Below are 111866 nucleotides of genomic sequence, written 5' to 3'. Positions count from 1 at the left end.
GGGCCAGGGAATGAGGGAAGAAAGTATGTGTCACTGGAAAATGGGGCTTGCGTCCCCAGTTGGGGTTCCTAAAGACCTAGATGTAGGAGCTGTAGGGCCATGGGTGATGGAATGAAAAACCCTAGGGCTTCCTAATTCCAAGATGAGTTTGAGCTCCTGGAACTGAGGTCACAGCTCCCTTTTCCTGGTTTCGCTCCACATTCCATAACCTCTTCCCCCTTGAAACTGGTGCCTTCTTCCTAGTTGTGTTCAAACAGCTTCACAGATGTCCATGGGCTAGACCAAGTAACTTCCAGAAGGTGCACCAGAGCACGTTATAGTGGGAATTACTTGAGCCTGTGTGTAGAGGATGTTTACCTTGCATTAAGGAAAAAAAAAAAAAAAAAAGTACAATAATAACTGCATCTTGCATAGCAGTTTAAAAGCTGCCATGTAGTATAAGGCCTTCAATGTTGCTTATAAACAAGGGCACTATCAAAAGTTCAGAAATTTTCTTCCTGTTGTTTTACAGCATACAAAGTTCTAATTAGCTTCTGTATGGCTTTAGCACACCCAAATCAAACCTGTAGGTGAGAAAGAATCTAAGAGTCAGAACCTAATAATTATGTTAACAGTGGTTGCATGACATTGAAAAAGTACTAGCATACCTAACTGTAGGATATAATTGCTATTGTAATAATAATATCAAATATTTGGTGTTTGTATGATTAAATTTTTTTTTTATTAATGAGAAAGATAGGAGAGAGAAAGAACCAGACATCACTCTGGCACATGTGCTGCCAGGGATTGAACTCATACTTGAGAGTCCAAAGCTTTATCACTGCGCCACCTCCCGGATCACTTGTATGATTTTTAAAATAACTAAGTACATTGAAAATAAGGTAAAAACATACAAATAATCTTGATAGTTCAAAAAACAGAGCTTAAGAGTTTCTTTGGACATACACATTAATGCTTTTCTTACATAAGAAAAATTTGTTTCAGGGAGTCGGGCGGTAGCGCACATGGCACAAAGCACAAGGACTGGCTTAAGGATCCCGGTTTGAGACCCCCGCTCCCCACTTGCAGGGGAGTCTCTTCACAAGCGGTGAAGCAGGTCTGCAGGTCTTTCTCTCCCCCTCTTTGTCTTCCCCTCCTCTCTCCATTTCTCTCTATCCTGTCCAACAACAACGACATCAATAACAACAATAATAACTATAACAATAAAACAACAAGGGCAACAAAAGGGAATACATATTTTTTAAAAAAAGAAATTTGTTTCAAAGTATTATCTATATCTAAGCCAAGTCCATTTTTCACCTTGACCTTATTGAATGTAATTTTCAGTTACATAACTAAGAATCATCAATGATTCTGAAGGACTATTTGCATGACTTGCAAAGCCTCTGACTTCCACCCCCTTTTCTGACTTTTTTCAGGATGAATGACTAGGGGTTCATGCCTCTGGCAGCCAGTTCTGGGGAAGACTAAGTTTTCCTTACAGATATATATACCCATTGTACTGGAGCCTGCGGCTACACCGTGTACCTCCTTTAGGAAGACCACTGACTACAGAGCCTTTTAGGGTGCTGGTACAGGCAATAAGCACATAGTGCTGCTTCTCCAAGATCTTCTGCATATTTGAGTGAAGGAGACAGGGAAGAGAAAGGTTCATGCTGAAGAGAAAGGTTCATGCTGCATGCCCAGCAGTGTATTGGGTAAAACTGGTTCAGGCTTGCTTTGTCTTTTTTTTTTTTTTTTGCCTCCAGGGTTATTGCTGGGGCTCAGTGCCTGCACAATGAATCCACTGCTCCTGGATGCCTTTTTCCCCCCCTTTTGTTGCTCTTGTTGTAGCCTTGTTGTGGTTATTGTTGTTGTTAATGTCGTTCGTTGTTGGATAGGACAGAGAAAAGTCGAGAGAGGAGGGGAAGACAGAGGAGGAGGGAAAGACAGACACCTGCAGACTTGCTTCACCACCTGTGAAGCGACTTCCCTGTAGGTGGAGAGCGGAACCAGGATCCTTAAGCCGGTCCTTGAGCTTTGCGCCACGTTAACCAGCTCTGCTACCGCCCGATCCACCCCCCCTTTTTTAAAAAGAATTTATTTATTTATTCATGAGAACGATAGGAGAGAGAAGAACCAAGCATCACTCTGGTACATGTGCTGCCAGGGATTGAACTCAGGACCTCATGCCTGAGAGTCCAATGATTTATCCACTGTACTACCTCCTAGACCACTTGCTTTGCCTTTTTAGAAGCTTTCAGAAATGAATGGTAGTGATACTAGACAATGGTTATATCTTGACAACTCCTGTATTTCCTGAAGAAATTGCTCTATTGCTTTGCTAAGTGTTTATAATGTTTCAGGTTTTCATTGGCTTTCTTTTTTTTTCTAAAATGTATATATTTTACTTAATTTATTTTAATGAGAGAGATACAAAGATATGATAAACAGGTCAACAGTCAGACAGACCACAGCAACTACTCAGCTTTGGGTTATGGTGATGCTGGAGACAGAACCTGGGACTTTGGAGCTTCAGAAATAAAAGTCGTTTTGCATAACCACCATGCTCTCCTCCTCCCTTTTTCCTCTCTCTCTCTCTCTCTCTCTAATTACTTTATTGGGGAATTAATGTTTTACATTCGACAGTAAATACAATAGTTTGTACATGCATAACATTTCCCAGTTTTCCCTAAGTGTACTTTTTAAAAATAAAAGCTGTAGGGTGCTGAACAGTTAATACATCTCTAATAATGGCTTGTTCTTTGAAATATTAAATCACCTATAAGCTTAGACCACAGAGATCAGAAGCAACTGGTGGCCTCACTATATAAGATATAGCTATGTGTAAATAACATTCTAGGACATAAATTATGGTGAGTTTTTGTAAGATACAACAAATACTAATAGTGAATTTTCAGAGTTAACCCAATTGTCAAATAAATTGGTTTTAGCAATAACTATCTATTGCCTTCTTAAACCCTAAGACAGCAGGAACCTTCCCCATCCTCCCAATCTTGGAACCTTTGGGGTGGGGCTCACTTTCCTGCATACTTCTCTCAGTTCATACCAATTGATACTCCATTTGCTGATCCCAACCTATTCAATGCAATGAGTACCACCTAGGCATGCTTCACTTCAGAATGTGTCCAGAGAATGGAAATATGTCAGGCACAGAAAGTCAGTCCTCTAGCTTCGTTACTCTGGTGAGACCTTTCCTAGCTCATAAGACTCCTTAATTCCATTTTGGGTGGTGCACTTCTGAACAAAGCCTCAAAGCCTAGATATAGACTGGGGCCCAGAGATAGGGTTTATGTGCACATGTATCTATAAATTGGGGGGAAATATATATACCTTAAAGCAATAGTGCATAATTTTCTGCAGTGAGTTAATAAATGCAGCAAATAAGTAGAAAGACCTAAAAAAGACAACATAAAGTACTTAATCTTAGACCTAGACACCTTCCTCACCTAATTCCTGTTTCACTTCCCTCATTCACGCCAAAGCTAACCTTTTCAGACAAAGTAAGGATTAAAAAAGCTGGATAAGGGTAAGAGACTGGCATACTTTAATGATGACTCTTTGGTCACTTCCAGGCCACCCCATCACCTGGGGCCCTAGTCAGGGAGTCCTGGGGTTCTCACACAGACATGATGGACCTAGACTTCTAACAGATCCCTCTCTCCACTGCCACTGGTCATCTCCATCAGGAACAATGTAATGGACCCCTTTATGGGCCCCTACAGGACCTTGCCCTCAATGTGGGTCAACAATAGTAGGGACTGTTCCATTCTTTCAAGGGAGGTTGGACAACATAATCTTGAGGAAGATGGGTGCTGAAATTAGTGCAGCCTGGGATGTTCCTACCCGTGACCACAAAAAGCAAGTTAAAAAAAAAAAATTACAACAAGGGCAACAAAAGGGAATAAATATTTTTTAAAAAGCAAGCTCAGACCTACATGGATGCATAGTCTCCTGTGTTGAATATGGGCCCCAAATCAAACTAATAGGGTTTACAATTAACATTATTTATATACTTTTCCCCATATTTGGGAGTTATTCTCTTCCCTGATCCACCTTTCAAGTCCTTTTTCTTTTTTTTCTTCTTGGGGCCAGGAGACTTTTTCTCAAGGGGCCCCAAGTCCGTGAAGGGTAGGCAGGGTGGGCCATTAGGAACCTGCTCAGTGTGCCTGCCTCTGGCTCCTGCTCACTCTGGCATACCGTGGTACAGGGGATTAAACCTGGGATTTTGGAGCCTCAGGCATAAATCTATATGTATAACCATTATGCTACCTCCCCCGCCCTCTAGTCCTTTTTATAACTATGACACCATCTCCACAGACAACACCTTGGGTCTACCTGCATGTTAGCTGTTAGACGCAGACAGAAACTAATAAAGTGGGTGGGGTAGATAGCATAATGATTATGCAAAGAGACTCTCATGCCTGAGGCTCTAAAGTCCCAGGTTCAATTCCCCACACCACCACCATAAACCAGAGCTGAGCAGTGCTCTGGTAAAAACAACAAAAACAACAACAAAATAATAAAGTCATGGGCCCTTTGGAATAGACCTATTAGCTTTTTCGAAAATGGAGATCCCTCCCCCCCCCAAGTCTTCATCTGCAATATTCTTGCCTTTAATTTCATAATTGGTCAACAATTTGTTTTGCTTTATATCTTAACTCTTTTTCAGCCACCAGGTTCAAGATGCTACCATGATGCTAGCCTGACTTCCCTGGGCAGAGGACCCCACCAGTGTGTCCTAGAGCCCCACCTTTCTAGAGCCCTACCCCACTAAGTAAAGAGAGAGACAGGCTGGGAGTATGGATCGACGTGTCAACGCCCATATTCAGCAGGGAAGAAATTACAGAAGCCAGACCTTCCACCTTCTGCATCCCATAATGATCCTGGCCCCATATTTCCAGAGGGATAAAGAATAGGAGAGCTTTCAAAGGAGGAGATGGGATAGGGAGTTCTGGTGGTAGGAAATGTGTGGAATTATACCCCTCTTATTTTATGGTCTTGTCAACATTTCCATTTTATCAAAAAAATTTTTAAACAAAAATAAAAATAGAAGATGTAGGGGGCTGGGTGGTGGAGCAGCAGGTTGACTGCACATGTTACAATGTACAAGGGTCTGGGTTCAAATCCTTGGTCCCCACCTGCAGGGCTGAAGCTTCACAAGTGGTGAAGCAGTGCTGCAAGTGTCCCTCCATTTCTCTCCCTCTCAATTTCTGTCTCCATCTAATAAATAATAAATAAACTTAAAAAATAAAAGCTGAGGTGGGAGAGACAGCATAATGGTTATGCAAAAACTCTCTCATGCCTGAGGCTCCTAAATCCCAGGTTCCATTCCCCGCACCACCATAAACCAGAGCTAAGCAGTGCTCTGATATTTCTCTGTCTCTCTCCCTCTCTGCATCTCTCTCAAAATAAATAAATAAATAAATGAATAATGTATATTTAAAAAAAAAAGCTGGTGGTCCAGGAGGTGGTGCAGTGGATAAGGCACTGGACTCTCAAGCATGATGCTTTTTGCTCCACAATTAATTTTGCAGATGGAAAAAGGTATGCATCACAGTCCAGAAGGAGTCCAACGTACACAACATTTTGGTGAAAAACTATTCAAATTTTTACCTATTTAAATTGACTTACTTATTGACTTTCAAGAATTCTTTATATTTCACAAATATATATGTGCTTTATCAGATATGTGATATGTAATGCATTCTACTAGTTCCAAGGTTGTCTTCTGAGTCTTATCTTTTTAAAAATTATTTTATTATCTTTATTGGGTAGAGACAGCTAGAAATTGAGAGGTGAGGAGACAGGCAGAGAGACAGAGACAGACATGCCTGCAGCACTGCTTCACTTTGCAAAGGTTTTCTCCCTGCAGTTGGAGATCAGGGACTTGAACCCTGATCCTTGTACATTGTTTGTTAACAGAGCACTGCTCAGTTCTGGTTTATGGTGGTGCTGGGGATTGAAACTGAAACTCTGGAGCCTCTGGCATGAGTCTTTTTGCATAAACATTATGCTGTCTACCCCCAACCAGTCTTTGCAAATTGTTTCATATGAGTTCAACCAGATATACTACCACCCAGATCTCCTCTTCTGATTCTTTTAACAGTGTTTATTAAAGGCTAATTCAAGTCTAGTGTGCCAGTTTTTTATACTTTTCTGGCAAAGATCAAACCAAGGACATAATACATTCTCAATTATCTATTTATATATATTTTTTATTTATTCCCTTTTGTTCCCCTTATTCATTGTTGTTGTTATTGATGTCCTTGTTATTGGATAGGACAGAGAGAAATGGAGAGGGGAGGGGAAGACAGGGGAGAGAACGACAGCCACCTGTGAAGCGACGCCCCTGCAGGTGGGGAGCCGGGGCTCGAACCAGAATCCTTACGCCAGTCCTTGCGCTTTGTGCCACATGCGCTTAACCCGCTGCACTACCGCGATTGTGCTTATGATGTCCTATCTAAGAAATATTTGACTAATGTAGACCACACTGATTTTATTGTTTCTAGGTCACTGCCCTTGGACCTATAGTGCCTCAGGCATGAGAGGCTTTTTTTTTTTTGCATAACCATTATGCTATCTGTCCAGCCATAGAAGCTTCTTTTTATTTAGATCCATGACACATTTCAGTGAAGCTATTTTATTACTATCATTATTAATTTTATTTTTTTATTTTATTTATAAAAAAGAAACACTGACAAAAACCATAGGATAAGAGGTATACAACTCCACACAATTCCCACCACCAGAACTCCATATGCCTGCCTCTCTCTTTCCCTAGTGGTTCTGGGGGAATCGGAGCTCCAGGACACATTGGTGGGGTTGTCTGTTCAGGAAAACCTGTTTGGCATCATGCTAGCATCTGGAACCTGGTGGCTGAAAAGAGTTAACATATAAAGCCAAAAAAAGTATTAACTAATCATGAAACTAAAGGCTGGAATAGTGCAGATGAAGAGTTGGGGGGGTCTCCCTTTTGTAGCTAGCTAGTAGGCATAGTTTAGTTATATTCCAAAGGGCCTGTGGCTATACTAGTTTTTTTTTTTCCCCCTGAGCTTGAAATCTGATATGCAGGTGGACCCAAGTTACTGTCTGGGTAGATGATGTCATGACTGGAAAAAGGGCTTCTTCCGTAGCCAGTCAACAGCGTCAGGTTGAGCCTGATGTAAGGTTTCGAGACCTCCTTTGAATCTGGAGAGGTGGCAGTCATTGACTATGTGGGTCATAGTCTGTCTGTAGCCGCAGGGGCAGTTCAGGTAGTCTCTTGCTCCCCAGCGGTGGAACATAGCGGCGCACCGGCCATGGCCTGTTCGATAGCGATTGAGGAGGGCCCAATCATAACGTGCTAGGTCAAAGCCGGGTTGATGCTTGCAGGGGTCTGTGATGAGGTGTTTGTTCTTTACCTCAGCTGACTGCCAACTCTGTTTCCAAGAGTCTGGAACAGAGAAGTTCAGTGTAGGCGTAGGAGACCAGATTGGATGACGAGACGTCAAGCGTTGGACAGGGTGGGCGAAGATATCCGCGTATATTGGCAGGTCCGGTCGAGTGTAGACGTGGGAAATGAACTTAGATGATGCCGCATCCCGACGAATATTTGGTGGGGCGATGCTGCTAAGAACTGGCAGCCATGGAACCGGGGTGGAATGGATGGTTCCAGAAATTATCCTCATGGAGGAATATAATTTGGAATCGACCAAGTGGACATGGGGGCTATGGAACCATACTGGGGTATAGTATTCTGCAGTGGAATAACAGTGGAAAAAGGGCTAGAAAGCTGGATCAGGGAAGAGAGTAACTCCTAAATATGGGAAAGGTATATAAACCCCATCAATTTGATGTGATCGGGGGCCCAGCTTAGGAGCCAATGTGACCTCTGCATCTCTGTAGATCTGACCTCACATTCTGTGGTCATGAGTAGGAATGTTCCAAGCTGCCCCAATATCAGGACCCATCTTCCTCAGGTGGAGTATAGAGTATGTTGTCTATCCTCCCTTCAGAGTATGGAACATTCTATTCTCTACTGTTGTTGATTCAAGTTGAGGGCAAGGTACTATGGAGGCTCACAAAGGGGTCTAATTTGTTGTTCCTGATAGAGATGACCAGTAACAATGGAGAGTGGGATTTATTCGAGGTCTAGGCCCATCATGTCTGTTTGGGAATCTCAGGATTCCCCGAATAGGGCCCCAGCTGATGGGGTGGCCTGATAGTGACTAAATTGTCATTGTTAAACTATGCCAGTCTCTTGCCCTTATTCAGCTTTTGTAGTCCTTGCTTTGATAAGGTTAGCTTTGGAGTGAGTGAGGGATGTGTAATAGGAAGTAGGTTAGGGGGGTATCTAAGTATAAAGATAAAAAACTTTTTAAAGGGGGGGAAGGTAATTCAGAAATAGTAGGTGTGACTTAGAAAGGAAGGTAGGACCATAGGAAAAATGGACAAATATATGTATATATAGATAGCTATAGAAATAATAGCCAATCCATATCTGTGATCTTGGGAGAGAACCAATGCAGTTTCCTATGGAAGGGGGATACAGAATTCTGGTGGTGGGAAAGGTGTGGAATTATATCCATTAAAATTTTATAAATCAAGAGTTGATTAGGATAAAAATGGGAGGGGGGAGACAAATTAGATGAGGGCTGGAAAAACTGTTAGATCAGTTACTGAGAATATAAATCCAAATTTTGTGTATTGGGTATGTGTGGGGGTAAAATTGGGATGAAACTCAGCTATATGGCAAATTAGTTTCAGAAAATCAGTGATACCTAGTTAAATTTAAAACTCAAAAAAACTCTTTATTAGGATCATCTTCCCAAATGTTAGATTTAAGCTTCCATCACAAATTAATATAAAACAGGCTACTTAAGGCTTGACACTCTTTAATTTGAAGCTTTTTATTTGCCAAAGTTTGCTAAACTCTGGTGGCACTGGGAGTTAAACCTGGAACCTTTGGTGCGCCTCTAGTATGAAGGTCTTTCTGCACAACCCTTATGAAATCTCCTCAGTCCTGAAGCTTAGTTTTAAGCATCTTGATTTAATCTTCCCTTTCCCATTTAGCTGCTACTTGAGCTTGGCTTTAGTATAAGGTTACAAGAAGTTCCTGGGAAAATAAGTCCAATTCAGGATCCTCTGTCATGATCTATTCCTTGAAAAGTTTGTTAAAGATTTAATGATCAGAAACAGAGGAGAGCGAGCCAGACATCATCCTTGTACATGTACTGTTGGGGATCAAACTCAGGACCTCATGCTTTGGAATCTAATTAATACTTTATCCCCTGCACCACCTCCCTGACCACAAAAGTCTTATTATTTTTTCACCAGAGCACTGCTTAGCTCTGGCCTATGGTGGTGCTGGAGATTTAACCTGGATGCCTCAGGCATTGACGTTTTATAATCTCCCCAGTTGTCCTTGAAAAAATTTCTTATATACTCATCATTCCTACTCACAATCTCCAACTTCTCAAGAATGCTCAAATCACCCAAATGTGTGAATAAATATCAGATCTATATATTCTAACTACAAGAGCAAAACTGTTGAGTGAGTGCTACAATGCACAAGGACCTGGGTTCAAGTCCCAGGCTACCCAACTACAGGAAAGCTTGAGTCCTGAAGCAGTACTGCATCTCTCTCTCTCTCCCCTCAAGTTTTCTGTCGTACCAAGTAAAAAGGGAGAAAAAGAAAAAAAATGGCAACAGGGAATGATTGATTCTAAGTGCAGACACAAGCCACAGCCATAACCCAGGTGTCAATGAAAAAAATGAGCTGTTGGGAGTCCGGTGATAGCACAGCGGTTAAGCACAGGTGGCCCGAACGAAGCACAAGGACCAGCGCATGGATCCCGGTTTGAGTCCCCGGCTCCCCACCTGCAGGGAAGTCACATCACAGGCGGTTTAGCAGGTCTGCAAGTGTCTTTCTCTGCCCCATCTATCTCCATTTCTCTGTCCTATCCAACAACGACATCATCAACAACAATAATAACCACAATAAAACAAGGGTAACAAAAGGGAATAAATATTTTAAAAAATGAGCTCTTAAAGAAAAAAAATCTTTCCAACTCTGTTTCATTTGTAAACAGAAATCTAACATTTCCCCCAGGTACTTGGTAATGTTTTCTAGAGGGAAGGCTCACAGACTCCATGTATTCCTCACATAGTTGATTTCCTTAAACACTGTAGCTGACTAGTATTAATGGGTGGACTTTGTGACCAACAAGCAGAAGCAACCATAGTGTAATTTTTGATGCTAAATCATAAAAGTGACCCATTAATTCTCCTGGGTCACTTGTTCTGGGAGAAGCTAGTTGCCACTTGTCAGCTCTATACACTCACAAAGTAAGCAAGTTCCTGTAGGTCCATCTTAGAAACAACTTTTCTGGGAGTTGGGTTGCAGCACAGCATGTTAAGCGCAGGTGGAGCAAAGCGCAAGGATCCCGGTTCGAGCCCCAGGCTCCTCACCTGCAGGGGAGTTGCTTTACAAGTGGTGAAGCAGATCTGCAGGTGTCTTTCTCTCCCCGTCTTCCCCCACTCTCTCCATTTCTCTCTGTCCTATCCAACAACATCAATAATGACTACAACAATAAAACAACAAGGGCAACAAAAAGGAATATTTTTTTAAAAAATGACTTTTCTGGCCCAGGTGCTGAGCAATGCACAAGGACCCAGGTTCAATCCCGTGGTCCCCACTTGTATGGGGGAAAGCTTTGCAAGTGGTGAAGCAGTGCTGCCAATTGTCTATCTTTCCCTGCCCTCTTGATTTTTGACTGTGTCTATCCACTAAGTAAATAAAGAAAAAAACTTTTCCAATCACGGTCAATTAAGTTTCACTGTAATTCACTGAGCTCCCCCTAACCAGCTCTTTTTTTATAGTTATCTTTTTATATTTATTTATTTTCCCTTTTGTTTCCCTTGTTTTGTTTGTTGTAGTCATTATTGTTGTAGTTATTGATATAGTTGTTGTTGGATAGGACAGAGAGAAATCAAGAGAGGAGGGGAAGACAGAGAGGGGGAGAGAAAGACAGGCACCTGCAGACCTGCTTTACCGCCTGTGAAGCGACTCCCCTGCAGGTGGGGAGCCGGGGGCTCAAACCAGGATCCTTACGCCGGTCCTTGAGCTTTGTGCCACGTGCGCTTAACCCACTGTGCTACCGCCTGACTCCCTAACCAGCTCTTAACTTGGGATTCTTAGGATTCCTGGGGGCAGGGTGGTAAGGAGTAGTTTGTGGGTTAAGCGCACATGGCACAGAGTGCAAGGACTGGCTCAAGGATTCCTAAATCAGAACTTGTAAGAACCAAACATATTACTTTAACTGCTAATTTTGGGGATACTATGCTACCATAACTATGATAAATTAAACAAAGATCACTACTGTTGTGTGTCTGTGTGTTACTGGGCCCCACACAAGTAAAACATCACTCCCAGGTTCTCTTTCTCTTTGAAAGACACCACAGCACTTACCCTGGAGCTTATCCTGGTCCCAGAGCTTGAACCCAGGGCCTTATAACAGTAAGGCAAGCACTCTATATGTCTCATTCCCTAAGGACAAAACTTTTAAAATTTCTGTATGCTTTATAAAAAAACGTATGTTCATAACAAACTGAGAAATTTCAAGCTCAACTACTAACCTCCTTCCTTACTACTGTGGACACAGCTCTGCAGGTGTCTTTCCCTCTCCATCCCCCATCCTCTTTGTCCTGTGAGATTAAAAAAAGGGAGATATATATATATATATGATACCAGCATTGTAACAGTTGAACTACTTTTTTCTTTCATTAGAGCTGGACTGCAATATACTCAGCAGTATTTCTAGCAAGTTTCAATTTGGGGTCTGAATTAGGAAGTTAAATATTTTAACTGATTAAATATTTTGCCTACTTTTAAAAATTTTTTTTGCAACAATTAAAAAAAATTTTTTTAAAACATTTTATTTTTTTTCCCTTTTGTTGCCCTTGTTTAACATTGTTGTGGTTATTGATGTCATTGTTGTTGGATAGGACAGAGAGAAATGGCGAGAGAAGGGAAAGACAGCGAAGGGGAGAGAAAGACAGACACCTGCAGACTTGCTTCACTACCTGTGAAGCGACTCCCCTGCAGGTGGGGAGCCAGGGCTGGAACCTGGATCCTTAAGCGGGTTCTTGGGCTTTGCGCCACGTGCGCTTAACCCATCGCACCACCGCCGAACTCCCTTGCCTACGTTTTTCTGGCCTCCAGGTTACTGCTGGGGCTCGGCTCAGTGCCAGCAGCCTGAATCCACTGCTCCTGGAGGCCATTTTCCCCATTTTGTTGCCCTTGTAGTTATTGTTGGATAGGACAGAGAGAAATGGGGTGAGATGGGGAATACAGAGAGGAGAGAAAGATAGACACCTGCAGAACTGCTTCACCACTTGTGAAGTGTGAAGCGATCCCCTACAAGTGGGGAACTGGGGGCTCAAACAGGGATCCTCAGCCTGGCTCTTGTGCTTAACCTGCTGCGTTACCATCCAGCTCCCCACCTACTTTGTTTTTTTAAAATTACATCTTAAAAGTGAAAGTAGATAAAACAGTATATGTAAGAGCAAACAAGCACAGGGGTAACGTGGGGGGAGGGGGAGGGGAGTGGCTCTCAGTGGGCACTTGGGACCCAAAGGTGTTTACGAACCATCATGGAAGGATGAGAGACTATACCATATGACAACTGTCCTATAAATCATTCTTTCCCCAATAAAACAAAAACAAACAAGAAAAAAGACAGGTGATCTCAGAACTCCACATAACGCAGTGTTTTGAATTTGACATTTATCAGACATTACAGATTACTACCAGAACATCACATAGTTTATTTCAGATGTAACAGCAATGTTAATTAAAATCAAAAAGTTTAATTCTTAACTGCACCAAGTAAACATAGCCATTTAAGTATTTTTAAAGTTATTCCCTCCAAAAAACTGAGGGAGCTTTTCCTTTCCACCCTATACACCATGGTTTCCCAATAGTTCTGTTTTTGGAGGACTTTCAATTGGTGAGTAAACTGCTTGGAAATATTTCAGGACTTCTTTCTCCAAATGAAAACTAGTCTAAACAAATTTTATATTGCATAGATTTCTCTGCAGTCTTTTCTTTAGAGGCTAAATACAATTACCATACTGTATAATTTTTACCTATTCATCCCACAGTAAAAACTATCCCGAAAACTGATGGATATCCTTTGATCTTTCAGCTAATTAAATTGTTTGACCTCAATGATAATTTTTATCACATGTCCAATTCAACATGAGACAAATTTGTTTTTTACTGACATAAAGGCATATGAATTACTATCCAACTTCTACTTCTTCTATATCCTCCTCTTCCATAATTGGATGGAATTATTTTAATACAAGGTTGATGTAGGATTAACCATTTACAAACATTTACAGTTTAGTTTAAATCACTGACGTGTGGAAAAAGAAACTATGACAGAGAGCCTACACACTCAATTCAAACTTTAATTATTTTTCCCTCCGTATATAACATGTACTCAATTATCATGAGGCAGCTAATTCGGTTTTTAATAACCACATGTAGGGATACATTCATAGGACTGATTAGATAGTCCAGGAGAAATGGTTATAGAAATAGAGGCAGTGTCTTATCAGAAAACTCATTTATATATCAAAATCTATTTTGATATTTGGAAGTTTACAAAAAGGCAGAACTTCTCAAACTAATTATGCCCTCTGTAACCCATGCACTCTTCTCTTGGCAAGAGCAAGCTGAAACTTATCTGTATAGGTAAAGGTGCTTAATGCTAAACTTTTCTTCTAAGCTTAGATTTGGATTACTTAAGGTACTGATATTCAAGAAACCTGTATGCTCTATGTTTCTATTTTAAGATTAGAGCCCTATGAACCCATTCTTTAATTATCTTCCTTTTCTGTATTATTCTTGGCACTCAACTAAGACTGTTGAAGTCTACTGTACTTTGTAGTTTCACATTCTCAAATAAGAGCTTCTAAGATGTGCATAAACACTGTATAAACTAAATTTTGTCATTTAACACACTTGTTGAAGTTTTTAAACTAGAATTTCACTTGAGAGCAATGTTATGAATAAACTTTTTTCTTAAAGTCAAATGACAGAAAAACCAATCTCTGTGCAATGTTTTAATGTCTAATGAGAATATTTCTAGAGCCACCAGTATTGGAAATCTAAAAATTAAGTATTGGAGATGGACTATGGAGGAAAACAAGAAAATCTTAGATGTCTCCTATCTTACAAAAAGTTAACAACCCATCAAAGCCACTCTATATATCAGAAAATGATCTGGCATAAACTAGTCCTATCAGCAGAGGAGGTCACAGTGACATATATGCTAGTAACACTTCTAGACTTCTATTTTCTAAGAATAGAAGCAATATGTTCAACAATTTCCCCTTCCCCAAATCCATAAACACAACATCATAGGCACAAAATGTAAGCAAACCTGGGATGTTCTCCAACAGATAAGCAATAGCACAGCTATATTATTCTCAAAAATACTGTCTAGATATTCTCTCCTATATAATCAAATACTCAGTGGCTACATTTTTAGCAGCCTACGTTAGCTGACATCAAATGCATTTATTATGCCACAAGTCCACCTAAGTCTCCTTTTCTCCTTTTAGGTATTTTTAATATGTCCAAAAGACAACACCTGCTCCAGGTTTATTTAGGGTATTGACCTATAAGGACATCGAATCTATTTTAAAAGTTAAACTATGGTGGTTTTACAGAATAAAACGGAAAAAAGAAATCACAACAGACCTCTTGAAAGTCAGTTAAAGGCCATTATTTCTAGCTGGGATATTAACATAAATCAATCTCACCAGTTCACACTCTAAAAGCTGATGTCACTAATAATCAACAGCAGGAAAAATAAACCTGCTAAGAACCAGCCCACTCACTAGCAAAAAGGAGTTTAACTCAAATACCAAGATCAAAGTATAACACTGCCTATCCAAACAGTTCCACTCATCAACCACTGTGAGACAAAGAAATAAATGCTTGTAAAACCAAAAACACTTAGTACTTGCTACAAAGATAACAACAGTCCAATTCCTGAGACAGGAAGGACAAAAGGTGGAGTAAAGGCAATGTCTAGGGATTAGTATCCCGGTCTTTAGAAACCCAAAGTACCACAAATACTAAACTTGTCAATGACTTACAAGATATTGCTGCTGCTGCTTTTTGTCCTTTGAAATATACAATATTTTGTAGGCTCTGCCCTTCAGTGTGAAAGGAAATGAAAGAAAAAGCAAAAAATATGAAAAATGATACCCAAACTTATGGGGCACACATCTTAAATGTGAAATTTAACAGATTTATACCTTCTTCCTATACTCTAACCCACTTCACACACTAAAAAAAAAAAGAGAGAGAGAACTAAAACAATGCAAACATGATTAATTTTAAAAGTCCTTGAAAGTAATTTTTTTAAAGGAAAGAAAACAGGAATAACAAGAGTTTAAAAAGAAAGGGGAAGGGGAAATCAATGGGCCTCTCTTTTATTTGGCGACAAGCAAGTGCAAGAAAGTTCATTTGTAATTTGTTCAGTTGTCTGTCTTTTGCACATCTGCATTCTGGCCAGAAGGGACTTTGAGGTTTTTCTGCAGCACATGAGCATCTGCAGGCTCTATCCTCTTATAGTAGTTCTTCTTTGTCTCAATTATCTCAAAGCCAAACTTCCTGTAGAAGTCAATTGCTGACTCATTGCTGATCTGGACATGCCTGAGATATGAGAAGGGGGGGGGGGGGGAGAGAAGAGATTCATGAGTCTTTCCTTATTCTCAAAATATTGATCAGAACTGCAAAAATCTGTTAGATTTTCTTCATAGTTAACTTACAAAGATTGGTTACAAAATATCAACTGATATTAGATATTCACTTAAGAAAAACCATTTCCTGAAAAACCTACCATTTTTAAACCTAATTGTTACATTTGCAAGGCAACTGGGTAAGATTAGGGGACTCAGGAATAGTGTAGTAGTTATTATCCTAGCATTCATTTTTAATTGCAAAGAGAAGATTCTTTTAATTAAAAAGGAGGGATGATTCAAAGATCATATTAATGCATGAAAAAAGTAGTAAAAATTAAAAAGTGGGTCTCAAATGTCTAAACATATCATCCTGTTGTCATACCACATTTTGAATATAAACAAGGGTGTTTATGCAAAATAGCATTATGTAATTTAACCTTTCACTGTTAAGCTGAAAATGAGAATCTATTTTAAATAAAATAATCAATATATATATCTTAATATATACTATAAAACAACTTATAGCTGTGATGTTAACCTTGGCTCAATCTAAGGGCTCTTAAGATCCAAGTATATACCAACAGCTATATATAATTTCAGTGAGTAAACTCTATTACAAATGAAGGTATCATTCAAGGTTCTGAACAAAACACACCACAAGTTGTTGGGCATGTGAAAAGTATCAGTTCTTTAAGCCCAATGGCTGAAATATTTTTAATGTAAATTTTATTATCTTTATTATTAGAGGCAGCCAGAAATCAAGGAGAGGGGGCAACAGGGAGGGAGAGGGAGAGAGGGAAACACATACACCAACCTGCCTGGGGGCTCGATCTGGATTCTTGAGCATTTTAACATGTGTGCTCACCAGGTGTGCTACCACCTGGCCCCCAAAGACTAGTTTTAATCTTGGCTTTTTTTCTTTTAATATTTATTTATTCCCTTTTGCTGCCCTTGGTGTTTTACTGTTGTAGTTATTATTGTTGTTGTTATTGATGTCCTCGTTGTTGAACAGGACAGAGAAATGGAGAGAGGAGGGGAAGACAGAGAGGGGGAGAGAAAGAGAGACACCTGCAGACCTGTTTCACCTTTTGTGTAGCGATTCCCCTGCAGGTAGGGAGTCAGGGGCTCGAACTGGGATCCTTATACCAGTCCTTGCGCTTTACGCCACGTGTGCTTAACCCGTTGCACTACTGCCAGACTCCCTTAATCTTGGCTTTATCACTGTTACTTTGCAACTTGTATTCCAAGGTGAAAGAGCAAACTTGCTTGAGGCCGAGCTTTGTCTACTGCATCAAATATGCCAGTGGTAGTGGCTTGCTCTCCTCCTCAGCATTATAATAAATTTTTAATTCCTTGGTATGTCCGAAGAAACAATAAAATAAGCGACCAAGTTTTAAAAGTTTCCAGTACAGATTTCTATAGTCATTAAGCTGTCTAGATAACATAAGGAGGCTAGCAGGCATTGTCGCACCTAGTACAAAGTGCAAGGATCCTGGTTGGAGCTTCTGGCTCCCCGTGTGTGTGTGTGTGTGTGTGTGTGTGTGTGTGTGTGTGTGTGTGTGTGTGTGTGTGTGTGTGTGTGTGTGTGTGTGTGTGTGTGTGTGTCTTCACAAGCTGTCAAGCAGGTCTGCAGGTGTCTTTCTCCCTATTTTCCCCTCCTCTCTCAATTTCTCTCTGTCCTACTGGGGGTAAAATGGCCACAGGAGTAGTGGATTCATAGTGCAGGCCCCTAATCACTAATATAACTCTGGAGATAAAAAAAAAAAAAAAAGGTAAGAACATAATAATACTTTACTTACAGATAAATGTTGTCAAAAGTGCCGTCTTTTTCACAGATGTTTAAGACATGATTTAGCATTTTAGTTCCTACCAACAAGACAAAAAGTAATGTCAGAAAAAGCCTTTAAATTATGCATCAAATTGTATCTTAAACTTATTGAGTCCCGTGGTCCGGGAGATGATGGTGCAGTGATAAAGCTTTGGACTCTCAAGCACGAGGTCCTGAGCTTGATCCCTGGCAGCACATGTACCAGAGCGATGTCTGGTTCTTTCTCTCTCCTCCTATTTTTCTCATTAATAAATAAAATCTTAAAAAAAAAAAAATTGAGTCCCTTAATAGTGAACTTAAAATCTTGTTTCATGGGCTAGGGAGGAAGCATGATGGTTATGTAAAAGATTTTCATGCCTGAGGCTATAAGGTCTCAGGTTCAATCCCTAGTACTTGTCAGAACTAAAGCAGAATTGAGTGTCTAATCCTTCTTATTCAAATATAAGTAAAATCTTTTAAAAAATAAACAGAATTTATGTTCTTTCTGCACTACCTACATTGTTTAAAACTGCTAACAGAGGGACTAGGGAAATAGCTTAAGCCTATTAAGGGCACCAAGTTATATGTCTAAATCCCCAGGTTTCATAATTTAACAAAATTATCTTCGTTTTGCTTTTAACAGAAATGTCAACAAGCTCATTATTATTTTTTTAACCTTATATATTCAGTAACCCTTCCACAGTATTCCTAGTAGAAATGGTTTGGTTTAGATACAGTAAAACAAAACAAAAAATACTTTACCTATCCCTAGTCTCCGGTATGGCGCCAAACATCCTAAAGTCATGATGTAAAGTCTCTTTTGATTCTGTGAATGATCCACCCTACAGCATACCGCACCTACTGCAATATCATTGAAATAGGCTGCCATGGAAAAATAAAGATGAAAAGTTTAACAGACAAAATATACTACTGAATATATGCATTTCTTCAAGAGCTAAATGATTGGTATCATCGTTTCTGAGTATTAATAGGCTTGTGCCCCATATACTATTGTATGAAATTACAATCTCCAGGTCAGGCCATAATACAGCAGGTTAACTGCACATGTCGTAAAGTGCCAAGGACCAGTGTAAGGATCACAGTTCAAGCCCCCGGGGCTCCCCACCTGCAGAGGAGTTGCTTCAAGTGGTAATGCAGGTCTGCAGGTGTCTATCTTTCTCTCCACCTCTCTCCATTTCTCTATGTCCCAGCCAACAACGATGACATCAATAACAACAATAAAACAAGGACAACAAAAGGGGGGGGGCAAAATAAAAAATTTTAAAAAATGTAATCAGTCTCCTTGAAAGTTCTATAAAAGCACAGGCACATACTAAAGATATTTGTTAGCATTTCCTTTTATTTATTTTCCCTTCTTTAATTTGATGGAGAGAAACTGAGAAGGGGAAGATAAAGATACCTGCAACACTTCTTCAGTACTCGTGAAATGTTGTTCCTCCAAGTGGGAGCTAGGGACTTAAACCCAGATTCTTGTGCATGGTAATGTGCACAAATTAGTGAGACATTTCTCAGCCCGAGCATTTCCTTTAAAATTTAAATATTTTATTTTCATTCAATGAGTTTTTTTTTTTTTCAGAGCCTAGATCTCCTCATCATCCCATGCCCATCATTTGTAAAGTAAGATTACATTATAAAGTAGGGGTCGAGAATATGAATTAATGAGTGAAAGGAAGTGAGTTTGGTCCCCACTGCACTGAAGGAACTTTCAGTGCTATGATGGGTATCTTTCCCTTTCTCCCTGTCTCTATCTGGGGGAAAAAAAAATAGTAGTAGGCCCAGAGCAGGGAAGCCCTGGCATAGACAAAATAAATAGAGGAACAGAGCCATACCAAGTTTTGCTAGTTCGCCAACCTCCAGCACATCCTTGTAGAACTTGTCATTGTAGCTGACTGGAAAGATGACCTGGTTTAATCTCTTTAACTGTTTAATATTGTGTGGTGTCACATCTCCCAGCTCGATCCGGCTACTGGAACAAACCAAAATGTACTCAATAAAATATAATTAGCTTAAATACACACACACACACACACACACACACACACACACACACACACACACACACACATATTTAGTTTCATTTGTTAAGATGAATATATTAAAAGGGTACCAAGTCTACCAATGTTTGATAAATCAACCCTTTCAAAATGATTTTATTCCTATGAAGATTATTATTTATAAGCATCTTTTGCTAGTTATTTGATTCAAATTCAACCTACAGATTTTATGCAATTTTTTATATATATATATATATATATATATATTACAGGACAAATAAAGTAAACAACAATTATTAAGACATAATATTCTATATGAGTGTCCAAAGATGCTCTATAGTTTAAAGTTTAAAAAAATTGGGCAGTAGCATAGTGGGTTAAGCACACGTGGTGCAAAGCACAAGGACCAGCATAAGGATCATGGTTCGAGTCCCTGGCTCCCCACCTGCAGGGGAGTCGCTTCACAGGCGGTGAAGCAGGTCTGCAGGTGTCTATCTTTCTCTCCCCTCTCTCCATTTCTCTTTCCTATCCAATGACTGCAATAATAAAACAACAAAGGCAACAAAAAGGAATAAATAAATATTTAAAAAAAAGTTAAAAAAATATTTTCTTAACCGGAACACTGCATAGCTCTGGTTTATGGTGGTGCAGGGATTGAACCTAGGATCTTGGAGCCTCAGGCACGAGAGTCTGTTTGCATAACCATTATGCTATCTACCCCTAACCCAAGTTTTGAAAAATTTAAAGACATTACTAATTAAAAAGACTGATGATACCTAGTGTTGGTAAAAAAAAAAAAAAAAAAGATGATACCAGCACCACCATAGGATAATTAGCCACTAGATTTAGGGTTACCATACCAGCACCACCATAGGATAATTAGCCACTAGATTTAGGGTTACCAGTGGTAGAATCTGACTTCATCTTAATTATATCTGAAAAGACCCTATTCTAAAATAAGGTAAGAATTTTGTGAATGATAGTATTTAAAACCACACCTACCAAGAACCTTGATTTTAACCCACTGAAACCCATTTTGGACTTTTGATCTCAAAAACCAAGGAAAGAACAGAATTGTGCTGTTTTAAACCATTTTTGTAATAACTTTCTATAGCAGTGGTAGGAAACTAATGGCTGTTTTCCAAAGTGGCTGCACTATGTATATTTCCATCAGCGATGTGCAAAGGTTCCAGTTTCTCCACAGCCCCAACACTTTTTTTCCTGTTGCTACCAGAAGGCCTCAGCTATGCAAATCCTACGACTACTCCCTGCCAACTCTTATTCTTTTATTTTCTTTCCAAATAGGGTGAGAGAGCCACAGAAAGAAAAGAAAGCCACACCACCACTTCTGAAGCTCTACTTCTGCATGGTGCACTCAAGACGTGGTGACTAGGGATACCAATGCAACTCCACACATAGTAAAGTGTAAGCTCTACCATGTGAGTTACCTCTCAACCTTGAACATTTTTTTAAACCAGACCAATGCTCAGCCCTGGACTATGGTAATAGCATGGACTTAACCTAGGATAGAACCTGTGGTCTCCAAGTCATGGATGGGCATAAAAGTTACCTGGGAATAAGTCTAGAAGTTTTAGATGAATTAGAATTCTCTTTAATATGGATCGTTAAATTTTAATAACAGTTAATTATTCCAGATATATTTCTTTATCCAATATGTAACTTGAAACTGTTTTCTCCCAACCCGTGATGCATCTTTCAATTTTTTAGTTATTATTTTTTTTGTCCTTACCAGTCTGGACTGATTTTTTAAAAAAATTTATTATATTTATTCCCTTTTGTTGCCCTTATTGTCTTATTGTTGTAGTAATTATTATTGATGTCGTCCGTGTTGGATAAGACAGAGAAATGGAGAGAAGAGGGGAAGACAGAAAGGGGGAGAGAAAGAGAGACACCTGCAGACCTGCTTCACCGCCTGTGAAGCGACTCCCCTGCAGGTGGGGAGCCAGGGACTCAAACCGGGATTCTTACGCTGGTCCTTGAGCTTTGCGCCACGTGCGCTTAACCTGCTGCGCTACCGCCCAACTCTCCTGGGCTGATTTTTAAAGACAAAACAGAAAATATACTTCAGTATCAAAGCTTCCCCCAGTATGGTAGGGGCCAGCCTTGAATATGGGTTGCATATGTGGCAAAGCTACAGGTAGCTTTGAAGCAGTTATGTTGGTAGTCCTTTTTCATTTACAAAATAATAATAAAAACTCCAGACCACTCAGTTCTTCTCATTTTCTTTCTTTTTTATTTAGCCAAAGCACAGCTCAGCTCTAGTTTATGGTGGTATGCCAGGGGGACTGAGCCTGGGACATTGGAGCTTCAGGCATGAGTCTCTTTGCATAACCATTATGCTATCTACCTCTACCCCCTTCTCATTTTCTTACTAGCATACCACACTGGGGTCAGGCAGTGGTCCACTTGGTTAACTGCACACACTACAGCGCGCAAAGAGCTGGATTCAAGGCCCTGGTCCTGGTCCCCACCTGCAGGGGGAATGCTTCATGAGTGGTGAAGCAGGGCTGCAGGTGTCTTTCTGTCTCTCTGTATCTTCCCCTCCCCTCTCAATTTCTCTCTGTCTCTATCCAATAATAAATAAGTAAAATATATTTAAAAATTGCATACCACATTAAACACAAGTTATACTAATAAGGGAAACTGGGAACACTATACTCTTTTCATGACTGTTAATCTAAAAACTATATTCTGAAATGATTATTTAAAATTATTTTCCTTTTTGTTGCCCTTTTTATTGTTGTTGTAATTATTGTTTTTGTTGATGTTGTTCGTTGTTGGATAGGACAGAGAAATGGAGAGAGGAGGGGAAGATAGAGAGGGGGAGAGAAAGACATCTGCAGACCTATTTCACTGCCTGCGAAAACGACTCCCCTGCAGGTGAGGAGCTGGGGGCTTGAACCCGGTTCTTAGGCTGGTCCTTGCGCTTCATTACACGCATGTGCTCAACCTGCTGCGCTACCACCCGACTCCCGCAAGTTCTTTAATATAAGGCTTGACAGAACTAGTAAAGCAGTATATTTTAGAACTTTTGGTTTTGGGGACATTTTTAAATACTGTTTCTATTTTAATACTAAGCTTATCTGAAGCCACTGGCCTGGACACCATATAGCTTACCAATCTTTAGAGAAAAAAAATAAAGGTATAGTGTAAAGTGGCTTCAAACTTTATTACAAAGTATATAATATGATACAGATCAATGAAACAGAATTGAATGCCTAGAAATAAACCCACACACATACTGATTCTTAAATCTGAAAACAAATGAAGAAAGGAAAAATCTATCAACAAATAGTGTTGGGGAAACTGAACAGTCACATGAAAACAAACCAACCCCAGATCATTCTTTTAATTCCACACACAAAAATAAACTGAAAATGTATTACAGACAATATGAATTCAAGACCGTAAGTCAAATGGCACAGAAGAAAATAAAGGTGTTATATTCTACTAAATCACTATCGGGGGAATCAATTTCAATGAAAACAAAGGTAATGAAATGGGAAATGAAAACAAAGGTAAACAACAGGGATTATATTAGATAAAGAAATTTCTGCACAGCAAGAAAATATATCAGCAGTATGGAAAGCCAGAGAAAATAGTTGCCCAATAGGCACGATAAGGTGTAAGATATGCAATGTTCAAAAATAAAATAAAACAATCCTGGGGTAGGGGTGGGGAGGAAGGTGCAGGGACACAACTATGACTAGATAAAGATATACAGGTACATGAAAAAATACCACTATCATTTATTAGGGAAATGCAAATCAAAACTAGAAAGAGATTCTTACATCTCTTAGAGGATAGACAGTATCAAAGAGCCTAGCAGCAGGTGAGGGTGTAGAGGAAAAGGAATCCTCATGCACTGTTGGTGGGAAAGTATACTGGTGCAACTGTTTCGGGAAACAATACAGAGCTTCTTTGAAAAATTAAATCTGGAACTACCATATCACTAGCAACCCCAACTTGGGGCAAGTGGCTGAAGATTATGAATTCATTAGCTCAAATATGCATCACAATACTTATTGCAGCATTATTTACAATGCTAAGATATGCAGGTGTCTCTCTCTTTCCCTCTCTATCCCCCTTTTCTCTCTCAATTTCTGACTGTCCAGTAAATAAAGATAATACCAAAAAAAATTAAAAACAAAGAAAAATACTGAGGGTGTGTCTAGTGTATGGTGACAAACAGAAAAGTTATGTGTCCTTCAAAACTAATTCTCTGGTGTAATGCATCAGAACAAAGAACTTGGGAGGAGAGAGAAGGGTGAAAGAGAACAGTGTGGTCTTGATACATAATGAAATCGAATTTATGTATCAATAACTACACTGTAAAGCATTAACCCATTCAATAAAATAGTAATTCTCAGGAGGAGCTTTCTGGAAAGATGTTCATGTTACTGAAATACATCTTCTACAGAACACTGAAAAAATTGTTCGCTGCTTTGAGAATCATAGGCAACACTGTGGTATATAAAAATTCAGATTTAAACACTGATGTATATATATATATATGTGTGTGTGTGTGTGTGTGTATTGTAATAAAACACCTCATCTTTAATCTTCCCCCATAAAAATCATATATACCATTTATAAAAAATACATTTACTTATTTTTGGCTGGGGTTGAGCAATGACACACCTAGGTGAGCACACGTTACCACGCTCAAAGACCTAGGTTCAAGTCTCTGGTTCCCACATGCAGGGGAGAAGCTTCATGAGGTGTGAAACAATGCTACAGGTGTCTTTCTCCTTTTTCCCTCTCAATTTCTCTCTGTCCTATCATATAAGTAAGTGTAAATATATATACATTCCCAATATCCCACAATGGAATATACACTTTTGAAATTGTCATGTAAATTCTACAACATAAATTAATAAACATCCCACTGCATTAATATAAAAATTGTAAATCTGAGACTAGAGAAAGAAACAAAAGTCGACCTGAGGCCAGACCCCATAAACCTAATAACAATTTGGATAAAATAAATGACACTCATTGCTTTAACAACTGGAAGAAAGTCTAAACTTGTCAGATAAAAGTAATACAAAAGCTGGATAAAGGCAAAAGACTAACTCATTTAATGAAGGCATTTTTGGTCAATACTAAGCCACCCCATCATCTGGGGCTCTAGTCATGGAATCCTTAGATTCCCACAGATAATATGGTCCTAGAACCTCTAATTAATCTAACATCACTAGTCACTTCTATCAGGAATGTCATCATAAGCCCCCTTGTGGGCCTCTCCAGGACTGCCCCACTCTCCCCAGGAAGGCTTTAATTCTACTCTGCCAGTTGAAGTAGACTGGTCCTGAAATCAGTGCAGCCTAGAATGTTCCCAGCTTGACCATGAACTGCGAGCTCAGACTGACAAGGACTTGGAGATTGTACAGGTTCCTGTACTAAATACAAAATATATGGGCGCCCTGGGTCAGATCAGCGGGATAAACAGTTAATTGTATTTTTATATTTTCTTCAAGATTAGAAGCTATTCCCTTCCCTAATCCTGCTTTCTAGCCCTAATCTATCTCTCTCTCTCTCCTTTTTATTTATTTATTTTTGCCTCCAGGGTTACTGGTAGGGCTCAGTGCCTGCACTATGAATCCACTGCTCCTGCAGCCACTTTTTTTTTAAATAATTTTTTTTTAATTTCTCTCCTATTACTGAGAGAAATTGAGAGGGTAGGGGAAGATAGAGGGGAAGAAAAAGATAAACACCCACAGACCTGCTTCACCACTTGAAAAGCGACACCCCTGCAGATGGGGAGCTGGAGGCTCCAACCTGGATCTTTGCGTGGTCCTTGCACTTCTCACTATGTTCACATAACCCAGTGTGCAACTGCCCAAACCCCCTTTTCTGTTAGTGATTTAATAGTGATTAACAAGATTGTAAAATAATAGGGATAACAAATTCATACAGTTCCCACCATCAGTTTTATTTATTTTTATCACCTTTATTTATTGGATTGAGACAGCCAGAATTGAGAGGGAAGGGGATGGCAGAAAAGGAGAAAGACAGAGAAACCTGCACCATTTGCAAAGCTTTCTCCCTGCAGGTGGGGGCTGGGGGCTCGAATTTGGGTCCTTGAGCATTGTAACATGTGTGCTCAGCCAGGTGTGCCACCATCCAGACCCAACAGCGATAATTCTTTCACCAATTGTTTTACATATTTATTTACATTATCTGCTAGGTTTCAGGTTCGTATAGTGGCACTATAGTCTACTAATGAACATACTAGTTGTTAAAGAAACCAAGCTATTCTCTTTGTTCAAGTAAATTCATATGCCACGTTATTTGTTTTTCAAATCCATAATAAATTTCCCATAACATCTTAGATTAAAGATGTGACCAACTCATATGGAGAACTAATATTTAAGTATCACTTCCTGGAAGTATACAACTAGTACTGGAAAACACAACTACTTGCCTTTTTAAAAAATACAGTCCACTTGGGAGTCGGGCAGTAGCGGGGTTAAGCGCAGGTGGAGCAAAGTGCAAGGACCAGCGTTAAGAATCACAGTTCTAGCCCCTGGCTCCCCACCTGCAGGGGAGTCACTTCACAAGCAGTGAAGCAGATCTGCAGGTGTCTGTCTTTCTCTCCCCCTCTCTACCTTCCCCCTCTCTCTCCATTTCTGTCTTATCCAACAACAATTACATCAATAACAACAACAACTACAACAATAAAACAACAAGGGGAACAGAAGGGACTAAGTAAATAAATATAAAAATATTAAAAGACAAAATGAGATGCTAAGTATTGAGTGTAGCAATAGCAGGTAAGTACTAAGTGTTTTTAAGCTATTCAATGTAAGTATCAATCATGACCATAATTGTAAAAACAGGATTTAGTGGCAATATTTTTGAAGGCCACAAGATGGAGATGTGATTCCAGAAAAGGGACTTTTAAAGATTATATATACTAAGATGAAGAAACAAAAGCATAGAGAAGCTCAGCACTCCAAGGGACACACTTTAGATGGGAGTTAAGTATTTTCATTGTCGCACAAAATTTTAACTCCTTGCTCATGTCTTATGCAGTGATGGGGGGGGGAGAGACCCCCAGAAGCCATTAAGCCTATTCTCAGATACAGTGACACTGAAATCCAGACAAAAAAGTGTCTCCATTTATACAGTCAATTATCAACAAATCCAGAATTCGGTCTATGTCTACTAATACCATTTTCAGTGTAAGGTGGGCCATACCACGTTCTCTCAAAAGGAGCCATCTATACTCCTAATTAGCAAAGAGAAATAACCTAACTTGGAACCTAAAGCATCTCATTTGAGGAAACATTTGCCTAAAACTTAGAAATCAAGCAAGGATTGTGGTCCGGGAGGTGGCGCAGTGGTTAAGGCACTAGGCTCTCAAGCATGAGGTCCTGAGTTCAATCCCCAGCAGCACATGTACCAGAGTGATGGCTGGTTCTTTCTCTCCCTCCTATCTTTCTCATGAATAAATAAATTCTTAAAAAAAAAAAAAAGAAATCAAGCAAGGATCAAAGTATGCTCAAGGCCCTTTGATAAAAGCATTTAGAAGGTTAATATTTTTCTTTTTTATAGATTTAGGTTTGGCTATAGAAGCAAGGATAATGGCCAGCTCTCACATAAACTGGTGTCAGGGATCAAACTTGTGGCATGCAGGATCTGTGGTCCAACAGGATGAACTACTTCAGCTAGTAAATTTTCTTGTAACCACCAGTAAACTTATTCTAAACTCTGGCATTCAAACCAACTGCATAAAAAGGAGTGATCCCTCCAAAATATAAACTTCTTCAGCCTCGAAGTAAACTCACTCAGAATTTATGAAAGCACAGCTTAAACACTTGATTGTACATGAGGCTTTACTCAGTCTGCTGAAATTCCTTACTCATATTTATGACTTATTTGTCTTTTCCACAACATAGCAATTCTGCACTGTTATAAGCACTTCTCACAACTTTCTTTTCATTAAGCTACAGACTTTAAAAGCAGATCTTCAGGGGAGTAGCACAGCGGGTTAAGCACAGGTGGCGCAAAGCACAAGGACCGGCATAAGGATCCCGGTTCTAACCCCGGCTCCCCACCTGCAGGGGAGTTGCTTCACAGGTGGTGAAGCAGGTCTGCAGGTGTCTATCTTTCTCTTCTCCTCTCTGTCTTCCCCTCCTCTCTCCATTTCTCTCTGTCCTATCCAACAATGACAACAACAATAATAACTACAACAATAAAAAAACAAGGGCAACAAAAGGGAATAAATGAATAAAATAAATATTTAAAAAAAAAAGCAGATCTTCAAATATTTCAAGGAACTGCCAAATAACTGGGTTGGAAGTCATGATGTATTTTTTCTATGAAAAATGCATCACGGCTTCTTCGACAACCTAATACTTCTAGTACTTCCAAGTATCCACAGGCCATTAATATAATTGATGGTCTCTTATTTCATTTAGACTTGAGGGCTATTTCACTTTTCAATCTTGGCACTATTATATTTGGAGCTGAATAACTTTGCATAAGAGGTTTTTAGTGCATGGTAGTATGCTTAGCACCATCTTTAGCTCCTACCTTTTCCATTTCAATCCTATACAAGAAACCAACAATAAGGGGAAATGGGCAGTGGCACAGTGGGGTAAGCACACGTGGCATGAAGTGCAAGGACCAGTATGAGGATCCCGGTTCAAGTCCCCCCGCCCCGCTCCCCATCTGCAAGGGGTTTGCTTCACAGGCAGTGAAGCAGGTCAGCTTCTCTTTCTCTTTATCCTATCCAACAACAATGACAGCAGTAACAACAACAATGACAATAAACAACAAGGGCCACAAAAGGGGAAAAAAAAGAATACTCAGTTTGTTCAAAAATCAACAATGAAACATCTCTACCATCACTAGGTGGGGTGAGTGGCATGCTCCTGATTACTTGTTATTCTAACCTGAACTGGAGTTGGTGCACTACACCAAAGCAAAAGACTCTGGGGTGGGCGGAGGGGAGAATACAGGTCCAAAAAGGATGACAGAGGAACTAGTGGGGGTTGTATGGCTGTATGGAAAATTGGAAAATGTTATGCATGTACAAACTATTGTATTTACATTAATTCCTCAATAAAGAAAAAAAAAGTTGTTATTTTAGAGGGGATTAAAAAACTGGTGACAGGTGGAACCAGGTGGTGGCGTACCTGGTTGAGTGCACAGGTTACACTGTACAAGGACCCAGGTTCTAGTTCCTGGTCCCCAGCTGGAGGGGGAAAGCTTAAGGAGTGGTGGATGCAGTGCTGCAGGTGTGTGCCTCTCTCTCTCTTTCTCTCTCTCTGGGAAAAACAAACAAAAAACAAAACTAACAAAAAGCCCATGAAAATTGTTCTTTGAACAATTCTTCCCTCATCATTCATATGCACAATTAAGAATGTTCCTTTCCAGCTTGGCCTTTTCCCCCTTACTACCTACTTGAATTTTTTACTTCTAAAACTTTGAATGCAAGCAAATTCTTCCATCTACAGGTGATTTCTATAAGAATCTCACATTTTAGACATCAAAAACTAGCTGAATAATGCTTTGTAAGAAATTAGAATGTTGGGAGTCGGGCGGTAGTGCAGTGGGTTAAGCACATGTGGTGCAAAGTGTGCGAGGACATAAGGCTCCTGGTTCAAGCCCCCGGCTTCCCACCTGCAGGGGAGTCGCTTCAAGGGCAGTGAAGCAGGTCTGCAGGTGTCTATCTTTCTCTCCCCCTTTGTCTTCCCCTCCTCTCTCCATTTCTCTCTTCTATCTAACAACGACGACATCAGTGACAACAACACAATAACTACAACAATGTAACAAAAGGGAACAAATAATAAATAAATATTAAAAAAAGAAATTAGTATGTTTCACTCTATTCTCTATTTTTTTTTCTTTTTTTTTTCCTCCTCCAGGGTTATTGCTGGGCTCGGTGCCTGCACCATGAATCCACCGCTCCTGGAGGCCATTTTTTTCTCCCCCTTTTGTTGCCCTTGTTGTAGCTTCGTTGTGGTTATTATTATTGCCCTTGTTGACACAATTCGTTGTTGGATAGGACAGAGAGAAATGGAGAGAGGAGGGGAAGACAGAGAAGGGGAGAGAAAGATAGACACCTGCAGACCTGCTTCACCGCCTGTGAAGCGACTCCCCTGCAGGTGGGGAGCCGGGTGCTAGAACCGGGATCCTTATGCTGGTCCCTGTGCTTTGCGCCACATGCGCTTAACCCGCTGCGCCACCGCCCGACCCCTTCTATTCTCTATTTTTATGAATAGTTTTCTCCTTTGTCAAGTGTGTAGTTGGGGCTTTGTATACATGCAATTTCACTGCTCTGACTTTTCTCATTCATATGGAGAGCACACGTGTGTGTGGGGGGAGGCAACACAGCACTAAAAGAGCCTCCCAATAGGCCCTCACCACGGTACTCCCATCTAATAGCAGTACTTGAACCCAGGTTGAGAGCATGGCAAGGTACACTCCTTTACCAGTGAACTGTCAGTATCTCTCTTCCCCAACATTTAGTTTTAGATGTACTTTTCTGTACTATTTTATTTATTACTGTTTTTTAAGATAGAGCCAGAGAGGAAGAAAGAGAGAGCATGCCAAAGAGACTATACCAACCAAAGCTTCCTCCAATATGATGGTGGCCTGGGTCAAACCTTGGTGCACACAGCAAAGCAACGTGACTATGTGAGCTACTTTGCGGCACCTTTACCGTTTTAATTCCTGTTAATTTTGCTTCCCAAATACCTTTACAGCCAGCTTTTATACTTTTTCCTTAGCAACATGGATCAGGCTATCATTTCAAACCCAAATTCTAATAGCCTAGCGAAGGAAAATAAGGCCAGAGCCAAGAAGATAAATTCAGTACAACACAGTCATAATAATCTTCCTGGGAGTCGGGCAGTAGTGCTGCGGGTTAAGCGCACGTAGCGCAAAGTGCAAGGACTGACCTAAGGATCCCGGTTCAAGCCCCCAGCTCCCCACCTGCAGGGGATTTGCTTGACAAGCGGTGAAGCAGGTCTGCAGGTGTCTATCTCCCCTCCACCCCATCTTCCCCGTCTCTCTCCATTTCTCTCTGTCCCACCCAACGACGACATGAATAACTACAACAATAAAAAACAAGGGCAACAAAAGGGAATAAAAAAAAAAATACATTAAAAAACGATCTTCCTAAAGTTGATCACTTTATTTCTTTGCTTAAAATCTTATAATATGGGGAGGCCAGGTGGTAGAGCATAGGGTAGTGCACACAGTGTGAAGCCCAAGGGTTGGCTCGAAGATCTCTGGAGGGTTCAATCCTAGTAGGACCAAGGCCCTATGTAAGAGCTGACTGCTGTTCTGGTGTCCTTTTCTGTATTTCCCCCCCCTCCCATTTCCCTCATTAAAATAAATAAAATAGGGGCCGGGTGGTGGCGCCCCTGATTGAGTGTGCACATTAACTGTGCACAAAGACCCAGGTTTGAGCCCCAGGTCCCCACCTGCAGGGGAAAGCTTCATGAGCGATGAAGCAGGGTTGCAGGTATCTATCCCCCCTGTCTATCACCCCCTTCCCTCTCAATTTCTGGCTGTCTCTATCCAATATATAAATAAAGATAATAAAATAAATAAAACATTTAAAAAAGAGCTGACAGGCCAGGAATTTCAAATAGGATATACACATACCACAACTTACGATAGCAATATTAAATTAATGCTGATAAACTAGTGTCAATGAATTACAGAATTACAGCTTGAACAGGAATAACCAATAATTCTGTAATTCACTTGTCAAGATTCTCACGAGTAAGGCTCCAATGTTCCAGGTTCAATCCCACACACAAGCCAGAACTGAGCACTGCTCTGATTTAAAAAAAAAAAAAAAAAACATAAATGATGCTACAAATAATATACTACACAATTAGATGAGAGGAACTGAAACACACAAACTAGAGAAGAGAGGAACCGAAATATTACCTGTTTTCTAGAAAGATAAATAAGAAAAAAAAGGGCCAGTTCTTCTGACCCAAAAAATTCACCATCTAGGGAATAATTTAAAAGAAATAATTACAGATACACGTCAAGTAGTTATATGAACAAGAATTCACTACAGCACCATCAAGAGCTACGTGAAAAATAAAAAAAATGGGGGTCAGGCGGTAGCACAGCAGGTTAAGCGCATGTGGTGCAAAGCACAAGGACCGGCATAAAGATCCTGGTTTGAACCCCGGCTCCCCACCTGCAGGGGAGTCGCTTCACAAACGGTGAAGCAGGTCTGCAGGTGTCTATCTTTCTCTCCCCCTCTCTTTTGTCCAACAACATCAACTACAATAATAACTACAACAAAGCTACAACAACAAGGGCAACAAAAGGGGGGGGGGGGAATGGCCTCCAGGAGCAGTGGATTCATGGTGCAGGCACGGAACCCCAGCAATAACCCTGGAGGCAAAAAAGCAAAAAATAAAAAATAAAGAGCCAAGTGAAACCTCTGGAATTAGACAAGGATTTTCCTACAGAATGGTTTCAGTAGGAAAAATAAAATAGCTCAATTAGACAGTGTGCTGTTTTCTTTTGCCCTGTGTGTGATCCAAGTATGTGCCCTACGAGCCAGGTAGTGCTATGATGGCCTCTGTTTTTCAGTCTCTATAAAAATAAAAAACAAATAGAATATTAAAAGGCAGTTTCAGCAACAACAGAGGCACAATATAGGGTGCACTAACTCAAGTAAGGAAAATACTCTCAGGTATCCCTCCCATAACCATAGCTCACTCACACTGACTGAATCATTTATGTGCCTTTGTTTTAATTAGAGCACTGCTGAGTCAGCATGGTACCTCAGGATAGAACCCGGGACCTCGGTGCATGTATCAGGCATGAAAGTCTGTTATATAAACCACTATGCTATTTCCCCTCTAATACAAATATTTTGATCTGGAACCAGAAGTGATTTCAGAATCTTTTACTACAGATATATAAATATCAGCTGGCCCACAGTGGATACATTTAGAAGCATCAACAATCTGGGAACTAGATCTCAAAGAAACAGATCATGTTTCAGCCAGATTTGTATTTTTCAGGTATAGTGCAAGAGCACTGTCCAACTGATATATGTGGTGGTCTGGGAGATGGCACAGGGGATAAAGCACTGGATTCTCAAGCAGGAGGTCCTGAGTTCAATCCCTAGCAGCACATGTACCAAAATGATGTCTGGCTCTCTCTCCTTTCTCATTAATAAATAAATAAAACTTCAAAAACTATATGAGGCAATCATATGTGAAATTTTGAAATATTTCATTTATATTAACAAGGCCAGAAAACATAAGAAACAGGTGGAATCATTTTAACATGCAGTAGAATTATTATTTTTGTGGGACCAGGGTCTCATCCATGAATGATTTCACCTACCTAGGCTACTTTTTCATTTAGGGGAAGATAGGAAAAAGACCACAGCAGAGGGTGCCAGATCACCTTCCATTTAGCACTAGAGTGAGAACCTGAGTCAATGGCATGGCAAGGCATGTGTACCACCCAGTGAGCTCTCTTGTCCCTAAAAATTCTGTTTCTAAATCGTTTTTTCTTTAAAGTTCTGCACAAATTACACTTATAGTATCTCTCAATTCTGAGTCTAATTTCTCCTCAAAGTGTTTGCTCTGTGTTGGCTCCAACCAAGATCCTTAAGCCGGTCCTTGTACTTTGTGACACATGCGCTTAATCTGCTGTGCTACCTGTGCTACCGCCCAACTCCCTGTCCAACTCACTTTTAAGTATTATTCTTTAAGTTTGACAATGCATGAGTGTAAACAGGAAATAATTAAAGATAACAAGCCAAGAGAAATCTGTGGTCCATGACAGCATGATTATATAATGCTGCAGTTATTAAGCTACAGAAATGACAGAACTTATTTCCATGACCAGAAGCAAGTTATTACTGGTGACTACTGGTATTCTATCAGGTTCGGTGGGCTGTGCTTTAAAAAAAAAGGGGGGGGGAGTCAGGTGGTAGCACAGCGGGCTAAGTACAGGTGGCACAAAGCGCAAGGACTGGCTTAAGGATCCCGGTTTGAGCCCCGGGCTTCCCACTTGCAGGGGAGTCGCTTCACAAGCAGTGAAGCAGGTCTGCAGGTGTCTATCTTAGGTGTCTATCTCTCCCCGTCTTCCCCTCCTCTTTCCATTTCTCTCTGTCCTATCCAACAACGACATCAATAACAACAAAAATAATAACCTCAACAATAAATAAAACACGGCCAACAAAAAATATAAAATTAAAAAATAACTATTAAAAAATTAAAGTAGATTGTTTCAAACAGCATAAAGTTGGAAGCCACAGTTCATGCCTAGAATAGAAAATCAGGAATTGAAAGAACTTCCACTGGCCAAAATAGACCACGTAGCAAAGTGAAATGTAATACTGCCTGGCAAAAACAATGACTTTCAGATAATGCTTTATGTGAATAGCCTTTAAATCTCTTCTAACTCAGAAATTCCTCATTATTCTTTGCTTTGTTCAGAACGTTAATGATTGTACATAACTCTGGACAGAAATACCAACAGCAATGGCAACAAAGCATCAATAGCTAAATCAGTAGCAGACAAACTTTCTAAACATTACAATGATGTCACTTACAATTCACTTCAAACATCTGATTACATGATTTATGGTGTAGTTGTACCCAATCATCTAAATACTAAAACAAATACTATTTACTTCCCCTCTATTTTTCCTTTCTATTAGGACATTACACTTTTTTAAATTGGGATACAGGCAGGTTATTCTACTAGCTCATCTCAACACAACATGGAAAAAAGTACTAAGTATTTGTTAAAATCTACCATTTTAATAAAAATTCTACAAATTATTGTCTTTCTAGGTAAAAAATATGAATTCCAGACTAAACAAAAGTTATAATCTTATTCCAGCCTCATTGTCATTTCTGTTTTCTTTTCTTTTTCTGCATTTACTGTAGGCTGAGAAGTAAATGTTTTCTTTTTTTTAATTTTATTTATTTATTCCCTTTTGTTGCCCTTGTTGTTTTATTGTTGTAGTTATTATTGTTGTTGTCGTCATTCTTGGATAGGACAGAGAGAAATGGAGAGAGGAGGGGAAGACAGAGAGGAGGAGAGAAAGATAGACACCTGCAGACCTGCTTCACCGCCTGTGAAGCGACTCCCCTGCAGGTGGGGAGCCGGGGTTCGAACCGGGATCCTTATGCCGGTCCTTGTGCTTTGCGCCACCTGCGCTTAACCCGCTGCGCTACAGCCCGACTCCCAAATGAATGTTTTCTATCCAGTCATCCTCAGTAGCCTCTGTTTCAATGTCCCAAAGTTTAATTAACAAAACAGGGAAACTACCCTTAACTGTCATTTTTGTTTTCTAACAAGATCAGCAATCAACTCTACCACAACCCACCTGTTGAAAATTGAAAATCTAAGATAAATGGCAGGCATATAAATCTTGCTTATAGTTCAATCATTCTTATTTATGTATTCAACTAAGTAACACCAAGATATAGATACAGAATATATATAGTATATATTTCTTTTATTTTTTATATTTATTTTCTCTTTTGTTGCCCTTGTTAACATTGTGGTTACTGGATAGGACAGAGAGAAATGGAGAGAGGAGGGGAAGACAGAGAGGGAGAAAGACAGACAGCTGCAGACCTGCTTCACCGCTTGTGAAGCGACTCCCCTGCAGGTGGGGAGCTGGGAGCTCAAACCGGGATCCTTAAGCCAGTCCTTATGCCTTGCGCCATGTGCGCTTAGCCCGCTGCACCATGCTCGACTCTCCCTCCCCCCTTTTAAATTATTTTTTAAATTTTTGTCTGTATGATTATCGCTGGGGCTTGGTGCCAGCACTACAAATCCACTACTCCTGGCAGTCATTATTTTTTCCATTTTACTTTACAGGGTAGAAACTGAGAGAGGAGGGGAAGACAGACAGAAAGAAAGGTACCTGCAGACTTTCCCCCGTGTGAAGCGTCCTCCCTGCAGCTAGGGAGCAGGGGCTCGAACCTGGGTCCTTGTGTTTAACTGGTGCACAACCACCCAGCCTCCCAGAATATCTCTAGCAATTCAGAAAACCCAAGTTTATAAGTTGTTAAAGGCAACCATTATTTTATTCTAAATTTTTCTATATAGATTACCAACAGCAGAATCTTGTATTTAATATTTTAAACAGTAATTTCATATACTAAATTTATATTACTGTGTTTTTTACTTCCCTGTCTTTACTTGCTGATCACATCTTGCTAAAGACACTGCTTGAACTCTCAAAACAACTGAAGTCAAATGGACTTGGTTTTATATTCCATGGTATTAACAAAAACACTGGTGTCTCAATCATGGCATACCTATAGCATACCTTTTTTCTGCCTCCGGAGATACTGCTGGGGCTCAGTGCCTACACCAGGAATCCCCTGCTCCTGGAGGCTTTTTTCCCCTTTTACTTGTCCTTGTTGTTTTATCACTATTGTGGTTATTATTATTGATGTCATTGTTGTTGGATGAGACAGGCATAAATGGAGAGAGATGGGGAAGACAGAGAGGAGAGAAAGATAAGAACCTGCAGCTTGTGAAGTGACCCCCTGCAGGTGAGGAGCCAGAAGGTCCACCAGGGATCCTTAGAGGGTCTGAGCCATGTGCACTTAACCCACTGCACTATGGTCCACCCCCCTAGCATACCTTTCATTTGTCTCCAGGGATATCATACTGGAACTACAAATCCACTGCTGCTGGAGGCCCCCCTTTTTTATTGGATAGGATAGATAAGATAAAAATTGAGAGAGGAGGGGGAGATCAAGTGGGAGAGAAAGATAAACCCCTGCAGACCTGCTTCACCACTTGTGAAGCGACCCTCCTGCAGGAGGGTGGGAGCTGGGATCTTGAATCTGGATCCTAGAGTTTCACACTATGTGTGCTTAACCTGCTAAGCTACTGCACAGGCCCCCTATAGCGTACCTCCTTGTCTGAGTATCAACTTCCCTAGAGAGGAACAACAGATCAGCTCACCATCTACAGATCAAACGTACACTCACCCTGGTTTATAAAAACCAGCAAGCTCAGTTCAAAGGAAGTAAAAATTTACAATGTAGTCCAAATTTCTAGATAATGCCATTAACACTTGGGAATTTACAAGGTAAATATGTTAGTGCAACGCAATAGCAACTAAGAAAAACTAGATTAAAAGTATTGTACAAGTGGTCCGGGAGGTGGCGCAGTGGATAAAGCATTGTACTCAAGCATGAGGTCCTTAGTTCAGTCCCCAGCAGCACTTGTACCAGAATAGTGATGTCTGGTTCTTTCTCTCTCCTCCTATGTTTCTCAATAAATAAATAAATAACATTAAAAAAATATATATTGTACAAGTTTTAAGCAGTCTGAGGTGGCGCTGTGGTCAGTGTTGGACTTAAAAGCACAGGCGGTAGCACAGCAGGTTAAGCGCAGGTGGCGCAAAGCCCACGGACCAGCCTAAGGATCCTGGTTCGAGCCCCTGGCTCCCCACCTGTAGGGTAGTCGCTTCACAAGCGGTGAAGCAGGTCTGCAGGTGGCTACCTTTCTCTCCCCCCTCTGCATTTCTCTCTGTCCTAGCCAACAACATCAATAACTACAACAATAAAACAAGGGCAGCAAAAGGGAATAATATTAAAAAAAAAAAAAAACCAAGTCCTGAGTTCGATTCTCTTATCACATATGCCAGAGTGCTGCTGTTTCTCTCTACTTAATAAGCAAACAACACATTTTTGTGTTTTGTACTAACAGATAACAGAAAATATTTAAATAGATTTAGAGGTATTCAGCATTTTCTTCCAATTTCTACATATTCCTATTGCACTTACAGTTTTGTTAGTTCACTACATGAAACATAGTAAGAGTTCATACAATACTACAGCCAGGAAAACCATTTCATTTTCACAGACCATTAAAAGTCTAGAGCCAAAACTATAATACTGAACACACCCTGCACAGTGACGCAAGTCTTTCAACTCAACTATCTTTTACCTATCAATCAATCATCTCCAGGGTTATTGCTGGGGCTCAGTGCTGGCATTGAGTCCACGGCTCCTGACGGCCAATTTTTTCCTCCCATTTTATTGGGTAAGACAGAGAGGAGGGGGAGATAGAGAGGGAGAGAGAAAGATAGACCCCTGCAGAATTGCTTGTGAAACATCCCCCTGCAGGTGGGAAGTCAGGGGCAAGAACCTGGATCCTTGGGTTTAACTGGATGTGCCACCACCAGCCCACAACATTTCTTAAATATTGTCTTTCATTGTTCAAAGTTAGAAGCAAAAAAAAAAAAAAAAAAAAAAACCTACCTGGAAGTTAAGAGGCCTCTATGAAATCACCTTGAGTTTATAGATGAACCAGCAGAATAGCTAGCTCACTGCAGCTGAGGTTCATATCTGGACAATACAACATGGAAGGAAGCTTCTGTGTCTTTTTTTTAAAGGCACTTTGTAAAAAGTTGTGATTTAAGATTATAATGCTATAGGAGTTTCCTTATCTGTCTCTGAAAATCAACTGAAAACAGTGAGCCTTGGCAACAGCCTAGACTACATTTCAGGCTTAGCTGTAGGTATACAGTACATTACTGTTGGTTTGTTTGTGCTTTTTTTGTTAAATTTATCTGTACACTTAGGAGAGAGTTTCACTTAGAGAAGAAAAACGGAAACCAGAACACCATTCTGGTACATGCAATGCCAGGGATCAAACCAAAACCTCAGAAATGCAAGTCAATGAATGTTCTATCAGTTTAACTATCTCCCCCCCCCCCCCCCCGTTGCAAGATTGCATTCTTTTTTTTTTTTTTTTGCATTCTTAATAGTTATAAATTTTCTCTAAATTTGACCAGTTATTCATTGCTGGGGGCTTGCCTCCATCAAGTCCTCACACATAAACGACCATTTATATAATAAAAGAATAAATACCTCGTTAGTATGTTAACTGAAGGTAGAGCATGACTAACAGCACTATTTGACCCCATTTCTATTGCCAAGTTAGCTTACAAAGAGCATTAAACCCTAGCAAGACTGAGCAAGATCAAAGAATATTTTTTCAAAGAATTTTGTATATAAACCTTTCCACAATAATTTTGTGGAAATCCTATTTCATAAATCCATCCACTGTCTAAACAGTGGGAACACTTAAGCCCCGTTTTTACTTTTACAGAACAAAGCAAATGAGTACAATGAGAATGCAAACACAAGTAAGAGCATCCATATTCAAGGAGTGCAGTCTACTAGGGGAAAAAAAAAAAAAAAAAAAAAAAACCTCACCAAATTACATTCAATTATATATAAAATAACCGAACTTCCTAGTTCAGAATTGAAGCGCAGCAAACTCTTTCCACACTAAATTTGGATACTTATCTGAACCCTTTAGAATTTGATGTAAAGACATGTATTGTGAAAAACTCTTGATTTCTAAATTTTTAGCACAAGACATGATTTAACATTAGGATGTATTTCCAAAATTTAAAGCAAACTCATAAAATCATAATCGTAAGAGTACAAAATAGATGTTAAATGTAAAGGAAAACAATTTTTTTAGAACTAGGTGTAGGCACTAAGGCTAATCAAAGGACTTAAATTTTATTTTGTTTGGTCCTCAAAAGGGCTGATGGAGGCTCTGAACTCCAATTCCATCAGGACTCAAGAGTGAAGAGGATAACAGGAAGGACATTCAGAAGTAGTAACAGATGTAGATAGGACTTAGGAGGGAAGAAATGGGGAGTTGGGCTGTAGCGCAGTGGGTTAAGCGCAGGAGGTGCAAAGCACAAGGACCGACAGAAGGATACTGGTTCGAGCCCCTGGCTCCCCACTTGCAAGGGAGTTGCTTCACAGGTGGTGAAGCAGGTCTGCAGGTGTCTATCTTTCTCTCCTCCTCTCTCCATTTCTCTCTGTCCTATCTAATAACGACAACATCAATGACAACAACAATAAAACAACTAGGGCAACAAAAGGGAATAAATAAATATAAAAAAACCAAAAAAAGAAAGGAAGAGAAGATATGATCATAGGGAGGGAAATGGGCAAGTACATCAAAATAAATAGAGAACAGTCAACCCGTGTCTGTGTCCTTGGGAGAACACAACAGTTTCCAATAGAGGGAATGCAACACAGAGCTCTGGCTGGAGGTCAAACTGTGCGGAATTATACCCGGCATCTCGTAATCTTGTAAAACAATATTAAATCACTAACAAAAGTTAAAGTAAGTAAAAACGGGGGGAAATGGCTGCTGGATAATTTAAAAGACTTTAATACCTCAAAACAGTCACATACACACACACACACACACACACACACACACACACACACACACACACACATCCCGGAGGTCCATTCAGTTCTGGTGCTGGGGACTGAACCTGGGACCCCGAGCCTTAGGAATGAAAGTCGTTTGCATAAGCATCCAGCAGTCTCCCCAACTCCAGTCACATCTTTAAGTGACCTACTACAATAGAGAAACCGCAGAGTTTTTCAATCTTGATAAAGATCCCATTTCTTCCTTCAAGCAGACACCAAAACTTCTATCTAGTTCAGGCAATTTAAAAAAAAACAAAAAAAAAAAAAAACACACCAGGTTATGGAGTTAGTTCTTTAACAATATACACCGCTTAACTGGTGGCAACCTTATTCATGGGCAGGGAGTGGAACCCAAGTAATCCCCACTTTTACCCGAGAGGAAAAACTTGTATTCCAGTATTAATTGTGTTAAGCCACTTAGAAAAGTAAAGTTTCCTGTGAACCGAGGACACACACCTCCCGCCCCGCAGCGCGGAGGGGCGAGAACCACAGTCCCGCAGCAATAGCTCCACCTACTGATCGGCGATACTTCCTTAAACATTTGGCACCTAGGTCGGGAGCGCTGGCTCTCTCCCCCTCCTCCACTCGCTCTGACCCAACCCAAATCCAGTTGAGTCACTAGCTAGGAATACTCCTCGCCGTGCTCTTTATTCCAATTCCTTCTCTCCCCTCTCCACCCCCAGAAGGTGCCGCACCGCTTTCAAGTGTCAAGAAGAAAATAATAATAATAATAAGGGTGGTGGTGGTCCAAGACCGCCTCTTACAACTCCCGAGTCCGGACCTCAAGAAGAGGGGCCCAACACTTTGGAAGGGAGGGGCGGGGCGGGGGGTGGGGGCCGGCCCCGGGGAGAAGCGTTAAGGGCCTCCCCCCCCCCCGAGATTCCCCCGCCCCCATCGCCCTACTTCAGGGCTGGTTTCCCCTCAGCCCCACTCGCCCTCCAGGCCGAAATCCCGCTTCCCCGCGTCGCGCTGCTGTTGGCCGTTCAGCCCGCCAACAGCCCGAGCCGAGCCTCCGCCCCCCTCCGGGAGCAGAGGGGACGGAGGCACGGACGTTTCCCTCGGCCGGCTCGGCTCCCAGACGCTCCTTCCACCCGCCCGGCCGGCGCGGCTGCCCTTCCTCACCCTTTCATCTTCCCCGCCTGCTGAGGCCGTTGTTACCACTGCTATCAACGCCGTCGTAGTCGCCGCCCTGAGCACTCCGCGCCCTCAGCTCGGGCCGCTGAACCCCACACGCCGGCCTCCTCGCCTCGGACGGGAAGCTGAGCGGACGACCGGAGCCGCAAAGAACCGAGCGCGGCCCTGCGTCCTCCGAGGGGGCGCACGTATCTCCCGCCGCCGCGCTGGTGCCGTGGCTCCTCCACACGTGCACACGGGGCTCCCAGCTCCCGCCCGCAGCCGCCAGCCAGACCCGCCGCCGCGCTGCGACCTTTCACCCCGCCCCCCGAGTGCGCCGGCGCGTCGGCCGCCTCCCGCGCAGTCGCACTGACGGCCTCTGCGCACCCTTCCCCCGCCCCTCCGCTTCGGGCCCTCCATTTTTCTACTGGGCTGTAACCTCTGGCGTCATCTTCCTCCTCCTGTTCCTTACGAAACACTACTTGTGGGGCTTGTCCGGTTGGCCCTGGCGGAAAAAAAAAAATATATATATATATATGTATATATAATAATCCGGATTTTTCCGCCCTTCCCGTCACTCTCACTTCAACAAGCTCCGTTTTCCTTGAACCTGTTTTTCCCGCTTGATCGTTCTTCACAGTGACCTTCAACACGCCTGCCTCCTAATGTTTTTATATAAAAAGCTTACTCAATTTAAAGAAGTCCGTGAAAAACTCAAGGAAGATAGGTGCTTATAAGACAAATGATCGTAATTAACAATGGGCTGCCTAACTTGGCTTCTGTCCAACACGTCTCAAATTTTTCAGATCACGTGACTGCCCCAAACCTTTTAAACCTGAGATTTACCGGCGGGCCCCAGAGAGATAGAACTCCATCGCCACTTCCGGTCCCTAGATCATGGCGTGGACGTCACTTCCTTAGCGATGCCCTTTAACCTGGCCCACCTGCGTTTTCTACACTGCGCTTGACAACGTAGTCATTGTAAAGATACTGTGATTAAAATTTTTTTTATTACAAAAAAAGTAATATCCAAACGATTCACAAAAACATAGACCCCCCCGTGCAGCGCGCCTGATTGGGGGCGGCAGGGCGGAGCTGAGGTCACGTGACCGCGCTGGGCCCGCCCCCTCTGCAGCTAAAGACTTCCCCTCCCGCAGTGACAGAGCCTCTGGGTCGGTGATCGGTGCTGCTCTTCACCTCGCGCTTGGGCAGGTGAGTGCGACCGGTACCGGCCACTAGTGATGATAGAAGAAAGGGTGGGACGAGGAGGAGAGGGAGTGTGAATGGCAGCCTTTTAGCTCTCCGGGGCTTCCTCCTCAATGTCATCTTTCACTGGCTAGGAGCTTCATTTCTCCCATTCTCCTGACCCCTGCTTTCTCACTGTGTCTCCCACCCCCCCTTCCAAACCTGGGGCTTGTGATGTCCACCTTTCCTATGGTTAGGAGTCAATGAGATCCTTATATTAACCGAGCCGGAGCCTATGGGTCTTCTGGTAGTGGGATTGCTTCAGCCATTCCTCAGGGTCCGCAGTAACCTCTGGGTCCCGTTCCCCAAAGCTCAACCAGAGGCCCTGGGCTGGAGATTGGGGAGGTAGGAAAAACCCTGGAGGCAGAGGCGTCTCCTGTGAGACTGGCTTGGGAGGGAATGACACTGATGGGGCCCTCACTGCGGAGTCGCTGGGAAGCTTTCGTCTGAACGTGCTTTCTCAGGATTTCTGAAGGTTTTTCCCCCTCTGACATCCCTGCGGGAGGCCTTCTGTAGGTGTCCACAGGCTTTAAATGGAACTGGAAAGGCAAAAGGGGTCCTTTTCGTTTCTGTGCTCTGAGTTTTATGATGCAGGCAAGGACTGCTAATTGAATATATGCTAGCTTCAAAACAGGAGGTGCTGGAAATGCTACAGTCTCCATTGAATGGGAAAGCGTTGGAAGATGGTGTATCAGTGTTTTGATCTGTAGCAGGAGGAGAGTACTTACAGAAAAGTGGCCATATTTGCCTGAAAAGGAAGCTTTTTTTTTCTTTCTTCAGAAACTGGTCTGGAAATATAATTACAACAAATATATTTGACCATAAATTTAAGCGTAGTTAAGTAGATTTATTCAAGTTACTGCTGACATCATGTTTTCTCTCTGAGATCCTCTTTTCTTGACATGTCTCCCTGAAATCCTACTTAATTGCCACTTTCAATCAATTCTTGATCATTGGTAAATCTATACTAAGCTTCACTGTGTCCTTTGGTAGCTTTCTTCCCCCTTTCTAAAACTCCAGATGACCAGTTCAGATCTTAATCAATAATAGCTTAAAAACACAGGAATGATTTTGCTCAAAACTGCACCCCTCATTTTATATGTAATGCAGTAACCAATGTTTTCACCTGAAACAATTTGGTTTAGGGAGGAACTTTTATGTTTGGGGTTAAACTCTTTTATTTATAGTGCAAACTCACAGTCCACTGGCTTTTTTTGTTTTTGTTTTGTTTTTAAGGGTTTTTATGCTAAGATCAAAACTAGCCTATTGGTGCTCCTGACTATGAAAAATAACCTTAAGGATCTTCCCTGCTTTCCTTAAGTAATAAAGACCACCACTATTTTAGAGTCCTAATTTTTAGAAGGAAATTACTAATTTTTTTAAAGGCTTATTTTATTATTTCAGTTACATGAGAGAAAACAGAAGTGCTGCATTCTACTAACTGAGCTGTTTCCTGAACCATTGGCTTTACAATTAAAAAAAATTATTTAATTTTTTAAATGAGAAATACAGAGAAAAAGGCTAGAACACTGAGCAGCTCTTGTTTGTGGTGGTGTTGGGGATTGAACCTAGGACGCTGGAGTCTCAAGCATAAAAGTCTTTTGCATAACCATTTTGCTGTCTCTTCAGCCCTTTTCAATTTTTTTTTTATTGTTGTCACTGGGGGTTAATCACCTAGACTGACTTTTTCAGATAGGAAGAGACAAAAACACCAGAGCACTAAAGCTGCTTCCAGTGCTGTAGGGTCCAAGGATTTCAACCTGAGTCACATGAGTGTCAAAAGAGTTGCTTTCCTAAGTGATCTGGCTTGTTAACACAGTTTCTTCATTTTTTTTTTTACCCATGTAAGTATAGTTGCATTAATTTTTCCCAGAGTGAGGTTCCTTGACGTTTAGAAGAGAGAGAGAAAACAAAGCAAAACAAAACAAAACTGTAATTAGTGTTGCTACATTACCCAGGTGACATTCCACCAAATAATAAGGTGACATTCTTTAAGAACCTTGGAAGTTCAAACCAGTATTATCTGGGTGAGACCAAAACAGGAAAGGAAAAAACAGCTAAAAAGCATTAAGTATTGGAGGGGGAAATGCCAATATGAAAGAAGTTAAAAGAATCTGCATTTTCATTTCACAATTCTCCCAGTTTTAGGGAACTTATGAAAGCAGTAACTTAAAGTGCTGATGAAATCAGGAATTGGTTAACTAGACTGTTACAATGTTGAGTATGAAAAAATTATTAGAGAGAGAGAGAGAGAGAAAATCGGAGCACTGGCATAAGGTGGTACCAGTGGTTAAACCTTTGGCTTTCAAGACCTCTTGGGCCTCTGGAATATTATTCGATGCTCTAATAGGCTGATCTATTGCCCCAGTCTGAAAAAAAGAATTTTAACATCTCTCTCTCACACACACTTTTGATTTGAACTTGAAAGATAGCCATTTTTAAGACTATGGACTTATGTGTAAAAAAACTTGGCATTCAACAGAAGGGAATTGTGCTGTAGTAGGACATTAAGTGGCATGTAAACGTTTTTTATGTTGGCGCACCTGGCATCTCTTACATGTTTGCTCTGCCTGAGGTCTTTAACTTGAAATAGAGATTATCTACTCACCAAGAATACTTTTCCTTCCCTCAAGGCAAAGTTAGCCATTTATTCATAGATATCTACACAGTATTTTCAGTTCTTCTATTTTCACTTCAAGAAAATGGCTTTTCATTTTTCTTTACTGGGCGCTTCCTTAGTGAACCAAAAGCTACTAGGAATTCAGTGACACTGTGTCTCTTCTGTTGCTTACTGAATGGGTATTTGACAGTTACTAAATAGGAAGATTAAGCTACTTTTATTTTTGTTTTACTTATTTTATATGATAGAACAAAAAAGAGGGAAGGAGAGGTAGAGGGGGAAGAGACAGAGGACAAAGACATACAAGCACTGCTTTACCATTTCTCAAGCTTCCTCTTTTTTTTTTTTAAGTTTTTAAATATTTATTTATTCCCTTTTGTTGCCTTTGTTTTATTGTTGTAGTTATTATTGTCATTATTGGATAGGGCAGAGAAAATGGAGAGAGGAGGGGAAGACAGAGAGGGGGAGAGAAAGACACCTGCGGACCTGCTTCACCGCTTGTGAAGTGACTCCCCTGCAGGTGGGGAGCCAGGGGTTGGAACCATTCTTAGGCCGGTCCTTGTGCTTTGTGCCACCTGCACTTAACCCGCTGCTCTAAGGCTCCCTGAAGCTTCCTCTTTAAGGTGGGGGCTGGAGGGCATGAGCCTAGGCCTTTTTTTTTTTTCTTTTTGCCTCCAGGGGTATTGCTGGCCCAGAATCTACAGCCCCTGGAGGCTATTCCCTTTGTCCCCCTTGTTTTATCGTTGTTGTGGTTATTATTATTGTTATTGCTGTCATTGTTGTTAGGACAGAGAGAAATGAAGAGAGGAGGGGAAGACAGAAAAAGGGAGAGAAAGATAAGACACCTGCAGACCTGCTTCACCACTCGTGAAGCAAACCCCCGTGTAGTAGGTGGGGAGCTGGAGCTCCAACCGGGGATCCTTACACTGGTCTTTGTGCTTAGCGCCATGTGCACTTAACCCGCAGCGCTAAGCCTAGGCCCTTTCTAATGGCAACATGTGCATTCAGCCTGGTGTGAAGGAAATTTAAGTTATCTCATAAAGTTGAGTAGCAGGTTAGAGGTATGAAGAAAAAGGAGTAGAGTTTGAAATGAGGTTATTAAAAAAGAATAGAGGAGCAAAAAAAGTAAAGTCTTTCCAGCAAAGGATTCTTAACGCAAATTTGTTAATACTAGCTAAGAAATATCAACATGAGGTCCATTATTTTGGCAACTTCAGTGACTTAATGTTGCTACGTAAGGGTTTTCTGAAGTTTATAATTAATATGTGAGGTCACTTTAAAGAGATAGTCTTCTATTTCTAAATCTTTATTTTAGGGAGTTTGGAAATATATTAACATTGTATGGGACTATAGAGCAGAGACTTTTGAGTTTATGTTTTAAGATCTTGCTTCATATCTTTTTAATAGTGCCAGAAATAAAACCCAGGGTCTCATTTTATGCACATTTTATGTTTTACCTTAAATCTTCATATAAAGTAGACCTAAGAGTGTAGAGAGCATCACAGAGACATTAACTAATGTAAAAAAAATTCTCTTCATATATTGACTACTCACAGGGACTAGTCTTTTTGTATAGGGAAATATCAGTAAATTAAAGAATAATTGGCGTATAACTATCATGGGTTTATGCTTCATCTTGATCCTAAAAAAAAATATTTCTCATTTGTTCCAAAGGAAAATTTTATTAAATATTCTCTTTAATTTCATATTCTCTGACAAAAGTGAAATAAATTGTGATTGATAAGAACATTTTCTGTTTAATTTCAAGATTAGCAAAGACTTTAGTTTTAACCATTCTTAGGAATGGGGAATGTAGCAGAGAATGAACCTGGGACTTCGGAGCCTCAGGCATGAGAGTCTCTTTTTATAACCATTATGCTATCTACCCCCACCTTCACCAAAAATAGTTTTACTGTTATTTTTTTTTCTAGTGTGAAATGAAAAAGACTAGGTCATACAAGTAAATTCTTTTACAGGACTTTATTATTTTTATGAAAGAGAGAAACTAGAGCATTGCTTGGCTCTGGCATATGATGGTGCCTGTGATTGAACCTGGGATCTCATGGGTCTCTGACATGCAGACTTGGTGGGCTACCTCTATATTATATAAGCTTGCCAAATGTATTCTTATATGTACGTATATATGTATAGTCATATACATATATATCATCTGCACATACTCTATACCTGTCTGTGGGTAGCTGAAGTTAATGTGTATCTTTATTTTATTTTATTATTGGATAGAGACAGAGAGAAATTGAGAGGAGAGGGGGAGATAGAGAGGGAGAGAGACAGAGACACCTGCAACCTTGCTTCATCACTTGTGAAGCTTTCCCCCTGTAGGTGGGGAGCAGGGCCTTGAACCTGAGTCCTTTCACATTGTAATGTGAGCGCTTGACCAGGTGTACCACCACCTGGCCCTTTTATTTTTATTTTTTAATACTTATAAATCTTTTTTTAAAGATTTTTTAAATATTTATTTTATTTATTTATTCCCTTTGGTTGCCCTTGTTGTTTTATTGTTGTAGTTATTATTGTTGTTGTCATTGTTGGATAGGACAGAGAGAAATGGAGAGAGGAGGGGAAGACAGAGAGGAGGAGAGAAAGATAGACATCTGCAGACCTGCTTCACCACCTGTGAAGCGACTCCCCTGAAGGTGGGGAGCCGGGGTTCGAACCGGGATCCTTATGCCGGTCCTTGTGCTTTGCGCCACCTGCGCTTAACCCACTGCGCTACAGCCCGACTCCCAATACTTATAAATCTTAAAGCCAGCTTTAAAACTAGTCACTCTGGGAGTAAAACTATCTAATGTTTAAGTTTATTTGAAATTTCCATTTTTGTTTGTTCATAGTAGCTCTAAAGTGTTAAGGAGCTGGATGGTGGCTCACCTGGGTGAGAGTGCACATGGTACTCCGGGCAAGGGCCCAGGTTCAAGCCCCTGCTCCCCACCTGCTGGGGGAAAGCTTTGTTAGTGGTGAAGCAGGGCTTCAGATCTCTGTCTCTCTCCCTGCCTTTCAGTTTCTGGCTGTCTCTAATAAATAAATAAGTATAATGCATTTTTTAGGGTTTTTTTTAAGTTATTTATTTATTCATGAGAAATGATAGAGAAACAACCAGACATCACTCTGGCACATGTGCTGCTGGGGATGGAAGTCGGGATCTCATGCTTGAGAGTCCAAAGCCTTATCCACTGCGCCACCTCCCAGACCACGGATAATAATTTTTTTTTAATGTTTATAAAGTGATTAGTTAACTTCAAAAATTGATGTTATAGATGTTTTCAGATTTGCTTTTTCTGAGTATCAACATTATGACAGGATTACTGCAGTAGTTTTCAATTTTGAATCTTAATGTTCTCTGTAGAAGCTATTGTTCTTTTGGTGGTTAACCTTTTTAAAAAATATATCTACAACAAATCATGTTTTCTTTCTTTTCTAGAGAATAATTGTTTATTTCATTGAAAATAATAGGCAATGCAGAAGGTCTCCAACTGTACTTAGGCAATGAAAAACAGCTTGACTTTCTGTTTTATTTCAGTTATTACATTTTTTGTTGTTGTTGTAGATGGAGAAGTACTTGGGTAAACTAGCGTTTTCTACCCAGTCATCCTCCTTAGCCTGTATTTCAGTGTTCCAAAGCTTAATTAACGGAACAGGGAAGCTGCCCTGAACCTAACTCAACACTATGGGAATGTTTTAGTTATTTTTACTTTTAATATTTAACTACTTACTTAATAGCCCAGGAGATGGTGCCATGAGTAAAATTATTTGGACCCTCACCAAGAACCTTTTCTCCATCATTCTTCTTGATGGAGAGTGAGAAAACAGAGGGAGAGGGAGATATTTCGGAAGAGAGGGAGGAGGGTAGGGAGGAAAGGAAGGAGAAAGAGGGAGAAGAGCACTGCTCCACTGCTCATGAAGCTTCCTACCTATATTTGGGGACTGGGGACTTGAACCTGGGTCCTTTTGAATGACATTGTGTTCACTACCATGTGAGTCACTGATCAGGCCTACTGGTGCTGTAAGCACCAATTCCTCGCAATACCCGTAAAGCAAAGAAAGGCAGGTAGGCAGGCAGGCACACATGCATGCATGCATCAGTAAGCAAGCAAGAATTTACACAAATGTCAATTACTGTAAAAACTTTTGGGGGGTGGGGTGGGACAGGGAAAAGAACAGCCTATCAGTTAGGGCATATAAATTATAGCACAGACTTTTCATCATAGGTTTTAAGTGTGAAAGGCAGTGTTTTTAGAAATAAGATTCTATTTTTTTTTAAATATTTTTTCTACTTACTCCCTTTTGTTGCCCTTGTTTTATTGTTGTGATTATCATTGTTGTTGTTATTGATGTCATCATTGTTTTTGATAGGACAGAGAAATGGAGAGTGGAGGGGAAGACAGAGAGGGGGAGAGAAAGACACTTGCAGACCTACTTCACCGCTGTGAAGTGACTCCCCTGCAGGTGGGGAGGGAGCCTGGGGCTCGAACTGGGATCCTTATGCCGGTCCTTGCACTTTGCGTCACGTGCGCTTAACCCACTGCGCTACCGCCCGACTCCCTCCTTTTTTTTTTTTTTTCTTTTTACAAATCCTGAAAAACACTACCATAAGTTTCATGTATGTTTATATATTTGTCAACATTGGATGGAGGAAAGAAGTGAAATTAAAAAAGGATAAAAGGCAAGAAATTCATGGTAACATGCATGTAAAACTACATGTTTGTGTTTGTCTCTACAAGATGAATTATATAGGAAAGATAGTCATTATCTCACAGTATTGCAATAAACACTCCATGCAGTTTTCACCTTCTTTTACTTTTCTGTCTTATCTGTTTTATATTTACAATGTACATCTAGTGTTTTGTCATTAGAAAAAGCAAAATTGTACTGTAGTTTTAGAAAGAAATGTAACATATGATAGGACAAAGAATTAACTAAGGAGAAATACCAATTGAAATGTCCAGCAGTAATAAATATCTGAAATATCTTTTGTCATAACTGTTTCCTGAGAGCAAGATGTATAAATTATCCTCTGGGGACTCCATAAACTTGAATTAATTTTGATTTGTGATAACCCTTGGACACCCAATAAGAAATTAACACTAAAATATACAGGGTCCTCTCTGTCATAAATAAATCCTTTTAAAAAAATACATTAAAATATACAGGAAAATGATAGGTATTGGGAGATGGTGTTCCAAACAAACATTTTTGTTGTGGATGTTAATTCCAGCAATGATTTCTGCTGTAAAGAGGTACATTGAGCATATTTCACAAGCATGAATGGGGTCTTGTCACCTGACTTAATCATATGACTGACTCTGTATAAGGAAAAGCTCATGCTTAAGTTTTGTTGGGAAAAAAAGAACTCAGTACAAGATTAACTTTCCTTGAGCTTCAAGCAAGATTCTTGAAAGAAGCAAAATTTAAGGTATTTACAATTAATACTTGATTGCTATCTTTTTTTTGTCTTTTTATATATATACATTTATTCCCTTTTGTTGTCCTTGTTGTTTTATTGTAGTTATTATTCATGATGTTGCTGTTGGATAGGACAAAGAGAAATGGAGAGAGGAGGGGAAGACAGAGAGGGGGAGAGAAAGATAGACACCTGCAGACCTGCTTCACCGCCTATGAAGTGACCCCCTGCAGGTGGGGAGCCTGGGCTCCAACCGGGATCCCCACTCCGGTCCTTGTGCTTTGCGCCACGTGCACTTAACCCGCTGTGCTATCTCCCGACTCCCGATTGCTATCTTTTTATAAGAACCTGAAGTTAGTAAATCAGAGTTACAGTAGTAAAAGGCAAATGCTTTAGAGCTGGATTTGTTGTGTGTTTAAAGCACCCTGTATTTGTTTCTAGTGGGATTTCTGTTTATTTTCCCCTTTTTTATTACAAAGTTTGTTAGTTGTATGAATTCTTGAAAAGATTGAGATATATGTAAATGAAAATTAGTTTCAAAGTAGTAGTGAGAAGTAACATAGTAAAGAGGTTAAGGACATGACTACTGGAGCCAGACTGTCTGGATTAAGTCATAACCCTGCCACTCCTAACAGTGTGACTTTGGAGAAGCTGCTTTTGTCTCTTTGGAAGGCATTTTTCAAATCTTTAAAGTAAGCTTAAAGAAGTATTTACTTCATTAAGTGTAAGAATGAAATGAATAATTTAAGAAAAGTGGTTAGCATAAAAAATACATAAACAATTGTTTTTTTACTTGATTAATATACTTTCTGCTCAGCTAATTAGAGATAGCTTTACTACTGAGTTAATATATCATTTATAAAATTAGTCAACTATATATATATATTTAATATTTATTTATTCTCTTGTTGCCCTTGCTGTTATTGATGTTGTTGTTGTTAGATAGGACAGAGAGAAATGGAGAGAGGAGAAGAAGACAGAGAGGGGCGAGAGAAAGACACCTGCAGACCTGCTTCACTGCTTGTGGGGCCTCGAACCGGTATCCTTACTCCAGTCCTTGTGCTTTGGCCACATGCGCTTAACCCGCTGCGCTACCACCCCACTCCCAGTCAATTATATTTTAATATGATTATATAGATATTAAAATACAGTAGAGTTCAACATAAGTAAGTTTTCTGTCTCCATTCTTATTTCTTCCCACGTTTTCACAAAAGTAGCACCTCTCCATACTTCTTAGTATTTCATGTAACAATATTGTCTTGTAGACTATTGAAGATTGTTAAAAATGTGTGAAACATACCTCTGTTTTTAATCATCTAGTGTTCCAATATATTAATATATCATCATGCAAAATTAACTGAACTTTTTTTTTTTTGATCCTGGCACCTTCTTAATACTTGAGTTGCATTCACTGATGGAACCCACATAGCCTTGTGAGATAATTACTGTTTTTATTCCCATTTAACAGATGAGGTAAATTAAGGGTAAGGTGGGTATGTGTCCTACATTGTAGTTCCTAAGGAATAGCACTGGAGATTTATACCCTGGCAGTCTCTTCCCAGATGCTGTTTTATTAAATATTGTTTAATCAGAGAGGTACACAGAGAGAGACCGACAGACACCAACCAGAGCACTGCTTAGCTTTGGCTTATGGTGGTACTGTAGATTGAACCTGGGACCTCAGAGCCTCAGGTATGAAAGACTTTAGCTTAATCATTATGCTGTCTCCTGAGCCCTCCATTCTTTTTACTTCATATAGTAGGTTGTAGAGAGAGAAACAGAGACAACCAAGCACTGCGCCATCTGTGGACCCCAGCGTCATAGTACTCCTATCAGGTATCGGGGCTTGAATCTGGGGGTCTCACACATAACAAGGCACAGGCTATACTGTATCATCCCCAGGCTACTAGGTAGGTTATTATGCTATCATAATACAGCCTCTCATACCACCACACGTTATTTCACTAGTCTCCATACTAATAGGATTTCCAGCCTTTGCTGTAGGAAATAGTGCTGTAAATATTTTGTCCATAAAGCATTTTGTAAACATAAAGTTCCTTAAAATGAAAGGGTTCATCAATTTTGATGGGCATTAATGAGTTTCTCTCCAGTATGGTTACACTAAGCCCATACTTGTCCTCAGTATTTGACTGAAATCTGCCATTTAGTATTGTCTTTAGGAAACCAAATAGCTAAATGCTTTGAACATTTCTAACATTCCTGGATTTTTTTATTATCTACTATCAAGTTATATCTAATTAGTTTAACAATGTCAGTTCAAGAACAGGCATGACATTTGGACAAATTGTTACTTTTAAGTGATTTAAGTATTGCAGGTATGATTTTAAATATTCCATATGCAATTTTTACATTGAAATTCTATAAATTGATATTTTAGTACATGTTATTAAGCCTATTACTGGAAATAAAATGCTATGACTATTAATTTATATTTACTGATTTAATGTGCTAAAACAATTTTATGAGTTAAAACTGCTAAATAAGAAAATAGATTGTCAGTTAATGTGAACATGTAAAATATAATTACGAAGATGCAGGAATAGCTATATTTTATGTGAAAAATGAATTTTGCTACTCTTTACGCCTTAGTCTTAGGTAATGCCAAATTAGACAGTAAGGGACTTTATTTCAGTGAGTTACAAAGTTCTCCAGTTGTTCTGAATGCAACATCTTTTTATTTAGTGTCCATTATTTCGTTTGTCTCAGGAAAGGAAAACTTATTTTACAATTATCCAGAGACAATACAGAGTAACATTAGTCTTCAATGTGATTCAAGCAGACACTTAAACTGTGAGAAAAAAACATGGAAATCTGCTTAGGTCCCAGCTTAGTGAGCCTACAATGCTTGAATATAGGTTTACAGTGCCTGCTATTGTTTGGTTGGGTGTGTATATGTTGTTTTTAACATGATCTCATCCTCACCCAAGAAGATGTTGGTACGAGAATAAGGGAAGTACCTATAAATAGGCCGATGTAAACACAATATCCATTCATATATATATATGAATGGTTTTTATTTGTAAAAAGGAAACACTGGGGAGTTGGGAGGTAGTGCAGCGGGTTAAGTGCAGGTGGCACAAAGCACAGGACTGGTATAAGGATCCCGGTTTGCCCTGGCTCACCACCTGTAAGGGGGTTGCCTCATAAGTGGTGAAGCAGGTCTGCAGGTGTCTTATCTTTCTCTCCCCCTCTCTGTCTTCCCCTCCTCTCTTCATTTCTGTCTGTCCTATTCTACAACAACACAACTACAACAATAAAACAGCAAGGACAACAAAAGGGAATAAATAAATAAATATTAAAAAAAAAAAAAAAAGAGGAAACACTCACAAGAACCATAGGATAAGAGGGGTACAACTCCACACAATTCCCACCACCAGAACTCTGTATCCCATCCCGTCCCCTGATAGCTTTCCTATTCTTCCTCTGGGAGTATGGACCTAGGCCCATTATGGGGTGCAGAAGGTGGAAGGTCTGGCTTCTGTAATTGTTTCCCCACTGAACATGGGCGTTGACAGGCTCCCAGCCCATCTCTCATTCCCTAGTGGGGCAGGGCTCTGGGGAAGTGGGGCTCCAGGACACATTGGTGGAGTTGTCTGCCTAGGGAAGTCCCGTTAGCATCATGGTAGCATCTGGAACCTGGTGACTGAAAGAAGAGTTAATATATAATGTCAAACAAATTGTTGACTAATCATGAACCTAAAGGCTGGAATAGTGCAGATGAAGATTTGGGGATCTCCATTTTGTAGATCATTAGTAGAAATATTTTAGTTATATTCCAAAGGGCCCATGACTATACTAGTTTCCTTTTTTTCTGAGTCTGACATCTGATATGCAGGTGGACCCAAGTTAATGTCTGGAGAGATGATGTCATGGCTGGAAAAGGGCCAGAAAGCTGGATCAGGGAAGAGAGTAGCTCCCAAATATGGGAAAGATGTATAAATATTGTTGACTGTAAATCCCATCAATTTTACGTGATCTGGGGCCCATATTTAGCTTAGGAGCCTGTGTGACCTCTGCATCCCTGTAGATCTGAGCTCACATTCTGTGGTCATGAGTAGGAATGTGCTAAGCTGCCCCAATTTCAGAACCCATCTTCCTCAGGGGGAAGATAGAATATGTTGTTCAGCCTCCCTTCGGAGAATGGAACATTCTCTACCATGGTTGATCCATGTTGAGGGCAAGGTACTATGGGGGCCCACAGAGGGGTCTATTGTGTTGTTCCTGATAGAGATGACCAGTAACAATGTAGAGAAAGATTTATTCAAGGTCTAGGTCCATCTTGTCTGTTTGGGAATCTCAGGACTCCCCAACGAGGGCCTCAGCTGATGGGGTGGCCTAATAGTAACTAAAGAGTCATTGTTAAAGTATGCCAGTCTCTTGCCTTTAATTCAGCTTTTGCAGTCCTTACTTTGATAAAGCTAGCTTTGGAGTGACTGAGGGAAGTGTAATAGGAGGTAGGTGAGGAAGTTATCTACTTCTAATTGGGCACTATTTCATTAGGAACTTTATGGTGTCTTTTTAGGTCTTTCTACTTGCTGCATATACTGACTCACCGCAAACCGTTGTGCATTTTTGCTTTCAGGTATATATTTTGCCCTAAATTATGGATACATGTGAACATAAGCCCTATCTCATGGGACCTGGTCTATATCTAGGTTTTGGCATTTTGTTAGGAATTGAACTACCTGAAATGGAATTAGAGAATCCTATGAAAGAAAAGGTCTCACTTGAGTAATGAGGCTGAAGGGTTGTCATTCCATGCCTGACGTCTCTGGACACAGTCTGAAGTGTGGCTTGCTGAGGTGGAACTTGTTGCGTTGATTAGATTGACATCAGCAGATGCAATATCATTGGTATGAATTGAGAGAAGCATGCAGTGAGCCCCACCCTAGAGGTTTCAGGAATGGAGAATATATATGCTCTATAGAGGAAGCAGGAGGTTCCTTCTGTCTTAGTTATTGCTGTAGTCAAATTATTTTGCAGTTGTTTATTGTGAACTATTTCTACCTCAAATTACAGTAGTATAAGAAAGGAAGACAAGGGAGTTGGGCGGTAGCGCTGCGGGTTAAGTGCACATAAAGTAGAGCGCAAGGACCAGCATCAGGATCCGGGTTTGAGCCTCTGGCTCCCAACCTGCAGGGGAGTCACTTCACAAGGAGTGAAGCAGGTGTACAGGTGTCTGTCTTTCTTTCCCCCTCTCTGTCTTCCCCTCCTCTTTTCATTTCTCTCTGTCCTATTCAACAACGACAACAACAATACTACTACAATAAAACACAAGGGCAACAAAAGGGAATAAATAAAAAAATTTAAAAAAAAAAGGAAGACAATAACTTCCCTTGATTTCTACCCTCCATTGAACCATAGCAGTATTGGCATCCAAGATACTAAAATGCATTTTAGTCTTGGAAGACAAATTTATTTTCCTTGAGATTCACATTTTCATTCTAGATGTGGTTAAGATTCACCTACAATACTACCAGTAAGTCCAGTTCTGGAGCACAGATGTCTAAGTACTTAGAGAGGTATATCTGCCATCTGTACTCCAGAGTGGATAAGGGACTGGGAATTTCCAGGATTTGCTAGAGTATCAGGAACCATATATATTCATTTTAAACATGAAAACCTGTTTGGCTGTTCGCAATGATTCCCACTATTTTTTTTTTTCTTTTTTGCCTCCAGGGTTATTGTTGGGGTTTGGTATCTGCACTAGGAATCCACTGCTCCTGGAGGCCATTTTTTCTCTTTTGTTGCCCTTGTTGTATGTGTGTCATTGTTGTTATTATTATTGTTGTTACTGCTGTCGTTGTTGTTGGCTAGGACAGAGAGAAATCAAGAGTAGAGGGGAAGAGAAAGACACCTGCAGACCTGCTTCACCGCTTTTGAGGCGACCCCCCTGCAGGTGGGGAACCAAAGGCTCAATGGAGATCCTTACATTGGTCCTTGGGCTTTGTGCCATGTAAGCGTAACCCTCTGTGCTACGACCCAGCCTCCAGTTAAGGTTGTCTTCTGTGCAGTAAGGGACACAGCTCAATTGGTAGAGCACTGGACTCCATCCCTAAGGATCTCAGTTCAAAGGAGAACACTGCATTTAGCAGAGTGATGCTGTGCCTCTCCCTCCCTCTCTTTCTCCCTCTCCCTCTCAGCATAAAATAATTTTAAAGGTTCTCTTACTAGTTTTATATGCTCTGTAATCTTTAGTAACTATTGATAAATAAAAACAAAAATGAATATAATGTATTCTGTGTAAGATTTATGTCTTTACTGCAGTCATACTGCCAATACTTTGTACTTAAAAATGATAGATTATGATCTAGTTGACATGCTTTTATGTATTTAAAGCATAGTTTAATATTTTTATGTATATTTACTTTAGTTAAACCATCATTATTAATAATTTCCTGTGTCTCTTCATAATCCCTTCCTCCCACTTACATCTAGTGTGTATTTTCTGGAATCTTACACAAGTGGAACATTTTTTAAAATTTCATTATTTATTTATAATCTTTTTCTAAAATTTAATTTAATTTATTATTAGATAGAGACAAAGAGAAGTTGAGAGGAGGGAGATAGAGAGGGAGAAAGACAGAGACACCTGCATGTCTATTTCAACACTTGTGAAGCTTTCCCCCTGCAGGCCAGAACCAGGGGCTTGAACCCAGGTCCTTGGATGTAGTGTGTGCGTTTAACCAAGTGCAACACAGGGCTTCATTCCAGTGCAGTTTCACTACTCTTAGCCCATTTTATTCAGAGTGAGGGAGAGAAGGACAGACATGCACCGTGTGATTTATACCCCCCCCCTTAATCTGCACAATTACTTTGATTCTTTCAGGTTACTACATGTCTTTGATTCATGTCTTTTTATTGCCATTGTTCTGTTATATAAATATGCCTTTGTTTATCCATTCATCTGTTGATAGATAGCTGCCTCGTGGGGTGTTTGTTTTGTTTTGTTTTTGTATTATGAATAAGCTGCTATAGATATCTGTAGAAGTCTTTAGACATAAGCTTTCATTTCATGTGGATTGTAAGGAATTACATGACTGGTTTATTGGATAGGACAGAGAGAAATTGTGCACTTAACTCAGTGTGCAAAAAATACTCTTAAGTCAGTCTGGGCAATAGCATTCCAGGTTAAGTGCACATAACACGAAGCATAAGGACTGACTAAGGATCCAGGTTCGAGCCCTTAGCTCCCCACATGCAAGGGGGGTCAGCTTACAAGGGGTGAAGCCGTTCTGCAGGTGTCTTTCTCTCCTTCTCTTTATCTCCCCCACCCCTCTCAATTTCTCTCTGTCCTATCCAATAAAATGGGAAAAAATGGCTTCTAGGAGCAATGGATTCATAGTGCAGGCACCAAACCCCAGCGATAACCCTGGAGGTAAAAAAAAAAAAAAAAAAAGTAGATATAGATGAAATACGACTACCACACATGAACATGCACAAAAATTAACTCCAAATGGATCAAAGACATGGACATAAGTCCAGGTACCATCAAATAAACTAGGATAAAACATTAACAGAGTACAACATATAAGTTATTCTCTACTTATTCTTTAGGATATGGATATTTTATGCACAATTTTTGATGATTCCAATACTTTCTCTTTGTGAATGACCTGCTGTCATCTTTGTTCATCTCCTCCATTCTGCTCAGTGTTTCTCTTCAGCTTTCAGCATTTTATTCACTTAATAATAGAAAACGATGGGGACCAGGCAGTGGTGCACTGAGTTAAGTGCACATAGTGCAAAGCTCAAGAACCGGCGAAAGGATCCTGGTTTGAGCCCCAGGCTCCACCTGCAGGGGAGTTGCTTCACAAGCAGTGAAGCAGGTATGCAGGTGTCTTTCTCTCTCCCTATCCCCCCCCCCCCCCAATTTCTCTCCGTCCTGTCCAACAACAAAGTGGAAAAAATGGCAACCAGGAGTAGTGGAATAGTGCAGGCACCAAGCTCCAGCAATAACCCTGGAGGCAAAGTATTAATACTAGAAAAAGGATTTTAAGGGAGTTGGGCGGTAGCACAGCGGGTTAAGCGCACGTGGCACAAAGCTCAAGAACCGGTGTAAGGCTCCGGGTTCGAGCCTCCGGCTCCCCACCTGCAGGGAAGTCGCTTCACAAGCAGTGAAGCAGGTCTGCAAGTGTCTTCCCCTCCTCTCTCCATTTCTCTCTGCCCTATCCAACAGCAATGGCATCAATAACAACAACAGTAATAACTACAACAATAAAAAAAAAAAAGAGAGCCAGGTGGTAGCACAGCTGGTTAAATGCACATGGCGCAAAGCGCAAGGACCGGCTAAGGATCCCGGTTCAAGCTCCCAGCTCCCTACCTACAGGGGAGTCACTTCACAGGCGGTGAAGCAGGTCTGCAGGTGTCTATCTTTCTCTACCCGTCTCTGTCTTCCCCTCCTCCGTTTCTCTCTGTCATGACAACTACAACAATAAAACAAGGGCAACAAAAGGGAATAAATAAATATAAAAAAAGAAAGAAAAGGGATTTTAAAACTGCAATTAAAATTAAACTGTTGTCTAAAATAAGGTCTTTTAATTAGTTATTAAGTGCCTTGGTGTTAAAATGAAACCAGATCTGGACTTTACCCCTATATAGTGCTGTCATCTTGAGTGGTTTGCTTAAGTCTCAAAAATATAGGTTATTAATCAAACAACACCTACTCATAGAAATGATGTTAAAGATTAGTTGAACTGTGTTTCTTAAAAACATAATGTCTGTAGTTGTATATGTGACTAACAAATAGTTGAGAGTGCCAATTTTAAATTTAAGAATGTTGGTTATTGTTGTGCAAGACACTATGTTATATAAAAGGGTGAGTAAAATGATAAATCAGGGACACCTGGTTGAGTGCACACATTAACATTCGCAAGGACCCAGGTTCAAATCCCCAGTGCCTACTTAGAAGAGGGATGCTTCATGAACAGTGAAGCAGTGCTGCAGGTATCTTGCCCTCTCTCTGTGTGTGTCCCCCTTCCCTATTAATTTCTGTATCTGTAAAAAATAAATATTCTTAAAGACAATATGACTGCTTTCCCAAGAGAGACAGTAGAGTTTGTACATGTAATAGCTTTGCCATTGTTCACAGACTTCAAACCTATAAATTCATTCTATAGAACTTATACACTAAATATATTTTGCTATATACACTAACTAGTATTTTGCTGCAATGGTTAAAACTTTGAATTTTTTTCTAATTTTCTTAAAATTGTCTTTATTTATTTATTGGATAGAGGCAGCCAGAAATTGAGAAGGAAGGGGGTGACAGGGTGGGAGAGAGACAACTGCAGCATTGCGAAGCTTTCCCCCTGTAGGTGGGGTCTGGGGCTCAAACCTGAGTCCTTATTCACTGTAACGTGCACTCAACCAGGTGTGCCACCACTAGTCCCCTAAAACTTTGAATTTTATGCTTGCTGTTACAGTTACAAGAAGTTGAAGGAAAAGAATCCGTGATGTTTCCTTGTAGAAATATAAAGTTATTTATGGACAAACCTATTAACAAACAGTAAGCATATGTAATTAATACTTTTTTTTTAAGTTCAGGTCTCTCTGTTTCTTTTTATAAATTTATTTATAAAACAAAAACTAAAAAAAATATCCACAAGACCATAGGATAAGAGAGGTACAATTCCACACAATTCCCACCATCAGAGTTCCCTATCCCATTCCCTCCCTTGAAAGCTTTCCTGTTTTTTAATCTCTCTGGGAACATGGACCCAGGATTATTATGGGGTGTAAAAGGTGTGGGGTCTGGCTTCTGTTCCCTTGTTACTATTACTACTCCCTCTCCCTACAGGTGGACCAGGGGCTTGAACTGGGGACCTTATGCATAGTAACATGTGCACTCTACCAGGTGTGTTGAGGTCTCTGCCACATGTGTTGTATCTAATACTTCTCTCTTCTGATACCCTTTTTTTAATCTATATGCTACTAGTTCATCTCAGTAATTTTTTATGAACTAATTGCCAATGTTTTTATTATTCTTTTTGGACTAATTATTATTATTTTCTACCTCTAGTGCCTGCACTACGAATCCACTGCTCCTATGTCCGTTTTTTAATTTTTTATATATTTTTTTGATAAAACAGAGAGAAATTGAGAGGAGATGGGAGGGGAGAGGGAGAGAGAAAGATACCTGCAGACCTGCTTCACCACTTGTGAGGCTAACCCCCTGCAGGTGGGGAGACTGGGGCTAGAACCCAGATCCTTGCTAGGCTTCTTGCGCTTTATACTATGTGCACTTAACCCAGTGCGCCACTGCGCAGCCCCCAACTATTTATTATTCTTAAAATAATACCATGGAATATGTATTATTATAAAAACATTTCTTCTTGACACAATCCTGTCTTGTTATGTTGATTAGTAAAGGCGATCTTACTCAGATACTTCCCCTCTTGCTATTAATCATCCTTTCCAAGATGACCTGTCTGTTTACATTAGCTCCCTTCAAGATCCCAAAAGAACTATATGTTATATATGGTTAAAGAATTTTTTTCATGGATTTTATCTTTCATAGAGTAAAGAAGCCATTTCCAGAAGCTTCCTAGCAAACATTTCCACAGCTGTTATTGGCCAAAACATCAAAACAAGGGGCCGGGCAGTGGTGCACCTGGCTAAGTGCATGCATTACAGTGGCCAAGAAGCAGATTCAAGCCCCTGGTCCCCATCTGCAGGGGGAAAGTTTTACAGTTGGTGAAGCAGTGCTGTAGGTGTCTCTCTGTCTCTCTGCTTCTCCCTCTCAATTTCTCTCAGTCCCTAACCAATAATAAATAAATAAATAAATAAATAAATATACTTTTAAAGAAAGGGGAAAAAAACCATCAAAACAAGCTCATTGCTAAACCAGCTATGGCAAAGGAATTAGAATAACTTTAATGGGATTACCAATATTTGAGCCAGGTTATGAATTTGTTACCAAGGAAAAGTGGAGAACATGCCTAGTCAATAGTCTACTACATAAGCCAGGGATATAGCTTAGTTTTAGAGGGCAAGCATCGTATATGGGACGTTCTAGGTTTGATCTCCAGCACATATATAAGTCTTTCTAATAGGATTTCTAGGTAGGTAGATTAAATAATCAGTAGGAAAGTACTTCACAAAATAAGCTAGTAATGCACCTTATAAATATAGGGTAATGCAGTTGACTAGAATACGTATTATTTTACATTTTTTTGACGAACTATAAAAACATTGAGAGGGGTGGGGCAGTGATGCACCGGGTTAAGTACACTTAGTAAGAAGTGCAAGGATCTGGGTTTGAGCCCCTTGAAGGTGGGGAGTCACTTCACAAGCAGTGAAGCAGGTCTGCAGGTGTCTTTTTCTCCCCCTCTCAGTCTTCCTCTCAATTTCTCTGTCCTATCCAATAAATAAATAAATAAAGTGGCTACAGGAGCAGTGGATTCGTAGTGTAGGCACTGAGCTCCAGCGATAACCCTGGAGGCAAAAAAAAAAAATAAGCAAAAAGTTTAAAAAATAATATATATTCCCCCTGGTCCCCACCTGCAGGAAGAAAGCTTCACAAGTGGTGAAGAAGTACTGCAGGTGTCTCTCTCCCTTTCTATCACCCCCTCCCCTCTCAATTTCTAGCTGTCTCTATCCAGTAAATAAATATTTAAAAAATAATAATGTGCTTATCTAAGAAGAGAAATTGTTATTAAAACAGATACTATTCAACTAGAGTCTTCATCTTAAAAATCTTATCATTATCAAGACAGTCTTCTATTAATTGAATAGAATGCACATGTCTCTTTCCCATCATTCCTTCCTTCTTTCCTTCCTTCCTTCCATCCAGAGTATTGCTCAGCTTTGGTTTATGATTATGCTAGGAATTGAACCTCTGATGCCTCAGGTGAGAAAATATGTTATGTTACCAGTGGTGCTATTTCCTTGGCCCAGAATCTCTATTCTTAAGTGTTACATTAAAATAATACTTCAGGTGGTCCGGGAGGTGGCATAGTGATAAAGCTTTGTACTCTCAAACATGAGGTCCTGAGTTCTTTCTGTTGGGTTCTTTCTCTCTCCTCCTGTCTTTCTCCTTAATAAATAAATAAAATATTAAAAAAAAAAAAAAACTTAAGAGGGTTGTGGGGTAGTGCAGCAGGTTAAGCGCATATGGCTTGAAGCACAAGGACCAGTGTGAGGATCCCGCTTCGAGCCCCTGGCTCCTCACCTGCAGTAGGGGGTCGCTACACAAACCAAGGGCAACAAAAACTGGGGAAAAATGACCTCCAGGAGCAGTGGACTTGTAGTGTGGGCACCGAGCCCCATCCATAACTCTGGAGACTAAAAAAAAAAAATTTTTTTTTAATTTAAAAAAAGGTTTAAAAATAATAATACTTCAGTGTTAATGAAGTATCCCAGGATTGTATATGTAAATAAATTCTATTTGTTTGTTTTTATCAGAGCACTGCTCAGCTCTGGCTTCTGGTGTTGTGGGAGATTGAACCTGGAACCTGAGAACCTCAAGCATGAGAATCTGTTTGCATAGTGACTATGCTATCTTCCATACTCGAAATAAATGTTTTGGACCCTTAATATTTAGCCTTTATATGACATCTCACTCATACCCCCCAGCAGCTATATCACTGTAAACTGTAGTGAAAAGTATTATTTCTGGAACAGTGAAATTAGCATTAAGCAGTAGCAGTTTAGAAATGGACTATGTAAGATGAGGGGGGAAATGGGCCTCTGGCATTGTGGTTTATCACTGCAGTGTTCTGCAGTATGTGGAGGGAGATTGATGACTCACTAGATCAGATGGTTGCTTGTGCCAACATTCTGGATATTTCCTCTTCTGCAGCAGGATTCTTTTCTCTTCTTAATTTTTCACATATAAAAGGGCCCACAGTTGCTAACTATAGGAATCTTGGTCATAAAGGAGTCAGATGGCCAAATTTGTAAATACTGAGTTGATTTCTCTATGAAGTCAGCTGTGTATACCATATTGTCCATATGAAAGCAGCTTTTTTTTTTTTTTTTTAATTTTTTATTTAAGAAAGGATTAGTGAACAAAGGCATAAGGTAGGAGGGGTACAACTCCACACAATTCCCACCACCCAATCCCCATAACCCACCCTCTCCCATGATAGCCTTCCCATTCTCTAGCCCTCTGGGAGCATGGACCCAGGGTCGTTGAGGGTTGCAGAAGGTAGAGGGTCTGGCTTCTGTAATTGCTTCCCCGCTGAACATGGGCGTTGACTGGTCGGTCCATACTCCCAGTCTGCCTCTCTCTTTCCCTAGTAAGGTGTGTCTCTGGGGAATCTGAGCTCCAGGACATATTGGTGGGGTCTTCAATCCAGGGAAGCCTAGTCAGCATCCTGGTGGCATCTGGAACCTGGTGATTGAAAAGAGAGTTAACATACAAAGCCAAACAATTTGTTGAGCAATCATGGATCCCAAGTTTGGAATAGTGGAGAGGAAGTGTTAGGGAGGTACTCACTGCAAACTCTAGTGTAATCCTGCTTTCAGGTATATATTTTGCAGTAGTTTATGGATACGTGTGAACATAAGCTCTCTCTCACAGAAACTGGTGTATGTCTAGGTTATGGGACTTTGTTAGAAAGTGAACTACCTGAGATGAAATTAGAGTGTACTATTAAAGGAAAGGTCTCACCCGAGTAATGAAGCTGAAGGGTTGTCATTCCACACGTGAAGTCTCTGGATACAGTCTGAGGTGAAGCATGTTGAGATGGCAATCGTTGGAAAGCAGCTTTTTTAAAAAAAATTTGTTCCCTCTGTTTTTTAAAAAAAATTTGTTCCCTCTATTTCATTCAGTATAATCACCTACCCATCGACTTTGTCCCAAAGGACAAATACCACCATTTTTTTTCCTGTTTTTTTATTTTATTAGTGACTTGATAGTGATTTACATAATTTTTTATTTCTTTATTGGGGAATTAATGTTTTACATTCAACAGTAAATACAATAGTTTGTAGATGCATAACATTCCCCAGTTTCCCATATAACAATACAACCCCCACTAGGTCCTCTGTCATCCTTCTTGAACCTGTATTCTCCCCACCCACCCATCCCCACCCCAGGGTCTTTTACTTTGGTGCAATACGCCAATTCCATTTCAGGTTCTACTTGTGTTGTTTTTTTTTTCCTTCTGATCTTCTTCTTCAACTTCTGCCTGAGAGTGTGTTGGGTTCCTTAGGATATATCCCCAGGAGAGGAATTGCAGGATCATAGGGTAGGTCCATTTCTAGCCTTCTGAGAGTTCTCCAGACTGTTCTCCACAGAGGTTGGACCAGTTGACATTCCCACCAGCAGTGTAGGAGGGTTCCTTTGACCCCACACCCTCTCCAGCATTTGCTGCTGTTACCTTTTCTAATGTATGGCATTCTCACAGGAGTGAAGTGGTATCTCATTGTTGTCTTTATTTGCATTTCTCTGACAATCAGAGACTTGGAGCATTTTTTCATGTGTTTCTCGGCCTTTTGGATCTCTTCTGTGGTGAATATTCTGTCCAAGACCTCCCCCCATTTTTGGATGGGGTTATTTGTTGTCTTGTTGTTGAGTCTGGCAAGCTCTTTATATATGTTGCTTATTAAACTCTTGTCTGATGTATGGCATGTAAAGATCTTCTCCCATTCTGTGAGGGGTCTCTTGGTTTGGGTAGTGGTTTCTTTTGCTGTGCAGAAGCTTTTTAACTTGATGTAGTCCCATGGGTTTATACTTGCCTTAGTCTTCTTTGTAATTGGATTCGTTTCATTGAAGATGTCTTTAAAATGTATGCGGAAAAGAGTTCTGCCAATATTTTCCTCTAAATATCTGATAGTTTGTGGTCTAACATCCAAGTCTTTGATCCACTTGGAATTTACTTTTGTATTTGGTGAAATACAGAGGTTCCGTTTCATTCTTCTGCATGTTTCAACCCATTGTTTCCAACACCATTTGTTGAAGAGACTCTGCTTTCCCCATTTAATAGTCTGGGCCCCTTTGTCAAAGATTAGATGTCCATAGGTGTGGGGGTTCACACCTTTTTTTTTTTTAACCATAGAGTATATATTTTATAAATTCTTTAACCAGACATCTGTTGATGAACACTTAGGCTGGAAAGCAACTATAAATTATGTATAATATTTTCATTATTTAAATGGTTGAGAAGAAACAAAACTACCTGTATATTATATGAGGAGTATATTGTTGAATGTTAAAATGTTTTGGGAGGCTCTTAATATATTTAAAAACCTGTACTTTTTAAAAATCTTTTTTATTTTTGTTTATTTTATTTTATTATTTTTTATTATTTCATTTTATTTATTTTTATTTTATTTATTTTTGCCTCCAGGGTTATCACTGGGGCTCAGTGCCCGTACTACGAATCCACTGCTCCTGGAGGGTATTTTTCCCATTTTGTTGCTCATCGTTATTATTATTGTTGTCATAGTTCTTGGATAGGACAGAGAGAAATCTAGAGAGGAGGGAAGACAGAGAGGGGAGATAGATACCTACAGACCTGCTTCACCGCTTGTGAAGCGACCACCCTGCAGGTGGGGAGCCGGGAGCTTGAACCAGGATCCTTAACATCGGTCCTTGTATTTTGCTTTATGTGCACTTAACCCGCTGCACCACCGCTGGGCTCCTAAGCATGTACTTTTTTTTTTTTTCCTCCAGGGTTATTGCCGGGCTTGGTGCCTGCACCATGAATCCACAGCTCCTGGAGGCCATTTTTTCCCCCTTTTGTTGCCCTTGTTGTTGTAGCCTCATTGTGGTCATTATTGCCATTGTTGATGTTGTTCGTTGTTGGATAGGACAGAGAGAAATGGAGAGAAGAGGGGAAGACAGAGAGGGAGAGAAAGATAGACACCTGCAGACCTGCTTCACCGCTTGTGAAGCAACTCCCCGCAGGTGGGGAGTTTGAACTGGGCCCCTTAAGTGGGTCCCTGCGCTTTGCACCACATGCGCATAACCCACTGCGCCACCGCCCGACCCCCAAGCCTGTACTTTTTTACATTAAATAATGTGCATTTGATACTAAAGCAGGGAATTTTAGAGTGTTAATATTTTTATTCTTTTCATATATAACTGAAGGATTGTTAATACAATGAGGTACAAATAAGTATGTTGTATGACCATATATATCAAACTCTTATTATTTCCAGCTCAAAGAGTAAGTCAGTATAATACGTCTACCTAATAAATAAATTGTACAGTATTTTTTTTCTTTTTTATATTTATTTATTTATTCCCTTTTGTTGCCCTTGTTGTTTTATTGTTGTAGTTCTATTGTTGTTGTCGTTGTTGGATAGGACAGAGAGAAATGGAGAGAGGGAGGGGAAGACAGAAAGGAGGAGAGAAAGATAGACACCTGCAGACCTGCTTCACCGCCTGTGAAGCGACTCCCCTGCAGGTGGGGAGCCGGGGTTCGAACCGGGATCCTTATGTCGGTCCTTGTGCTTTGCGCCACCTGCGCTTAGCCCGCTGCACTACAGCCCAACTCCCTGTACTGTATTTTTAAGCTGAAAGCTTTATGTGTACATAAACAAACATAAAATGTTGTATGATTAAGGAGAGAATAAAACTAATCTATATTTTGTGGGATAGGAGATAGTTCATCAGGTGGAACCTGCATCTTGCCATGTGCCAGACCCCAGGTTCAAGGCCTTGCACCAGGAGAAGTATCACAGACAGTGGAACAGAGCTGTGTTGTCTCTTCCCCTTTCTGTCTTTTTCTGTAACTCTATCTGCAGTAAAACAAATGAAAAAGTTGGCCTAGAAGCAGTGGAATTGCATATGCACTTGGCCCTAGTGCTAAGAACAAAGCAAAGCCAAAAACAATTTGCTTGGGCTTCAGATAGGGAGAATACAAGGCAATTTCTCTACTTATAATAGATCGCTTTAATAGTCTCTGTAAAGACTGGGGGAAGGGTGACGGTAGCGCACCAGATTAAATGCACATGGTTTAAGGCGCCCAAGGATCTGCACAAATATCCCCGGTGGAGCCCCTGGCTCCCCACCTGCAGGAGGGCTGCCTCACAATTCTCTCTATCTTACCCAACTACAACAGCAGCAGCAACAACAATAATGACAGCAACAATGGGGAAAAAAATGGCTGCCAGGAGCAGTGGATTCACCGAGCCCCAGCAATAACCCTGGCGGCAAAAAAAAAAAAAAAAAAAAAAGTCTGGTGGGGAAAGGAAGTGTTTACTTATTTTTCTGTAATCAGGATGCTTTGGTGAGACATGTTGAATATAATAGAAACCTTTTATCAGTGCTGTGAAAATTAAAAAAAAAAATGTTTTTGCCTCCAGGGTTATTGGGGCTTTCAGTGCCTGCACTGTGAATCCACTGCTCCTGAAGGCCATTTTTTTTCCTTTTTTTTTTTTTTTATTGGCTAGCACAGAAATAGAGAGAAGAGGGAAAGATAGAGAGGGAGAAGGACACCTACAGACCTGTTTCACTGCTTGTGAAGCAAACCCCCTGCACCTGCAGGTGGAGAGCCAGGGACTCGATCCAGGATCCTTGCTCTTGGCGCCATGTGTGCTTAATCTGGTTGCACTACCGCCACCCCCTCAATTCCTTTTTATTTTATTATTATTTTTTTCCCCCTTAATTCCTAATAGGGAGCTTGTTACCTTGGAAGTTTCTCAAAGTGCTTAACTGTTAGAGCTTGAAACTCCTGACTTGAGAACAATCCATTTTCTGGCTCTAATTAAAAAAATACTGCTTTATAGTAGGCTAGGCAGTGGTGCACCAGGTTAAGAGCACATAGTACTAAAGGCAAGGACCCGTGCAAGGATCCCAGTTTGAGCCTCCGGTTCCCCAGCTGCAAGGGAGTCGCTTCACTAGCGGTGAAGCAGGTCTGCAGGTGTCTATCTTTCTCTCTCCTTCTCTATCACCCCTCCCCTCTCAATTTCTGTTGTCTTATCCAATAAAAAAAAAAAAAAAAATGGCCGCCAGGAGAAGTGGGTTTGTAGTGCAGGCACGGAGTCCCAGCAATAACCCTGGAGGCAAGAAAAAAAAAATGATGCTTTACAAATTAAATGAGTGCACACATAACCAGCAAGTGGCACAGTGGATAGAAACTGTTGGACTGTGAAGCATGAGGTTCTGAGTTCAATCACTGGCATCCTGTGTGCCAGAGTGATGCTTGGATTCTCTCCTCCCCATTAATAAATTAATATTTATTTCTAAAAGTTTATTGAATGCTTATGAGCTTAGACCTCTATAAATGCTATTGATGAGCTCTCTCTAAAGTTTATGTCAAAGGACAAGACAAGTTCCTTCAGAAGCTAGGACTTTGGGGCTGGCAAAACAGCTCATGTGGATAGTACACCTGCTTTTCCATGCACAGAGGAAATTTCAATGCCAGGGTGCCTTTCTGTTGTTCTCTCTGTTTCTCTTTCTCTGAAAATGTCAGCCTAGAAAGGTAAAGCCTTGGCAGCAACCAAGTCATTTGACATAACTTGAACAGTGCTATAAAAGTCCTACTTTCTAAATCTACATTTGTTTTCCTTTCATTTCACGAAGTAACTAATTACTAAATGATTAAGATAAACACTCCTCACGTTGTAGTGGTTCAGTGTCTGAAGTTTCAAGAGTTCCAGTTATCCAAGTATTTAATTATTCACTTTGTTAATTATTTGAGTATCTGGGTTCTCTCAAAGCAGATGCTCCGAAAATCTGTTGTATAGGGTATTTGTTAGGGATGAACACTTGTGAAAAGAAGTGCGGAGAAGCGATGTTGAACAAGTCTAAATGTGAGCTTCTGCCCACCTAGTATCTGTTCAATGACTTTGATAAACCTTTATATCTATCTCCATGCAGATGGTTACCAGGGTAGAATGGCCTTTGGTGGGTCTGATTCTGAACAAGATGCAGGTGGGCTGAAAGTGTTGTCTAGGAAGATGGTGTCAGAGTTGGGAATAGGACCCAAAAACTGGATCAGGGAAGAGAGTAGCTCCCAAATATGGGAAAAGTATATAAACATTCTTAACTATAAACCCCATCCATCTTACCCAGGGCCCATGTCTATTCATATTTAGCACAGGAGCCTGTGTAACCTCTGCATCCTTGTTGGTCTGAGCTCACATTCCATGGTCATAAGGAATCCCAGGATTCTCTGACTAGTGCCCCATGATGGGTTGGCCTGGTAGTGACCAAAAGGCTCCAAAGTCCCAGGTTCAGTCTCCCACACCACCATATGCCAGAGTTGAGCAGTAAAAAATTTTAAAAATAAATAAATACATAAAAAGAATTACCACTTAGACCCTTGATTCTCCTGTTAGATTTATATCACTAGTGTCTAAAGCTTGCTCTCTCTCTTATAAATTAATAAATGTACCTAAAAAATATACAGGGGGACGGGTGGTAGAGCTCCAGGTTTAGCGTTCATAGTACAAAGCTCAAGGACCGGAGCAAGGATCCTGGTTCAAGCCCCCTGGCTCTCCATCTGCAGGGGGGTCGATTCGCAAGCGGTGAAGCAGGTCTGCAGGTGTCTTTCTCTCACCCTATCTTCCCCTCCACTCTCAATTTCTCTCTGTTCAACCCACCACCAACAACAACAAAAATGGAAAAAGATGGCCACCAGGAGCAGTGGATTCATGGTGCAGGCAGGCACCCAGCCCCAGAAATAATCCAAAAAAATAGTCACTAGTTCCATAGTGGTTAGGATTAGTTAGCTAAGTGATAAGCCCATAAGACAACTGAATCACTAGCAAATCCATTTGATTTCCACTAGTCATTTGTTGCTCATATGTTTGAAGGCCTTTACTGGTGTTTTAAAATTAAAGTGTATATTTATTTTAAAAAATCAAGGGCTGGGGAGACAGCATAATGGTTATACAAAAGCCTTTCAAGCCTGAGGCTCTGAGATCCCAGGTTTAATCCCCAGCCCCACCATAAGCCAGAATGGAGCAGTGTTCTGGTGTAAAATAAAATAAATAAAAAGTTAAAAGACCAAAATAGACATCATTCTCTCTGAACTCTCTAGAACACATTTGTGAAACCTCAGAGATTTATGCTATCTCTAAAGAAACTCCTTTGTACACTCTTAATATTTCTGTGCTTATAGTTCATCCCAGCTTAGTTTCCTCTAAGTCAAATCTGCCCTACCCAAGCTTAGGCTAGATTCCTCTGCTTTATATTCTGCTAGATCATTTTTACAAGTAATAAAATAGCACTTTTCAACTCCTATACAATATCTAAAATACCATTTAAAATCGCTGTATTAAAAAAAACATTTTCATCATGAAATACATACAAAAAAGAGTATCTTTGCAAACAAGGGATCTGAAAAAGATTATCCTTTGAAGGGCAGTTGAGCACATTAAAAAAGAATTTGCTTGGGGGTGGGTGATGGTGCACCTGGTTGAGTACACATGTTACAAACTGCAAGGACCCAGGTTTGAGCCCCCCCCCCCCCCCCCGTTTCCATCTGCAAGGGAGAAGCTTTGAGTGATGAAGCAGGGCTACAGGTATCTCTGTCTCTCTCCCTCTCTTATCACCCCCTTCCCTCTCAATTTCTGGCTGTCACTGTCCATAAAGATTAAAAACAATTATAAAAAGAATTTGCTCATGGCTATAGTAAGCTGGAAGAAACAGGACCAGAGGGTGAAAGTTGTAAGGAAGTAGATTTAGGAAGGATACACGGTAACTCTTAAAAAGGAGATTAAAAAAAAAAAATTTAACAATAGCAGTTTTATTTAAATAGTTTTGCTGATGAAACTTATGTATATATACTGTAGGAGGAACATTTAAACAATTTTGTAACTTAATCACAATTCTGAGTTAGGTGGTAGCATTATTCCACAAGTAAAATTAAGAAATTTTAATTTGCTCAGAATCTCATGCTACATGTCACTGATAGAGCCAACATACACATCCTAAGTCTGCTGACTCAAGTTCTCATGCTGTTTCCACTTTAGAAGGCAGATGACCATGTGTCATGAAGACTGGAAGAAACATTTCATTTGAGGAAGAAGTTGGACTGTGGAATTATCAAGTTTTCTTTTCCCTTTGAAAGTCTTTAAATATTCTGAAGAATGAATTTTTATCTCATTGGTTTGCATTTCATTTAAGAATTTGCTCAAATAAATGTTTGACTTTAAACTTCATTCATTCCCTGGAATAGGGAGTTCCGGTGGTGGGAATTGTGTGGAATTGTACCCCTCTTATCCTATGGTCTTGTCAATGTTTCCATTTTATAAATAAAAAAAAACTTAAAAAAAATACAAACAGGAAAAGAACAAATAAAACTTCATAAATGGAAAAAAAAAAAAAAGCTTCATTCCTCTTCCCCATTATAAGTATTTTCTATAAAAAAAAAAAATCTTGTTTAATTTCTCTCTTTAATTTTTTTCCCTGTCCTGATTGGTATATTCTCTCTCATACATATTTCATGATGTACTACATTTTTAAAATTGTAAATGAAACTGAATGGGTTCATGGTATTATAGCTGTGGGCTACATTTATTTATTTTTTTTTTAATTTAGGGTCTGAGGTTGTATTCACCAGATAGAGTGCATGTCTTAGCATAATACAGGTTAGTGGCACAGCATCACATGGAAGGTAGCAACGCACTAGTTTAGAGTTGTGGTATCTCTCCCTCTCTGTTTCTTTTTTTTTCCTCTCTGACAAACTACCAAACAGACAGGACAGTGAAATTACATGTGGGACTCCCAGCTCCACAAAATAATGAACATTAAAAAAAAAATTATTATCTTTACTTATTTATTGGCTAGAGACAGCCAGAAATTGAGAGGAAGGAGGAGGTAGAGAGGGAGATAAACAGAGACACCTGCAGCACTGTTTTACCACTCATGAAGCTTTCCCCTTGCAGGTGGGAGACCTGGGACTTGAACCCCAGTCCTTGCACATTATAACTTGTGCCCTCAAACAAATATGCTACCACCCGGTCCCTGAACATTTTTTTGTTTCCCTTTTGTTGCCCTTGTTGTTTTATTGTTGTAGTTATTATTATTGTTGTTGTTGTTGTTGGATAGGACAGAGAGAAATGGAGAGAGGAGGGGAAGACAGAGAGGAGGAGAGAAAGACAGACACCTGCAGACCTGCTTCACCGCCTGTGAAGCGACTCCCCTGCAGGTGGGGAGCCGGGTTCGAACCGGGATCCTTATGCCGGTCTTTGTGCTTTGCGCCACCTGCGCTTAGCCCGCTGCGCTACAGCCCGACTCCCCCTGAACATTTTTTTAATTAATAGTTTTGGAGACAGAAAGAAATCCCAGTCATTCCAATGTTTCATCTGTTTTTTGTCTTTCTTGTTTTTATACAGTGCTGGTTCTCAAAACCTATCTCTGAATCTCCCCACCCCTACCCCTAATCTTTGTTTATACATTCACCTTTTTTTTTTTCTCCATCTCTTTTTTTTTCTTTCTGTTGTCATTGAAGCCTCACCACTTTTTGCCAACTTTTTCAGATGGGGAGCGACAAAAAAAGAGAAGGAAAGAAACCATACTACTGAAGCTTCCCCCAGTGCAGTGGTGGCCAGGCCCAGGTTTTTATCATGTGTAGCAAAGCAGACAGCACTCTGCCAGTTCAAACCTGTTTGAACTCAGTTCTCAGTTCAAACCTGTTTCTTTAATCATTCGATTCTTCCTGTTTGCCCTGTCTGCCATAACTTTTATGATAGCACTTATGTTCCGTGCAGTATTGTGACTTAGAAGAAAACATATTTATTTGGTCATTCAGATAACCTAAAATATATTCCTTAGTATTTATTTAGCCAAGATGCCTGACTCACAGGTTCCACAACCCCTGGAATTTCCTGTTATGAATAATAAAGATGCTTCTTATTATGTGAGTTTTAGAAGTACTTAGGGATGGGGACTATTGCCAAGAGAACCAACCTCTTGATTCAATCTCTTTTCATTTGACCTTCACTGAGAGGTGAGGGACTGCAGTTTGAACCAGTCACCTAAGGTCAATTGCTTAATCAATCATGTTTTAGTAATGTCACCTCCTGAAAAGTTAGATGGACAGGATTCTAAGAGCCTCTGGGTGATGAACACTGGACATATGAGAAAGTGAATCCCTAAGAAAGGATATGGAAGTTCAGTGCCCTTTTCCTTGGCCTTGCCCAATATACTTCTCCAGTCTGACTATTCCTGAGTTAGGAAGTTGTATAGTAAGATGTTAATAAAGTAGGTAAAATGTTTCTTCACATGCTGTAAGCCATTCTAGCAAATTAATAAACCTAAGAAAGGGGTTATGGTAAATCCCAATTTACACCCAGTTTGAAGCACAAGCAAACAGCCTTGCTTTTAGTTTCTAAGATGAGGGTAGTCTTGGAAGAATGTTGCTGTGGAATCTGAAACTATCTCCAGATAGACACTGCACAATTTTATTGGTATGGGAACACCTTTATACATAATCACACTGGAATTAGATCAGGAAATTCATTCAATGGATCAATCAAACCAGAACTCCACTATTAATAATTTTTTCTTTCCCTCCAGGGTTATTGCTGGGGCTGGGTGCCTGCACTATGAATCCACTGCTCCTGGAAGCTGGTTTTTTTTTTTTTTTTTTTTTCACTTTTGTTGCCCTTGTTTATCATTGTTGTTTGATAGGACAGAGAGAAATTGAGAGAGGAGGGAAAGACAGAGAGGGGAGAGAAAGATAGACACCTGCAGACCTGCTACACCGCTTGTGAAGTGACCCCCCTGCAAGTGGGGAGCCAGGGCTCGAACCAGAATCCTTACGCCGGTCCTTGTGCTTGGCGCCACGTGCGCTTAACCCACTGCACTACCGCCCGACCCCCTATTAATACTTTTGTTGTAACACAGACACACACACACCCCTTGACATTTTAGTTAATGGACTAGTAATTAGGTTACTTGAAGTATGTGGTTTTTTTTTAAAAAAAAAATTTCTTTATTGAGGAATTAGTGGTTTACATTTGACAGTAAATACAATTTACATTTGTACATGCATACCATTTCTCAGTTTTCCACGTAACAGTACAACCCCCAAAGTATGTGGCTCTTTAATGACCCTTCAGTGCCTCCAGAAAGACTGAAAAACATTCCTCATACTTGCCTAAATTAGTCCCCTAGGGCCTTGATTGTCTCCTTTCTCTATTCCTGTTTTGTTTTGTGTAAGTTGAGCCTGTTACAAACATGATTCCTTTGCTCCGGGGCACTTACCCACCACCACCACCCTCACCCCCCAACCCCCACACACACCTTCAGATGAAGAGAAAGGAAAGGCATCACCACTCTGGAGCTTCTTTTGGTTCCATAGCACCTCCCGCATAGTGCCAGGTCTCAAACCTGAGCCACACACAAGGCAAGACACCTGTCCTACCCTATGAGCTATTTTTCTGTACCCTGTTTTTGTGCTATTTTTTATCTGGATTCAACTATACTCCAGTCAACCAGCCTCAAAACTTAACTTTTTTTTTTTTTTTTTTACTTCCCTCAAGACAGTTCATCCAAGTTGGTTAACACTCCTTATATCCAAATCAGTTTCTTTTCTGCTCTCAGTGGGTTATAATTTTGCTTCCTGGTATAATTGCTTAAAGTCAGTGAAAGCTTTTATTCACTATCTTTATTCCCTAAGTTTCGCAGTGTCTTTTCCTTGATAGTAGCTCAGTGATCATTTAATTAACTCAAATCCATTGACATTAACTGATATTTCCAGAGCTTTTTAATTTTTTTTTAGCTTTTCAGTTTTTTCTCATGCCTGCATTCTTTGTTCTCCTTGAATTTATTAGATAATTAAACATCATCCAACTTATAACAGTTCTCCTATTGCTCATTTGGCATTTATTTGAAGACCCACAAATCAATCCTTAATTCTCCCTGTTGCCCTAAAAGAAACTTTTTATTTCAGTCAAACTGGTCTATAAACTGTTCCTGAAAATTTTATCTCCATTCCTTTGTTCTTGGTATTTTCATACCTGGAATGCCTTCTTTTTATTGGTTTATGCAGATTCTACCACACCTTCAAAATGCCTAGACTGAACAGCCAACATCTTTGATCTTTGAATAAAGAAGTCTGTATTATTTGACAATTTATTGCTTACTAACCTGTGACCCTTTATGCTCATTTTGCTACATCAGCCAAACATCTTACAGAAGTTGAGTTTTTAATTGAAGACCTAGAGGAAGGGTACTCCAGACATGGAGAATAGCAGGTGCAAAGAGCCTCAGTCAAATGTACATGTTTTTTATTTTTTATTTACTTATTTAGAAAAGGCAAAGAGTTCATTTTCTTTTTCTTTTTAAAAAAAATTTATTATCTTTATTTATTGGATAGAGACAATCGGAAATCGAGAGGGAAGGGGGAGAGAGAGAGAGAGATACCTGCAGCCCTGCTTCACCACTTGCAAAGCTTTCCCCCTGCAGATGGGGTTCGGGGGATCGAACTGGGGTCCTTGAGCACTGTAACATGCACTCAACCAGGTACGCCACCATCCGGTCCCAAGGGTTCATTTTCTGTGTGCAGAATTATAAAGGGGAAGGGTGTATGGAGAGGTGATCAGAGATAATGAGGTGGGAAAAAGATTTTGTGAGGCTAGATAAGTCATTGTAATGACTTATCATTGTGGGGGCAGGTAGTGGTACACCTGATTAAATACGTTACCAAGCACAAGGGCCTGGATTCAAGCCCCCATTTTCCACCTACTGGGGAGAAAGCCTTACAAGTGGTGAAGCAGGTCTGAAGATGCTTTTCTCTCTTGCTCTCTCTTTCTTCCTCCCCTAATTTCTGTTTCCTGAAAAAAGGGGGGGGATGGCCACTGAGAGCAGTGGACTTATGGTCCAGTGATAACTCTGGTGGCAATAAAAAAATAAAGACTTCTCATTGTTAACATTCATCGGTGTTTTCTAGTTGGAACTTTGTCCAGAGATATATAATGGAGTAGATATTCAGGGATGTGCCATCAGCAGGATTGAGAAGATGCCACAAATAAGAGTTAACTGCCTATATTGGTTCCTTTTCCTTAGGGTATGCAATTATAAAAGTTTTTGGTCCTCCTTGGGACTTCACCATGATGATTGGGGGGGGTGGCAGGGGGGGGAGCCTATAGCAATGGAGCAACCACCGGTGCTATAGTATTCCTGTGTGGTATACCAGGTCATCTAACCTAGGTCACACGTGACAAAGCAGGCACTTTCCCAGGTGAGCTGTCTTACTGTTTCCCTAACTTTTCTTTTTTTAAACTATAGGCCAGTTGGCATGATGGATTTTTCCAAGCTACCCAAAGTGGCTGATGAAGATAAAGAAAGCACTTTTGGCTTTGTGCATGGAGTCTCAGGACCTGGTAAGTAATGTGTAATACTCTCAATAGTAAAGTAATATCTTTTCAAGGTAGCAACATAAAGTTGATAAACCTTCCTTACAAATTTTCATAACTAAGGGGCCAGGCAGTGACACACCTGGTTGAGCAAACATGTTACAATGCATAAGGAGCCAGGTTCATGCCCCCATCCCTACCTGCAGGGGGAAAGCTTCATGAACAGTGAATCAGTGCTGCAAGTATCTCTTATGCCTCTTTCTCTCTCTCTCCCCCTCTCTGTCCCTCCTTCCCTCCTTCTTTCCTCTTGATTTCTCTCTGTCTCTGACCAATAAATAACTCAGGACTGGATGGTAGCTTACACAGTAGAATGTACAGGCTACCATGTGCAAGGACTAGAGTTCAAGCTCCTAACCCCTACCTGTAGCAGAGAAATTTCACAAGTGTTGATGCAGTGCTACTGGTATTTCTCTCTTTTCTTTCTTCCTCTCTCTCTTTCTTTTTGTCTCTGTCAGCCATAAACAGTGGCATCATTGGCATCAGTGACACCAACTCCAGCAATAACCTTGGTGGGGAAAAAAAATTATTGCAGCTGTAGACCTAAGAAAATATCTCATCCTAAGAGCTCACCTAGCATTTAGAATCTAAATTTGCTCACTATTGAGGTTATTAATTTAAACATAAAGACTCTTAATCATACCCCTATCCAGTGGTGAGGAATGATTATAAATATTCTTATGAATTAGGAAAAACAATTTTGATGCAAAGATGATTGATTGATTTTGATTAGTGTTTACCAGAGCGTTGATCAGCTCTGGCTTATGGTAGTGCAGGGGACTGTACTTGGGATTTAAGAACCTCAAGCATGAGAGTCTTTTTGCATAATCATTATGCTATCTACCCCTGCCCTATATGTGACCCCCCCAGGTAGAATGAACTTTAATTTATCAAAAGGGCCCATGCACAGGAGAGTTTCAGTGCTATAAATGGATAATCTTTACCCTAAAAAGATGAATTTAAGTTTTAATATATTAACCTGTAATTATTCACAGAATCAAAATCTTCAAAACTTGTTCTTTTTAGTGGTTACAGCCTGTGACATGGCAGGTGCAGCCATGTATGAACTGGTGAGAGTGGGCCACAGTGAGTTGGTCGGAGAGATTATCCGCTTGGAGGGTGACATGGCTACTATCCAGGTGTATGAAGAAACTTGTATCCTTTGTTTGTTTGCTTTTTGTTTCAATTTCTTGCCTCTTCCTACAAGTTGAAATTAAGAATTTTGGGTAGAAACAGCAACAGCTAGTGCTTTAGTTTCAGTCTCAAGCATGACAAAGCTGCCACTGTTGTGTGAATAGGTTTGTTGAAGCCAATTCATATGTAGTCGTTATAATTTGATCTTATTGGAGGAAGTTTATATTACAACAGTATTAACAGGCAATCCAATTAGCAGTAAAAAGTGGAGGGAAGGGTACAAATCTTTGTTGCTGGTTCAGAAAACTGGTATACCATGATTAGTCTCTTAATGATAGAAATGTTGGTTAATTCTAGTCTTTTACTACTGTAAATAGTCTTAAAGTATAGCTATTGTCATAAAGGTTAGATTTTTGGAATGTATATATTGAAGCAGAGAACTAAATTGTTATTAATACAAGTTGTATTGATTCTATACCTATCTACAAATATGGGGAAGCAAGGCAGATTTGATGTGCTTATTTGCATGTCTTTTTTACTTCATTTTCAAAACTACTTAACAATTCTTAAGATTTTAGGGGTTTTTCCTTTTTAGGTACCTAATTTCCTTGGTAGTACAGTAGAAACAATGATCAAAGCAATTATCTCTCTGCTTTATGAACTACTTACCAGGGCACTCTGGGGGAGTTACAGCAAATCCAGGACATTTATAATGTTTAAGTTTAGTATAGGAACATACATCATTTCAAATAGCATTCAAACTAGAAGTCTGAGATAACAAAAAGCTTCAAAATAAAACTGCAAGGGCCCAGGCAGTGGTGCAGCCAATTAAGAGCACATATTACCATGCACAAGGGCCTGGGTTCAAAACCCCCCCTGCCCCCATCAGCAGTGGGGGATGTTTTTGATTGGTGAAGCAGGTCTGCAGGTGTCTGTCTTTCTCCCTCTCTAGCTCCCCTTCCTCTCTCACTTTCTGTCTCACTTTTATCAAATAAAAGCTAAAGAAAAACAGAAAAATGGCTGTCAGGAGTGGATGTTATTATTGGTAATGGCATATCTTAGTGAAGAAGAGTTTTTGGAAATTGCTAAGCTTGAAACCAAGTATTGTGCTAAAATGACTCCAGGATGGGAGCTGGGTTCTGGTGTGCCTGGTTAAGCAAACACATTACCATGCCTAAGGACCTGAGTTCAAACTCTCACTCCCCACCTACACAGGGAAGCTCCCTGAGTGGAGAAGCAGGTCTGCAGGTGTCTGTCTGTGTCACTCCCTCTGTATCTCCCCAACCCCTCTCAATTTCTATCTGTTCTATCAAATAAAAATAAAATTCTTTTTTTTATGGGGGGGGGCATGGATTCCAGGAGAGGTGGATTCATCCTGCAGGTACTGAGCCCAAGCAATAACCCTGGTGGCAATAAATAAATAAATAAATAAATAAATAAGGAACAGCTACTCAGTTTGAGTATGAGGTTTGAAAATGGCACATATAGTCGCTATTTATAATTGTGGTTATTTAAGAGTGAAAATGAGGTTAAAATATCCTATTTTAACTTATGTTTATATATTTTTTCAAAGTGCTACTCAGTTTTTAAATCTGTATTTATTAAGTTATTTAGTCATTTGTAATCAATGGGACTGTTAGATAAATCTTTTGACCAAGGGAAAGGTATAAAAGTTACTGAAGTAATAAGGGTGTTATATACTGAGAAACTTAGAAAATTTCTGCTATGGCTCCTTAAGCATCATTTCACTGTTAAACCACAGTATTTCCTTTTTTTGTTATTTCTAAATTTTCATAATGAGTTTTCCTTAACTACTGTTCCTAGCTGGTGTGTCTGTTGGAGATCCTGTGCTCCGAACTGGTAAACCTCTTTCTGTAGAGCTTGGTCCTGGCATTATGGGAGCCATTTTTGATGGTATTCAAAGACCTTTGTCAGATATCAGCAATCAGACACAAAGTATCTACATCCCCAGAGGAGTAAATGTATCTGCCCTTAGCAGAGATATCAAATGGGATTATACACCTAACAAAAATTTAAGGGTATGTATTTATAACCTACAATTTCTAAAGCTGATGAAAGAATATTAAATGGATGTTTATTACACTATTTTGCTCTTTAGTCCAAATAAAAATAGACCACAGATGCATGGTTAACATTTTCTATTAAATGCACTAGTAGAATTATAGAAAAAAATATCATATGTATAAGTGAAACAAATGATTGAATGTTTGCAATAAGGATATGTCTACTTGATATTTATTTGAACATTAACAGAAAACTCCTTGTTCTCCAGGTGGGTAGTCATATCACTGGTGGAGATATTTTTGCAATTGTCAATGAGAACTCACTTATCAGACATAAAATCATGTTACCCCCACGAAACAGAGGAACTGTAACCTACCTTGCTCCACCTGGGAATTATGATACGTCTGTAAGTATCTTAGAGACTTTGTCTGACAAGAGTTACCCTATTTAAACATGATAATTGCCCAGTACTAATATCCTCATCATAGAACTGCTAATTAATATTTTAAATAACTTCTGTAATTACTTTTTTTGTGAATTTTAAAAATATTTTTATTTATCATTGGAAAGAGACAAAATGAGGGGGAGGGGAGATAGGGAGAGAAACAGAGACCTGCAGCCCTGTTTCACCACTTGTGAGTGTAATTACTTTTCAATTGAGTATTTTTGTTTGTTAATTTGAATTTGGGAATATAAGGAGGAGAACATCTTTCTTTTTGTTTACACTAGTGAAGTATCTATAACATTTTCCTACCATTGTACCTTATGCTATAGTCTGTAAAGTCCTGAATATTTAAGCATAAAATAGACTTTGATTTTAATCTTCCATCTATATTCACCTGCTAGCTATATAGTGGATTATATAAATCCCTACTCTGCATGCAGGAGTCATTTAAAACTTAAGTCTTTTGGCTCACCTGGTTCAGCGCACGTCACCATGAACAAACCCCTGGTATCCACCTGCAAGGGGAAAGCTTTGTAAGTGGTGAAGCAGTGTTGCAGGTGTCTCTCTGTCTCCCTGTCTCTACTATTCTTTTTTTATCATCTTGATTTCTGGCTGTCTCTGTTCAATAAATAAATAAAGATAATTATGAAAAAAAAATTTAAATGGGAGTTGGGCGGTAGCGCAGCAGGTTAAGCATAGGTGGCGCAAATCCCAAGGACCAGCATAAGGATCCCACCTCCCCACCTGCAAGGGAGTCGCTTCAAAAGTGGTGAAGCAGGTCTGCAGGTGTCTATCTTTCTCTCCCCATCTCTCTCCATTTCTCTCTGTCCTATCCAGCAATGACGACATCAGTAACATCAACATTAAAACAATAAGGGCAACAAAAGGGAGCAAATAAATAAATATTTTTTTAAAAATTTAAACTTGGTTTTTTATTGATGGTTATATTAATTGTTAAAGACCCATCATAGTCTTTGTGGGAACAATGATAATTTAAGAAGAATTAACTGAACAGCTGAATGTAACTTCAGGATCACTATTGTAGCTTTTTTTTTTTTTTTAAATAAGTATTTATTTATTTTCCCTTTTGTTGCCCTTGTTGTTTAACATTGTTCTGGTTATTGATGTCGTCGTGATTGGATAGGACAGAGAGAAATGGAGAAACGACAAAAGGAAGACAGAGAGGGGGAGAGAAAGACAGACACCTGCAAACCTGCTTCACCTCCTGTGAAGCGACTCCCGTTCAGGTGGAGAGCTGGGGGCTTGAACTAGGATCGTTATGCAGGTCCTTGCGCTTTGCACCACCTGCACTTAACCCGCTGCACCACCGCCCGACTCCCCACTGTAGCATTTTTAAGGTAAAATATGGCAAAAATAAACAAGTGGTACTTTATCAAACCAAACCAAAACTTCTTACACAGAAAGAATCCACAAAGTAAGTGACTAGAGAATAACTCACCCGACAGTGCAAGATTTGCATGCTGTATGCTCCTGGTTTGGTGCTCGGTGAACCCACTGCTCCCAGAAGCCATTTACTTTATTTTACTTTATTTTATTTATTTGTTTATTTTAATATAGACCAAGAGAAATTGAAAAGGAAAGAGGAAATAAAGAGGGAGAGAAAGTGAGACACCTAAAGCCCTGCTTCACCACTCATGAAGCTTTCCTCCTCGCAGGTGGAGACCGGGGGCTTTGAACCTAGGTCCTTGCTCTTGGTAACGTGTGCTTTACTAGGCAAACCACCACCCAGCCCTCTCCTATAAATCATCAAGAAAATGAAAGGGCAACCTTTGGCATATTTTCAAATCCTGTTTTTTGATTAAGGGTTAATAATCAACATAGACAGAACTCATACAACTCAGTAGTCAAATAACTATGTGACTAAAAATTGTACTGAGGAACTAAATAGACTTTTTTTCCCCCAAAGAAGATATATAAGTATTTAATAGATACAAGAAAAGGTGCTCAGTATTATTATTCATCAAGGACATGCAAATCAAAATCACAAAGATATACCACCTCAAACTTGTTAAAATGACTGTTATAAAAGATAAGAATGTTGGTTGGGGCCAGGTGGTGGCGCACCTGATTAAGCGTTCACATTACACTGTAAAGACCCAGGTTCTATCCCCTGGACCCCACCTGCAGGGGGAAAGCCTTCACAAGTGGTGAAGCAGAGATGTCTCTCTGTCTCTATCCAATAATAAGTAATATATATATATATATATATATATATATATATATATATATATATATATTAGAATGTTGTGCAGATTTGAAATAAAGGGAGCCTTTGTGCAGCATTTGGGGGCGGGGTACAAATTGGTACAGCCATTCTGAAACAGCATGGCAAATTCTCAGGAAATTAGAAATAGAACTGCCATATGTTCAACAGTTCTACTTCTGGATATTTATCTGAAGAAAATGAAATGACTAACTTGAAAAGTTATGTGCACCCCAGTATTCATTGCAATTTTATTTACAATGTAAGACACAAAAGCGGGAATCGGCCTGTAGCACAGTGGGTTAATCGCACATGGTGCAAAGTACAAGGATCTGTGGAAGGATCCCAGTTCCAGCCTGGCTCCCCACCTGCAGGGGAATCGCTTCAAAGGCGGTGAAGCAGGTCTGCAGGTGTCTATCTTTCTCTCCCCCTCTCTGTCTTCCCCTCCTCTCTCCATTTCTCTCTGTCCTATCCAACAACGATGACAACAATAATAACTACAACAATAAAACAACAAGGTCAACAAAAGGGAATAAATAAATATTTTTTTAAAAGTTAAAAAAAAAGATATAAAAGCAACCTAAATGTTAATCAAAGGATGAATGCAGAAAATTGGGGGAGAGGGAGAGTGATAATTCACCTAGTAGAATATATACCCGCTATGTGAAGACTTGAGTCCTGCCCTACATAGGAGCGCCATGGATAGCCTAGTGGAGCTCCATGAATGGTGGGGAGACACCTGTAGTGGCTCCCACACTTTATGCCTGTCTTCCTCTCTTCTCTTTATCTCTGTTGCCATTTGTCTCTCAAAAAAAGGAATGAATGATGATGGTAGAAAAGTACCTTAGTTGGCTTGAGAGTCTTTTGCAGACACCTGTCAAAGGGAGAAGAAAAAATTGTACTGTGTCAGCAGATGTGCTGTAATCCATTAACCCTCCCATTAAAGAAAAAAATGAATGCCAGTAGGAAAATAAATATCTTGACAATAAAAGATAAAGATAATGAATGAAAACTTGAAGAAAATCTTGCCTTTTGTAGTAATGTGAATGGAAGTTGAGGACATGTTAAGCGAGATAAGGTCAAGAAAGAGAAAGATGAATAGTTCAAGATCTCATAAACATAAGATATGCATGTGTAATGGACAGTTGTAATAAAAAGTTGGGATTGCATATAAAGATTTACAAGAAAAAGTGTTATCCTCCTTCCTCATTTCCATGTGCCACATCTCAAGAGGTAAGTATCAATATTACTTTGATTTTAGAGGTAGAAATATTCATCAGTTTTTTTAAATGTATTTTAAAATGCTGTTGTTTTTTATTAGGATGTTGTCTTGGAGCTTGAATTTGAAGGTATAAAGGAGAAATTCAGCATGGTCCAAGTGTGGCCTGTACGTCAAGTTCGGCCTGTCACTGAGAAGCTACCAGCCAATCACCCATTGTTGACTGGCCAGAGAGTCCTTGATGCCCTTTTTCCGTAAGTTTGACTTGTGAACCATGGTTTTTCCTTCATTAATTATTCCTTTTTATTTGTTTCACTTTTTACAGACATTTTATGTACTAGGGCAGAAGAGATAGCATAATGGTTATGCGAAAAAAAACATGCCTGAGACTCCAAGGTCCCAGGTTTAATCACCTGCACCACCATAAACCAGAGCTGAGCAGGTTTCTGGTTAAAAAAAAAAAAGTTTCATCTGCCAATCCTCTAATAAATTTCATCTAGAGAAGTTGTAGTGAGGAATTTTTAAAAAATTTTAAAAATTATCTTTATTCATTGCATTGAGACCGCCAGAAATTGGGAGGGGAGGGGAAAGTAGGGAGAGAGAGACAGAGAGACACCTGCTGCACCGCTTCACCGCTTGCATAGCTTTCCCCCTGCAGATAGGGACCAGGGGCTCGAACCCAGGTCTTTGTGCATTGTAATGTGTGTGTGTGTGTGTGTGTGTGTGTGTGTGTGTGAGAGAGAGAGAGAGAGAGACAGAGACAGAGAGAGAGACAGAGAGACAGAGAGAGAGAGAGACCAGCAGCCCTGCTTTACTATTTGTGAAGCTTTTCCCCCTGCAGGTTGGTACTTGAACCTAGGTCCTTGTCTACTCTAATGTGTGCTCTTAACCAGGTGCGCCACCGCCATCTCATTATTTTTTATATAAGTTTCTTTAGATTTTTTTTTTTTATAGCTGGGGAGATAGGATAAGCATAGTGGTTATGCAAAAAGCCAGAGCTGAGCTGTGTTGGTCTGTCTCCCTCCCTCTGTGTCTGTCTCTTTCTCTCTCTAAATATATATATATTTTTTCCTCTCTGTTTCTCTCATTAAAATAAATAAATAGAGGTGGGGGAGATAGCATAGTGGTATGCAAAAACTTTCATGCTTGAGACTTTAAGTCTCAAATTCAGTCTTCCACTCTGCTGTAAGCTAGAGTTGAGCAGTTCTCTAGGAAGGAAGGAAGGCGGCTGGCTGGCTTGCTTGATTTCTTTTTTTAAATAGTTTCTTTTAAAAAAAAAAATTATTTATTCATTTTTGTTGCCCTTGTTGTTTTATTGTTGTAGTTATTATTGTTGTTATTGATGTTGTTGTTGTATAGGACAGAGAGAAATGGAGAGAAGAGGGGAAGACAGAGAGAGGGAGAGAAAGACACCTACAGACCTGCTTCACCGCCTGTGAAGTGACTCTCCTGCAGGTGGGGAACCGGGGTTTTGAACCAGGATCCTTACGCTGGTCCTTGTGCTTTGCGCCACCTGCACTTAACCTGCTGTGCTACAGCCTGGCTTCCCAATAATTTTTTATAGAACAGGTGTAGCTGCTCCCCACCTGCAGGGGAGTCGCTTCACAGGCAGTGAAGCAGGTCTGCAGGTATCTATCTTTATCCTCCCCTCTCTGTCTTCCCTTCCTCTCTCCATTTCTCTCCATCCCGTCCAACAACAGTGACAACAATAATAACTACAACAATAAAAAAGAAAAAAAAAGTCAGCCTAGAATGATGAAGCCCCTAGTGACAACCAAAAGCAAGCAAGCAAGCAAACACAAACAGTAATCATTTGCCTCTGCCTTTAAGGGTATTTCACACTCCACTACCAGTTTTTAGGGAAAGTTTGGAAATAACTGCTAAATTTACAGAAAGATGCTATTTTTCTAATGTGTACAATCATGAAATATCAATAGGACAGTCTAAAGTTGGAGAATTGCAAATGGCACTAAGGGTTTACTTAGGCTTTTAATTTTATATTTAGTGTTACTTTTCATCTGAGTGGTAGAGATGATTAAGATGTAAGTTAAGGGAGTCGGGCGGTAGCGCATCAGGTTAAGCGCATAAGGCGCAAAGTGCAAGGACCAGCCTAAGGATTGGTTTGAGCCCCAGGCTCCCCACCTTCAGGGGAAGTGAAGCAGGTCTGCAGGTGTCTATCTTTCTCTCCCGCTCTCTGTCTTTCCCTCCTCTCCATCTCTCTCTGTCCTATCTAACAATGATGACATCAATAACAACAATAACTACAACAACAATAAAAAACAAAAAGGGGGAAGAATGTAAGTTAAAAAAAAAAGAAAAGAAGAAAGGGGGAGGGGGTAGTGTACCCAGTTGACTGCACACTTTACATGCATAAGGACCCAGGTTCCAACTCCTTTTCTTTGCCTGCAATAGGGGAAGCTTCACAAGTAGTGAAGAAAGACTGCAGGTGTCTTTCTGTCCCCCCCCCCTCTCAATTTCTCTCTGTCCTTGAAAATTAAGAGAGAGAGAAAAAAGAAAAGGAATATTAGCCACTGGGATTGGTGGATTAACTGTGCAGCCTTCAAGCCCCTGGTGGCAAAAAGAGAGAAAGAAAATGTCTGGTAAATAGTATTTAAGTCTCCAGCTGAATCTCCATTTTAACCCACTGGAATGGAATGTTAGCTCTGTGAGTTGAGAAACATGGTTATCATAAGCACTTGCTATCCTTCAACATTTACAAGTATAGTTTTTAGTATCTAGGAAGTATTTTGTAAATACTGAATGGATAAAAAAGAATTAACAAATTAGCAAAAGTCTTTGTTCATTAACATTTATAGCAAGTTAGGGACTCCCTAAGTCTTTCTACTTTTGGCCTCCAGAGACAATGTCTAAGTGTTTGTGGACTGGGGAGATAGCTTCATTTTAGAGCATAGTACTTGCATGCCTGAAGCCCCAGTTTCACTCTCCCATGCTACCTACCATATGCTAGTGGTAAGCAGTATTCTGCCAGACACTGCTCTGCTCTGTCTTATGGGGTGATAAGGGGCTTGAACCTGGACCTTTAAAGCCTAAGACATGAGCCTCTCATGCTTTCTACCCCTGCCCCCTACAAAAGTCTTTATCCCTCTATCTGTTCTGGATAAAAGTCTGGAGGAATAGAGTATTCTTGGTTGCAAACCTTTTTTTTTTTTCTTTTCCTTTTTCTGAGCATCTTATAAATGTCTTACCATTCTCTTCTGTCTCTGTCTCTCAAAAAAAAAAAAAAGTCAGCCTAAAATGAAGCCCCCAGTGATAACCAAAAGCAAGCTAGCAAGTAAACACAAACAGTAATCATTTCCTTTTGCTCACTTTATCTCATAAAAATAAATATTTTATATTTATGTAAATTTTTCTTTTGACTTTAATTCCTATATTGTCCTTTAATGAACTTACATGAATACATATTATGTATATAGATATTCAGAAAATTTATTAGTACTGGTTTACTTTATTCTTTATTCTTTATTCTTTATTTATTTACTGGTTTATTTTATTCTTTTTATATTCCTCTTCACTAGAAATTTTATGGAAGATAATTTCATTTCAATTTGTTTGTTTGTTTATTGCCTCCAGGGTTATCGCTGGGGCTCAGTGCCTGCACTACAAATCCACTGCTCCTGGAGGCTATTTCTTCCCTTTTTCTTGCCCTTGTTTATCATCGTTGTTGTTGTTGTATAGGACAGAGAGAAATGGAGAGAGGAGGGGAAGAGAGAGGGAGGCAGAAAGATAAGACACCTGCAGACTTGGTTCACCGTTTGTGAAGCACCTTCCCTGTAGGTGGAGAGCCAGAGGCTCAAACCAGGATCCTTAAGCTGGTCCTTGTGCTTTAGGCCACGTGCGCTTAACCCACTGCGCTACCGCCCAACCCCCCTCAATTTTAAAGGTACTAGAAATTACTAATGATTTTTTAAAAACATTGTTAGAGGTTGGAATTAGAGGAACAATGATGTTTCTGACCATTGGTTTTTGTAAATGTATCTGAAAATATTTTGAAGTGCTTTCTTTACATTTGTGTCGCTAACCTGCTTTGCTTATTAGTATTTATTAGCAAGTAAATCAGTCCATACTTTGTTCTCTTTGTTTAGATGTGTACAGGGAGGAACTACTGCAATCCCTGGAGCTTTTGGCTGTGGAAAGACTGTGATATCTCAGTCTCTATCCAAGTATTCCAACAGTGATGTGATTATTTATGTAGGATGTGGTGAAAGAGGAAATGAGATGTCTGAAGTCCTCCGGGACTTCCCAGAGGTTTGTATATTTAAAGATTCAAATAGCTTTCTAGAAAAAGTCAGACCACTAGTCAAGTTTTATTGGCAAATAATAAAGACTTATTTTGGAACTGTGATGATGCTCTGATTTGTTCAAGAGTTTTTAAAGTATGTCCTGTTGTATTTGTGATGTATAATTTGTATATTCAAGAAAATGTTTGAATTTTCCGACACCTGAATGTTTCTTTTTTGTAGTCTGGTAGTTTTCAGTTACTGAGAGAAAATTAAAACAGAAAATATTTATAGGTGTGAACTAAACATAGAGTTTACTTAAGCTATGATGTATTTTGTTTTTCATAATTTAATGGATTTCATTTAAGAAGTGGAAAGAATTCCTATATTTACAGCACTGTGAGACAGAGACAAGAGGATGGACTAATTGGGAATACTACTTTGGGAACATTGATTGTGAGAGGAATTAATACAGACAAGTTGTTAGAAGGGAATAAAGTGTTTCATTTAGAAATTAGAAGATCATGGGGCCAGGCGGTGCACCTGGTCAAGTGCTCACGTTACAGTGTGCAAGGATCCAGGTTCAAGCCCCTGGTCCCCCCACCTGTAGGTAGAAAGCTTCATGCGTGGTGAAGCAGGGCTGCAGGTTTCTGTCTCTCTCCCTCTCTGTCTCCCCTCCCCCTCTCAATTCCTGGCTTCTCTATCCAATAATAAATAAATAAATTATGAAAAAAGAAATTAGAAGATCACTAACAGAATTGTTTGTTTACCTTTAGCTCACAATGGAAGTTGATGGCAAGGTAGAATCCATTATGAAGAGGACAGCTTTGGTAGCCAACACCTCCAATATGCCTGTTGCTGCTAGAGAAGCCTCTATTTATACTGGTGAGTATATCAATTGGAATAAAAGCAATAGCATTTAATCTTAAGTTTAAATAAAAATAAATAATAAAATCTTTAAAAAAGAAGAAATTACAGTTCTCTGAAAGATTTATTTTATTATTTTTTTTTTTTATTTATGAGAAAGATAGGAGGAGAGATAAAGAACCAGACATCACTCTGGCACATGTGTTGCTGGGAATTGAACTCGGGACCTCATGGTTAAGAGTCCAAAGTTTTATCACTGCACCACCACCCAGACAACAGAGAACTGTAATTTCATTCTAAATTACCATCATACCTAAAACCACATTTGTAGCTTTTTTTTTTTTTAATTTTCCCTTTTGTTGCCCTTGTTTTTATTGTTGGTAGTTATTATTGTTGTTGTTACTGATGTTGTCGTTGTTAGATAGGACAGAAAGAAATGGAGAGAGGAGGAGAAGACAGGGGGAGAGAAAGACAGACACCTGCAGACCTGCTTCACCGCCTATGAAGCGACTGCCATGCAGGTGGGGAGCAGGGGGCTTGAACCGGGATCCTCATGCTGGTCTTTGTGCTTCGCGCCATGTGCACTTAACCTACTGCGCTACCACCCGACTCCCCACATTTGTAGCTTTTAATAAATATATTTACTATAGCTTGAACATATCAACATAAAAACATTTATATTATAAAATCAATCTTTTTAACCATCAGAAAATTATGTATTATCTATAATGATTTCTCTATTGTTTTTTAATCATTTTTCTGACTCCAGATATGCCTGTATGTCTTTCTTAAATTAACAGCTTTTAAACTTACAATAACATATAGTCAGTGTCTATCAGTAGTTTTTTGCTAGAGTTCATATTTTAGCAGTTTGGAAACTTGAAGAAAGGCTCATGGATACTATGTTCCCTCTATTCTTGATTCTTCATAACTTTTTTTTCAGCCTTAAAATTTTATAAGTAGTTTGTATGAGTATAAAATTTTTTAATCATTATTTCCTTGAGGGCATTCTTCTTCTGTTAAACTTTAAGGCAGTATCTGAGTCTGGTCTGCCTTTTTTTTCCTCTCTTACGCTTGGCTTTTCTTTCTGGTTGGAGGCATTGTTCTTTAAATCAAAGCCTTGTAACTTCATTAGGATATGCCCCGAAGTTGAAAGTTTCTGGAATTTTTCCTGAGACTTTGTGTTCACTTTCAACCCTAAAATGTCTTTTATTTTGAAAAACTTTCAAGAAATGTTTCTGAACCCTTGTCCATTATGATTATCTTCTTAGAAATATAACAACTAGACACTTTGAAACTCCTTTATATTTTCTGTATGTAACATCCTCCCTAATCCTTTTTACTTAACCTTTTTATGGATTTGTTCATAGAGAACTTCTATTTTTTTATGTTGATTCTAATGATATTTCCATATCTGTGCTGTTGATACATGTTTTTCCAGTTTGTTGTTAAACTGCTGGCTTATGAAACATCTTTTCTGATATTCATGTATAGCACTTAAAATTTCATTTTGTGGTTTGATGCATTTTTATAGTTTTATTTTATTGATTATTCATGGTCACTGTTTCATCTGTTTCTTGATAGGCTATTTGGACATGATTATATTTTGCTCTTCTGTATTTTTCACATATACTCATTTAGCTCCTACACTGGCATTTGTCACTACTGCTACTAATCTTTGCAACAGGTGGTAGAGGTTGACTGTTCTGAGAGTAGCAGGAATTCTTCATGGCACTCTGAAGTTTGTTTTGGCATGGAGCTGTACAAACTGTACTCTTGATTCTCTCCTGCCAATAGAAACTAGCAACTGCAAAACCAGGCAGAATTAGTACTTTTCCACCCCTCCTCATTCACTGTGCTTATTGAGACTAAGGTTTCAGTAACTACAATGTATTTCTTTTGTCCATTTCTCCCTGCTGTTTTTTCAAGTCATCCTGGTCCATGAAAGTACTGTCACCATTATGTACTTTTTTCAGTGTTCATACAGGTTTCTCACTTTTGCTGCTCAGTATGTCCCTTCTAGTTTGCAGAAGCTTGTGCTGAGTTGTGCAGCCTCAGATGAATTATCGGTATCTTCCCACATCCTTCCTTCCTTCTTACCTTGTTTAGGTGATTTTCCTCACTGTTTTGTTGTGGAGCTAAGCATACACCCTACTTTTTTTGATAGTAGAGTTAAGGTGTCTGTATTTTTTGTTTTCTTTGGTGGTTATCTGATACTGAGAAATTCATATAGTCTTATTAAGACTGGGATTCTACTTCTTTTAAGTGCTATACAGTATCTTTTTGTAGGGATGTATAATCTGTTTAGTGTATTTTTGGTAGATATTTAAACACTTTTTTTTTGGTTATCACAAACCTTGCATAACTGTAATGTTTCCTATGTGTATTTTTATAGTTCCTTTCCACCATTTTATAGCATAAATGTGAGAAATCAAATTGTCTAGAATACAACTGTTAATACAGGTGTTTAATACTGACAACCCTTCATGTAATGGCATTGTATAAGAGCTCCTTTTCTTCATATCTCATGATCCTAGTTTTCCCAAACTTTCTTATAATGAAGATCATCTAACATATGGGAAAAAATGAGAGAATAGATAATACGTACCCATGTATGTAGCATCTAGATTTGACAATTAACATTTTATTATCCCGGGAGTCGGGCTGTAGCGCAGCGGGTTAAGCGCAGTTGGCGCAAAGCACAAGGACCGGCATAAGGATCCCGGTTCGAACCCGGCTCCCGACCTGCAGGGGAGTCGCTTCACATTCGGTGAAGCAGGTCTGCAAGTGTCTATCTTTCTCTTCTCCTCTCTGTCTTCCCCTCCTCTCTCCATTTCTCTCTGTCCTATCCAACAACGACAACAACAATAATAACTACAACAATAAAACAACAAGGGCAACAAAAGGGAATAAATAAATAAAATAAATATTAAAACAAAAGTTTTTTAACATTTTATTATCCCTGCTGTATTCTATCTCAATATCCTGTATTTCTTAAGTGAACAAGCTGGTTTTCTCTGTTCATTAATCATTTGAGGGAGTCGGGCTGTAGCACAGCGGGTTAAGCGCAGGTGGCGCAAAGCACAAGGACTGGCATAAGGATCCCGGTTCGAACCCCGGCTCCCCACCTGCAGGGGAGTCTCTTCACAGGCGGTGAAGCAGGTCTGCAGGTGTCTATCTTTCTCTCCTCCTCTCTATCTTCCCCTCCCTCTCTCCATTTCTCTCTGTCCTATCCAACAACAACGACAATAATAACTACAACAATAAAACAACAAGGGCAACAAAAGGGAATAAATAAATAAAATAAATATTTAAAAAAATAAAATAATAAAAAAAACTCTAAAGTCGCAAGTTATTTTTTTATACTGGCATACTATTGGAACTGAAATACCACACACAAAAAATAATTGTATAATAATCTATTTTCCTGTTAAATTATTTTAAATGTAAATGAAAACATTTTCTTCACCAGGGTTCTTCATATTTTGTCACCGGGGTTATCAAGGCCTTGATGCCTTGATGATGAATACACCACCAAGTAGCCACTTTTTCCTTCTCCCTTCCTTCCTCCCTTCCTTCCTTTCTTTCCTTCCTTCTTTCCCTCTCCTTTATTTTATTAAATAAGACATTAGAGAAATTGATAGGAGGGGGGACATAGAGAGATACCTGTAGCACTGTTTCACTGCTTATGTAGCTCCCTGCACCGGGACTGGAGACTTGAACCTGGATCTTTGCATGTAGTAACATGTTGCGTTCAACCAGGTGCTCCTCCTTCCTCTCTTTTACTCCTTTTTAAAGTGTGGATTATGTTGAAGTAGATTAGTTAATCTATGGTAACAAAACCAAATTATGTAATTGTTCAGTCATTTACTCTTGTCATTCTGGGTAGGGGCCCAGTCTGATAAGAGCTCTTCTAATTACAATTTCCACCTTCCAGCGCTCCTGGGCCTTCTATTCTTCTTAGTAAGCTAGAAGGAAGAAATGACTACATGGTTTCACTGGTGATAGGATATATTAGTTTGACTTATATTTCACTAGCTAGAGGTCAGGTACGTAGTTATACCTTTGTCTATCTGAATGAAAGTGGCCTGGGAGCAATGAAACTGCACATGTGTAAGGCTCTGGCTCTGCTAATAAACAAACAAATACTAGAGAAATAGCTTAGTGGGCAGGGCGTGTATCTTGCCATAGTTTAGCAGTCTACCTTATGTATTAATTGAATAAACGTGGGAGTGGTTTTATTTATGAGAGAGCGACTAGAGCACTCAAAGGTATGTGTGCTCTATTCCTATGTCATCTCCCTGGCTCCTGCTTTGAAGTCTTCTAACAGTAAAAAGGTCAAGTTTTTATGCCATAGGATTATAACTTGTAATATTCTTCCCAATTTAGGAATTACATTGTCAGAGTATTTCCGTGACATGGGCTATCATGTCAGTATGATGGCTGACTCTACTTCTAGATGGGCCGAAGCCCTTAGAGAAATCTCTGGTCGGTTAGCTGAAATGCCTGCAGGTAAGTTGTTAATTGTTACCTAAGCAAAACTGATGAGAGTTGGGACCTGACTTGGAATATTTAAAAAAAAAAAAAAAACACTTTTTTTTCCCCCCAGATAGTGGATATCCTGCATATCTTGGAGCCCGTCTGGCCTCTTTCTATGAGCGAGCAGGCAGGGTGAAGTGTCTTGGAAATCCTGAAAGAGAAGGGAGTGTCAGCATTGTTGGAGCGTAAGCACCTAAGCTTTCACTTGAAAAAGAAAAGTCATACTTTTACATTTTAAAAGAAAAGAAAAGTTGTTATGTATTAAAGAGAAAATAACTATCCAACAACTTCTAAGTACAGTGGTTCTTTTCAGCTTTGCCAGGGCCTCACACATACATGATTTCATAAAATCCTATTCCAGACTGACTTTACATTCAAGTACAGAGAGATAAACACAGGCTCAGAGGTTGAGACAGCAAAGCACCAGAGATTCTCCCAGTGTCACTGATATCAGGCCTTAACTGGGGCTGCATGTATGGCAAGATACACACCCTGTCCACTATGCTATTTCTCTGATATTTGTTTGTTTATTAGTAGAGCCAGAGCCTTACACATGTGCAGTTTCATTGCTCCCAGGCCACTTTCATTCAGATAGACAGAGAGGAGGAGAGAGACCATAAAACCAGGACTTCCCCCAGTGCTGCAATATTCCCGTGTTATACCAAGTCTCAAAGCTAGGCCACACAGATAGCAAGACACTCTCCTACCCAGTGAGCTATCTCTCTAGCCCATATAATTTTATTTTATTTTATTTGAAGAGAGAGAGAAGAGCTAGAGCACCGCTCTGGTACTTAACGCATCAGGGATCTAACCAGGAGACTCAGACATAAAGTCCTATGCTCTACCATTTGAGGTATTTCCCTCTGACACTCCAGGGCAGTGGGTGTGTGTGTTTGTTTGTTTTCTCTCTAATGTGTGATGCAGAGAGAAAGATGAGAGCACTGATTAGCTTTGGCTTTTAGTGGTGCTAGGGATTGAATTTGGGAGCTCAGAGCCTCAGGCATTGAAGCTGTTTCCATAACCATTTTGCTGTCTCACAAGGTTGCATTCCAGGAACTCTTTGATATTTACATTCTTAGTTTATTTCTATTTGTTCTGGTTCCATAGATATAACTTGACTAATTTATTATATTCAAGTTACAATAGATTTGAAAGAAAGAAAGAAAGAAAGAAAGGAAGGAAGGAAGGAAGGAAGGAAGGAAGGAAGGAAGGAAGTTAGTTCTTCGGCTCTATATAAAGCTATACTTTGTGGTTGGAACTTTTCCTCCTACATCTATTTTATGAAAGTAGGAAGGATTTAATAGTTATCCTTGTTACTATAGCTTAGCATTCATTTTTATTTTGTATTTGTATGTAAGCTTTCCTTTTCAAAGGTCATTTCTAAAGTTATTTACAGTAAAAGGCCATTTACATTACAAATAACTTTTGTATATGTTATTTTTGGTAAGTATTCCTAATGACTTTTTTTTCTTTTAATTTAGAGTTTCTCCACCTGGAGGTGATTTTTCTGACCCTGTTACATCTGCTACTCTGGGAATTGTTCAGGTATAGCCTTTCATATAGTCAACTACCAAGCTCCTCCCTCTCTCTCTTTCACATACACACACACACACACACACACACACACACACACACACACCGTTTTTTTTTTTTTTTTAATTTTTACTTATAAAAAGGAAACACTGACAAAAAACTATAGGATAAGAAGGGTACAACTTCACACAATTCCTACCACCAGAATTCTTTATCCCATCCCCTTCTCTGATAGCTTTCCTATTCTTTATCCCTCTGGGAGTATGGACGTAGGGCCGTTATGGGGTGCAGAAGGTGGAAGGTCTGGCTTCTGTAATTGTTTCCCCACTGAACATGGGCGTTGGCAGGTCGATCCATACTCCCAGCCTCATTCCCTAGTGGGGCAGGGCTCTGGGGAAGTGGGGCTCCAGGACACATTGGTGGAGTTATCTGCCCATGGAGGTCTGGTTGGCATCATGTTAGCATCTGGAACCTGGTGGCTGAAAAAAGAGTTAACGTAAAAAGCCAAACAAGTTGTTGACTAATCATGAGCCTAAAGGCTGGAGTACTGCAGATGTGAAGAGTTGGGGTCTCCGTTATGAAGATAGCTAGTAGGCCTATTTTAGTCATATTCCAAAGGGCCCATGACTATACTAGTTTCTTTTTTTTCTGAGCCTGACATCTGATATGCAGGTGGACCCAAGTTATTGTCTGGAGAGATGATGTCATGGCTGGAAAAAGGGCTAGAAAGCTGAATCAGGGAAGAGAGGAGCTCCCAAATATGGGAAAGATGTATAAATATTGTTGACTGTAAACCCCATCAATTTGATGTGATCTGGAGCCCATATTTAGCTTAGGAGCCTAGGTGACCTCTGCATCCCTGTAGATCTGAGCTCACATTCTGTGGTCATGAGTAGGAATGTTCCAAGCTGCCCCAATATCAGGACCCATCTTCTCCTCAGGTGGAAGATAGAGTTTGTTGTCCATCCTCCTTTCGGAGGATCATTAGCTGTTCTGATGGTATGGTAACCAAGTCATCCTGAATTCTTTTTTTTTTTTAATATTGAAATCATTATTTTATTATTTTTCTTTTTTAATTAAATCATTTATTTTTTATGAAAAAAGATAGGAGGAGAGAGAGAAAAACAACCAGACATCACTCTAGTACATGTGCTGCCACGCTTTGAACCCAAGACCTCATGCTTCAGAATCTAATGTTTTATACACTACATCACCTCCTGGACCACATCCTGAATTCTGTAAGTTAGTCATTGCAGAGTAGACATTGGTAAACTCTACTTTAGGAACAGTCTGAACAGTGAGAGCATTTAGTAATCTCTTTCTTAGCTTTTTACTTGGGCTTTAAAATAAAATTAATATCTACAGGCAGAAAACATATCCCAGGACAGCAAAGCTTTATTAGTGTTAGGATAATATTGCCCTTAAAATCAGATTAATCTTACCTGTAGAAAAAAAAAAAGTTCCAGGGGCCGGGCAGTGGCACACCTGGCTAAGCGCACGTTACAGTGTGCAAGGAGCCGAGTTTGAGGCCCTGTCCCCACCTGCAGAGGAAAAGCTTCACAAGTGGTAAAGCAGGACTGCAGGTGTCTCTCTGTCTCTCCTCCCTATCACCCCCTTCCTTCTTGGTTTCTGGCTGTCTGTATCCAATAAGTAAATAAAGGTAATTAAAAAAAAATTAAAGAAAAAAAAAGTTCCAAGAATATGTTTAATAGCCAAAACGCTAAAGTTTCTTTCTTTTTTTAGTGTGGTCTAGGTTAGATGTTCCTATTAGAGTGGAAACGTTTACTAGTAATTAGAGACCAGAGCTCCTTTCATCACCTAACCTGGCAATGATCTTTTTTGATTGGTACTTAAGAAGCTAGATAGTTTGCTCATCTTTTGAAGCTGGGATTCAGACTCACTCTATTCATTCTACTAGCCAGATTTAGATAAAAGCAGGGCTGTAAAGTGTAGTTTCTGCTCAAGCTGTGTTTCCCAGTGACAAGCCATGAATTTTAGTGGATAACTAACCAACTTGGTCACTAAGAGAAGCCAAGATGAAAGTAAAAGTCAGGGTTATAATTATAATAACAAAAATTTTCCTGTAGTCATGCAAATATCTTCTGTTCACATGAGAAAAACAGCATTTTGTCTTAATTTCTGTCAATATCAGATAACAAGATTTTCAGGGACTTGATTTTTTTTTTTTTCTGCCTCCAGGGTTATCACTGGGGCTAGGTGCCTGCACTATAAATCCACTGCTCCTGGAGGCCATTTTCCCCATTTTACTAGATAGGAGAGAGAAAAACAGAGAGAGGAAGGGAAGAGAAAGAGATAACTGCACCTACTTCACTGCTCGTGAAACTTCTTCCTGCAGGGAGCTGGGGCTGGAACCCGGATCCTTACACAGGTCCTTGCGCCTTGCCACCGCCACCCAGCCCCCAGACTTCATTTTTAACTCTCAGTTTCTTTATCCTTTACTGAAGCTTTAAAATTTAAATTGCAGAGAAGGGGAATGGGTTAAGTTATACAAATGGTTAGTCTCAGAAAAAATGACTTTGCAATCCCATTGGGTTGACCCTTACTCATAGGAAACTGAATTTAATTAAAACACTTAGATGTTTTTACTCAAAGTGATTATCGTATCTCAGTAGGCATTTTCTGGTTGATATACTTATTTTTATTAAAAACATTTGTATTTATTTATTATTGGATAGAGACAGAAATTAAGAGGAGAGAGGGAGATAAGGAAGGAAAGAGACAAGAGAGACACCTGCAGCCCTGCTTCACCACTTGTCAAGCTTTCCCCCTTCAGGTGGAGACCAGGGGCTTGAACCTGGGTCCTTGCACACTGTAATGTGTGTGCTTAACCAGGTACACCACCACCTGTCCCCAGTTGATACATTAGATCATCATACTCTAAAACAGTCAAGTGGCCTGGGAGGAGGTGGTACAATGAGTGAAGTGTTGGACAACATATGTGTCAGAGTGATACTCTGGTTCCCCTTTCATCAAAAAATATGTAAATATTTTTAATCTATTAATTTTATTGTTTACTATAAGATTTGATACACTAGTAAGAAAATGTAAACTTCAATTTTATTTACAAATGCTATATACTTTGAAAGTGAAAGGAATACATTTGTAATTAGAAATTTTATTTAATTACAAGTTCCATGTTACTTCAAAAATACAATTAATTTTTTTTTAATTTTCCCTTTTGTTGCCCTTGTTTTTTATTGTTGTTGTAGTTGTAGTTATTAATGTCGTCATTGTTAGATAGGACAGAGAGAAATGGAGAGAGGAGAGGGAGACACTGGGGGTGGGGGCAGGAAAAGATGTGAAACAACTCCCCTGCAGGAGGGGAGCCGGGGGCTCCAACCAGTATCCTTATGCCAGTCCTTGTGCTGCGTGCCGCATACACTTAACCGCCCAACTCCCCCAAAGTACAATTTTATTGTACCTAGTATATACCAAAACACAATTTGACCATAAGAATTGTATGTGGAATTACACATTTACAACAAACAAATACACATTTGGTACTTTTTTTTTGAGAAAAATCACTGTGCTTTGATTTTGTTTTTAAAACAGGTGTTCTGGGGCTTAGATAAGAAATTAGCTCAACGTAAGCATTTCCCCTCGGTCAACTGGCTGATTAGTTACAGCAAGTATATGCGTGCCTTAGATGAGTACTATGACAAGCACTTCACAGAATTTGTTCCTCTGAGGACTAAAGCTAAAGAAATTCTGCAGGAAGAAGAAGATCTGGCAGAAATTGTACAGCTTGTGGGAAAGGTGAGTTATTGAATCCAGTGAGTTAAACTGGAGTATTATAATTTTTCTATCTGAAAAAGTCAACCTGGAGTGATAAAGTCCTAGGGATGACAAATAATAACAAGCATTTATTAGTTATATCTTAAACTGATAAAATTAATTTTAGATAATCACTTCATCTAAGATATTTGAGGGACCTACTTATATTTTGTGGCCTTTTTTTTTTCCCCCAGAGCACTGCTCAGCTTTACTTTATGGTGGTACAGTGAATTGAATTTGGGACTTTGGAGCCTCAGACATGAGAGTCTCTTTGCATAGCCATTATGCTATCTATCCCCACCCCTACTTATATTTTATAGAAAATTATTATTGCTTTTTATATGTTGAATAACAAATTAATACTTATGGTTAAAACAGTACTTAACTGTTTATGGTTTTAAAGTTGATTGACACAGTTGAGTTTTCTTGCAATCATATGGTGACTAAGACTATAAAGTCATTTAGAAATTCTTTCCTCACTTGTTAATGCTAGGTCTTGGGTAGCTGGAGAAGCTAGCTAGTGGTTGACTGGGCTTTTCTTTCAATACGGCATTTCTATCAGACCAGTCAGAACTCTTTGATTATTTAGTAAGAGGGAAGAAACTACCAGCCTCTTAAACCTGTGCCCCAAATTACATTTGGTCAGTTCTGCCAAAGAATTTACACCCAGATTTAAGCAGTGGAACCTGCACTACAGAAAGTCAGCTAACTAAAAGAAATGACTGGGGAAATATCCCAGTGAGTAGAGTACATGACTTACATATGTGAGACTTCACATTTGATGGCATGACACTACATAGACATAGTGAAGTGGTGCTCTGGCCTGTCATCTATTTATAATAAGTCGTTAGGAAAAAAGTTATATTTCAAAATGAATAAAAGAAGTAACTAAATTATAAGTCTCTTTCTTTGTCTTGTATAGATGGCTTAATTATATTATAATTAAAAGAAATAATGAACTTACTTTTACTTCTTGAAACAGAATAATCACAGACCAGGGGACAGGCAGTGATACACCTGGTTGAGTGCACATGTTACAGTGCACTAGGATGTGGGTTCAAGCTCCTAGTCCCTACCTGCAGGAGGGAAACTTTACAAGTGGTGAAGCAGTGCTATAGGTGTCTCTCTCTCCCTCTCTATCCCCCCATTCTTCTTGATCTCTCTCTTTGGGTATCCAATAAATAAAGAAATAATTTTTAAAAAAAAGTATAATCACAGACCAAACTAAAGTTGGTAGAGTTAGGTTCAGTTAGCATGCATATTTGCAGGAACACCAAGTTTAGAAATCAATGTTTTAGTTCTAGATCTGCTAATAATTAGCTCTGTGACCTTAAGTAAATGACTTATATTCTTGTGTCTGTGTATTGATATTTTAAAGGTGAATAGTATAGATAAATGTAGCAATATTGAATTCTAGAAATGAAGAATTCTTAGGTGATGAATAATTTCAGATTTTCAGATTTCCCTGTCCATAATAGTTCTAGTCTTTTTTTTTTCTTTATTGAGGGGTGGTTAATGGTTTATAGTCAACAGTAAAATATAGTAATTTGTACATATGTAGCATTTCTTAGTTTTCCACATAATAATTCAACTCCCTCTAGGTCCTCCTCTGCCATCATGTTCTAAGACTTGAACCCTCCTCCCTCCACTCCAGCGTCTTTTACTTTGATGCAATACACCAAACCCAGTCCAAGTTCTGCTTTGTGTTTTCCTATTTCTCAACTTTTTTTTCTTTTTACTAATGATTTAATAATGGTCGACGAGATTGTGGGATAGGAGGGGTACGGTTCATACAGTTCCCACCACCAGAGTACAATATCCCACCCCCCTCCATTCTATTGTTTATCCCTCTGGGAGTATGGACCAGAGATCTTTATGGGGTGCAAAAGGTGGGAGACCTGGCTTCTGTAATTGCTTCCCTGCTGGACATGGGTGCTGACAGGTCAGTCCATATCCCCAGCCTTTCTCTACCTTTCCCTAGTGGAGTAAGGCTCTGGGGAGGTAGGGTTCCAAGACACACTGGTGAGGTCGTCTGCCCAGGGAAAGCAGGTTGGTGTCATGGTAGTATTTTTCAGTAGTATTTTTCAACTTCTGTCTGTGAGTGTGGTCATCCCAAATTCATCCTTCTCTTTCTGACTTACCTCACTTAACATGATTCCATCAAGCTCCATCCAAGATGGGGTGAAGAAAGTGAAATCACCATTTTTAATAGCTGAGAACTATTCTGTTGTGTCTATATACTACAACTTTCTCAGCCATTTATCTGTTGTTGGAAATCTGGATCTAGTCTTTTTATCTTATAAAGTCACCTCCTGGCCGGCTGGGGAGATAACATAATGGTTATGCAAAAGATTTTCATGCCTGATGTCCCAAGGGCCCAGGTTCAATCTGCAATACCATCAACAGCCAGAGCTAAGCAGTACCTAGTCTTTTTCTCCCTCTGTTTCTTTTTCAACATCTCTCTCTCTCTATCTCTCTCTCTCTCTCTCCCTAGTCACTTCTTAAATTTAAGAAGACACAAATTAGATAACTATATGCTAAATAACTGTTATTGATTAATGAGTATTGTGACCCTATATGAGACAGGCCTTATAAAACAGAATACCTGTAAAACCAACAAAAGAAAATTAGGGATTTTTTTTTTTTTTTCCATTTCACTGGAGAGGGTAAATTTCCATCTCCCAGGGTAGGTATCTGCAGAACACTCTTACTGCCAGTCTTGGATCTTTTCTATCATTGTACATCCAGATGACAAGACATTCTTCAACCCTTCCCTCCCCAGAGTTCTATTACTTTTTTTTTTTTTACATTTATGTATTTGTTTTCCATTTTGTTACCCTTGTTTTTTATTGTTGTAGTTATTATTGTTGTTATTGATGTCATTGTTAGGTAGGACAGAGAGAAATGGAAAGAGGAGGGGAAGACAGAGAGGGGAAGAGATAGACACCTGCAGACATGCTTCACCACTTGTGAAGCAACTACCCTGCAGGTGGGGAGCCAGGGGCTGGAACCAGGATCCTTAGCTGGCCCTTGCACTTTGTGTCATGTGCACTTAATACGCTGTGCTACCGCCCAACTCCTATTACTTTCATGCAATGCAAGCATTAGGAGTTTGTTCTGGTCTACAAATGTAGGTATAGAAGTCTTAAGTTAAATATTAATTTACTTAATACATCAGGGTATTAGAAGTAATAAAATGATATATCACATGCAAGTACTTTTTTTCAAAAATGCAAATATGGTTCAATACATAAAATGAGTTATAACCCATAAATAAGATTAATAACATAACAAAGGATATATGTCAACAAATATAAAAATATTTGAAGTTCATTACTTGTGATTTTTTTATTAGTCATTTAGTAATAATTAACAAGATTGTAAAATATAATTCCACACAGTTCCCACCTCTAGAGTTCCACATTCCCATCCATTCCATTGGAAACTTGCCTATTGTTTATCTTTTGAGAGTATGACCAAAATTGAAAGACACATTTTATAATGTTGGCAATAGATTCTTAAGTAAAGCACTTTATAAATACAAAGAAATGCCAACATGTAAATCCGATGACGGGACCTACAACTCATATAATCTGTGTTTCCTTATTTTTTAAATATTTCATTATTTTTTATTTTATTGAACATATAAATCAAAAGTAAAAGGGAAGATAGTGAGGGAGAGAAAATAGACACATCAGTGCTCATGAAGTTCCCACATGAGGTGCCTGTTGGGATTATTTGTGATTTTTAAAAATCTTTCAGCAGACAAAAGGTAGAAGGGCACCCCCTCAGTTTATTAAAAGTCATGTTCTAAAACCTAGGGAAAGCATTTACTTAATGGATAATTTTTTTTTTTTTTTTTTAAACCAGAACACTACTCAGCTCTGGTTTATGGTAGTGCAGGGGATTGAACCTGGGACTTTGGAGCCTCAGGCATAACTATTATGCTATCTACCCTCCACCAGTAATGGAGAATTTTATAAAGCATTTCACTTCAGAATAAGAATTAAGAGTGCCTGTAAAAAAAAGTAAAAATAAAATAAAAATTAAAAAAAAAAGAGTGTCTGTAGTTATCATTGCTTGTTGTCAGTCAAATGAGAGATTTTGACCAATGATATTAGAAAAGCTGTAATGAAAGACAAAAGTGTCATTACTTGTAGTTAATGTGCTCAAATGACTACAAAAACAACAGAACTAACAGGGAAACAATTAGAGCTAATAAGAAGTGAATGAAGAAAAAGAAAAAAACATTGGGTGAGACTTTTAGATTCAAGATTAATATAAAAAAATATCCAAGAGATTGGCCAGCAATAGAGTACATGACGTCATGTGCAAGCATGTTGACCTGAGTTCAATCCTTGACAGCACATTTGCCAGTGATGCTCTGATTCTTTCTCATTAATAAATACATCTTTTGACAAATCAAGAGAATTTTTTTTTTGCTTTTATTTTATTTTATTTTATTTAAATTTTTTACCAGAACACTGCTCAACTCTAGTTTATGGTGGTACGGGAGATCGAATCTGGGACTTTGAAGCCTCAGGCATGAGAGTCTCTTTGCATAACCATTATGTTTGTTTGTTTGTTTGTTTGTTTTTATTGGACAGTGACAGCTGGAAATCAAGAGGGACAGGGGGGATAGGGAGGGAGAGAGACTCCTGCAACACTACTTCACCACTTGCAAAGCTTTCCCTCTGCAGGTGGGGCCAGGGGCTTGAGCCTGGGTCCTTGCACATTATAACATATGTGCTCAACCAGGTGCACCACCACCTGCCCCCTAAAAGAATTTTTCTATATTAGCAATAATATTTAGAAGATAAAACTAAAAACAATTGTCCTCAATAGAAAAAAAAACATTGATATAGGTATTAACTAAAAATATAAATTCTGTGGAAAACTAATAAATAAAATAACAGTAAATAAATAACTTTGAAGTTAGAGAAAATCTGATAGAAAAGTAAATATAGGTGAGGGTAGATAGCATAATGGTTATACAAAGAGACTCTCATGCTAGAGGCTCCAAAGTCCCAGGTGCAATCCCCTGCACTACCATAAGCCAGGGATGAGCAGTGCTAAAATAATAATAAAAATAATAATAAATATTAGTATTAATAAATATAAAAGTAGTATGAACTCCAGAAGCAAAAGAGATCTTGTAAGAGGGAAGCAGTGATTATATTCAAGAAAAGAATAGCTGAATTTTTTCCAAATCTACGAACTAACCAACACATAAATAGAATATAGATGTTCAAGAAGCACAGAGAACACCCAAATTCCTGAGTCCAAGACAGCTTACACTAAGACTATCATAAAATTATCAACAGTCAAAAGCAAAGAAAATAATATGGTAGGTAACTAGAGTAAGGAAGAAAGTGGCATATAAAAGAAGTACTGTCATGTGGGGGAGACAGCACAATCGTTACGCACACAGACTCTTGCCTGGAGATCCTAGGTCCCAGGTTCAACCCTTGGCACCACCATAAGCGAGATCCAGAGCTGAGCAGTGCTCTGGTAAAAAATGGGGGCGGGGGGGCGGGAAGATGAAGCACCATCAGGCTATCATCAGAATTATACATGACACCATACATGCTAAGAATTGAAGGACATATATTGAAAGTGCTAAGAGATAAGAATTTCCAGTCACAAATGCTTTACCCTACAAAAAAAAAAGTCATTCAAATATATGGTAAAATAATAATGATAATAAATATCAAAGTAGTATGAACTCCAGAAGGAAAAGAGATCTCATTATGTTGAGAAATTAGACAGTCATAAAGGAGAAGTGCTGTGTGATTCCACTTTTAAAATGTCTCTAAAATAGGTAAATTTATAAAAAAGTAGAGTGGAGGTAGGGAATAGAAGTTACTGTTTAATGGGTATAAACTATCAAAATAATAAGATGAAAAAGTTCAGGGAAATTTGCTTTACAATAATGTGAATATACTAAACACTACTGACTGAACCATGTGTAAAAAAAGTTAAGGTGGTAAAATTAGTCTGTTTTGTACCATTTGTGCTTGCTGATTGCCAGCATTGGTTCTAAATTGTGGAAATAATTAAAAGATTTTTTTTTTGTTTTACCTTCTAGGCATCTCTAGCAGAAACAGATAAAATTACCCTGGAGGTAGCAAAACTTATCAAAGATGATTTCCTACAACAAAATGGATATACTCCTTATGACAGGTAACGTATCAACTTTTTCTTTCTTTCATTCTTTTTTTTTTTTTTATATCACTGGAGCTTGGTGCCAGCACAACTAATTGGAGGTCGTTTTTTTCCATTTTTTTTTCCTTATAGAATAGGACAGTGAAATTTAGAGAGGGGGATGAGCGATATAGACACCTGCAGACTTGCTTCACTGCTTGTGAAGTGATACTCCCCTCCCCCTCCCCTGCAGGTAGGGAACTGGGACCCTGAAGCAGGATCATTGCTAGGGTCCTTATGCCCTGTACTATCTGTGCTTAACCCTGTGTGCTATCGTCCAGGCCCCTCTTTCAGGATTTTCTATTGAGTTTTCAAAAATGCACCTACCGGAGTCGGGCAGCAGGTGCTGTGGGTTAAGCGCACGTAGCGCAAAGTGCAAGGACCAGTAAGGATCCTGGACTCCTGCAGGGGAGTCACTTCACAGGCAATGAAGCAGGTCTGCAGGTGTCTTTCTCTCCCCCTCTCTGCCTTCCCCTCCTCTCTCCATTTCTCTCTGTCCTTTCCAATAATGACGACATCAACAACAATAATAACTACAGCCACAATAAAAACAACATGGGCAACAAAAAGGAAACAAATATTTTTTAAAATACACCTACATATTAAAAATTGTTTTTCTCATATAAATACATTCTGACTCAGTACTTTCTATTTTTATAGTAAACATCTTAGCAATTTAATGTCCCTTTGTCTTGATTTTGCTCATTTGTTCAGTTCTAAATTTGTCCCTTTGTTATCCAATCATCATTGTATTTGATTAAATTATGAGTTAGTGTACAGAACCTGGGGGTCATTGCCTCTTTTCGATAGCTTTCTTATTAGCTATCACTACTGTTTATGTCTCTTTTAATCTTTCTTAAATAATTATGGTCTACTTTTCTGCCACATCTACCAGAAGTTCTATTCTCTTTCCTTTCTACCAAATAAATTAGGAACTTAAGCTCTAAGAGCATAGAAAGAGAAATGGGGAAATGGTTTGTGAAGATTGTGATAGAGACTATATAGATTTTATGTTTAAATATGTTAGAAATTTGTAAGAATGGGTGTGATCAAAGTTGACTGCTTTCTTGTCTTCATTATGAAAAAGTATGAGATAAAGAAAATGAACACATTAATGAGGGAAAGGAACTACTCTTGATTTAAGAAAGTTAGCATTTCCTGCTTTCATTAAATCTTAACCTGCTTTCACAAACAAGTCTTTATGACTTGGTTATTTTTCCATCTAGGTTACTCCTTTAACTGCATTTACAGAAACAAACCCTGAGTCACTAAGTTTAAGTACTACTGTTTCATTGTCTTCCTGTTTGATTATTTTAACAGGGAAAATAGACCTTAGAAAGTAATAAGTAGATCTTAAAATAAGTATACCTGTTTTATATCTTGAGATACCTCTGTCCAAAAAGCTTGTAGTTAATTTATTCTAAGTTATTAATCATCTTTTCCACTCTTTTTTTCCTTTGCCAGAGTAATAACTGAGGCTTGGTGCCTGTACTACAAACTCACTACTCCCAATGGCCATTTCTTTTTCATTTTCCCTTTCCTTTTTAATAGAGACTGAGCAATTGAGGGAAGGGACAGTTTTTGAAACTTCCCCCTGAAGGTGAGGACTGGGCCTTGAACCTGCGTTCTTGTGTGCACTCTCTATGGAGTGTGCTATTTCCCAACTTTTTTTTTCCATTTATGTGTTATTCATTATATACATAGTAATGATCATTATGAAGAAGCTAATGTGATATTGTATAAAGCTTTGCATAGAATAGGATGTGATTTGGATTTTGTCTTACATTAAGTTATTTTGACTTTTATTTGTTCTAGGTTCTGCCCATTCTATAAGACAGTAGGAATGCTGTCCAACATGATTGCATTTTATGATATGGCCCGTAGAGCTGTTGAAACCACTGCTCAGAGTGACAATAAAATCACATGGTCCATTATCCGTGAACACATGGGAGAGATCCTCTATAAACTTTCCTCTATGAAATTTAAGGTATATATTACTTTTATAGTAATTTCTTAGTAAGAAATGGTTCTTTTATGGAATTCAAGTCTCAAACCAGGTATGTAAAAGTTGTATTTATTGTTTTCACATATGCTCATGCTATTTAAAATCTGAATACACCTCAACAGTATGTTCAAATAGTAATTCTAGTGATAAAGAAAATTATAGTGTGTCATGTCTAAAATAAATGCTGACACACTTTCTTTTGTCTTAGCTCTTGGGCAGTGTAGAACTAAAAGCATTGCTGAGCATCAATTATCTTACCTCAAGTGCCTGTTACAAACATTTAACTCCTATATTTATCTGAAACGACTTTTTTTTTGCTGTTTACTCCTCTTAAGTATTCTATTTCATATCATTTTAAACTTTAAAGTGGACACCCTTCCTTTTGGAAACACACAAGACAGAAACAAATGAAATTTTCAGTAGAAACTGGGATATACAAATTTTTAAAAATATTTGATTAATTGAATTGCATTAACTCATTTCTAGGCCATGATATCTAAGTATATATATTAATTGTTGAGAAACTGAAATGATTCTCTGTGATAAATATTTATTTTACATAATGTTTTGTTTTCACTGTAGGTTGAAAGTAAACCATAAGGCTAGGGAGACAGCATAAAGGTTATACAGAAAACTTTCATGCTTGGGACTCTGAGGTCTCAGGTTTAATCCCAGCACTACCATAGGCTGAATTTGAATGGTTCTCTGGATTCATATTCTCATTTTCTCTTTCTTCCTCCCCCCATTCCTCTCTCAATCGCTCTTTTCCTTCTTCTCACTCTTTAAAATAAATAACTAAAATATTAAAAGAAAGATAGATGGGGGTCAGGTGGTCTTAAATGTTTTCTAAGAATCAATAGAGCCAACCAGACATTACAGTAAGAATGTTATGAAGGTAGTAACATCTTTTTTCTTAAAGAGGAAATGCTTATGGTATAATGTATGTGTATTGGGGGGAGATCAGATTCCAATAAAATAAAATAAATCCATATATCATTTGACCCAATTCTTGATTTCAGAAAGTGTAAGAAAATGGAAAAGCATGTACACTAGTAATAGTGATGATTTCTGGTAGCATTTTTAATGTTCTCTTTTTTTCTATTCCCATACATATTGTACCAAATTAAACGTCACAGCCATATTTTTGTCATGAAAAGTTCTTCTATAGTGTAACTTTTGGCCTAGAGAGTAGTATTTTCCTCTCTTAGGCATTTAGCGGGTTTTCAGTTTAGGGTACAGAATTTTTATTTTATTTTATTTATTTAAGAAAGGATTAATTAACAAAACCATAGGGTAGGAGGGGTACAATTCCACACAATTACCACCACCCACTCTTCATATCCCACCCCCTCCCCTGATAGCTTTCCCGTTCTCTATCCCTCTGGGAGCATGGACCCAGGGTCATTGTGGTTGCAGAAGGTAGAAGGTCTGGCTTCTGTAATTGCTTCCCCGGCTGAACATGGGCATTGACTGGTCGGTCCATAGTCCCAGTCTGCCTCTCTCTTTCCCTAGTAGGGTGGGTCCCTGGGGAAGCGGAGCTCCAGAACACATTGGTGGGGTCTTCAGTATAGGGAAGCCTGACCGGCATCCTGATGACATCTGGAACCTGGTGACTGAAAGGAGAGTTAACATAGGAAGCCAAACAAATTGTTGAGCAAAGGGTACAGAATTTTGTTTCTTTATTTGGTTTTGTGTGTGTTTTCTTAGTATAGCTCCTCAAGAGTGGAATGATTGATCAGAGACGTTAAATATTTTTAAATCTCTTTAGAGACTTAAAATAAGTAGCTTAGCAGGTTAGCACTTACATTACCAACTATAAGGACGGGAGTTCAAGCCCTCACTTCTCACCTACAGGGGGGATGCTTCAGAATTGATGAAGCAGCTCTGCAGGTGTCTGTTTTCCTCTCCTCTTCCCTACTTTCCCCTTCCCCTCTCAATTTCTCTCTATCTTATCAAAATAAAATAAAAATAAAGGGAGTGGGGGAAGAAATGGCCTCTGAGAGCAGTGGATTCGTAGTGCTGGCACCAAGTCCCAGTAATAACCATGATGGCAATTAAAAAAATAATAAGTAAATATTTTAAAGTTTCTTTTATACATATCAATCAGTTAAACTGTTTTCCTTGAAGATTTTAAATGTACATTTTGATTTATTTTAGAAAATATATTTCTCAAAATAAACATGAAAAATAAAAAAGAAAATGTATTTCTCTACCCCAATGTGATGTTACCAAATCTTGAAAAGTAAATTCTGTTTTGACTAAATTCGCTGTAGTTAAGTATATATACACAGCATCAAGTATAGGATACTGTATAATTCCCCAATATTTTACATATTGTTGAATATAAATTTGTTGGTTATCCTATGGACTATCAGGCAAAATACAAAATTGAAATCTTGCTTTTCTACTTGGTTGGCTTACCATTTCTTCTCATAAACGGAAAATAGGAAAATAAGTATGTTTTTTTCTATTCTTTCCTACGTTTTGCCAGTGTACCTTCCATAATATAGTACTATATATAAAATATATATATATTTTTAGTACTCTAAATATATTGAGAACAAGTGAGTTATGAGTGCCTCTCAAAATTGCAGATATTAACTGAATTCTATAATTTTCTTTTTCAGGATCCAGTGAAAGATGGTGAGGCAAAGATTAAGGCTGACTATGCACAGCTCCTTGAAGATATGCAGAATGCATTCCGTAGCCTTGAAGATTAGAACTGTGATTTTTTTTCTCCTTGTCTTCAATAAGTTCATCTGTGTATATTTTCCTGAATTTCTCATCTCAAAACCCCTTGCTTCTTTATTGTGTGGCTTTGAGACTAGTGCCTACGTGTGTTTTCATTTGTTTCCTTGTTTATTTGATAGGCCTTATATAAAACAAACATTCCTTTGTTCCAGTGTTTGAAGGGCCTCCCTGTTTATTTACCCAAAGTGGTGAATGTAGTAAATATAATATACAAAGGCTACACTACTGTAAACTTGTATGTGGGGCTACATCTCTCCTTGTCCAAGGCTTAACCCTTTCCTCCTCACTATTAAATTGTGAACAAGACTACTGCATGTATTCCCTTTGCAGTGAATTTGGAATGGAAGGCCAGATCCTATGCATTTTGACAGGTACATTGTAAAATGGCTCAAAATATAGTAAAGTTGTTTGCAGCTTAGCATTTTGCTAAGTAACTATTTTACAGAAAATAATTTGCTTTTTAAAAATATGAATGATATTCCAATTATGCATCTGTGAACACCTGTTAGAAACTATACTGTTCTCAAAACAACATTCGTGGGCCTCAGCACTATCCATGAATCAGTACCCTCTAGAAAATAAAAAGTGAAAAATTAGCCAGGCAGTCAATGTTAGATTAAAATCATATTGTTTAAAAAAAAAGTGTATTTTTAGTCAGAAAAAGTATATTACTAAGAAATTCTTTTTAAAATTACATTTAAAACAATCACTGAAAACTTGATCTACATCACATAATCTTACTTTTTCTTAAACATCTTAGAAGCCTAACCTTCTAAGAATCGTGTGGCATTGTAATAGGTAGTAAAATGCCACTGTGAACATATTTATTAGTGGTTGAAGGCTGTCTGCACCTTTAAGGACCAGCTATACTTAGTGATTCTTGGAGCCAGAGTGACATTATGTTTTTTTTACAGGATAATGGCATGTGTCATGTGTTTGCATGTTTCTTTGCTTGTTGAATTTTTGAACAACCACTTTACCAATTGTGAAAAATAGCATTCTATGTAGTTTTTTTGTTCTTTGGTTCTATAAAGATTTCCAGAATATATTTAGCCTTAATAGCATAACAGTTTCTGTTCTGTTTTTAGGGATGAAAATAATTTTTGTATCTGCTAATAGAATCCAAGCTATAAGGACGGGATGGGGTCAGTGTCATTTCATTCTGTCTTAAGTATAAATTTTCAAAAAAAATTCTTTTTTTATGTAAGAAGACACTCTTTGTAGAACAGCTCTGAGAGCAACCGTTTCCCAAAAACTTTCTGACCAATAGTGGTGGCACTATTGCTTCCTCTTTAGAAAGGAGAAAGGGTATGTGAACACGTGCAACAATTTAAAAGCCCAAATGTAATAGCAAAATAAAGTTTTAATTTTATGTCTTGATATTTGTCATTGAGCTTGTAGGTCATATATTTCTTTTGGTCTATTAAAGAAAGATGCCATAGTTTCTTTAAATCCTCACAGATAGCTTGTTATATATTTACTTTTTGTAAGTGTTCAGAATATTGGAAGATAAAAAATTATGCAGTGATTTATTTAGATGTGGACTTAACGGTGCTGTTCATCAGTTTGCTTCAGTGAGGCCTCATACCCAGAGACCCTAAGATTAGTGAAAATTAAAAGACTTCCCAAATTTTTCTATTCCTGTTTTAAATGTACCGATAAAATAGAAATGTGATAGCAATGAACGATCTGGTGAAGAAAGTTTGACCAAGTTTGTTTTTGTTGTTCTGAACTTACAATGTACATTCTCACTCCATTTTAAGAATGTTGATGTATGGGCGCAAAGATGCTGGAGAAACTCTACTCAGATATCCATAAGTATTCCTTCACCTGTATGTTGTACAATTCCAGTTGGTCACTGATCATTATTTCTTAAGTAAGTGTATTGAAATTATAGTAATCTTTTCAAAAGATGACGCAGTTCTATATTTATTGTGCTGTGCCTGGTCCTACATGGAGCCAGTTTGACATGTTTCATATGTATTTTTTCCAGTGTTAAATCTCACACAATGTACCCTTTGGAAATTTCCTTCCATCCTGAAGAATGAATAGAAGAGGTCATATATATTGCCTCCTTATCCTTGAGATTTCACTATCATTATGTTAAAAGTTGTGTATAATTGTTAAAATCTATGAAAAAATTAAAAGTGAATTTAAATTAACATTTTCCCCCTTTTGTGTTTGCGTGACAAGATTAGATATTGAAAGTATACCATCTTGTATCTTGACTTAGTATTTTTAAGTATGTACTTGTTTTTTAAGTTTCTCCCTTTTGTTGTAGATTGTCACTTAAGGTGTCATGAAATTGAGTTGGGGCCCTCACTACAGAATACAAAAGAATTCGTATTATATGTTCATGATTTGGAAATGTAGTACA

The 111866-nt window shown here is 39.3% G+C and overlaps 2 protein-coding genes and 1 non-coding gene across 4 annotated transcripts; 1 reads left to right on the top strand and 2 right to left on the bottom strand.

Moving 5' to 3' along the window:
- Nucleotides 1–12738: 12738 nt before the first annotated feature.
- On the bottom strand, nucleotides 12739–41285 carry NAA50 (N-alpha-acetyltransferase 50, NatE catalytic subunit). 2 transcript variants are annotated; one of them, XM_016185260.2, is made up of 5 exons: nucleotides 40953–41285; nucleotides 19405–19538; nucleotides 18317–18436; nucleotides 17547–17613; nucleotides 12739–15718 (listed from the first exon to the last, which is right to left on the bottom strand). In XM_016185260.2, exons 1-5 carry the CDS (start codon nucleotides 40958–40960, stop codon nucleotides 15541–15543), a joined length of 507 nt encoding a protein of 168 aa, XP_016040746.1. In that variant the 5' UTR covers nucleotides 40961–41285; the 3' UTR covers nucleotides 12739–15540. The 2 variants fall into 2 exon arrangements, with proteins under 2 accessions (XP_016040746.1, XP_016040745.1); XM_016185259.2 differs by having other exon boundaries at nucleotides 19405–19541; nucleotides 40953–41284.
- A 722-nt stretch (nucleotides 41286–42007) lies between these two features.
- ATP6V1A (ATPase H+ transporting V1 subunit A) lies at nucleotides 42008–111651 on the top strand. The gene is made up of 15 exons (XM_007516320.3): nucleotides 42008–42155; nucleotides 76386–76480; nucleotides 77537–77665; nucleotides 79469–79683; nucleotides 79938–80075; nucleotides 83660–83811; nucleotides 87661–87823; nucleotides 88572–88680; nucleotides 93052–93174; nucleotides 93272–93386; nucleotides 94683–94746; nucleotides 98308–98511; nucleotides 104618–104712; nucleotides 106549–106720; nucleotides 109366–111651. The coding sequence occupies exons 2-15, from the start codon at nucleotides 76396–76398 to the stop codon at nucleotides 109456–109458; spliced, it is 1857 nt and encodes a 618-aa protein (XP_007516382.1). The 5' UTR covers nucleotides 42008–42155; nucleotides 76386–76395; the 3' UTR covers nucleotides 109459–111651.
- LOC132540623 (small nucleolar RNA SNORA36 family) lies at nucleotides 48366–48499 on the bottom strand. Its single transcript, XR_009551814.1, has one exon. It is a non-coding gene; the product is annotated as a small nucleolar RNA SNORA36 family (small nucleolar RNA).
- Nucleotides 111652–111866: the final 215 nt, after the last annotated feature.

The sequence above is a fragment of the Erinaceus europaeus genome, chromosome 9 (assembly GCF_950295315.1).
Source record: "Erinaceus europaeus chromosome 9, mEriEur2.1, whole genome shotgun sequence".
NCBI classification, from domain to species: domain Eukaryota; kingdom Metazoa; phylum Chordata; class Mammalia; order Eulipotyphla; family Erinaceidae; genus Erinaceus; species Erinaceus europaeus.
The sequence above is the reverse complement of the archived record's forward strand: the minus strand, read 5'-3'. Positions and strand labels throughout refer to the sequence as shown.

Coding starts and splice junctions, on each gene's coding strand:
- NAA50 (XM_016185259.2), bottom strand. Junction 18,437..19,404: donor TGGCGAACTAGCAAAACTTG/GTATGGCTCTGT, acceptor TTTCCATGGCAG/CCTATTTCAATGATATTGCA. Junction 15,719..17,546: donor ACTTTTGACAACATTTATCT/GTAAGTAAAGTA, acceptor CTCATATCTCAG/GCATGTCCAGATCAGCAATG.
- ATP6V1A (XM_007516320.3), top strand. CDS start 76,396: ATGATGGATTTTTCCAAGCTACCCAAAGTGGCTGATGAAGATAAAGAA. Junction 87,824..88,571: donor TCCTCCGGGACTTCCCAGAG/GTTTGTATATTT, acceptor GTTTACCTTTAG/CTCACAATGGAAGTTGATGG. Junction 93,175..93,271: donor GTTAGCTGAAATGCCTGCAG/GTAAGTTGTTAA, acceptor TTTTCCCCCCAG/ATAGTGGATATCCTGCATAT.